Raw genomic sequence first — 144,179 nt, forward strand, 5'->3', positions numbered from 1 at the left:
CGAGTCGCACGCCTTACGCGCTAGGCCATGCCGGGCCATCTACAAGACAATGACAACTTTCAAGTTAGACAAAATGATCGTAGCACATGATTACACAATTCATAGTTTACCTACATGAATGAATATTTAAAACAAAAGGCTCAAAATTCCTACGAGATGCGCTTGTTCTGCTCCAGGTACAGAACATATATATAGGGCTAAATCAATATAAGATTCTATGAAATTGCCCTGCCATTAATCTCTAACGTAAAGAGATGATATTTCTTGACATCACTTGTGAACATCTAGAGATTGTTTGTTCAATGATTTTCGTCCAATCCTGTAAGTGCTTGTTTATAAAGTACTTCGAAAGAGTAAAAATATTTCTTCGTTACACCAACAGATGGCCTGGCATGGACTAATTATTAGGGTGTTTGGCTCTCAACCTGCGAGTTCTAATCAACGTTACGAACATCCTTGACCTTTCATCTGTGTGTGTATTGATGGGAGAGGTCATTATAACGTGACGGTAAATCCCATTATTCGTTGGTAAAAGAGTAGCCAAAGAATTGGGGGTTAGTGGTGTTGACTAGCTGCTTTCTCTTTAATGATCACTGTTAAATTAGGGACTGCTAACGCAGATAGCCATCAAGTGGCTTTGCTAGAAATTCAAAAACCAAACAAACAAACGTCAACAACGAGGTGACAAAATACATCCCGGCCACACAATGAATTAGACAAAAATTTTCACTTCTTTAATGATGTGAACATCCACGTAATACAAAATCCAAATCTATACACACCACACTTGTCGTTTGTTTGATCATTTTTCATGTTAATGATAATTATAAATATATTAAATGACAAATTTCATAACAGATATAAAAGTCCAACAAACAATCAAAGCAACATGAAGCAAAACTCCAAAAGGAGATGGCATTCAAGTTATCCTCCTTTAAAAAGGCACTCAGGGATTATTTCAACACTTACAGCCATTTTCAGCGCATCACTAAGCTTTGGATACATCCAGGTTTCTTGGAAGCAAACGATCATACTCGTGCTACACAAATAAAGAAAATTAGCACGTAAACTAAGAAGTTACCGCCTGATTGGCCTAACCCGTTGCCTAAGCAAAGTATTAGAAAAATTAGAATAATCAATAACCGACTCTCCAAAGTCCTGGAAATCATAACAAAACTACTAGAAACCCAAAATGGGTTTCGAAAATTCAGACATACAACCGATCATCTATTTCATCGAGCAGAAAAAAAAACAAACGTAGACAGCTTTAGTAAGAAAGAATGCACTGTTGCATGTTTTAGTCTTCTACATTTTACGAGGGTTACGCATGTAAATAATATTCTAACAAAAGTTTAGAAGCGCACAAATTATGTAAGTCTAACAGGTATAAACAAATAAACTGCAGCAAACAAGTGTGTGTGTATAAATTAGTTTGTTATAACCACAAACAATCCGAAACAATAAAGAAAAGCTGGACTAATTAAAAGAATTACAGAGTACAAGATATAATGTGGGATATAAAATGTGCCCTATGTTTTGGAAGTGACTGGGAAGTGGGAGCCACATTGCGGTGGGAATACGCCGTCTATCAGTTTAATCTTCATTTGTTAGTCTCACATAAAGAAATATAATAAAGTAAAGAGATGGCAATAGAAATTAAAATAATAGACATAGAAGTAGAAATTTGGAGAGCGAGGTGTAGGTGCTTAAGCCCACAAAGGATGTGGGAAGGTAACTGCTTAACAAAGTAAAGAAGAAGAAGTAAAAATTACTTGAAAAATAAAAATTAGGTACTACAAGTTGGGAGTAAGTAAATTAAATAAACTTACCTCTTGAAGTTAGCATTCCAGCCCTCATTATAAATTATAAAAACAACAGAAAAATTACAAAAACATACAAGTCGAAAACAATTATCAGAAATATAACTACAAAAATATAATCCCAAAGATGAAAATAAAACCTTTTGAATTTAATTACAACGAATAGCTTAATACATGTGGCTTTACATTAATATAAAAATATGCGCTTTACACAAAGATGTAAAATTATAAAACAACAATTAAAATAATATAAAAATAAAAAATATGACTACAAAAAGGAAAAATTACAAAAATATAATCGCAACATACAATAGAAAAAATAATGAAAAAAAGAAAATATGAAAAACAATATAATTTAAAAATTACACCTATTATAGGGGCAGTCTAAAAAATAAGGTTAATCATATCACCTAAAAGGTTGCATATCGGCGAAACATCTATGCGCCAACGATGATAAAAGCCCCTCGGACACAATACCTGATAGTCGGCTTAAAGGTGGAGTAATGAAAGCCTGGAAGGAACTATCAACATGGCGCATCGCAACTCGGACCCAAAAAACGTCCCACGGAAGAGGAGGGTGGTGTTTCTCTATCCTGTGAGTCCGTCGAAAAGTCACGTGACATGTCGTGACAACGTCTGATCGCCGCGGATCGGGAGGATCAAAATACATTGGTTTACTCAACGAGCAAGTTGGCTACAAGGATGATTCTCCCAAGACAGACAGTGGATAGTGGTAGACAGAAAGAGGAAAAGACACATGGGATACCCAGACCTCCCTTGTGGGGTGGCTTAATTAAAGATAACCGAAACATCGCCTCAGGCTTACCACTCCACAGGAATGTGTAAACATGATGCTCGACAGCTTGTGCACTGCAGTTGTTCAGAAGAAGAATAGTCTCAAGATACCATACCGAGGGGAGTATCCTCCTTTTCACCACCTTTGCCCTGCTGAACAAGTCAGCAGGGATGTAACGATAGCTTCAAACTGCTAAACTGACACGTTGCACCACCTCCTCCCAGACAGCCTCAGGACTCTCAAGGAAGTGAATCTCAAAACATTTAACCAGAGAGAAAGTCCATGCCAATCCAAACAGGTTGTCTGCAGATAAGGCCCATTTACCCAATCACTGAGAGTGCTTATTAACAATTGCCAGTGCTGAGCCCAAAGATGTTTGGTTGACCAAAAAGAGGTTTTCATCATCTGCATGGCTGACATACTTGATTGACACCCTTCCTGGCAACTGAAGGCCATGCACTGAAACCGAGTGGTACAAATAAAAGAGCATGCAATATATGACTAACGAATAGAGAGATGGTGATATTGGCCTCCTTGAGGAACACCCTGAAAGATGTTAAAGGGCGTCATCAAGTATCCATTTACTAAGAGTCTGCTCGAAGAAGACGTATAAAAGGTTCACACACACACTGCACAAAAACTGGAGGAAAACCATATCTCTTCAGAACATACCACAAAAATTTGTGGTGAACTAAATCAAAGGTGTCATTCTGGTTGAGTGGCTCAAAAATTGCAGGGATGTTCTTGTCCGTGATGTAGTGGAAGAGGTCACATAGAAGCACCAAGTTTTGTTGGATACTTCTATCCTGCACACCACACGTCTGAGTACTATAGTCCAGATGAGGCATAACAGCATTCAAGCAGACACACAGGACTTTAGATACAGTCTTCATGTTTACATTCAGGAGTGATATGGGATGCCATGAAGAAAGATCTTCAGACTGGATGAGATCCTTACAGGTTAGAGTAATTAACCCATCCAGTGTACCTGGAGACATGGACCCACATGTCAAACATCTGTTAAAGAGTCCAACAAAGAGGGGTCCAAGAACATACGACACGCGGTAATAGAATTCCACTGGGAGGCCATCTGGTCCCAGATACCTTCCAAGTGATATAGGCCAAATATCCATCCAATGTTCACCCAGAGTAATAGATTTCACTGGTTTTTCAAATTGTGAAGGATCGAGAGTTGGCAAGAACTGTGTAACATCTCACCAAACGCTCTCGTCCATGGGTGAAGCCGAATATAATTAACTATAATAGTTGAAGCACGTGTTGAGGATGTCAGTAATGTCTGAGGACACCCAACCATCATCCCGTGAAAGACTAGAGATGTGCTTATGTTTAGACATTTCTTGTGTCTTGCACAATGGAACTCAAGTAGCATTTCTGGGATCGAGTAATTCCATCAGGCTGGAAATGCTTGCTGCTCAGAACAATTTAGTATATTCCATGTTGATGTCCTTTTTTGAGCCAATCAATGTCTGAAAGTATCCATAGATCCATCAGTGTGCCCCTAAGCAAGGCTGCCAAAATATCCTGCTTGCCTCACAGGGAGAGATGGCGGATCCATGAATGTCTCATACCAGTCTGCCTCAACAAGGAGTCACAGACTTCCTTGAAACCCACCAATCAGGTCTCATTAATGCTGTCAATTGAAAAGAGGCTCCAGACAAAGGCGATCAATTTGTCCCCACCTCATCCCCAGCAAGTAGGAAGACATTGAGTCTCCAATCTCCTGGACCCCTAAAAACAGAGGTAAAATCGTGAAATATGGTTAGAAAGGCCCAATAGTCGGACATGTGAAACGAAACATCACCAACCCGATAGACTACAGTTCTGACTAGGCTCTGCTTCAGGTCAGCTGTTACATAGGAATGCCCTGACTGGTCCAAGTGGTCACAAAGGCAGTTCCGTAAAGTGTACGCCAGGCATCACGGAAGTTAAAGTCTGGCAACACTGATCACAGAAGTTGTGTATTCTGATCACTAGAAAAAGGGTATTCTCAAGTCTTATCGAGGTGGGGATCCAGCATACAATTGAAGTCGTCGCCAAGGATGATATCAGTCTGCATTATCAAAAACGTGTCCAAGGAGGAAAAAAAAACATTCTCAATTCCTTCCCGTGAACAAATGCATAGAGCTTAACAAGCCGAATCTTACGACCCTGAGTGATGACATCAACGTATACAACCCGCCCTTCAGCATCACTATGTGATGCGAGGATGTTTCCATTGAAGTTGAGGTTGAGAAGAATTCCCACGCCTCGTGCATGTGTTGAACCAAACGACCAAAAAGCTTTATGAGGAAAGTGATTTATGAAGGAAAAATGATCCCTCCTTGAGGCAAAATGGGTCTCCTGCAGAAAAATGGCATCAACCCTAAAGTGACTGAAGAGGGAGAACATGTAGTACTGCTTAGCAAGACTATGCATACCTGGATATTAAGTTAAACAGGAAAAACCATCAACCTTTCGGGAGGGGCAGTTCATCTCCACTGTTATTTAAGTTGCATGTCTGGCAGTGAATGGTCGTGGACCCTCTTCAGACTACCTGGCTCATTACATTTATCATTTTGTTGGTCATCCAGATGGATAACCACTGTAGAACTCTACTCTCTCCATACCACCTCCATACTTAATAAGAATGCCCAAGCTCCCTCAGAAGCCCCAACTTTCTCTAGGTTAGACTGGCGAGTCTGAACCCTCTGAGAGGCCCTGACCTCCCCTAAACTGGATAAAGGGGCTTGAGCCCCTCAAAGGCCCTGACCTCCTCCAGATCAAAGGGATCTGAGGCTTCTCGCAGACTCTTGTCCCCTCGCAAATCATTACATAGGCCCAAGCTCTCTCTACTGCCGGTACCGAGAACTGGACGTTTCATTGCTCTCTGAAAGCAGTCTTCTTTGTGGTCTTGCTTGCATATGACGATACACGTTTCGGACGCAGTGATGTCACGTGGTCGCCATTACATACTGGACACTTAACAGTACAATCATTGCCCAAATGCCCAAACACAAAACACTTTGGGCATTTTAGGGTCTCACACTGGCCCGACATATGTCCACCGAGCCCACAGCTATCTGGACTGTCTAAACTGCACTAAGTGAGAACACTTTAACTCTAGAGAGACTGAACATGTAAAGGCAATCGTCAATTTGTGAATCCTATAGTTTCGTAGCCTTTAGTACAAACTGTCACTTTTCCTTCCTGTTTTATTAGCTTAGTTGAAATACGGAGAAATCTAAGCCAGATAAAATGAAAATATAAATTATAATGTAATTAAAAATATTAATTTTCAGTGATGACGAGAAAACCCACTTGTAGAGAAAAATATATATGTAAAAACGGCTGGTTTGGTTTGAGAATGCTCCCCGCTAGTACAGCGGTATGTCTCCAGATTTACAACGCTAAAATCAGGGGTTCGATTCCCCTCGGTGGGCTGAGCAGATAGCCCTATGTGGCTTGATATAAAAAAACACACAAACACACACACTGGTTTGAGAAAAATTTTTATGTCATCGTCGAAAAAAATTTTCTCAACCCAAACCAGCTGTTTTTACATATATAAAATATTAATTTTGTTAGAATATATTTATATTAACTGATTTAAGTATTTTTTTTTCTTTAATTGTTTGTTTTGGAATTTCGCACAAAGCTACTCGCGGGCTATCTGTGCTAGCCGTCCCTAATTTAGCAGTGTAAGACTAGAGGGAAGGCAGCTAGTCATCACCACCCACCGCTAATTCTTAGGCTACTCTTTTACCAACGAATAGTGGGATTGACCGTCACATTATACACCCCCACGGCTGGGAGGGGGAGCATGTTTAGCGCGACGCGGGCGCGAACCCGCGACCCTCGGATTACGAGTCGCACGCCTTACGCGCTCGGCCATGCCAGGCCTTTTTTCTTTAATATGCAACAAGTGCTTGAAGAAAGTTTAAAAATGGTTGTTGGTAGTGAAAGGGTTAAAATTAATTTTTTTTAAATTTTCTTTGAACTGGCATTTTTTTCATGAACCGGTACCAAGTCGCGGGCCCCCCCCAGTGGCTCAGCGGTATGTCTGCGGACTTACAATGCTAAAAAGCGGGTTTCGATACCTGTGTTAGGAAGATAGCCCATTGTGTAGCTTTGTGCTTAATTCAAAACAACAACAACAACCAAGTCGCGGACCACACTTTAGGAAACACTTATGTAGGGGATCATATTTTACAGTGCGAGTTAACAGACTATAATAGTGTGTGTTTGTTTGTTTTTTAATTTCTCGCAAAGCTACACGAGAGCAATGGGACAACTTCTGCTCTCAACTGAACGAACAAACCGACCCTAGTAAGTTCTGGCTACACTTTAAAAGATTCACAAATGAACCCACGACAAAGAAAATACCCAACACTAGAACATAACAACATCTCAGCACAAACCAACAAAGAAAAAGGAGAAGCCTTCAAACATCAATTACAAAACATATTTAAAACACACAATGACTCGGACATGAACAACTATTACTACAATAAAATAAACAACCACGTAACAAATAAGAAAGAATTATATAAACCACATTTTCCAGTCAACATTATAAACAGCAACACTAATAATACATATGACTACAATGCCCAACAACTCTCCAAAAAATCAAACTAAATGAACTTGAAGAAGCAATCAAAAATTCAAAAAACAAAGCACCGGGAAATGATGGAATACAAACAATTCTTCTCAAAAAAGGCACTCCAAAATTATTTGACCACCTATTAGCCATAATTAATTTATCTCTATACTCTGGATACATCCCAGTTTCTTGGAAGTAAGCTGATATTTTAATGTTCCACAAAGAAGGAAAACCAACCAATAAACCAAACAGTTATCGACCGATCAGCCTGGCCAGCTGTGTAGGCAAAATTCTTGAAAGAATAATAAGCAATAGACTCTCCACATTTTTGAAGATTAATTCAAAATTACCAGAAGAACAAAACGGATTTAGAAAATATAGACAAACAACAGATCATTTAATTAGATTAACTGAAACAATAATAAACAGCTTTAATAGAAAAGAATGCACTGTAGCCTGCTTCCTCGATATCGAGAAAGCATTCGACACTGTATGGCACAATGGTCTTCCGTTCCGTATGTATGAAATGGGACTACCGCGTGGAATTATTCGCTGGTTATCTAACTTTTTTTTGGAAAATAGAAAATATAGAATAAACGTAGAGGGAACTTTCTCAGAAGTCTTCATTCCAAAACTAACGTCCTTCAAGGAGGGGTGGTTAGTCCTATTCTCTTCATCATGTATGTAAATAATATGCCACTCGAAGACCCTAACCATGGATACGCGTCACAGTTCGCTGATGATGTAGCAATTTGGAAAATTTACCGGGCACCAGAAATAGCAGCCACTAACTTACAACCACAACTAAACAGATTATGTGAATACTGCCAAAAATATAGAATTAAAACAAACACAGCGAAGACACAATTAGTAATATTTTCACAATCAACGAAACATAAAAAAGTTCAACCCCAGATCTACATGAACGGAGAGCTTCTCCAAACTGCTACATCTGCTATATATGAAGAAAAACCTAAACACCTCTCCCCGTTAAACTGTACATCAGATCTTTAAGATAAAATCAAATTTAATATAATAATAATAAAATAGTGCTAAAATAAAACAGGCCACCTACGTTGTAGACTTATTAAAAAAACTAAATAAATAAATAAAATATGAAAGAACAACATAAAAGGACATTGCCCTGAAAAGGACCAGATTTAGAGTTATGCTATTCAGCCATTTTGTATTTATTCTAAATGTATTAATCAGGCCATTCCAACTAAGTAATGGAAGGAGGAAGAGGTCTAGTGTACCTGACCCTCCTAGGTATACAAATATATATACCCAAACCACTAGTGAAAGAGAGAGAGGGCTATCTGTGCTAGCTATCCCTAATTTAGTAGTGTGAGACTAGAGGGAAGGCAGCTAGTCATAATCACCCAACTCTTGGATTACTATTTTACCAACGAATAGGGGGATTGACCGTAACATTATAACGTCCCTACAGCTGAAAGGGTGAGCCTGTCTGGTGTGACGGTGACTGGAACCCGTGACCCTCAGATTACAAGTTGAACAAACAAAAAACATTTCATTTGCACATCAGAATGTATCATGTTCATTACATTAGAAACATATCTTAATTGTTTGCAATAGCAACATTAATCATAATCCAAATTCTCCACATTTTATTTCTTTAAAATCACTAAGAAAAATTTCAGCTTCAAACTTTGTGAATACTTAAATTATTTAACACATGATTATTTCATGAGTTGAAAAAAACAATCAACTTTTTAAGGCAGTGCTGCATTAATTTATAATGAATTTTAGTTTTCTTTTGATATTATTTTTAAACCCTTATATTTAAAACAATTCATTTTTCTGATCATTGCCAGTTTATTACTATGTAGTTAACATTGTCTATTGGAACAATTTCCAAGTTTTCTTTACCACTGTACCATTTTTAAAGCACTAACGTTCTTCTGCATGATAAAATTTTTAGTTTTCATTATGCTCAAGCAGAGGCATTTAAAAGATTCAGGGCTCAAGCCATTTGGTGTTTTATATGATTTCAATCATGGTTTTCTATTGATTTTTCAAGACACTTTCACACAGTATCAGGGCACCAGTTTTGTGTAATAGCTAGTATATAAATATTGGTAGAGCACAGAGGCTATTACACAAAACCTGGGCAGAAAGTGTTATTTCCAAATTGCTTATGCCTAAAGTAAATGGAAAAGACCTATTTTTCCCTTCAAACTTTGCTTTTGTGACCTGGGTAATGAAGACAACACATTTCATTACACTATGTAATAAAATGTTTACTTTTTCTTCTTCCTGGGCAGAAAGTGTTATTTCTCAATTGCTTATGTCTAAAGTAAATTGAAAAGACCTATTTTTCCCTTTAAATTTTGCTTTTGTGACCTGGATAATGAAATTTTCAAATTTATCCATTTTCCAGAACATGCTGAGTAGCCGATAGAGAATTTTCTTGAAGTTACAAGAATTTTCCATAGTGATACATATACAGGGGCTCACCACTTCAGTTTAGTTCTAGCTGCTTAAACGAAGAGACAGACCTATCTTATTTTATCACAGATAACATCAAGAAGCTGCAAGCATTCTCCAAACGTATTCTGCTGTGTATGTGGCCAATTTATCAAGACAAGAGCAAAAAAGTACTTTGTGACATCTGTTAAAATGTGAGAAGTCTACAAGGCATATTTTGGCATGCCTGTCAGGGATCAGGACAAACCCTAGGCAATTTGTTTTACCTGCGAGCACTGAAAAAAAACTCTAGAAGGTAAGAAGGGCAATTTTTCCTTGCTTGAATAGTAAGATTTTATATTATATAAATTTTAGACATTTTAAAATTTAAATATCTTTCTTTTTTAATTTCTAATAGTATAGAAAAAATATCACATATAAAATATTTTGCATAAACCTCTTGCACATTAGTTGTGAATTAAATAAATTTATTCTTCATAATAACAATTTTATTTTGCTCTTTTGCAGGATGGTACAGAGGGGAAAAAGAGATCCATGAAGTTTGCTTTTTCATGAACCCACTGACCACTCAAGTAAGTGCTACTTCTGCATGGTGGACCCTTACAAACATCAGGCTGGCAAGAATGCATCTGCTATCCTGTATTTGTACCTTCCATCATCCATCACCCCAGTGCCACACTACCCTGAGCTCCCTGTACTCACTCTGCCAGAGAAAAAGCAGCCATCCTCAGAAGAGAAGGTAGATGTTGAAGATCCAGATTACAACTTCAGAGATGCAGCTGGTGAGAGAAACCAATATCACCCAAACCAAAGAGACCTCAATGACTTGATGAGAGATCAAGGAACATATAACAAAAACATTATGGGAGATTATATTTGGGGCCTGATATGTGAAAGTGATTTACATTACAGTCACAAATCTTGAAAAACTACTCACTTCTAAATATTTTTGTATAACTTTAGTATAAATACATGCAAATCTTGATTCATGTTGTTTTATTCAGATCTTATATAAATGAAAAATGTACATTTTTACACAGAAAATAGGTTAATTCCTAAATTTCATTATCCAGGTCACAAAAGCAAAGTTTGAAGGGAACAATGGCCATTTTTTGTATCTTTACAATATAAGCAATTAATAAATAACACATACTATCCAGGAACAAAATTTGTGTTACATACTATTATTTATGTTCATTCACCTTCATCATGTTTTTCATTTTAATTGTATATTTGTATCAAAAAGCCACCTCTGGTTTAAAAAAAAAATATTTGCCAAAAATATATTATGGTAAAGTTTTTTAGTGCAGTAATTTGTTTTGTTCAGGGATTTTGCCACTAATTAATGTACAGTTACTGTTTAAAGATACGTTAGTTAAGTATGATATATATATGTGTGTATGTATGAACTGTCAACAACTGCACAATGAATTTAACCAACTGATCCTTATAGTTTGCTTACCTTCACAAATGCATTTTTCTTTTAATTAAAGCTTTTCATAAGTTATGTGAATAATACTGTTCCAGTGTTCCTCTGTATTAAGCCACAAATGTATTTTCATAATTTTCTAAACATGTTCAATACAGTTTAAAACATTTGTTAAATAATGAGATGAATTAAACAATAAAACAATGTATTTTCAGTTTAATAATATTTATTTCATAATTAGTAATAACTACTATTGATCATTATTACATTTTTACAACAAAGTTACAAATGGCCTAAAGTGACAATGTTGTTCTTCAGATTTATCACAATTTCTCCATTTTGAATATTAAGCCTGATGACGACAACAACAAAAAACAGATGCTTCAATAAATGTTATCATAAACAATAGGCTTATTTGTTTTTGGTGTTTCACCAACTATCAGCATTTAAACTTGTGATTTTAAAAAGAGAAATTATTTTCTCTAATTACCTTACCATAAACGTACGCAAATAATCTTCGTGAAAGTTACATTTCTCTTACAAATATTATACTACAAGTTAACATTTACACAATATTTAATTTGTTTGCATACACATTCAACTTTCTTTGCTATGGTCTAAAGTTCTTTTTTGAACACTGAAACTTCAGTGAAAAACAAAGATTTTAATATGAAAAGCAAAAGGCTCATTACATACAATTGATGTTAATACTATAGTACAGACTTGATTATGGAAACCTTAATAGTAGTAAGACAGTAATGAAATTCCAATTTCTTATTACCATTTACATTTTCTCACACATTATGTCTCTCATTGCATTTTTATATATTACTATATGGTAATAATGCAAATTACCATGCACCGGCATTTGAAGTGATAAAGAAAAATGAACAAAAATGCAAAACACAGTCATAAAAAGAAACTTAGTAATTAATTTGATTGACAACCTCAAATTTGAAGAGTAAACAACCACCTTCTTTAGAGAAAAACTAAATATTTTGACCAACATTTTGGCTTGCTTATTTAGTGTATAGTTTATTTCAAGTGTTATCTTTTATCTATACTTCTACTTGTACACATGATAATCCTCTTCAATTTCACCTTTTTAATAAAATAATTCTGAAATTTTCTTATATTGTTTGAAATATATATAGTCTGTACTAAAGAACAGTAATAATATTCTTATTTACAGCATTTTTTACTCAGTATTACTGCACTTAATTCCCATCAGATTTATTTAATTAAATAAATGTATTAGCTGGGTAATATGTACTCTTAATAACATGTTTCAGGTACTTCTGTGCTAAAAGCATTTCTTGCCTCTAGGTTATGTTAATTCACCTTTCCTCATTTTCCTCTTGAAATGTACTTAAAACATCTGAAGGCATTTTTAATTACACTATGATATCCATGTTTGAATTGTTACTATGGTATCACATAACACTGCTAGAGTGGATATCACTTTTACAATTACTTCTTAAGAATTCTGAGGTCTTTAAACCTCAAATGCCCAAGTGTATCATTTTCAATCATTAAATGATTTATTTTATTGTATTGCAAATAAAATTATTGGATGAAACTTCATATAGACTTTCAGCTCTTAAAATAATTTAACGTGATTTTTTATGTTTTTCAACATTCTCTCACAACATTCATATAATATTTTCATGTAATAAAACTATTGTATCTGTTTCCTTTTGATGAATACAGCATGCAGTTTCATTGTTTATGATACTGATATAAAATAAAAACTTTACTACATCAAAATTATAAGCAAAACAAATTTTAAAACTTGTGTCAAAATGTTCAATTTTATATATTTAATAACTTATAAAACTGTTTAAGATCATTTATACAGGGTGGTACAAAAGTAGTGCCCTATAGAGGTTTTGAATAAGAATAAAATAAATTATCTAGTTTTTGTTTGTTAAAGTAAATGTTCAGAATATTAGCCATTAATGTTGAACTTATTAAATTGAAGCTAATGACTAGTAATTAATTTAGTTTAATAAACAAAAAAGTATTTTCTTTATTCAAAACAACCATAGGATAGGGCATCATATTTGCACAAGTCTGTATATTTTTCAACATTTATTTGGCTATTTTCTCTGACATGTAAGCAGTTACTTAGGATAAGTCCCAATGCAAAGAAGGCTTAATAAAGTAGCCTCACAAGCAAAAAAAAAAAACTGATTTTGTGTTGTACAAATGACTTAACTATGCCTACATTTACTTATTTCTACACACACACACACACACACAACCTTTCTATCATACTGCAACATCATAATTCAAATGAAACTTAAAATAAAACAAGCTTTTTACAAGCTTGAAGAAAAATGATAACTATAATTGTTGCAGACAAATATATTTTTTCTAGCAACATATCACCAAACTAAGTTTTACTCCATTGTTCTAATCACTATTCAAATTTCTACTGTATTAAAGTACTAATAAAACTGAAATAAACAGAAAAAGAGATTCATATCTGTTTATATCGTCTGCAGCTTCCCATACTGAGATACAGAAAATTATATTGCACCATGACAACCTAGGTCAAGAAACAGTGAACGTTTTAAACAATAAAATAAAAGTTACAAGAGTTATATTAGACTTATTTTGTTTAAACCTTTTTTTTAAATTTTATCCTAGAGAAACAGTTCCATACTATGTTCATAAGAAATTCCCAAATGTTAATATTTTCATTTCAGGAGAATGCTAAGATCAATCCAAAATCAGTTTAAATATTTTCCTACAAAAATTTAACTAATATTTGAACTCTAAAGTTGTTTTCTTAAAATGAGTAAGAACAATTTAGTTTATTTGATATAATTTTTTTCAGTTATATTATGCAATCTTGCCCCAGAGCTACAAGTAACCAGATGACACATCCTGTAGTTAGATAAATGGCTAAATGTGTCTCAGAAGAGAAGGAAAGAAAATAATAAAACTGCTGAGACTAACACAGTTTTCAGGTTATTAATAGAAGTTAAATCAATTTAAGAATCTCAAGTTAGATCATACCAATAATTATTTTTTTCTTTAAATGGAAAAAAACAACAACCCTTTTCTTAAGAGTATAAACAGAGGAAAATTGGAAACTTTGTCATATTTTATGTAATGCTACTGTTTTTTTGCTTCATCTATAATCATATCAATTAAGTGAAAATAGATTCAGTGTATTTATTAGACATATTCTTGTTCAATCACACTGCTGGTGGTCTGATTGGAACAACATAGAATGAGTCTGTAAGGAATGAATGGTGTTTAACTTGTGAGTAGCCATACACTGCAGTCTGCTTGTACCTGTTTAGCATTGCAGATGATGAAACTGTTGATCCTACTAGGAATGACCCACTACCATGTGGAAATTTCAAATAATAAAAATACAAAATATTTAATCAAACATACTGAAAGGTTTAAAGTATTTGGAACAACTACTGAAATGCCATACATTGCTAGAAATGACCTTATTTCAGAAGATCACACTGACAGCGTGTACAATTCTTGATTAAGTAACTAACGAAAGAAAAACCAACAGAAATATTCCTCTGTTTATGCTACTTCATTCCAGCAAACTCCAAACTTTTGCAAGTATCTTTGAAGTTAAAGTATAAGATAAAGAATGACTGGTTTTATAGATTTTTTTGTAGTGTCAGATGTAAAAAGAAAAGTTGGTTTAATTGTCATTCCTTGAGAAAGCTGGTATTACTTCTTTCTATACAGAGAGGGTCACTTTGACTGACCTTGCAACCACCAAATAACCATGAAAGTACACACTCTATAATTTGCAATGTACTAAATGCATCTTAACAAAATTAGTGAACATTACAAATCTTTTGTACACAAAAAATCTGTTTTTTATTAAATATATTCATTGAAAATTTGTCTATGAAAATATGAAGTCAGAGTGTAACTTATTTATTGATTTGACCAATGTTGTAACCATTACAAAAAAAATCTAATTGTCCCCCTTTTCTTTCTAGAGTCATTGCATGCTGTAACAAATGATTACAGTTATCCTAAACAGCTTATGGTAACTAACAGTTTACATCTATTTTTATTGTTTCATTGATCCATTGTCAGTTAATAAACCCGTAATACAAGTTACATATCACATGGCAGATGTATAGTTCAAGTCATAGTATTCAATGATATAATCTACAAACAACATGCAAAGTATATCCTGTGAAGAAATTTCTCATTATGTAACTTAATATACTAAATGTAGATTTTTGTACTTTATTTTTACAACAACAATTATAAAATTACGTAAAAAAACAATAAATTTGGTATTTGCACTTGGTCTCTTATTTTATGCTGATAAAACTTTAGCCTACTTTTCTGTAATGATATATTTATTTAAACTATGAACTTAAAAACACAATATAGTAACAACTTAAAAGAAAACAATGTCCTGTAACTTATCACAGTTTAATTAGCTTTCTAATTAACAGATAATTGTCTTAAAATACTTCCTTTAGCTGTTTAATTTGAATTTGATAAAATAATCTTTGAAATTGTGAATAACTAATAACCTCAACTGAATACAAGGTAAAATATTAGATATTCAGTAAACTCTGTCTTTCTATTAATAGCAACCACCAGAGAGAATTTTTGGCAATTTGAAAAAGAAAGGATGTGATAGGATGATGTGACCTGTTTAACATACCAATAAAGAAAGAAAACTGAATGCTTAAAAATTAGGCTAAGCCTCACTAATATCCACACTATAATCAGTAACAATATTAAGTTCAAGGAATGGAGGAAAAAATAAAAAATGGGCAATTTAGTGTTAACAAAGTTATATTACATACACAAAGGGAGATAGATAAACTTATTTAACTATTTCCTTTTAAAATAAGAAACTTATTAAAATCACAGTGGTATTAAATTTTGATTTATTAACTACATTTTGATTCCAAGTTTATTAGTAGACAATGATAACAAAGTAACTTACATTTTCAATGAATTATGTATGTATGTTAAAAAGAAAAGTGATAATTTTTGCCTACCCATATTGAGAAAATTAAGATGTCAGTAAGTAACTCCTGATGAATGAGCCAATCCTGATACATACAGGAGCCAAAACCTTTCGATATTTAGTTGATAGTTTTGTGACAGTAAAAATAAAAATTGAAAGTTTTGATCCACCAGAAAACACATTGATGCCCTCTTTGACCATTATGAAGTTTATTCTCCAAAAGAACACAACTTCTTTCAGACGGGATGGTAACGCTCATTGGCAAATTGGGAAAGGTTTTCAATGATTGCAGGGATGTAACATTATCATGGATGTAGAAAACTCTGATTGACTTAAAGTACAAATAAGACAAACTTGGCTGATCTACTTCTCACACAGATAATTAAAAAAATGGAAAATACAGAAGAATCAGCAAATGATAGAAAGTAGATTTTTTTTAATGCAAAGAGTGTGCCATTAAATGATTGCAATTTGACAAAAATCATGGTTAATCATTAGGAAGTTTATGTGAAATTCATTTTGCATACAAGAGATGAAATTCACAGAATTAAAAAAGAACTGCTACAGAATGTTCTGATACAGATATATTGCAGAATTGTTTTTCTGAACTTCAATTGTCTTATGTGGTATAAACATGAATAATCGTAAATGACATTAGTATTGGTGACTCATTAGAAGTTTCTCTGCAGGGTGTAAATTGTTTTTGCAACATTTCAATACACAAAACAATCAGAAGCTGTAACGTTTAATTTTAATTCAATGTAATGAATAACATCCTTATATCCCAATATATGGTATTTCAGTACAATTTATTGTACCATTGAGTTTCACATAGACTCCTAAAATCGTTTTTTAGTTGTTTTGAATTATTAATATATCTAACACATAGAAATCACATTTTTCTTCATCAGAAATAGTAAATTGTGTTCACTTATTATTTCTCTCATGTTAACTCTTAAAATTCCATAGTTCCTCATTTTTGGACCATATAGAACCTTAAACATTCAAGTACAGAAGTGGCATTCTAGCATGGATGTTATATTGTACAAAAAATGCTACTATGACTATTTTACATTACACTTTAAGTTTCACCATCCAACTAACTAGTGTATCACAGCTCCTTAAAACATTTTAAAAAGTCAACACCTCCTATTATAACTCTCAAAATGTTCAAGTATGAAATAAATCTTTGTAGAAGAAAGGTACCTTCAACATGCCAAATGTTACTAGAGTACATCACTTCGAACTGATGTCTTTATTTCATAAAGTACTTCTGATAACTCAAACAAGTGATACCATACTAAACATAACAGCAAGAATTAGCAGTAATAAAGGCAAATGTAAAGTTTGTTATAATATGGTTGCAACTACCTTAGCAAGTGTAAATTAAGCATATTTTGAAATTTCAAAAACCCAGTTGTGTTTACTTGATATATTGATTCATAAGTTTCTTCTATAATTTCTCAAGGCTGTCTATGACCAGAAGTTCTAAAATATATCATAAATAGACAAAATACATTAAAGCTTAATCCCTATTCTCTCTCTCTCTCTGTATATATATATATATATTCAACCTTAATCTCTGTATAAGAGAATATTAGAGTAACATTTTTTCCCAACTAATTTTGCATACTGGTGGACTTCATCATCATCTGCTGTAACTCGGATACGTCGATAGAAAGAATATGGCATGATTTTGAATTTGTAAAGTACTAAAATTTCTTCATAGTTTACCACACCATCATTGTCTTCTAGGAAGAAAATAAAAAACAAAAAATACTGTATTCATTTCGTATAAAGAGAATAAAGAAGCAAAAGCTAACATTTTACTATGCACCACAAGAAATAAAAAAATCAACTATAAATTTAAGACAAGTTAGATAACTGGAAACAATAACCTCTCTTTTGAAGTTAAAATATTTGTATTTTAGAATGCTAACACAAATATTTATCAATATTTCAGAACTTTGCACTGTATCAACAGACTTAAAAAGTAAGAAAGTAAAGAATGTATTCATTTATTGGAGAATTTAGATTCTTTTTGCACCATCAATAATATAAGATTACTGTAGCAACTTATAAGAGCTTATATCTAAGTACTGTTTAACATAAATCTAAAATTACTGAATATTCTTTAATAACTCCATGAATTTATAAAACACTGTAAAACAGAATATTTATGTAAAACAACGACAAACTACATGTCACATCAATGAGTTTAACAGCTTAATAAAACTATTTAAACAACTGCTACCTTAAAGGAACAAGAACAGCTCCTAAACACATATACTGCAGCTAAAATCAGTAAATTTGCTATAGTTTTTTTTTTCTATTTAACTATAACAGCTTTTCTTGAAAGAAACAAAAAACTTTAAAGTTTGAAAATGCAATAAGCAAAAATTATTATGCCCACCACCTGGAAAAGATTAGAACACCAACCACTCAGTTTCCCCTATTATCTTTTGGATGTAACTAAAAACGTAGTTATATCATTCTCTTTGTAAATGAGAGAGTAAAGAAAACATCATCATTGTTTTCTGGATAAAGCACAGCACATTTAAGTTTATTATAATCTAAAGGAAGTGAAAAGAATCAATCATCAATCACAGAAGATGCAAGAAAATAATTACACTGCTATGTTTTGGAGAATGAGACAAAAGCATACCACTGTAACCTGCATGGAAAGAAGAAAAATATTGTCTTACATCTGAATTACAAAATGTAATCATATGTAACTCTATGCTTCCTAAGGAAAGTAAAAAAACACTGTTGAATCACTGTAGTTTCCTGTAATGTATCATAAAAAACAGTTAAATTTGTTTTTCCTGAGTAACAGAGGTAGAAAGAACTGGTTAAAGCTGACAGCAGCACTTGACAAACACAATAAACATTTTTCCACTACCATTAATATTAATATTTAAACCCCATTAAAATACAGGGTGCCTCAAAGATCCATACTCATAGACAGAATTCACCATTAGTCTTTAATTGTTCAAATTGTATGCCATTAGCTCACATATACACTTTCTTGTGAACTACATACTCACCCATCATATACATGTTTTCATTTATCTCAAAAATAAACAAATATTAATTATATATAACAGAACAGAATAGCCATGAGTATGGGCTTTTGAGACACGTTGTAGAGTAATTTAATGGTTAAAAAATCAAAACAATGTTTTTAACCCTATAATTACAAGCACTTGTGTACTGCTTATTGTCATGAGATTTGTATTTGTTACATTCAAAAGTTCAGTAAGTAATCTCACTGTCAATGTATACCAAAGAAATTTCTATTAAAATTTACATTATTTTTCAGTGTTTTACTTCTTGAAACTCTTTAACAAATGCTATACCCACTTTTTATACATACAGTTGCAATTTCTCAGATAGTTATACTTGGTTTAGCTAAATGTTTGTAACTAAGAGAAATACCACATTTTGAAATACTATTTCCCAAGTTATTTTTAAATTGTCATGAACATTTCCATAAATATTTGTTAAATGCTTTAGCATTATTTTTCACCTATAAGATATCTTAGTTAAATAGTAAATTAAATTATTTAAATTTCAGTTTTACTTTAAGTTAATTATGTTTTGAAATGCATATTAGAAAGTTTAATATTTTTCAAAAAATATAAGCCAAACTGCCTTGCTTTATTAGGCTTAGCATAGTAGGCAAATGTCCCAATGTTCTGACAATTACTGAAGTATCCCTGCTGAGGAAACATAAAGAATGCTTGTTGATGTGTATCACAAGTAAAGATGATAAAGGAGAGGAAAGGAAAATAAATTCTTAAAATTAAACATTTTCTGAAACAGTAAAATCTTACAATTAAGAATATAATCTAAGTAAGAAGGTCTTCAAGATTATTCAACAAAAAATTTCAAAAGTATATATAAATTTTTTCTATTTGTAATTTTAAACATTTCACTGCACATGTTGACAATAATACTTGAAATATTTAGAGACTGAGCGCAAATAACTACGATACAAAAATAACAATTCCTTAAAACAATTTAGTTTCTTTTGTACAAAATACTTCTACAACCTTACCAATTGTTGTGAAGGTATATTAAGAAAACTCAAAGTTATTGTAAGTATTACTGAACTCTATATCATTCTCCATATAAAAAGGAGCCGAGTGGGTACACATAGACCCATAACCCTACGGTTAAAAGATTTAACAACTTAAGCCTCTTGAAATTAAGAGATCTGCAAAATTGATTATAAACTTTCAGATACATTTTTTTAGCATTTAGAACTTCTTTCAGCAATTAAAAACAGATAATTTCATGTTTGTATAATATAAATGATTCTTATTTCTACATTTCTTAATCCTATTATACTTCAGAGTCTTATCATATTATTACAATCTATGCCATAACTTCTGGACATTCTTTCGATTTCTAATAACTGTGCACCTCAACAATAGCCAAACAGCATATTTTCCACTGTAAATGGCTCCATTATAAAGATTTTATATGCAAAGTACACCACTCAATCTTGCTTTCTATAACTCATTTGGTGTATAAGGACAGTGGTCCCCCAACAACTATTTCAATAACTGATCACACAGAAATCTATAACTGCTATATTTAGCAACTTGACCAGTATATGGAACATCATGAATACCTGTTTCACTCTCCACTTCAGGTATGCAGTGTATGAATGTACATGTCATGGAAGCAACATATGTACACAAGTTGGGTCAATTTATAGCAGAAATCCATCTTGATTATATGTATTGCATACTTTTATTTGGAGCATGTGGATAGCTTTGCCAATAGCTTCTGCATTAATGATTTTTACTTCTTACAAGATACCAAATTTTACTCATCAAGGATGAAGCATGGTTTGTTGCAGGTCTCTTTCTTGATGGTCCTGATTCCCTAAGTTGATTTATATTTCTTTGTGTTCCAATGCCATCAGGTAGAAGTGATATTTCCCTAATGAAAATCTTTATGATCTGAATGAATAAAAATTTTTTATTGGAAAGGTCTTAACATACCTGAAAAGTGATTAATTTACATTACATTACCTGTAAAAAACCAAACAGTCAAAATGTAGTTCTGATACATTTCAGCCCACAAAAACTTTATATCTGCTGCAATTGTCGCATAAATTTATGATTTGCGAATTAAATTTATTTTAACATAATGTATTCAATGTCTGTACAACTAATCTCACTTGATTTGTACAGTTATCACTAAAAAATTAAACTTGACATATTTTTTCTTTTAACATAAACTTATTTCCATCTTAAATTTATTTAAAACAAGATCTGAATTACCTTTAGTCCCATCTTCTTCAAATCTGGAATATTTACTGACATCTAGCTTTGGAGTACATTTTTCAATTGGATGCCAAGTGTAAGTTTCAGGGCAAAGCAAAAAGGAAGGATAATAGTTACCCTGAAAAATAAAGTAGCCTAAAAATCAACTTTTTTCTTTTTTTTTTTCTGATAACAAAGCAGATTTTTGTTTTAAACAACTTGTAATCTGAAAGTATTTGTTTGACCTTATTGGTGGAAATAAAAGTGTTCATTAGTTATCTATTTCTTTCTATAGTGTACAACAAATTGTATAACATGGACATAATTAGTAGCTCACAGTAATAGACAATGACTTCAAAGTATTACAATTTTATGCAAAATTCATTTTAAATAGGTATTTAGCTCTGATAGTGGATTGAGTTAAATCACTTTCACTGATTAAAGTGACATGATCCTCAAAAATGAAAAATGTTCCTAAGTTTTTTCTACAAACAAAAAGAATAAACAATTGGCTTGTCAAACACTATACATATATATTGATCCCAGTTACTATCCAGTCAGGGTCCTTAGACACACACACATAACAGCTATGGATTCCAATGAGCCTTTTGATGAATCCAAGATAGCATTCTGTAGCATCCAAATGATGGACACGAGTTACAAATAACTTGCTATGTGAGGGCAGGTACTTTAAAACATAATTTACTACGAAAATGATGTATTTAATTGAAGTCTTACTTTTCATTTCACCTCCTTCAATAATTCAGTACTTAAGGAGGTGAACAGAAAGAACAAGGCATTAAATAAAACATACACCCATGTATATTATCCAAAAAACTAGTATACATACAAAAGCAGCTGGACAATACATAGAGTATGATGTTGTGCCAAAGAAAAATAGATGGAACCCTTAACTCTAATTGCAAAATACAGATAGTCAGCCCTTCCTAAACAAACAAACAAAAAAAAGCAAAAAGACTTTTTTGTTGTTAATAATCCAAGGCTTGAAATCAGCATTCTCTAGCTGGAAAAACACTGGTTGGTTCTATCATTTAGCCAGTAACTATCAAGGACAACAAATGCTTTTATTTCAGATGATATTCTAGGTATGATAAGAAATATTTAGAATAATTGTGAGATATCACACACATTGTTCTTGTCCATCATATTAGGAAACATAATTATTATCATAAGCACACATATAAAATGTGATTGTATTTAAAAAAATAGGAAATAAAACATTCTATATTCTGTGAGATGTTACATACCATACTATGCAAAAAATTGCTAAAACAGCCAGAAAGTAAATTTCAGGCTATTTTCAAATAATAATGGAAGGTAAACCCCAGGTAAAACATCAAAATTTCATTAATTTTCATATATAGAACAGCAGAAACTCAGTGGAATTGATTTGCTTTAATAACAACAATCTTCCATGCATTGTTACAATATATTTAACCCTTTTGTTATGGGCTTGGTATAGTATACACAAGTTTGTCTACATATTGGCACATGTTACTTGCACTATAACTTTTAATACAGCTTGTGTATCTTCACAAAATCTGGTAGACTTTTAGTAAAGATTATAAATATTTTGTATACAAAAAGTCAGATTTTTATAAAATATTTTTTATAATGGATTTGTTTGTGAAATTAGAGTCTATTTTGTTCCTACTCTGTGCAAAAAGTAATTTCATGTTGTAATTAAAAAACTGTTCTTCATCCCAACAATCTCAAATATCATTTACATAATCTCTAAAACCTCCTAAATACATTTCAAATGTTTGTTTTCAGTAAGACTTCATATTTTATGTTATTTTCTATACTCTATGTGAAGTCTGTCACTTGACTAACTTTGTAACCATTATAAAAAATTAGGAAATAAATATAAATTATACCTTTTCATGCCAGAACGATTACATATTATAACATGAAAACATAAATAATTAGTTTAAGTAGCTTAAGTCACATAATGCTATACATACACATTTTAATATACTGATCTCCTACTCATGCTGAGCTAACATTACAAAACTGGCACTGACATGGTTCACATGCACTTATCTCATGTATCCAGTATTATAAAACTTATCTTTAGTCTTCCCAATCATGGTTGTGTTTTAGTGGACTAGTATTTTGAAATACACATTTCAGTTATTATGCATTTCATATTTATATAAACACACACACACTGCATATATAGATTATTACTATTTAGAAATAAATCATTACACTTATTTTTCTTAAAATATATAAAAATAAAACAAACAACTTTCTCTTCTCGCAAGTTCTTCCTACTCAAGTTGCTGCTGAATATTGGATGTATTTTAAAATTTTGCACGTGGAGGATATCAAACAAAATTTTTTAGGTTTTACGTGTACAGTTGAATAACCAAAAAATCATAAATAACTATATTGATACCACAGAATTCCACTACAATTTATTTGGCTTAGTAACTAAGATGTATTCAGACTTAAAAAAATATAAACCTTTGAACAGACAAAAGACATAACCTAACTCCTTGAAATCCTGAATTGAAAGAACGTGGTAGCCTTTTCATGGATTAAAATGGCTGAGAAAACCACTCTGGGGACATTCTAAGCTGTAGATTGGTTATTCACATGCCATAAATTGAAGTTAGTATATATAAGAGACTGATTTCAAAATGGAAAGAAGTAAGTAGAGCCACCATGTTTCATTCAGTACACAAGGAATATCTCAGCAAATTAAAAGATATTAGGTTCTTATTTTATATTCTAGTTTGATGATATTTGTAATTTGAGTTCCTAATTTGTATGATGCACACTTGGTATTCTGACACTGACTCACTAAAATCTATATTTAGATGTGTACTTTTAATATTTACTTTTAAATTAAAAAATTAATTCATATATAATATTAAAGTTTGAATTATGACCTACAATTTGATTCCAAACTTAATGACATAAATTTATAAAATAGTAGTTCAATAAAATTTTGAATGCAAGTCAACAAATGCAATGGCATTGCCTTTGACCCATGACTTCATTGCAAAAGGATTAATCAATTGTTCTTTGGGATTTTACTCCAAATGTCTCTAATACACTCCCATAAAGCTTCTTTAGAAGTTACTTGTGATTTGTCAAGTTTCTGATCTTTCAAATCCCAGATCTGCTCAATTGGTTTGAAGTTAGGATTCTGTAATTAAGATTTGAGATCACATTTGAACAGATCTTGTTGTGTGCATTCTAAAAATATATAGTTTTAAATATTTTTCTATTATCCAATCAAAGATATAACAAATTCATGGGGTGCCACTTTTATTTGTCCACCTTGTGTCATGACATTTCACAAATTGTTCAGCTATGACTTCTTTTTGTGATATTTTTAATTTTATTAAAATGGTTGAAAAACTGTACATGTGAGGGATAACCAGTTTCTCCAACACATGTTGTAGAACATTCTGTAAATTGTATTTAGTATATGATGTTTGCTCAGGATTTTGACTCCTGTGTGCTCTGTTGGATCATGTTGAGTGTTGGCAGCTACAGTATTGTACAAAAGCATTATGACAAGAGAATATACTGTCATTCATTCCATTTTATGGGGCAACTTCTTCCCTGCCATTAAAAATGTAAATATCAACACTATAGTAACACTTCCCTGTTCTGTTGACAACTGAATGAGCTACAGCGAGATTAAAATAATAATACTTATCATTCTTTAGATTTTCCATATATTTGTACCTAGGGCATGTCATAAGGGTTCTGCTTGAATGAACATACTGACAAAAATTTAAAGTCTGAAATAACTGCCAGGGTACCCCATGTTGTGTCTTAACTATACAGAAAGAAGCTAGCATATGGTACCAGTATATGCTAGAAGTAATCAATTTAATAGCACTCCACAAGTAAATCTTGATAAACAGTGCTTAACAGTATATATTAAGTTTATTTGTCATGCCATGACCCAAAAAAGTATGGAGAACTGTCAGTAGAGCAGAGAGTCTGAATATAAAAATTTTATGTGACTGGTTGGACTCTCTGACAAATTGCTGCAGACTTAAAATGGTTCCCAAATACTGTCAAGTACACTCTTTATTGTGACACCAAGAAAAGTAAATTTGAAAATATGAAAGGAAGAAGCAAAACACTTAAACTAACTGATACTGATGTTAAGTATCTTTGTTTATGCAACCTTTGGGACACTAATGTCAAGTACGAGACAAACAATCATGTACCAAATGGTAGAAAAGTGTCCAGATATACAGTACCAAGAAAATTCAACGAGAATGGAATATTTGGTCATTCAGCAGTTTAAAAAATATTTACTTCAATACTCAAATATTGCCAAGAAACTGAAATTTACTAAAAAGTACAGAAACTGGACTGTTGATGATTGGAAAGTGTTATGGACAGAGGAGTCTGAGTTTGAAATATCTCGTTCAAAGCAGAGTTTGTACATCTGGTGGAAGAAAGGTGAAAGATGCTTGCCTCAATGCATAACACCTATCATGAAGCATAAGAGAGGCAGTGAGATGGCTTGGGGTATTTTTCTGCTGAGATGGCAGGAGATATTTGCAAAATAGATAGAATAATGGACCAGTGCAAGTACCATAAGAACACTAAGTGATCTGCATATTATTGGTAAGGAATTTTACTATCAAGAAGAAAACAACCACAAGTATTCATTCAACCTATGCAGAAATTACTTAGCTAAAATTAGAATTTAAGATTATATCCTATTAGATCTTGTCAACTACATTCTAAAAACATATAGTTTTACATATTTTTCTGCTATCTAAAGATATAACATATTAATATATTGAAAGGGGATCATTTTTTATTTTTATCTACCTTCTGTATTTACTTAAAATTTTAGCCAACTGTGAAACCTTTTACTAAGGGAAAAAACATACAATTATGAATCATAACAACTTTGACTGATGTTTTTAAAACTAAAATACTGTAAAGATATACAGATTAATTTTGGACTATCAATTCAGACTCATGATTTTCCAACTACTCATTCTTATATAAAATTATTTCTGTTGTTTAATTAAATTTAAATATTTTTTTACTTTACTCACTGAAAATAGGATAAATGTATGAGACTATTTATCAGTAGTAATGTATTATTAAAAACTAATTTCATAATTTTATTACTTATCATACATATACAAATATTTTAATTTCCTTGCATCCACTGAATCTGACAGTATGTGAAAAATGTGTTAGAAAATGTTCTTCCAAATATTAAATTTATACACAGGTATAGTACTACAGACCAGAAAAATATTTACAAGTATACTTTACATATACAAGATATTTTGAAAAAGAAAAATCTACCACTATTAATATTTATACAACAAATGAAGTAAAAAATTTGTTCTTCATTATTAATTCAGACATAGACAGAAAGAAACTGTCAAATTAATCTTTATTTCAGTTGCTAAACTTAACATAGACAGGAGAGGTAATAGCTTAACCTGAAGACGACCTAAGAAAATCAAAATGTTATTTTGTACTTTATTTTAATAAAAGTTTTAATACCCATACAAGCTGTCTTGAGATACACTGTTACTTCAAATGAATTACTCATCATCACGAGGTAACAGGTTATTTAAATAGAGGAAGAATAAGACATTTAACATAAGAAAATCATAGTGATATCATGTAGGACTAAAAAATTCAAGAATACTGAAGAATATCTCACCTATCTAAATAATTTATAATAAAATTGAAACAAAAGTTGGTATTATTCACCATAATTCTAGGTGGAGCAGCTGTCAGATATTTCAGCTGATAATTGTAGAATTATTAGTAAAAGAATGACTTATGGTCTCAATGACACTAGTAACTGTTTTACTGAATATACAAATATTTTAAAATAATGATTTGACACAAAATAAAACAACAATAAAATTTCAATTATATAAAGTAGATATCTATATTTAATTTATATATAGATATAAAGTACCTTGAGATGATATAACATAAATTATCAATCACTATCTTGTCAAAACTTGATATCTTTGATACTTTAATTATACAATCTATGAACTTGTATTTAACACAATAAAGAAAAAACAAAGATAAAATTTGTAAAAACCTTTAATAAATAATTTTATTTGTTAATTAACTGGAAAAATAACATGACTAATTATCAGTTTTAACTCAATATGTTAATGAATGATAGAAAAAACAAAATGTAACCTGAAAATTTGAACACACCTTGTATTTCATCTTTGGGCATGAATGAATGTAAAAGCCCATATAATAATAGCATATGCTCGGAGCCTCCTGATGTAGTTCTCTGCAGAAAGCTATTTCTCTAAATGGGAAAAAAGATATTCATAAAATAACAGAACTATTTCATAACAGTTATAGTATTTGAGAAAATTACTTCCAATGGATATAGTGCCATTTGATCATTTTAAATCCCAATGCCTACTAGTTTTATCTCTGTTCATTAAAGAAGAAAAAAAAAGAAACAATTTGGTAGCATAATAAACATTCACTTTCAATTAATGAATTCAGAGTATAAATGATGGATTCATTAATGTTTAGTATGTTCCCTAATATTTCTAAGACTAAAACTCAGAGGCATTATCCACATGTCTAAACAAATGTTTTTATTAAGCTAATTAATGAAAACAAAAATCTGCCATTTTATAAATTTATCTGGAGTTTGAAAGTTCTATTTCATAATCCTTTAAACAACTGAAATACTGGATGTTCCAATTTAAAACTTCTTACAAATATCTTTCACTATAATACTATTGTAATGTAACTGATGAAAGAACTAAACTTACGAGTTCATTCTACAATGATTTAATTTTAAGCTTTTTTTCTCCATAATGATAATGCATTTTTGCATGCATAAATCACATATAGGTGATAAATGCAAAACAGAGTGAAACATACCAAACACAAATTAAAAACAGTTACCTCTAAAACTTAATGGATTTACTATTATATATTGATTTTAATAACAGGTTCACCTTAGTTGGATATATATTTAGAAATACAAGTAACTTGTACTGTTAAGTGTGTATTGTGAAATTTCTGCTCATTCCCTAAATTTATAGAAGATTCTCGAGTGTATTAAGCAAAGTAAAATGTGTATACACAAAAAAAAATTGCCAGTAATGCACACAACTGGGAAACTACAAATATTTAACCAGGAATGGTTATAGACTTCAAACATTATGAACCATTTAACTTCAGAGAATTAATAATATTTCTACAAGTACTTTAGATATTCTTGTTGTTGAAAAACTTGTGTACTCAGTGAAGCAGCCAGCTAGCTAGCCATTAATCTGTACCAATATCAAATCGAAATTCATTTGATTATCGTTGATAATGTATTAAGTTCCAGACCAGATAGAAGACTCAGTATTGTTTTAAGGTTGTAAAACTTTTGTATAAAAATCATTATTTGTAATAGCCATTATTATAATTTGTATTTTTGTTTGTATATTAGAATAAATTTGTGTGTATCAATCTTGTTGGCAAATTTCATAAATTTGATACATTTTTACACTGAATACTTGAATCACAATTTAATTTGGTTTCAACCTATCTGAAATTGTAATACATAAGTTCAGACTCATCCAAGTTAAATATAATATCTAACAAACTTCAATGTCTCTTACAGTAATTTTGGGAAGGAAAATTTTAATCAAACTTATCTTCAGAATAAACCCAAAAATCATTAAAGTTACAATGAGTTACAAGTATACAATCAATATCCCCAGTCTTTAGGATAGTTATACTTACATAAGTGCATTAATACATTACAGTACTGTCTTGAAGAAATTAGACTTGTTATAAAACCAATTTTTAACTTTTACTGAATAGCTAATATAAAACTTAGTTGCTTTCCGTAAATCTTGGGTGTGACAAAAGTTATTTTAGTGGTGTACAATCAAATTGTTTTTGCTCAATAGCACTTAAAAAAAAAAGAAAAGAAATATCAGTAATGAAAGCTTATGTAATTAAACATTTCTATTGTAGATGTTAGAATCTAAAACTGTGATGCATAAAGACTCATCATAAGATAATTTTAAACAAGGTCTTCACATGAAACTGTTACCTTAAGGCAGCATATGTACCAAGAGATAGAAAGCTGTAGTCTGGATCATAGTACAAGTAAACTGATGAAACACAAGAGGGCAGAATGTCTAAAACACCCACTGCAATTAACTTTCCATCTAGCCAGTACTGTTGATGAAATGATCCATATCCACAAGAAGGACCATTGGGTTTTGTTTCCACCTTGAAAGAAACCTTTCCAATTTAATTCTCTAACTATCACTATCAGTTAATTCATGGAACATATAAACAAATCCTTTAAAACTTAATACCTATATACCTAGTGGTAAAGGTACATAAAAATGCAATAATATCCTGTAGATTACAGATTACAATAGTGCTTTTACCAGTCAATGTCTATAGAATGATGCATTACACAAAGATAAAATGTTTCACTAAATCCATACTTTAGCATTTTTAGACGGCATTTGTTTCAGCTATTTGCAATGAATTATATCTTAAAGTGAAACACAGTTTAACATATTAGATTCTAATATTTACTCTAAAAACCCAAAAATTTCAAAATGTATGAAATAACTGTTTAATTATTTGAAAAATTGTCCAAATATGTAGAAAAGTTTTAAAATACATCTAAAACATAGCTTTATATTCCATATAAATGACTTCACTTAAAAAACATTTGATAAGTCATCGGCTTCACATTCCAAAAACCAACTGGCAACTTGTGCTTTTGATATGCATGTCTTAACCAATTTCATACAAAAATCATATGTTTGATGCGACTAGCATTCATGAAAGTCATAGGTTTAAAATAATCTGTGTTAATATCAAAGTTAACAGTTTGATAAGACCAGCTGTTATGGAGAATATGCATAATAATATGATTAGTATTAATGAAAAAACTATTTGTAGAACTTGATCAGTGTACACTCTAATGGATTTACCATTATATGTTTATTTTAATACCTACTTTTGTTTCAGTATAGTTTTCTTTCTTGCATGTGATGTATATTGTCAGCAATGTATTGCACTAGTCTTGCCTATTCTCTAAATTTGTAGAAGATTCTCAAGTGTAAGAATCAACAACATACTAGGTGTGTATGTAATACTAGTGAATGACAAAATTGATGTGAAGTGAGCTTTCGAGAACATCTAAAAACTAATAAAAGCTACAAATCGACATGCCAAGAGAAGAAAATCATTATTGGTTAGCTACAGTCAATGTACCATAGGCCTCAAAAGCTATAATAGTGATTAACACCTATTAATCAGAAAACTACAGAACTGGATGAGGAACAGTTACAGATTTTGAAAATTACAAACTGTTCAACTTCAATGAATAATTTGGGATGTTAGATATTGTCATGGGTGAAAACTTATGGATGCTCCATGCTAGCTAGCCATCAAAGAAACATACAGGTGTATCAAAAAAAGAATTAATTTGCTCTCCATGAGCATTGATAAAAGATTCAGTTCAAGATCAGATAGAAGACTTGGTACATTTTGTAAATTTGTAAAACTGTTGTACATAAACCATCATTTGTAATAACTATTATTATAAATTGTATTTGTTTGTATAATAAAATATATTTGTTTTAAAAAAAAATTATGTGCATCAATCTTGTTGGCAAAGACCATAAATTTTAGACGTTATAATTTAATTAACTTCTAAATTCAAATTCACATTTCCAGCTATTTGAAATAATAATATGTTAACATATGTAACATAAATCAGACTCATCCAAAATAAATTATAATACATAACAACATGCAAAAGAAATTACTTGCTTAATGTTAGTTAATGCAAATGTAATCTGGCTGATATTATTGTTATAAAAGTTTATAAAACTTAAATCATTATGTAATAGATTGAAGCAGTGAATGAATTTTGATGTGTTTGAAAAATAAGCATATACATAATAAAAACAGTAAATAATAAACTTTTATAATTGGATTAATATGCCCAATATCAAAAACAATCGAATAATGAACTAAAACTTATCCATCACATTTGAACGTAAAATGAAATGTGGAAGAATGTTTATCACACACACACATCACTCTAAAGTAAAAGATAAGTTATTTCTCTAAAATAATTTATTTTAAAATTACATATTTTTCTATCTGCTTTCTGTCACTTCAAACACTTTTTTGAACGCGAGTTTTATGACGTTTGCTCTTATAGTACAGCATACACATTTTGTATTTCCTGGAACAATGACTTTAATAATTAATGGAAATAAAAATCAACTGATGCAATGTCTTGAAATTTTAACATCCAAAAACTATAAAATTACTAAAAATATCCATTAAAAATATCAGTTTCCAGTACTTAACAGGATATTATATTTTAGTGATGCTCATAAATATTTTCTTTGTGTTATTTATCATTAGCCACATATAACCTAATTTTTCATGACAAAAATAGTTTCATATGAAGCTAAAGATATACAATACTCTACTTATGATTCTTAATTTACACCAACCAAATGTCTACATAAACAATGTCAATACTGTATATGCTAGTAGGCCTGAATAGCTTTATTTTAAATTTCTAATAAGATAGTTCTGAAACTGATGCCTAATGAAAACAATCCTATTCTGTTTATTAGCAAAGTAAGTAATTAATTTGGATTTATACACGTACAAATATTCAGAAAACTGTAAATAATCCATTAAAGAAGCTCTTTACTCTTGTATTTCTAATATAATTATAAACCTAAAAATAACTACTCAACTTCTGTATGAAAACCATACTATATATCTATAAATATGCTAAAATACAGCATTATCATATCACTTACCATCAAAATTAAATAGTTAATTATGCCATACACATGTAAAAAAATGAGAATGCCATTATTTTAGTGTAAGGCTTACATTAAAATTATGAAGTTTTAAATTTAAGGTACATTTTCAATAGATTAACAATGGCCTTTGAGCTCAACATCTACAATAATCTTCAAACTACCTGTAATGGAGAAGTTATAAGAAATTCTGAGAAGGACTTTTGGTCACAATCAGACTCCTTTTCTTTGTGGATAACCATCTGATATTTCTTGAAAATACCATGTGTTATTTTGAAGTCCTGTTTAAATTCTGAAGAAAGAGGAGATGATCGTACTAACCTTACCTATAACACATAAACAATAGAAAAATATGGGCACATCATTACAACAGAGATAATTCTGTTTTAAAGAAAAATTATCATAAAATACAACAGAGACCATTTATAGTTTCACAAAGACACAAAGTCAAAGACTTGTGTTTACTTCAACCCATTTCTAAAACAATTCTAATCCAAAACTGGAGGTTCAACAGATACTGTAAATGTACTAAACAAATCCATGGATGAGTCAACATTTTGATGTTAGCTCTAAAAATGGAAGGATTTGAAAATCCAATGTTTCTTAATAATCTTAAAGTGAAAACATAAATCATAGGTAAAAGTACATCACAATTTTTAAGGATCAAGGAGTACATATTCCAGTCTGTAATAGACTTTTTTATTGACAAAGACTTCAACAGATTTCTTTGTTAATAATGATGTGCCCAGAATAGGATCAACTACATGCAAGATATGTAACAAATTACCTCAAAAGGGTTTTTGACAAGAAAGCGTAAAAACTGATTTTCTGGACACTTTGTTGGTAGGGTTTTATGAATTGTCATTTGATACTTCTTGTAGACAGAATAAGACTCATCAAATGTTCTGTGAAATTCAACACCAGGAGGACTTGTTTGTACCAACAAAATCTATGAAAGAAGAATGTAACTAATAGCTGATAGACACTCCAGTTTAGGATACAGAAACAAAACTCAGCATGTTTTTAATAATAAATAAATACCTCTCAATTTTTACATGCAAAAAAAAGTAGAATAAAATATGGTTTCTTAACAAAATATTTTTTATTTTGAGATATAACTTGCACATGAACATAGATAAAAATTATGATAGAAGTCAAGATTTTGAAAGTTTTAGAAGGCTAATGTTTGAAACAAATTGACTGCAAATTGTTTCAGTAAATGGTTTTCTTATTCTCCTCTATATCTGCTTACATACAAAACAGCATTTATAGTACAAGTAAAACTTGTTATAAACATCTTATTTTAACTCAAGAGTTTATTAAAATCTATGGAGTTAAACTTAGCACCAGATGCATAAGTCAACTGGGCTGAAATTGGAATACTTTTTTTTTGTTTTACTTTTTGTCTTTTTTGAAGGACGTGTCCCTCTCCATATCATGAAAAAAGGACTACAGTCCAGGAAAAGGAATGATTAAAAAATCTCAAATCCTAGTAGTTTTCTGTGAACTTATAATACGAGGTGGTAAGTAGGCAGCTTCCAAAAAAGGTGGGCATCCGTACTGTTACAATCAGTAATAGTATATATCAGGAAGTGTTGTGTGATTGGTACTCTATTCATTGTCTCATTATGATTGGGGGTTAAAAGAAATATATAAAATGATGGATTTCAAAACATTTTTGGACTTGTCTACTCCTTCTATTCATTCTCCTCTTTATGATACAATATCATGGAGTAGTAACTGCCACAGTTCTGTTCTCTTCTTCTGGAAGGTCCTGAAAAAAACATTGCTGAAACAATTGCAAATGCAGTGTATCACATTTCTTCATTATCTACATGAGTAATATGATGTCGGCCATATTTTTTTCAATTTTATTCTTGTGCCCAGTGAGTAAATACATAACCAAAGAGAGTGAAATGATACAAGCAGAAAAGGCATATAGTAAAAATAGCAGAAGTATGATGATACACATACTTGGAGAAATGAGAAAAATAGTCAAGACTGTTTCAAAAGGAAAATGCAATCACACACATGGGGAAAGAGAGACAGAGAACTGAGACAGATGAATAAAAACAATTACAAAGAGACAAAGACATCACACAAAGAACAACAGGGAGACACAGATGAACACAACAGATATCAGAATCTAATGAATTATGTGGAAAATTGTTTATCACAACAAATTCCTCTTGTCCAACATTACAATTCCTGTGTTCTGATTAGTTCCATGCTTGAGTAAATTTGGTTTCAATTTGTTGGTCAGACAAAGACCACATTTCCAATTTTATTTCTAAATTTATCCTTGAAAATCTCTAGTGATGTGGAATGCACAAGCTTCAAGACATACAATGAATATGTGGTGAGTATATAACTACTAGAAAATCTTACAACTGTCTTGGACAGTTTTCTCTGCTCTGATTTCACTGTACATTGAAAGATCACATTTCCCTGATTACTTCTTTACCAGATATTTTAACATCCTTCCTTGACCATTCTTGCAAGAGGAATCTACACCATAAAGCTCAAATAGCTCTTCAATATCTGCTCTGAATTCATGATTGTTTTTCCTGCTATACATTTGGCTTCTGAATGGTTGAGCTGCCCACCCACATGGGAATAAGAAAGCAAGATTGTAATAATTTACAAGAGTCATTTCTGACCTCACCAATGCTAAGTACCCAATCTGTCACATAAATATAGCTATCAGAAATGCATAGGATTGGTTTATGACTCAACTTTATCCTCCTCACCAGCATCAGATACATTAAAGTGTACTTTCCAACTGTGGTGTCTCCACCTCAGTTGTACCTTTGTCAGGATGTTCATACTAGTCAACAATCCAAACCTAGGATCTTGCCAACCTGAGTTCTGTCACAGTCATTTTCATCATCTATTGATTCTTTACCTTCAGTGTGACTGGGATAGCACAGCAATGCATCAGACTTATTTTTCATATGTGTCGTCTTCACCTTCACCCTCATCAACTCCTTCCTCTGCATCTTCTCCATTGGGTGCTCCACACTTCAGGAAGCATTGGTTAGATCTCAGACTGACATAAACATGAATGCTCAAGTAAGAAAATGCATAGGTTAAGAAATCTGGTATATTAGAAAGTATTAGCTTTCAATGAGCAGAAACATAAAAGCTATTAAATAAGTCTTTTTAGATAAAAAACATATCAATGGTTCTACCATAGCTACTCCTCAAGTCAAGTCCTTAAGGTTCTGCTCAATTAGTCCAATGACATGTTGATCATTCCTCCATGAGAAATCAATGCAATAATGACTTATACAGACAGAGTGCAATTATACCCTTCAATCAATCACGACTCGATGGCCTGTATCACCTTGGCAAATTATGCATCTAATACTATTTTCCATCCTGTGTGTCTGTGTTAATTAATCTAATGATCCAGATCCCATGTGTATAGCTAAATGGGAAAATGTGTGTGTGTGTGTTTTTCGTATAGTAAAGCCACAAAGGGCTATCTGCTCAGCCCACCGAGGGGAATCAAACCCCTGATTTTAGCGTTGTAAATCCGGAGACATACCGCTGTTCTAGCGGGGGGCAGTGAAATGAGGAACACAATCATTACATTTTGATAACAGCTTGCATTATCACTTTGCAAGTTCATTCACCTGACTCCTAGAAGACCATATTTTAGATGAAGCAGAATTGCCTTTATCACATGCAAAACTGCTACTGTACCTAGTTCACTATCCTCATCAGAGATGTTATTGAAATACATCTGCAACAATGAAACAGGGGAGAATTGTTCCTGCTCTACTCTGGCAGGGATTATCTTATGGAATGTACACTTGTTTCATGTCAGCTCATTTTTCTTTTCCCATAATTGTTGATCATTTTTCCCTGAAGAACATGGAATAAAGCTACATCATGAAATCTATTAAAGGCATCATCACATAGCCTTTGGCTATGAAGTAGTTCATAATCTCAGATCCACCTTTTTCATTTCTAGCTGCCATGAATAATTATAGTCAGTCAGTTGTAAAACAGCAAAAATTGCAAATAATGAAAAGTGTATACACTCCTTTGATTCTGAATAGCGAGACAAATCCTTTGGTGTATCTACAATAAAATGATCATTAATCCTGAAAAGAATTTTTTCGAGAATTCCCCCCCCCAATGTCTGGATGACTCATACATCAGGTATTAAGTCTGCAAGCACTAAAACTATAAAGTTCTGTATCTTACAAAATTCTATCTCATTCTTTTATGTTCTGAAACTCATAATTATTATAAACAAGTTAAAAGTGTGTTAATTAGTCAGGCAGAGAAGATATACAGATATTATTATCTGAAAATAGTTAAACTGTAGTAATTCAAATTTCTTTCACAATTTTTCTTTTATTGGCATATCTTTAAAACTACAAGTTCAAGGCTAATATAGATATTATTTATTCAATGCATCAATAGAAATATCCTTATAAAATACTTTTGAAACCTCCTTTGTATTTTGTATAAGTAGTGTTTGGGTGAATAAGCATAACAGATATGTAACTGTTGGTGGAAACACAGGAAGATTAACTTTCTAAAATATGTAAAATATATACTTTGTATTCAATGTATACCTTTAACTCTTACTGCAAGATTTGAATAAAGTACACATTTTATATTAAATTTTAATTGAACAATTTTATTATCATTGTATGTCAATGTACTTTGTATCAAAACACTCTATAATTCAAATTTTTATATTATCCAACATTTAATTTTTTTAATTTCAAAAGAAGACATTAAAAACAAATTCTTAATCTTCTGTGTTATTTAAAATGTCTGTTCTCCAAATTATCCATTTCAATAATAGGTTTTTACAAACTATACATAATTACAAGCATGAATATAAAACACAAACCTTTTATTTTCTTACTTTGCTCAGATGCAAATAAATTTGTCAAACTTCCAAGAGAAGTCCTTCTACCTCTTTATCTGATATTTGAGATAGAGATCAACTTTACAAAACCAATGGTCATGCTTATAATTAAAAGATGATTCTCCTCTAGATTAATCTTAAACTTATCACCTCATTTTCCTGCATTTTCATAGTCAATGGAATTTGTTGTTTGTAAGTGACCCTATTCTGGCGCTCCAAGTAATTACATAATTTAATATATTTACAGCTTACATAGAAAGCCAGATAAATTATATTATTTTAGGGATCTTTTACCCTAATGATGTATTTTTGGTTTTAAAATGCATATATGAAAGTTACATGAATTATTTTTTTTGAATTTGAGAAAGACAATGAGGGTTCATGAACAACATCAATACAGCCAAAAAAAAGCCTCAATATTTGTGTGAATACTAAAGATAGTTTCAGCATTTGTACTTATTGTTACATAAATTTTATGTGGAAATAATTAAAATGTAAAAGTTGGAAACTTCTTAGGTTCGTAACCAATCATAAATAAAATAACAAATTTAAAAACTCTCAGTATCTGTATGAATGTAACCTGTTCACATACATTAACTCTAATGAAAAAAGCAAAATGGGCTCATGCTGAGATTACTTTGACATGCAGTAATGAACCCAAATATTAATAAAACCATAAAACATATGAACAAATTAGATATTTAAGGTGTCAGAATAACTAATTAGGAATTCTGTTACAATTTGCTATCATTATAAATAAAATAAGTGGTATTTTATTTTTTGTAACTTTTCATTTCACTGTAAATTTGATGACTTCTCTCTAGTGTTAGGATAAAGAAAACAGAAAAAAAAGATAGTTTCACCACATAAGTTTATATTGAATTAACATATTAGGAGTTATGCAAATAAATTAAGAAAACAGTAAAATTGTGAAGAGAAGTATTTTTATTCTTAGCAGCAAAATTACATTTTACTCAGACTGACTTAGTAAATACTTCATAAATTACAAATCTGTAGTAAAAATACTTTAATAAAAATCTGCTTTTCTTGGGTACAATAGATTTGTACTAAAAACTTAATTTTCACCAACATATTTTTCTTATTACATTCAAGGGTGTAGTATGTATGATTTCATGACTTCAAAGTAGTTCCAAGGTGGGTTGATTGACCAAATTTGTAAAGAAAAGTGTCAAACTTTAGGAAAGCCTGTATCAATAAAAATCATAAACAGTTTTCATGTAATGTTAATTTCACAATACTGTAAACAATTAACAAATGAAATCAAATGAGCATGCTTTAATGAGAGAGTATAGCAATGTATTTTCTTGTACCTTTATAGATTTATTTTTAGAAAGTTTAGTAAGTTCTCCCACTGTGAAAGCTTAATCAAAATGTTTTTATTGAATAACATTTCTTAATGTTTGGAACACAATTTTGCAGCAATGGGAATTCAGCTGTAGAGTCATACAAAGATTCTGTTAAAGTTATAAGTATCTTGAACACAAAAAATAACCTTATTTTAATCAAGTCTTTCTACTAAAGATATGTTATCCACTTATTGTAGCAATGTGTACTCAGACTCTGAATAGTTCGAGTACAATGTATTTTTATTTTAAGCATAAAAATACCTTTATCTTACAGTTTGAGTTTTATTTGCATAACCTCTAGAACCTTCTATATGAATATCATAAGTTCTTAAGGTAAATATTTATATTTTATTTTCCATTTTCTCCACCGTGTCACTAATTGTAGATATTATCATGAACATACAGCACAACAAAATGTTGCAAGAAACTAAAAACAATATATAGCTTTTAATTTTTTGTGGAATATCTCAAAAGATCTTTTGGTTATTTGTAATTTCAATTCTTTCCCTTATCACATATACTTAATTTTTAATACTTTATTTTCTTTTTCTCTCCTTCACCATTTACTATCATTTTGACACAAGTCAATGAGGCCTTAAATGTGAATTACAGTATCTCCACAAAAGATGTGCAAGCCTTTAGCAAAATAATATTACACTCATGCAAGATTGTAAAGCTTGATAACTGGAGTAATGTTTCAGGTGAACTTAAAATTGTTTAAACATTTCAATTATGCATTTTAAAACATAAATAATGCATTACTAACCAAGATATAAAAGTAAAACCTTAATACAATTTAACTGGCTCTCTAACTATAACATACTTAGGTAAGAAATAACCTTGCTATTGTGGATAAAGTCAACAATAATACTAGCAGTTACATCTACACAAAATGACAACTAAGTACCAATTTCAACATAACTATTGCTGGATTATTGTGTAAAATGTGCTCTTTCTGATGGCAACATGTGACTTGTAAAGCTCAAGAAGCAGTACAAAAGGTGGGCTTGGCACCTGTCACAGACTGGAAAATTTATCCTCAGCTTCAACAGAATTAAACCAGAGAACTTTGAAATGTACATCGCAACAGAAAAATTAAATGTTCTTATTGTACAGTGTTACACCTACCACACTGGTGTTTTCTTATTTAAGACAGAGAGTGCAAAAGTCAAGATTTTTCATACCTCAAGGATCACATGAGAACAAAACTAATGTTTAAGTTTTTCTGTTTTTCAGGTTTCTTTTGAAACAGAAAAATCAAAACAAACATATCAGAAAACTTTATAATAAAGTTGGTTAATCTTATGACTTGCAGGACTTAATGTTGATATTATATTTTGCTTCTAAAATAAAACAAATTATTTAGTTTCAGTAAAATAAAATATTAAACTTTGATTTTTCTACTGTTTCAATTACATATTTGTTATTTAATGTAGTTATTTGCTCTTAGATTCTGAATAGTTTACCTGCAAGATTTCCACTTTGAGTATAAAAATACTATTTATTGTCTTCCAATTTTCAAATTACAGAATCTCAAGAAATCACTAAATGAATTTCAAAACCAAATGTATATATTATATATTCCATTTTCTCTACTTCATTAAAATACATTACCAGTATATTGGTTTAATTAAGTATATAACCCAGCAACACTTCATGACATGTGCAGAAAGGTATTTAGAAAATGTACCAACTGTTAAAGGATTAATTACATTTTTCATGTAACTTAACTTATTCAGAAAGAGGGTAATCCATGTTTAAAAGGTTAACTACTAGACCACACTCAGCACCAGAATACTTTGAAATCATAAACTACTGTATTAATACAAATGTCAATAGCTTATACAATAGTTTTAAAGCATAGTGTTATAACAAGTTCTTGAAATTACATGATATATATATATATATATATATATATATATATATACACAAGACAAAGGAATACAAAAGAAAACTTAAAACACCTTAATATAACACTATGTTCACACTCTTGTAAAAATGAACCATGAAAAGATTCAGCAGTTAATGAGATTTTTTTTTATGTCAGCTAAACAGTTACCTCCAACCTGTGTGCAGGATTTTCTGGTAAAGGTGCATTTAATAAATCTTCAAGAGATTTTGACTCATTAACTGGATTATGATCCTAGAAGCAAAAATATAAGACATAAAAATACTTCAGTTTGTATTAAGTCACATTTTATATAAATTATATCTATCAAAAGAATTCATATTTTTTTGTTGTAAGCCTTTAAACTTTTATGCTATATTTAGGACACTTAAGGATTGTCTCTTTCAACAACTTAAGTATCAGAATACATGGAAATAATCAGCAATAAATGTAAGTATGAAGATCATAAGTTATATTTGATGTATGTTCTTGTATTTTATCACCTATGGATATAATTTTTGATGAGTCACAAGCACATAATAAAATTCTTAAAGCATATCAATCTTTATTAGTATCTACTAATGTCTGGTATAAACTTCTACAAGTTACGTATCATAATTTAACTACTTTTATTGTACCTCATAATAGAATGTCACTTTCTTCCAAATCAACAAAACAGAAATAATTCTTGTATTTTTTAACTATGTCTAACTAATAAATTTCAGTATATTAGTTCAGTTGAATAACAGTCTGAATTTTTATTGCTTGCTCCAGTCTTTAATACCCCACTCAATTATCCTTGACAATTCATATCTTGTAATACTCGCAACCGACGTCAATGTGCCCTCTATCCTGGTACTGTATTTAAACATCTCATTCAGATAACTATTATTTTTTTGAGACCGATCAGTCACAAACAGATGTAGAAAAAGAATAAATAATCTGAGTTTACCTGTTAGGTAACTGGAATGTTCATTTGAGACAAAATACCCAAAAACAATGAGAAAAATCTGGAGAGTACTGGGGACTTAAAAATATGTTGTAGCAACAATTGAAAAGTAATTGATAAAGCTATTGTAAATAATGGCAAATGCACAAGACACAAAAACCTATGTCAGAGAGATAAGTAAAAAAAAGGAATGAGTTATGGTTCACACCACTCATTTAAAAGGGTTCAACTTTCTCTCAAAACAATATTGCTGATATGCATGTCATTACCTGAGCAGAAACTGAGGCAGAAACATGTCAACCTTAGAAATTAAGCATCAATATCGTGTAAAAGATGGCAAAATCTCAATGAAAGTTTGAGCTTCTAGATAGCCAAATGCACCATATTTGATCATGGCTACCTCCACAGAAGGTCTAAAAAGAAGTGGAAGAGTTGAACACAATGGAAGTGATGGCAGAAACAGAAAATACGAGGTGACAGAGACCAAACTCTCAATGATAGGCAAACCCACTAATTAGTCACAAAATGAGAGTTAATCCAATTGAACCTTCTATTCTATTGAATCTATTCTATTGGGAGAATTTGTTTGGATTGAGCCAACTGATTTGCTGCCACAAAATCACCTGTAAGACAAACTAAGCTAGAAAAGTGATAAGATTAGACTAGTCTTGAGAAAGGAAAATGAAAATTCAAAAATAAGAAGCCCTAGATCATACACTCCCTTGTTTATAAATGTTAGACACTACTGCAGTAAAGTCAGAGTGAAGCCTGACAAATTACCCCTTAAGAAGACCAGACCATTAAACCTTGCCTGTTTAAAAGCTAGAAGAACAAAAATGTGCAGGAACTTATTGTCATCCATGCATAGACTCTGCAATTCCTGACTGGCAGTGTATAAACCCCATCTCTAAAGAAAGAGATTTGTAAAGAGATCTATGGACAAAGTGGCAGTAGAGGAACCCAAATTATAGTAACCTTCCAATTTAACAACTCAAGATCAAAGAATGATCCTGATTATGTAAACCAGAAAATGTATGTGTGGGTTTGGCATTTCATGGCACAAAGCAATGAGGCTATCTGCACTAAACATCTGGTAAATAGTTAAATGTAGAGTAAAAGTATTAAAATTCATAAAAGGGTCATTCCGTGTCAACTCGGCGAAGGTGGTTGCTTGACCATCTCAGAATCAACTGAAAATTTCTAGAAATGATCATTGGCATCTGAAACTGACACCTACCAATTTTTTAGCTGAAATTATAAATTTTCATAATTTTTTGCCCAATGGAAATTTTCATTAAATCACTTGCAAGTTGTAAATTGAACGAGAGCCCACTTTCAGATGTCTATATCTATTGAAATATAAGTCTTAGCATCTTCAAATTTTCACTTTTCACATGTTCAGATGTTTCCAAGGAATGGGGAGAATGCAGCAAATGCTGGCAAACAAGCCTCAGTTTTTTGCTTAAGACCTCTCAAATTCAGGATTTGTTCAAAAATCACAAATAAAGTGGATTTTCAAAAACTTAGGAAAAACATATCTCCAATACAGAGGATCTATTTGATCAATTTTATTGTAAGAATAATGTCTGAGTTACATTACAAATGCCTAAAACTCAGTAGTTCTGGAGTATTAATGGGAGTTATGGCCAATCAAAGTTGACACAGGTAAAAAAAGTATTAATTTTCTAATGGCCAGATGGATATCTTGAGTCATGGGTAGGTTGATGAAATTTATAGTTGTAAAAGATAGTAGTATAGTCTTCTTGTGTGCCAAGTTTCAATATCCTTCCATAATGCCATCATATTAAAATATGTAATCAATTTAATCAAATAATTGAACTCACTGATCGAAGACGAAGCAACTTGAGACCTTTATTGAGAAAGATTTGTTAATCATACAAAGGCATTTATTAACTCATGTATACAACAAGCTTAGAACAGGTAAAAGAGTTTTAAGTTCATTTGTTACTAGACGGAAATTTTTCATATGACTCGTGAATTACTTTAGTCTTTGCGGGATCCAGTGTGTACTGCCGACCTGTGCAAGTTGTTCTCGGTGGTTCAACAACAGAGCAAGGTGGAAATGCAGCCATGGTGAGTGAAACACAATGAATGAAGCACCAGGATGTGGACTGGCTTTTATATACTTTCACTAGCAATGACAATGCAAGGGTCAACAGAAACATGCCCAGGCATGCATGTTGTAAGCAAGTTGCAGCAAGTTGGATGACATCAGCGCTATCCATGTTCATACTAAGATTATGTTGTTAATATTGTTCTACACCAAAGCGTGTGCATAAGCAAACTAAGGTTTTTCTTGTAGTTGCTATGACAACCTGATGACATCATAATAGTCTCTCTCTATGACTAAACAGAAGTATTTTTAACACTGGCCCCATACTCCCAACAATGAGTGGATGCATATGTAGGGCCAGCAGTATAATAACTTTAGCATGAAGGCTTTATGGAAGGATATTGAAACTTGGCACACATACAGACTATACTTCCATCTTTTACTACCATAAATTTCATCAATCTTCCCATGACTCAAGAGGTCCATCTGATCATTCAAAAATTAATAATTTTTTTACCAATGTCAACTTTGATTGGCCATAACTCCCTTTTATACTCCAGAACTACAGCTTTTTAAGCATTGGTAATATGCTTAAACTCAGATATTATTCCTACAATAAAACTGATCAAATAGATCCTATGTATTAGAGATATATTTTTCCTAATTTTTGAAAATCCACTTTATTTGCAATTTTTGAACAAATCCTGCATTTGAGAGGTCATAGGCAAAACACTGAGGCTTGTTTGCTGGCATTTGCTGCAATCTCTCCAATTGCCAGAAATATCTGAACATCTTCTGAAAATTTGAAGACAATAGGACTTATATTTCAAGAGATATAGATATCTGAAAGTGGCCTCTCGTTCAATCACTTGCAAGTGATTTAATGAAAATTTCCATTGGGCAAAAAATTATTAAAATGTTGGAATTTTAGCTAAAAAATTGGCAGATGTCAGTTTCAGATGCTAAAGATCATTCCTACAAAGTTTCAAGAGATTCTGAGATGGTCAGGCAACCAACCTTCCTAATCTCACTGAGTTGGAATGACTCAAAAAGGAATCAAGGTAAAACAAGACAAAGTTGAATTTTTGAATTAAAACTTAAAGAGCATAAAATCCAATTTTTATACCTAGTGTACAGCAGTAAGAGAGAAATTACAGTAAGAGTAGTTTTAAAGGACATTTTGTAGCATAGGTTTAATGGTCATAACTCACCAGGATGACTGATGGGGAAGTACAAACACTAGCATTAGTCACCTGAACTTGGTCTTTCCAGTCTTGGTTTCGATTTATGTGACGTTACAGCCATGTCCAAAAAGTAAAGTAATAGAAGTTGTAAAAGACTTTCTGTAGTATAATTTTAACTATTATAACTCACCAGGATGACTAACAGGTAAGCTCAAACATTAACATTAGACACTTGAAGTTGGCTTTTCCAGTCCTGGTTTTGAGTTATTTGATGTTACAGACATTTTCTAATTTTATATTGAACTAGTTGTACTTCAAAAAGAAATCACAAAAAAGGTCCAATTTATAAATTAAAAATTAAATAGTGTTTAAAAGGTCAATAGCTCTTAAAAACTAAAAATATAATTAAGGCAGACAGTGTCACCATCCAACATTATGGGTAAACCTTGGAAAAGAACATGTCTAAAATGGTGCCATCATTGAGAGTTGTAATGACAGCAAGACAATAAGATATGGCTTATTGTGATCTGAGTGTCACAAAGACAACACATCAGTGCATTAGTCCCAGATAAAAGAAAATGATGAGTTAAAAAACTGTGACCAATGCGTGGTTTAGTGAGGACAACTTTCTCTTTCCAATTCATATGGAAACAAGATGCCCAAAGTCCAATAAAGGGTTTTATTTGGAAAAGCTTGTTTTCGTGTTGCTCACTCCAAGTCGACTGCCAACTGGCATGAAGCCAAGCCTTGAATATAGGACCATAGTTCATGTATGGAGCTGGCACAGCAGTGATAGTGCCAGAGGAGACATGCTTAACTGTGGTGTCAGCAAACTCGTTCCCATGAATACCAAACATAGCCTGGTATACAGAAAATCTGGATGGAAGTAAATGTTAAAGAAAAATGGACCAGTCAGTTTTGAATATCAACAAGAATAGGGTGAGAACTGACTTGAAGCAATTTCAGGGCTAACAGAGAGCTAAGTGAATCTTTATAAATAGTACAGTTCATTTATTGCATAGCTTCTATATGATCCAGAGCAAGAGAAATGGCATACAATTTGGCAGTGAACACAGAAACTGTAGAGAGGATTCTGTGTGTAACAACTGAATCACAAGAAAAAATGGCAGAGCACACAGAATCATCTCATTTTTAACCATCTGTATAAATGGGAATGGAAGGATGGTTCAAAATACGCTCGGCAAATAGAAGGCAATACTTCCAATCAGGAGTATCTGTCTTCTTCAGATGACTCAAAGAAAGATCAAATTTGGAGATAGTAATTAGCCATGGTGGGATGAGCTGATCAGTGGATAACAATATGCTATACAAAAATAGATTCAATTCATCTAACTTCATCTGGAGACAAAGGCTAAAAAGAACAGTGGCAGAACATCTATAATGAAAAGTGTGGCCCACCGAGGAAGGAAAACACAACCTCATGTTGGATGCTGTGATAAAATCAAAGTTTTGAAGCATACATTAAAGACAGTTGCAAATGATGAAGGTGTAGAGGGGGTTCATGAGACTCCATGTATAAACTGAGTGGGTGAGAGGAGGTTGTCTGATTCGAGGAACCAAACAAGATGAGCATTAACCATCCTCTCCGAGATCCTACACAGACAGCTCATCAAAGCAACTGGATGGTAGTTCAAAGGAATCTTGGGATCCTTCCCAGGTTTAGGAAAAGGAAGTACAATAGTATGGTGCCAAGCATCAGGAAAAACATTCTCCTGCCAGATCCAGTTAAAAACAATCAGAAAAATAGCAAGAGAGGGATGAGAGAGATGAGACACCAACTCATAATGAATATCATCAGATCCAGTTGATGTACTGCCAGACCAATGAAAAGCAAGTTTTAATTCCACCAGCTTAAAGGGGTGATTATAATCATTGAGACAATCAGCCTGAAAGGAAAGAGGTGATTGTTCTGCCCGTGTTTTGATGGCTAAGAAGATGGGGGATGAGGCAGAAGTGCTAGCTGCATGAGAAAAGGTTTTGCCATCAGTATTGCAGATACTCTGGGTATCTGCAACTTCCTGGCCATCAGAGAACAAGATTGAAAGGGGAGGCAGAAGGATACTGGCCACTAACCTTTCACAATTTGTCCCATATAACTTTGGAACTGGTGGTAGAAGAAATGCTAGAGGCGTATTTAATCCAAGATTCCTTCTGGCTTTGATGTCTGACCTGTCAAGCATGTGCATAGGCCTGCCAAAGTGCAATGTGGTTTAAAAGTGTAGGATATCTACGAAAGGTGTCCCAAGCCCGTTTTTGAGCTTTTCTTGTCGTGTGGCAGGCAGGATTCCACCAAGGACAAGAATACTGTGGGAAACATGTTGAGATTTTAGGAATAAACTAAGTAGTTGCCTGGACAATACAATTAGTCTCTGCTGTCACACAATCATCTATCAATGGCTTACACACAACGGCAGAATCAAGTTCTGAGAGAGTGGTGAAAAAAGGCCAGTTAGCCTTGTCCAACTTCCATCGATACCTGTGGGTCAGATGGCATCAACCACACCCAGTCTCTCCCAAAATGACAGGAAGATGATAGCTGCCCCGTGGATTACCATTGACTCTCCACGAAAAGTAAGTGAAAGGTGAAAGGGAGCAGACAGAAAGATGTATAGCAGTAAAAGACTGACTAGGTGCATGAAAATAAGTTTAAGAACCAGAATTGGAGAGAGAAAGATTGTGGTCTAAAAGCATGACTCCTCCCATCAATATTAGCACCACCCCAAAGGGGATTATGTCCATTAAAATCCTCCAGTAGTAAAAAGGAGAATGGTAACTGCTCAATGAGGGCATCAAGGTTTGAATGATTATAGATTTCTTTAGGAGGCAGATAGAGAGAATGAATAATGAGGGTACGACCCAAGGAAACACAGATGACTACAGCTTCCAAGGGTGTATCAAGTGACAAGGACAGGGTTGGTACACGCTGATCAATCAACAACAACACCCCCACCACACACTCGCCCATCACATGACCTGTTGTTTCTATACAAGAAAAATTGTCGAAGAGTGACTGTATCGGCAGGTTTCAGAAATGTTTCCTGTAAGGAGAGGCACACAGGATGGTAAGAATCAATCAAATCCTTAATGTCATCTACATTTGATCAAAAACCTTGACAGTTCCACTGGATCAGACTGGTTATTGTTATTTATGTGGAAGAGAATGAGGTGGGGAGAACTTTTGTTTGCAACCACGTTTTTTTTTTTTCTTTATTGGACAAATATTTATTAACCTTCATGGATCCTTCCCTGGGTTGGGTAGGCAAGTCTCCGTCTGTGAACAAGATTCCAATGACTAAGAGCATAAAAGAATGATCAATCTATTTTTTGGAGTTGCAGAAGAAGATGGACCCAAGGAAATCTTTGAACTTGAAGGAAGTGAAACTGGGCAGTCACTGAAAGGAGTGGTAGGGACAGAGATGGAAGTAGACATAGATGCTTCAACTTTTTTTAATTATGGAGGGCACAAGATTCTTAAGATGTTTTGCAAATGGCTCTGTTGGAGGCATGGAAAGATCTGGCTGCACTCCCACTGTGGTAGTTGAATGGAGCGCAGCAACATATGTATGTGATAGAGTTTGGGGGCAATAATTTCTAAGCCTCTGGGTAGGTGCTATTATTAACAGTCTTTAAGCTTTACACCTCTTTCTCTTCTACCCATTTAGTGCAAGAAATAGAGTAAGAGGGGTGTGGGCCACTGCAGTTAACACAGTACGGTTCCAGGTTGCACTTGTGTTGTGGCTTTTACCACCACAAGGATCACATACTAAAGAACCACAAAATAATGTTTTTGAGTGACCAAACCGCTGACACTGGAAACATCCAAGAAGGTTAGGAATGTAAGGCCATACCATGCAGTTCAGATAACATGCTTTGACTATGGCAGGAGGACGAGGTAATGTAAATGTTAGTATCAGAACATTGGTAGTGTCCATAATTTTGTCTTTATGGGTGAAGATTTGGAGTACTGTCATAATGCCTTGGCTTGAAAAACCAGCAAGGATTTCCAATAAGGGAATGTTCTTTAAATACCTCTCAACTATAACTCCTCTGGAAGAATTCAAAGTTGCATTAGGGAGTAACCTCAATAGGTATATCCCCAATAACTTTTAATTTCAAGTGGAGTTTGGTATGCTCTGGAGAAGATGTTTCCACCAAAATGTCTCCAGAATGCATTTTCTTTATTGACTTTGGGGAGTCAACAAGTCCCTCTAATCCTTTCTTAATGAAAAATGGAAACATCTGCCCCAAGGACTTCTCAGATAAGGAATGGAGAATCAGAAATTGAGGTACAGAACCTGGCAGTAATGTTGACTGTAAAACAGTCGTTGATGAGTGATCGTTTTCCAATGATCTATTTTTCAATTCTTTCATTTTCATCTATTTTGTTATAAAGAGGAGTATCCATAACAAGGAAGCTACATTTCAGTGCTCACTGACCCCACCCATCATGGAGCCCTATGGGGGAATATACTACAGTACCAAACAAAGACACTGCAGCAACACCAGGGTTTTGCAAGCACTATATCCAAATACCAGCATCAGATACAATGTCCACAATACCTGTTGAGAACATCCACCACTGATACTTGATTGACCCTAGTCCAAATGGACCAGTTGATTGACCCGAGGGTAGGCTACCTCAAGGCCACCCATCTATAGGAAATTCAAGGCCAAAGTGGTGTGTTAGGGCTGGACCCCTCTACAACCAGGATCCTTTTCTCCCCTTCATGGGTCACCATGCACAGCAAACACATGGGTGAATGTTTAGATCCCAGAGGAAGTAAAATGAAAGAACAGAACCACACTGTGGGGAGAAAATATATGATCCCTGGTCACTCAAACACCAATAAATGAATTGCTTGTGTTCTCATCCCAAAGGCATGAAATATTCAAGTGATGCCCACATTTCCAGCAGAGAAAGACTGCCCATGCAGTGGGAGAAGAAGAGTTGAATAAGAGACAGCAGTCTGAGAAAAAAAAAAACATGATAAATAAAAAACCCAGACTAATGATATATTGAATTACAGCAAGAATGGATGGTGCAGTCCCAAAAGAAAAGACTGTCTGGGTTGTATTTGAAAGAAAATTCAGGATGTTATGGTCTAACAACTGAAGAGATATTGCAAGCAGTACCCAGCTGAACATAAGTTGTGTGTACACAGTACTATGGAATGAAGGGAACAAAAGTACTTGTACAATACAGTAGAACCAATGTAAAGCCTCTGTGAGGCCAAATGAAAAGAACCCAGAACTGCAGTACCTGATTCTTATGCACCAAAAACATCAATGGTGGTGGAACTTCACCACTAAGGCAAAGACCAGATGGGAGTCAACTACAACCAAGTTGAACATCTACAATCCCAGTAAAAAAATCAAAATAGACAGAGGGGTGATTAACTTGTGAATCTTGGAAAATCCAGGCACTGATATGGACAAGGAAGACTGGCGACAGGACAACAATTTCCTGTCTTCATAGACCCAAAAACTCTGAAGAACTAGCACAATTCTCTTACTACCCTGTAGAAAAACCAAACCCAGATAATACTAGAACTAAGTTCCAAATCTTGGTAAACTGTGGAAGATTAAAACCATACTGGCCAAAAAATTGTGGCCTAAAGAGTTACTGGATCGATAGGTAAGACTACCACACATCGTGAAAACCTTGAAATCAAGCCTCCACAGCACTTAAAGGTATACAATAATCACCAATGCTAATGACAATCTGACTAAGCAGTGAAAACTTTGAATATAGACAGAATCTACCCTGAGTACCAATGTACAGAGGAGCTTATGTCTGGAATGAGTACTCACAAACAGAGGTTGAACTATGATCCCTTTGCAAGTGAATTAGAGACCACAACAACAACTGGGAGAAATGTATAAGCCAAAAATCAAACCAATGTGTATGCTAACAATGGATCTAGTTACTCATCAATGAAATTGGTGATCCTCAGAGTGTTCTAATAAACAGAAGTGGCTATGGTGATTATTACTGATTGGAACAGCATTTTGTAAGGTCAAGCAAGTTGTTTTGAAAGAAAAAAGCAATGGTGAACCATCTGTCACATCAACTCTTGGAAATCTTACCCTGGACCTTGGTGTTAAAAGTTTTTAAACTTGCTACTGACAAACAGAGGGGGCTGAAAACTCAACAGACTAACAAAAGACACATAAAAAGGTGAATTCAAGGTCTTTCCAAAACATCAAAAACTACTCCCAAATGTAGTCTCAGAACATCATGCATGACCATCACCGATCCAAATATAGATCCCCATCTCACCATGAATAAGATCACTGAGAGTCTCAACTGGCCAAGTGTACTAGATTACTGAAAAAGGTAAATTTAATAATAAGTGACATACTTGTTTGTATCATTATACAAGGAATATATAAAAGTTATACCTTCATTCCATGGCCTTCACCTTTAAGTTTGTTCCTTAACTTCTCTTGTTTTTTTTCTCTTCTTAAAGCTTTGGCTTTTTTGCAAAATGGTTTGGTTGGATCAGGTCCTAGTCCTGTAGGTATACGTATGTGTGTACATATAGATACGTATATATATATAGACAATTGTCAAAGTACAGAAATTATATTTAATTAAAATAATTAGAAAAATTTAGTACTTTCATTAAATTATGTTTATACAATGACAGCAAACCCACCAAGATAGGTGTTGAATTTGCTTGAAAAGTTTAAAATTTTATAGATTACAATTATAAATAAATGTGGTATGCCAAAGGCACATACATCACTTTCCTTAACCAAATTTCATAGTTAGAAAATTTGTAATTTTTTTATTGTAAAATTGCAACTCAGAATATAGAAAATTTAATAATGATCATATTCTCATTTAGCCGCATCTAAATTACCTACAATTTTTAAAACTTTCAGTACTGACTGAAGGACAAACATTCATACTTTTCATTTTTCACACTTATTTTCAGTAGGAATTTTATTGTTAGGAGCTGACTTATTAGATAGTACTGTTTATTTTGTTTTGTATAGTTTCTATTTTTCTAATGGTTCACTAAGTTCCAAATCCAATTCCTAAGAATTTCTTCTAATTTTTTCACACCTATGTTTACCCTACTGGTAGCAACCGAAGTAAAAGCTGCAAATATAAGGAAACGAATCACCATTCCTTACCTAGTTTGACCTCATCAATATCAAGTAATCTCATACAATGCAATTCCAAGAAATGTTTTGCTTTGAAAACACGAGATAGGATTTATCAAAATGTTGACAGTATACTGGTTCCCAACGACAATTGCCTAAAGTATTATAAAATGTTTGTTATGAATTTACAAAAGTCTGGACTGATTCAGTAAGTCAATAAGAGAATGATGTTTCCTAAAGGGTCAAATCAAATCCTGTCTCTGACAACACAGTAATGTAGAACATGTTGGCTTCTTTACTACACAGCAGTTGCAACAAGAGATGTCTAAAGTGATTTGTAAAAGAAAGAAAAAGTATTTTTCATTTTGGCTCTGTATAAAGTTGTATTCAAACCAATAAAGTTGCTATGCACTTGGATGTTAGTTAACCCTCTGGGTGGTAGGGATTGAGTCTTAGTACAGGTGTAAAGTGTGCAAGTCATGATTCCTATACTATTATGCTTGCATAGAAACCAATATTCAATAAAATATTTTCTGAATTGCTAAATTTTAAGTTTTATACAATTTATTATTCCTTAATGTAAACAAACAGAAAAAATTCAATAAAAAATTTACTCATCTATAATAAGACAAGGTACACATCTCTTACTCTTAGCAGTAGTGTACTAGTATTTTGCAAAATATAACATTTTGGTTGCCATACATTACATATTTAATGTACATTACATACATGCATACATTAGATATTTAAATGTTAGTTATTTTGCTTAAAACATAGAACAGTAAATAAAAAATATTTAGAAAACAATGACCTTTACTGTTTATGATGCTACAGAGTCCCTGTTTGCACTTGTAAGTCATATTTGCTAACCCTTGTCATAAGCCATGTCAAAATTCACACGTGGAGATGAAAAATATATATGTATATGTATACACATTTTGGAATTCCAAAAAAACTATAAATTATTATATCAATGCCAGACTTCCTAACTGGATTTAATTTCTGTTCAGTAAATAGCCCAGATCATAATATTTCATACTTTACAACAATACAAGTTTGTTTATCTCCTGAATAACACTTAGGAAGAGTGACAGAATTATGTAGAAGAAATGTAGGGCTTTCAATAGGTTATAGAGTTATTGGTATACAAAAGTAACAGTCAAAAAACAAATCTTCCCAAATGATGAATGGTGGGCAAAGCCAATATGGTAGATTTGTTCAATATTAAGATATCTCAACAAACATAAAAGATAGGAGGTTCTTATTTTATATTTTAGCTTGATAATATTGAAAATTTTAGTAATTAATTTGTTAGAAAGTATAAACGTTGTATTGTGGGCACAAAGTGCAAACTGATCAAACTCAGAAGGTTACACGCACAAAAACTGATACTTTTCATATTTACTTTCAAATTAAGAAATCAACTAATATACAATCCTAAAATTTGAATTATAATCTACATTTTGATGACAAACTTATTGACATACATTTATTATATAATAGTTAAATGACATATTGAATGTACATCTACAAATGTGATGACATGCCCTCTGACCCATACCACTGTCCATAGGATTAAAATTTATATAAAAAAAAACTTTTGGGGAGGTAATAAGGAATAATGTTATAATCTGTTATGTTATAAATAATTATGTGAAAGTTAAGATTCTTGTGTTATTTATTACAGCATCCAACCAAACATTTTTAAAGTTCATAACCTCGACAAAGAACAAGAACCTCAAGCTTGTTCTCATTTATAATTCTGCTAAAAAATTTCCTAAACAGCAACATACCTGGTCTGGGGTTTCTAAATTTTGAATACTTCTGCTTTTCACTTTTGGTTGTTCCTTGATATGGATGAACATCATCCATGTCATCTTTTCTTTTTAAGCTGCTTGCTGGTTTGAGGTGTGAACTTTCAACAAAGCTACTACAAGATGCAATACCTAAATTAATAACAACAAAATTAACATACATGAAAAATTTCAAAATTGAATAACGAAAACAAATTTAGGAAATAAAAATTCATTAAGTTTCAAACATTTTCAACAAAATTTAACAATATTTTTATTTCAGCTGTTCTAATAATAAAAACTCAATCCAGCAGCATTAAAACAAGAGCTACTTAAACATTTACTATAAAATTTTCCATACTACATATTAAGTGATCCAAAATCAACAACATTCTCTTCATTTAATGAGCATTTTTCCCCTTCTGCATCATTTAATAATAAACTGATCAACTATGTTAGTTTTCTCACATACATGTATGAAAAAACAACAAAAGATAATTCAAACACACATCAGGTATAATAATAATTTATACAGACTGTAATAGTTAATCAACTGATATGCTAAGTGCAGTCTAATGTTCTCATTTTACACTATATTAATCTAGTATTAATGCAGCTACCCCACACTGTTATTAAAGGAAAATAATTTTATGTTGGTAAATCAGGTATTTTGTACTTTTCATTTATTATTACATAGAAAAAGAAAACAAGTAAATGTTTTTAATCATTACTTCAAAAACAAAAACAAAACTTAGTACTTGTATATCTACATTATCTGTTTATAACAAATATTTTTATCATATTTCAATAATATGACAATAATTCTAAGACGTAAAACACCCTATAATGACTTCATCTGATTATCAGACCTGTGGCTGAAAGACCAAACTACAATTTTTTTTCTTTCTTGTAGGTGACAATTTTTGTACTACTTCAATAAAGACTAAATATATTTATTATTCCCACACCTTCATTCTTATTCCATACAGTTATATTTTTGATGTCCTTTTCAGTTCTTTCTGCCATTTTACTAACTAATTCAGAATCAGGAAAGTCAGAGATAGGTTCATCTGTAGACTTCACATCATCTAAAGAATTAGATGACTTGATGTCCTAGTAAAATATGAAAATCCATTAATATAGACTGGCTTTATTTATAATTAAACTCGTCTGTGTTCATCAAATTACAACTTATAAAGGTAAGTAAATGGTGAAAAATTATAGTTTACAAATACTGAAATAAATAGTTAGATCCTGTAATTCATTAGATTTAGCATACATTTTTAGAACAATAAATTAAAGACAATCCATTGCTTGAACGTAATAAATTACAAAATTAAAAACTAGATTAATAAAACTATGCACCTAAATATCTTCAAACTAAATCTGTAACGATTGTCACTTGGTTACTAAAAGATACAAAAACATAATAGTATAGTCTTGTACTATGTCACATTGTGTTTTTTAAATGGAGGATTAATTGCACTTTAGAAGAACTATGTTTTGTGACCCATAATTACTTTGAAACTGCATTCTTTGTTGTTAGTCATGCTTCATGTGATGGCAATGATTATGTCTGACATTACAGTTTGTAGAGTGACAAGTTTCTGCAAGGGATGGCACGGTTAATCTTACAGCAACATTTTAATAACCATTTAAGAGATCTTTCACTAAGTTAACAATAGTTTTAAAGAACAAAATTGAAAACAACAATAACAAAGACAAAAAAGTCCACTGTTGCTTCACAGCACAACTTCATCAGTATGTGGTCAAATGGAATTACTGTACTTCTAATTTTTTTAATCATCACTATAATGAAAGTAGCCAAGGATTTTGAGGTGTGGCTGAAAGTTTGCAAACATTTGGCCCTTTTGACTTTCATCACTTTCACTATCATCTTTTTTTTTTATCAGTCTTTTTAGTATGGTCTTATACTGTGTAACAATGCTTTTTTAAAACCAGTTCTTTAAACTACTAGAATAAACACATTTCTGTTACAACAATTAAGTTAAAACCTTTTTAAATAAATGAATGCATAAGAACTGGAAAATAAAGTTTGATAGAAAACCTTACAATAATTAATTAAAAATTATTTATTCAGATTAAACCTTAAGGGAATTTTGTTCTTAATGCTGCAAAGTTTTCTCTTACACTCTATACAATTTTTCTCAACTGTTTATGTACCAAACTACTTAGAAGTCTACATCTTCACTGGTTACAAGGTCCCTAATAATGCAAGTCAAAGATTTTTAAACAAAAATATCATCAATACCATACTTAACCCCTTTAATTGCTACTAAGGATTTTTTAAAAATTTCAAATGAGTAATTGCAGCCAATGTTTTCAGTCAATTGCTTTAATGCTGAATGCTGCAACAAGCAAAAATGTAAAATTATTTAATTTTAAAGTTGGTCAATTAATTACCTGTAAACATTAATTAAATCAATTAGTGCTCTATAACATAAATATAAATCAAAATCATAATTAATTCAATTAATGTCAAGTAAATAATTATTCAAAATTATGGTTTTTGATTCCTCCAACTATTTAGCTCAATCATAATAAAAATAATAATATGATAATGTTTCCTTATTTATTTTTTCATTAATTGAAGTTCGTTTAGAATTGAGCTGGTATGGCCTAGTGACTGTGGTAGTTGTCTCAGATGCAATTGTTTCTTTGCATTTTCATTTATGGTAAAGCTATGTCTCATCATCACTAACTTTGAACTACACAACCAGAAGAAAAGCAACTGGTTTGCAGCATCCATCATCATCTCTTGGGCTACTTAAAATGTAAATTAACTGAGCTTTGACAGTATTATGTAAACTTATATTCTTAATTTATAATAAAATCTGTATTACTGATGTAGAAGTAATAAATTTAATGTTTTTATATTAATATGTTGAATTAAAAATGTATGTAACTATTACCTTTATAATTAAATAAACTATAAATTTACCTTTTCTAGATGATTTATATGTTTTATTTGTAAAACTACATCTTTTACTTCTTGGAATTTTAATTTTGGTATAAAAGTTTGCAACAGGCACTAATATGCCTTAAAAATGCAAATCTCTGATCATGGGGCAATTGTTCATAAAACAGTATTCTTTATCCACTCAGTCATACCAAATTATTAACAATGTAATAAATTAAACATGTAAATGTACTAATCAATTTTCAATAAACAGTAACAAAATCAATAAATTAATATAGTATCAACAGTTGTAAATATTAATTATTTTATTACGTTAACAAAAAAACATAATACATACATTTTCTTCTACATTGTACTTTATATCATAAAATAATAAAGACATAAGCCTTCTTGGGGTCTATGAAAAGAGCCTGACCTTGTAAACATTTTACACCTATTCTTTACAAAGCACTCAAAGAACATAACAATATGTTTAAAATATTAGCATTTTCATCTGTTATTAATATAAGATTTATAAGGAATCTTTCTACAGAACAAAATTTTGATTTGAAACTAACTTGAAATTATGTCAGGTAAAATTTAAAAAATCAGAATGAATTTTTACAATTTTAAATTAAAAACCTTTATTGGAAAATTAAACTATTAAAACATGTATTAGGATCCACAAAATTTTCTTCAAAGTAGACCATGTTTGCTTTATGAAGTTTATTATAGTGATTTACAAGAAATATAAATTAATAATTATATAAAATATACACAGATTTTGAATATACACTAACAATATTTACTATATAATAGCTTAAGTTTCAAATATTCACCAGGATGAAACTTGTATTTTGCATATATTGTTTTATTGTGGTATTTAGCATACGAATGTAAAAAGTTTATAAAATTTAAAAGCAGAGCTGTCTACTTAAAGTAATTAAAACAGTTTAGTGACCTGCCTAGACTACAATATGTAATACCCCCCAAATACTTGTAATACAAAAGTTTGAGCCAAATGGTGTGATCATAGATGACAAACCAGTAAAAGTCACCAGATCTAGAAAAGCATTCTAAACCTGGTTAATGGGGCAAGTATTAAAACATGGTGATATTGTTCCAGGTTCTTACTTAACAGGATAATACTGGTGTTCTAGGTGTCTATAAAAAAATTAAGAAATTTATTTACAAAACCTTAATACTTAAACATTTCTGTTGAGATGGGAGTCTTATGAGTAACAGATCTATCTACAATTCATAGTACTATATTTGCACTTTCTCCTCTCTTATGGATACCCTTCTTCACTTTTCTTTACTCCTAATTTTGTTTTGGTATTGTACAACAAAGTTTAAAAAACCTTCCCACATGGACACACATTATTAGTGTTTTTTAATTCATTAGTATTAGTTACAAATTTTGTCAACACCATTATAATACATGTACTTTTTTATATTAAATAGTAATGTTATTTTAATGTTTAGGTGTTTGATACAAATATATTTTCCAAATATTTTCTTCTTCACTTTGTAATTTGTAACCTATCATGACCTTCTGCTTTTGTTTCAATTACTGATTTTATTTTTGTTTAGATTTCTTATACCTTTATTACATCTATTTAGTGTTATATAAATATATAATTTCCACAATAAAGTCACATTAAAACATATTAAATATAGTTCTGTTTCTATTTTCTCATTTCCATCCTCATTTTTGCTAATAAGCCTTTGTGAAGGATTTATTGCATGTTATTCTTTGTATTTTTAGACAAATTTCATGATTGTTTTCCAAAAAGAGTTTAATTTTTTTTTATGGCATGTTATTTTAATTTATTGGCAAAGGACTATACCAATATTCTTTCTCATGTAACAGTTTCCTAAAGTATCAAGCTCAACAATGATACCCAACTGTTTACATTCTACAAAAAGTGTCGTATCTCTTAGCTCCTTATGCTTGGCAATGTGTTTCATACTTGATGCAAGTGCTAAGTTACGATCTTCCTTGTTCACAGAAATAGCTTAATATGCAGATAACAGATCTCTCATACTTGTGTTTTAGAATGTTATGACCAGAGGTATTTTTTGCTGGTTTCAAAATTCTTGCAAATAGACAAATACTTTCTTTGCTTTGTTTGTTTTTTTTAATTCCGCACAATGTTACTTGAGGGCTATATGTGCTAACCGTCCCTAATTTCGCAGTGTAAGACTAGAGGGAAGGCAGCTAGTCATCACCACCTGCCACAAACTCTTGGGCTACTCTTTTACCAACGAATAGTGGGATTGCCTGCCACATTATAACACTCCCATGGCTGAAAGGATAAGCATGCTTGGTATGATGGGAATTCGAACCTGTGACCTTCAAATTATGAGTCAAGTGCCTTAACCACCTGGTTATGCCTGGCACATAGAATACACATAATTATTCATCTATTCTGTGGAAGAGACCAACGGTGAAATTTTTAAAACATTATGTTAATGCAGTAGACAGAAATAACATGCTAAAAATATAAATAGAATACAAACTACTACTCCAGAAAACATAATACCCAATTTCTTTCCACTACAGCCTCATTTCAAAAACTTCCTAAATCAATAAGTGTCTTGTTTACCTTGATGAATCCGTATTAGTAAATTGTTGGATTAAATAATTATTTCCTCAATAATTTACAAAATATCATCAAGGATAGATTATTGTACATTTTTAAAACAAAAGGGTGACTACATGGTCATTTTTGTCACTAGCAACACTGTTAAGTAGGAAATCTTCAGCTTGTGTTTAAAAACAATTTTTGCCACATTTTGGCACAAAATGTTTTTTTTATAAAATGCACAAATGACAAACATAAAATGTGTATCCGAAAAATGTCTAATTTGAAAATTAGAATAAACTTTAAGAAGACTACTAACATTAAATAAATTATTTGTTTAAAACAACTCTCCTTATCTTTCATATGACAAGACAGGTAAATATTCTTGTTAATTTGTGATAGGTAACATATATTTCAGTGAAATCCAAGCCACACCAATCCTACAAAATTACAGTACAGTATCTACTATCTGACCTCTTTGCAGTGGTTAAAATGATTCATAATAGGAATATGTAATAATAAAAGTGTGTGTGACCACCATAACTACAAAAGGAAAAAACCAAGAAATCTGAATATTTTGCACCCATACTAAGAATATCCAGACAGTCTGCACCTAGTTTATTATTACCTGTCCACACACATGCATATAAATGTTAACAAAGCAAGCTAGTGAAAAATTGCACAGAAAAGAAGTGGTTCCTTATAATAAGAACTTCTAATATATAGAAAAGCCACCACACTTTACTAATATGCATTCCAACTATGGCTTTTATATCCTTCTGCTTAGCAATAACTGTATAACCCAATACTGTTGTTAAGAGACCATTTGCTAAAAGTATAAAATTAAATGTATAAACTACAAATTTGAAAAAAAAAGTTGTTTTATAATTTAGAAGCTCCATTAATTACAGAGGTTTTTTTGTTATTTGTTTTTATTATTTAGATTTAAAATCAGAGGACAAGTCAGAAGGAAGATTATGTTTCTTGACAGGCCACATTCCATAAAGGAGCAACAAAAGTTTATAGGTTATACTTTTTTATACTAAAAGGAGTTCAGAATACACATGCCATCAGTTATCTAGAATAAATCAACCTAATAACCAGAGTGAAGATTGGAACTTTCCATAGTTATTATATAATTACTAAAATCTTGGTAATAGGAAAACCAAAAATTATCAAAAATTTCAGAATTTCTTTTGAATTTCATCATTAGTGGGCAAAACTAAAACATTAACAACTTTATAAGCATAAAAACATACATTTTTAAGTGAAAGCAAACTGTTAGAAAGAACAAATTAAAATCATTATTTTATTTAATACTACAGGCTAGAAGAAAATGTACAAATACTGAGAAATACAGAAATTACAGAACTTAAAACTTATTGCACTTGCATGTGATAACACCAAACATTTTTCCTTTCCAGTGTATCCTACCTAACTAGACTTAGTTGTAGTTAAATATGTGAACAGGTTAACAACTTAATGTTACATACTGTGAGACTGGTATTACTAGTCCATGTCTAGTAATGTCTAAAATATCAATTAAATAAGCAAGTTATTCAGCATTCATAACCTTTAGTGAGCCAATAAATAAGGAAAAAAATAACTTGCAATAACTTTTTTTTCAAATGAATTTCATCACAGATAACAATGGTTATTTTTATAACCTGTAATAAGTACGCAATGTATTTTCCAGACTTAGAAGGTAAACATCAACAACAGGAATCATTATGGCTTGATTGTAACCAACAGTGACTATGCTACACAGTTCATCAACTGTGAACACACAGAACACTTGTATGCTGTGATGCACAATCATACCAATGGTAGTGATAAATAGCTAATATTTTGGAAATTTGAAATAATCAAAAACAGTAATTACTGGAACTATGAATTTTTTTATAAATTGAAAATAGAAATGCGAAACCATAATGCCCATATTTTAATAACTTTGATAGTTGGAATAATCATAAACACTAATTTTCATTAGTTGATTATCTACCCATAGGAGGTATAATAATCAAAGAACCAAAATTGCAAAGAATTACAAATTACTTAACATCGCAAGTAACTTTTTAATCAACGAAACACTGATATACTTAAATTTGTCTCTAAAATAAAACGTACATAATTGAACAAAACTACTTACACTTTGCATTGATTTTCTTCCATAAGCTAGGAAATTGTGCATTTTTTTCAATACTTTCTTTTGTGATGTAGTAAGTTTGATAGCTTTACAATCACACCTGTAAGATTAATTTTAATACATTGTTACATGTACATTTATCAGATTCAAACTATGCATTGCTGAGTTTTTACACATACCCATTTTAACACCCCTTTGTGAGATTTCAACCTTCAAAGATGTATATCAGTTCCTTATCTATTTTCTTTTGATACAAAATCAGTCAGATATTTTGATTGAGCATAAGTATTTTTTTGATTTAAAAGTTTTCCTTATTCCTTTGCTTTACTTCATCAGGAATTGCTACCTCTAGTGGAAAATTTTGAGTGATAATACAATTTGCTACATATGGACATTTGTTTTTTGATTCTAATTGGGCAAGTCTGAGTTGCACTAAATACTATATTCATTGCCTAGTATTGATAGAAAATTATATCAATTTTGTCAAAATATTTATGATTTAAAAAAGAAAATTGTGACAGCTTAATTTTACTCTCAAGTAGATACAAATTGCAACTTCAATCTTTCCAGTTTATAAAAACTTCAAACTAGTTACTAAATACAAAAACTAATTCAACAAAACAGAAGTACTGGCCTAAAAATACAAGATGCTGTTAACTTAAGAAAGGAACAAGTGACCTAAACACGTTAATAATTACTAAATATTTACAATTTGATTGATATAACATATGAACAATTCCCAATTGATGATTTCTCACATAAAAAACTGTATAAACTCTAAGCAAAGAAAATGCAAACTTACTTGATAGTATACTGAGGACAGCAAGTGATTTCCATAGCAGGCTTGTAACAGTACTTTCCACTTCTGAAAAGCATAAATTTCCATAATAACATTAAGGTATACTATATTTTAACATATTACAGTTCATTTTTATAACCTTTTTGAAAGGTTAATTCATAGCTTGCTAATTTAAAATGTCTACCATATCTTAAAGTTATAATAGCAGGCCTAGATTAAAAAAGTTGAGAACTATTTATCCTTTGGACTAGAAAACTCACCTTTCCAAAAAATCAATAAACTGTGCAGGTGAAAATGAAAAATCATGAAGTTATATATAAAGTTCTTCACTTTAGATATATATCAATTAAGAGATTAAATATAAATAAAAAGATAAAGTTTTAATACACTGATTGGTCTTAATTGTTACAGAAAATTCTAGATTGCATGACATTTTCTGTTTTTCTATTACTTCAATTAATGGCATTCATAGGTATCGATAAAAGTCACAAAACAAAAATACAATATTACGATCGAGACTAAAAGAAACTATTCAATAAAAAATATTAAGTTACAAAGTAATTAATCTATAACAAGCTAAACATAACTTGTAAACATGGGTTATTATTTTGCATAATAAATACAATGTAACAGTTATGTTTCATCCAACAGAAAATTCTACACATATTTATCGTTGTTTGTTATTAAGCACAAAACTACATAAAAGATTGTCTGTGCTCTTTCCACCATAGGTATCAAATTCTAGTTTCTGGTAGTATAAGTCCAGAGACATACTGCTATGCTACTGAGGAGCTCTTCACACAACAAACAAAATAAATGTGTACTTAAAATAAAAAATGTATAATATCTGTTCATTCACTCAAAGCTAGTTGTAGGTTTTAATAGTGTTACTACATTTGCTGTGTTACTCATTTAAAACAAAAAAATCACAATAGCTTATGATTCATGTTGAATATTTATATAAACTAAATTCAAACAGCCAATTATAACATTAAAATATGTATTCAAGTTAAACTAAATACAATTGAAGAATAAATATTAACTACATGGTTAAACTTTATTTCATCACTGTTGAAATTTCAAGATCAAAAACTAACTTCAGGAATATGTAGATACTATCATTTAGTTACAGCACACATTATTTTACTATTTGTTTATTTAACAAACTTTTTTCAAAATGAGTCAAATAACTTATATTTTTGTAACTTTAATTTCCTAACAAAAGAAAACAAAAACGCAGTCTGGTCATTTAAGACTGTCCTTGTGTATTTATTCTTAGAAAAAGTAAAGTGTAAAGTCACCATTTACTTTTTTAAAAAAATCACTTATTACTCCTCTTAATTCTCTTCACACGGGTTTGGTGAATTTAACTGACCACATAACCCTTTTGTACTCATATAAAATCTTTCCAGATTTGTTACTACTAACTTTTGATAAGTGTGTGTAATTTCTGGATAATAGTGAAGTACTTTTTTGAAAAATATATTAAGTTTTACCCACTTACACAAATTCACATAAATTAAAAGATTAATGTCAGTATTTAAAAGTTTCCTCCCATAAGCAAAATTATAAAACTTCATTTTGTTTTTTGTAACTCAAACATTGGATAATACTTTTGTACTTGTTACAACAATCTGAGTAATGACCTAATTTTAGAAATATGTTTCTGTGACAATGACCAATTTCTTATACTTATATCTAAATAAAGGACTGATGAAATTAGCCAGTGTTGTAAATGCATTATGAGAGACATACTGTTGAGTGTTTAGTGATAATGGTAAGAAAGCTTACGAATGTAGTGAACAATTCTGAAGTCAAATACAATATATTTTTATAAAAAGAATCATTTACACATCTCAGAATAAGATATCATAAAAGTTGCAAAAAAGTAGCTAAGACTGAAATACTTCGCAAATGTTGCATCAAAATCAGCATGCTATATTATTACCTGTCCAGTCACACAGGTTTATTGTTACATATCAAGATTCAATGAAGTACAGTCACTAATACTGACAAACATTCTCCACTGTTTAACACATCATCTATTACAACTAAAAGTTTTACCATCAAAAATGTGAAATTTCAAAACCATACACGGTTTTTGTTCAAGATATGCACTATACCCTTTACTAAATGATGCTAAAAAACAATTGGAAATGATATAAATAGCTAGAAATTAGGCTACATTTCAAAACACTATAGTTGTTGAAATTTTTCACTTTCAGTTTTATAGAATTTTATGAAAACAAGCTAATATTGTTATGGAACATATTAGATAACAAGTAATGATGAAATCTGCATATTTACAAAGGAACTAAATTCTAGTGACTTAAACACTTGTATATATGTATGTACAGAATGTCACACAATAACATAGTTAATACATTTTAACTTAAGGAATAATGTCTATTTATGTTTACAAGTAGAACTAAGGATGCAATATTTTTGAACTTGTTTTTCATAGCACAAGTATTAATAAAGTCAAACTTGAAATTTTTCATCATGCATTGTATTGGACAGTTTTCCACTTAAAAATCATCTAAAATAACAAATATTTATGAGAGTGATTGAAACATGTTGCATAATTTACATCTTCCTCATTTGAAGACACATTTTATAAAGAAACTTCATCATCCTAAGAAAGAGCTATTATCTTACTTCATTGGTAAAAAAATATTTATGCATTGCTAAGTCTTAAAAAAAGCTCCCATCTCTATATGTAATAAGGTGTACATTACCAGTCTGTGATGCAATCATTATTACATTATAGCCTTCCACAAAAAGAAGATAAACACATCATCCAAGCACAGTAGCTCCCATGACCAATATTATTTCAACACAAGCTTTTAAAGTTGGTATAACAAAATGTATAAAGATAAGAACGTTCTGCCGTGGTACTAAAATGTTGAATAGGTTAATGGAGTAGAAGATTACTCAACCACTATTATATCTTAGGCAGTTGGCAGAAAATGGTCATGTAGTATGGCAAGACATACATTATACAATATCAGAGAAATATACAAAATATCAGAATAAGCCAGTACACAAGGAAACATGCTAGACTTGCATTCCAAAGAGATTATAAGATCCAACAAACTGGCATAACCAGTGGGATTACAATAACCAAAAGGGTCACTTTCCATGTTGACCTTCCAAGCAACTACAGGCTGACAAAACAGCAGTCTCCTGTGACTCCACTAGATGAAAAAAAAATGGTGGTAGAAGGAATTAACATATGGAAGAATAAAAGGAAAATGCTGTTATCTACACAAGGTCACAAACTGATAGTATGTGCAATGGGTCCATGCAAATATGGACAGCAAGTTATAGACAGGTGAGAGGGCAGATACCCTACCTTATGCTTTCACTTTGTTTTATTTTCTGATGCATGACCTTGATTTCGGATAAAATTCAGAATTGGATGAAATTGCAATGTGATATAATGAACAAGGCACAAATGTGTTGGGGGTAATCCATATCCCCAACTGTAAGATATCATCTAGGGAATTGCCAATGGCAGAAAAGCAGTAAGATAAATTTGATGGAAGCAGATACGAAAAAGTCAAAAGAAAGAATTAAATATGCAGAACAAATTGTGTAACTCAACTAGCAAAGTGGACAGATAAGTCATGAAAAGATGAAAAATCCTACTACACAAAAAATTATGTCAAGTGTCATGGAATGAATTAGTGCAGATAGCAAGAGTTAAAAAACTGACAGAAGAAGTAACAAAGAATAAAATGGATCACTGAGTATATTACACTGATGGTCCAGAGTCTAATGAAAAGGAAATACATACACACATCTGAGACTCAAAAGAAGCCAGACTTTCCAACACAGAGAAGCCACTGAGAAAGCCCCATGTGATCCAAAGGTCTTTTGCTAAGGTCAATAGATGCACAAACATGGAGAGACAAGCTTCCACTGGGAAACTGAGGAATGGCACCAAAAATAAATCATCTCAGTGAACTGTGATGCCATCTGGAAAGAGGGATGCCAAAAAGAAAGCATAATATAAGTTACTAGATTTAGGAGAGAGAGCTTCGTTCAAAGCTTGATGCATAAGCAAAGGCCTTTACATCAGTAAATAATAGTTTTCTCTTATATGAAGAGATGAGTGGTATTTCTGAAAATTTAATACACTTATAAATTTATATTAATACTTATATCATGAAAAAAATTCATTGATAATTATTCATTTCTTCAAAGTAGTTATTTTTTAATGAAATACACATACTGAAATTTAAAAAAAATTCTCACTCTAACATGAAGAATTTAACAATTTGTTTTACAGAAAAAACAAAGTTAAACATTTTCAAGTTTAATTTACCATGCATTAATAACAATGCACTAAAAAATGTTAGGTTTTCAGGTTACACAGTGAACTATCTGTGCTCTGTCCAATGCAGACATTGAAACCTGATTTTTAGTCTTATAACCTCAGGCTTACCACTGAACCATCGAGAGGAGAGAAATTAACAGAAAGAAATAAAGGAATAAAAAATTAATACTTGAAACAATCAATTCTGGTGAAATTTGCCATGCTGTCCTGAGTGCACCAAGCGGCATGAACGGTGTCTTAAAAGCCAAAGAATCAGAGTGCAGCCGTGAGTGGAAGCTTCATATGAGATTGCATTCGAAATTGCTAAACAAATCTGTCCAGAGAATTAACAGAAAGAAATAAAGGAATAAAAAAATAAAGGAATAAAAAATTAATACTTGAAACAATCAATTCTGGTGAAATTTGCCATGCTGTCCTGAGTGCAGAGTCAATGAAACCATCAAAACTCAAGCGTCATCTCGAGATGAAACATCCAGAACATGCAAAGAAGGGTTTGGATTTCTTCAAACGGCATGAGCGGTGTCTTAAAGCCAAAGAATCGATAGAAGTGGGTCGTTTCAGCAGCAGAGTGCAGCCGTGAGTGGAAGCTTCATATGAGATTGCATTCGAAATTGCTAAACAAAAAAAGCCTCACACGATTGGAGAAACACTTCTTAAACCCTACATGATGAAAGCAGTAAATCTTATTCTTGGAGAAGCCAGTGCAAAGAAGATGCAGCAAGTATCCCTGTCAAATAACACTACACAGAGGCGCATTTCAAAAATGTCAATGGATGTGAAGGAACAGGTTTTGACTGAAATCAAGGGTTCCCCTTTGTTCTCCTTTCAGCTCGACGAGTCAACAGATGTAAGTTCATGTTCTCAGTTGCTTGTCTTCGTAAGATACATTAATTCAGGTGACATCAAAGACAAATTATTATTCTGCAGTGCACTTGAAACCACAACAAAAGCTGATGATGTCATGGAAAAAGTTTCAACTTTTTTTCAAGACGAAGATCTTCAATGGGAAAACGTGTGTGGGGTTTGTACGGATGGGGCACCAGCTATGCTGGGATCGAAGTATGTGAAGACTCAAGCACTCAACACTTTCGCCTATTCAAAGAACTATGCAAAGACATGAATGCTGACCACGAAGTCCTTCTCTTCTACACAGCAGTGCGTTGGTTGTCGAAAGGAAGCGTTATTAATCGTGTCTTTGAAATGAAAGATGAAATAAAGCTATTCCTGGAGACTCAAGAAAGGAAAGATCTTGTAGCTCACTTCAAAGATGAAGCATGGAATAAAAGGGTTGCATTACCTAGCCGACATTTTTGATCAGCTGAACAAGCTCAATTTGAAGCTTCAAGGAAGGGAAACACATGTTCTCCTTTTTCAAGATAGTCTTCGGGCCTTTGTTTCCAAACTGCAGAACTGGTGTCGGAAAACCAATCTTGGAAACATCGCTATGTTTGAAAAACTTTGTGGAGTGATGGATGAGTCTCAGATCCAACTGGATCAGTTCCTCAAGGATGAGATTACCAACATTTTCAGTCTCTAGAAAAGGAAGTCGAGCATTACTTCCCTGAGCTATCACAGGAACAGGAGGCCCTGGTAAGGAACCCATTTTGTACTGAACTTGATGTATCCAGCATCCCAGATGATATCCAAGATGAATTTCTGGATCTAAGGAACGACTCTTCAGCTTGTGATCTCTTCAAGGTGAAATCTGTGGCTAAATGCTGGTGCGCTATGTATCAGTCATACTCCAAAGTCAGCATGATAGCTTTACGTGTCCTTGTTCCATTTGCTTCTACCTACTTGTGTGAGGCAGGATTTTCCACTCTTGTCAATATAAAAACAAAGAATAAGAACAGATTGGATGTTGGAGATGACATGAGACTGGCTCTAACAAACGCCCGGCCAGGAATTTCAAAGCTTGCTGCTAAAATGCAACATCAGGCATCTCACTAGCTGGATTGGATAGCTGTTCAAACCTATGTTAATATTATTTTAAGAAATATATGTCCTTTTTGTGAATTCAGGTTGAACCAATGTGATTTAATTTACTAATAAATTACAGAATTTTTAAATATTTTTTTTAGATGTTTCTTTACCTCTCCTTCACAGAAAATAAAAGAAAAATTAAGCTGCTGATAGTAAGCCCTGAGTAGGGGGTCACATGGGTTTCAAACTTTTAGGTAAGGGGTCGCTAGTGCCAAAAGGTTGGGAATCCCTGTGATAGTGGCTAACATGTTACTTGTGATTTATGGCAGAATATATAGCTTTTAAAATCTCAGCCTCATCACCTTCAAAGATTTGAAGTAATGATTTATGTTTAGATGTATAATGTTCAACCAGAAACTTGTTCATAAATCAGTATAGTTAAAATCAACTTTTTTTGGATAATGCTATTTCTTAAAACCTGTAACAATGTGACATTATGCAAAGGAGTATTCAGCATAATATCAAAGCAGATAAATTGTTATACACTCAATTTATTATTAGCTGCTAGAGAGTTGATTACATGCATGTTGGTTATACTACCTTATTGCAACAAAAACAATTTAGATGATAAAGACTTCTCAAATTTCAATCTGCTGAATGAGCAAATGAAATAATCTATTCTATGGCAGAACAGAATGCATCAGAACTACATTTTGACATTATCATTTTGTAGGTAGTGAGATGTCATCAAAAACTGATCACTTTTAGGAAGGGTATGTAACAGCTCTTTCCATCTCAAAATATTTGGATACTCATAACACAATACAAGTTCAGATAAAGTACTCAGAATTTTCAAAACACGTCTATGTCTGTACTTAATGGCATTGGAAAACAAAATATTATGGATAAAACTGGGGCAAGAGAAGAATCCAGAAATAAACCCATGAAATATAATCTAGCCCTAGTAAACGAAATGTGGCATCTTTTAATAGGTGACAATTCACAAAGGCCTTTGGCAACAGCATCCAACATAATAAAAAAGGATCACAACCTAGAAAAATGAGATAAATGACACATACAATCTGCTTCCACCGCATCTTTCAACAGTTACATACCTCAAACAGTTAGAGAATGAATTGGTTATTCATACTACCCCATACAAAGACATAGTGATAAAGTCCCAAAATGTTGTGCTTATGGATTTCTATATAACTGCATTCTTGAAACAAATGCTGGTAAATCACTGTCGTTATACATCAGATGAATTATTGAAAACATGCAAAGAAAACTGTTTTGTTCAGACTTGACAGCCTTATCACAGTTTGTTCTGCAATGAAATTATGCTACTTGGATAGTGATGATGAACATTTATCAGGTACATCATGACCTTATAGGACAAAATAAGATCAGAATATGATGAAGCTCCAAAATTATGTTAATGTAGCACACTCAATATTACTAGAAATAAAAAAAAATACAGTAAGAATTTTATTTATACTTTGCATCAACACAACAATTTTTATATCTTATAAATAACATATTTTGAAAACTTTTAACTAGCATACAGGGGACATAATACATAAATGCTAATAATAAGGATTTAACAGAAGTCAGCTAATTTATATGTATATTTGTTTTCTAACTGATACATACCTCCTCCAACCTCTATCAATGAGGTTTTGATAGTCTTCAACAGCAATCATATGTACCCACATTCCTGAAATAAAAATTATTTTCAAACGTAATAAAGATGCATGTCATGACTTCATATTTTATTATAAGAAAACTTCTGTAATCTTACTGCAATACAAGTAATTACCATATACATTTATTCTAGAACAGGAGGAGAAAAGCACTGTTATCAATCTGTACAAAATGAAATATTGCTAAGCTTACAACTAGCTCAACAACCACAACATTATTTTATGCCACTGGTGAATTACTGACAAAAGAGTGTACATATTAAGATATTCTCTTTGTTTTGGATTTTTTATGTTCAATTTCTAGTTATAGTTGTGTTTAAGTATTTTCAATAAATTGAATACAAAGAAAGTTAGCAATTACTTGTATCTTTTTTTATGGCTCAAAACCATGAGGCATATGGGGATCAGTTGAATTTAGAACAAAACCAGTAGTTACTAGTTTACCAAAAAGGTAGTGGCTTTCCTAAATGTAGAATTAATGGTTTTCCTCAGTAAATGCTTTGCTCAAGGGTCTTTAGACAGTTGACGTATTTCATCCAATTTGAATCATTTTTTTTGAGTGCCTCTATTTCTTAATTCTTATTGTTCAAAAGTTCACTACATTTGTCACTAAGTTCAACTATAATTGCACATTATCCTTCAGTTAATTCTCCATATGATATGACTGTATACAAAGTACATAGTCTACTTCAATACTATGAATAAAATAAGAAAAACAAAGCAAAATACAAAGAATATTTGACCTGGAAACCCTAACACATCTTTGGTTTGACTTTATGCCATGAGAAGATCCAATCAGGGGTGGGGTTGTTAACTTTCCATTGGACTTACAGGTGAGAACTTCAATTTCTTGACTGTATATACTGTGTAACATGTACTGCATTTTACATTACTGTTTTAATTCCAACAGCTTCATGGTGCAACAAGATTCTCCAGTTAGGGTAGAACTACCTCCATTTTCATATCAATGTCTACTCCTGATAGTCATAAAATTTTTCTATTTATTTATCAAGGCTAAGCAAGGCACAAAAACCATAAGCCAGGCTTACAATACCTGTATTTTGAATGTGAATTAGGTCATGGACATAGTTTGTACTATTCATCTAATATAAACAGTAAGTGTAGATAGCCATGACTTGCAAGTTTCAACCATTCTGTAATCCACAAACCCTTGATTGTGTCTAGGATGTAAAATTAAAAGAGGCATGCAAAATACAGTTAACTCTGAAGCAACATTGAATATACAGGAAAAAATCAGTGTGATAGACAGTATAGTAAGCAACAGGCCTAATTTAATTAACTTAGGATGAACTAGATTAGGCTAATAGTGTAAATAAAATGCTTCACTTCAGTTTCATGATTCTTCTTAGAACTATTTCATTTAGGTTTAAACATGTTTGTAATGTCTTTATAATTTAATCTTGTTCCTTGTAACCCCAGCTTTTCAAATTCTACTGAATTTACAAATACATAAGAATTAGCAGTCCAGCCCTAGGCTAATGAATAATTTAATTTCCAATGACCTTCAATAATAAGGAGTACCTGGGTTGAAACTTTCTACATGGTGTAACACTGTTGGTAACAGTGTAGTTCTCTTAGTTACAGAAGTTCAAGAGAGAATTATTTGAAACATAAATAGTGGATTTAAAATGTTAATTAATTTTAAGGGTAAGTATACAAGTGCAGTCTTCAAGGGCCAAATATTTTCTTGTTGCTTTGAATATTATATTACAAACCAACACTTGAATTTGTGAAGGGAAAAAAATTTCTCCTTCCCAAAGTACCATAACACAATTCACTTGTCAACCTTTTTAACAAAACATTTAACTTAACAAAACCATTTATACATTTCTTTTTATTAAGGTTTCTTTAAACTTTAAAAGTTAAACTAAAAAAACTGATTTCATTATATGAAGTATTTAATTAAAACATTTACAAGTACATTTTGTGTTGTATTAAATTTGAAAGAGAAATGATCAATGGCTTTAATTAGACTAAATGTAAGGTCATGTGTAAACTATCATATTATAAAATATAAACATAATTTTGATGGAAATAACTTTAAGAATGTCATGATAAAAATTATATTGGTGTTCTGGTTCATTAGCTTTTTAAAGCCATTAAAAAATGTGCTGTTCCTAGTGGCATGAAAAATAGGATTTTAGGTTGTATCTATCAAACAGCTGAATACAAGTCAAAAGACACTATCACTTCATTTCTAAGTTGCTGTACATAAGAAGTACTATTTAACTTTAAGCTCTTTACCTTAAAGACATTTGATTGTTTGAAAGGGTTTCAAAGCATTACTACTAGGATGATACATTGGATGGAAAGGTTAAAATTATTTTTAAAAAAACCAGTTAGGCAGGATATGACTGAGGTGTCTAGTATTACTTCAGAAACTGATGTTAACATTTTTCGTGCTTAACATGGGAAAAATGATAGTACAAGAAAATACAAATATAAATTTTAGCAAAATAGAAGTTACCTTCAGTTAACAGTTTTCCTTTTGAGTGCTTAACTTTTAAATTGAATTTTCTTTAGATGTGGTGGTTATAGTAAATTTAGAAGTTAAAGGAAATACTTTATAAATGTTCAAATCTAACCTTCTGGATGCTTTTTTGTTTATTTAGTTTAGTGAATGGGACCACCTCAACAGACCAACAAGCCCATTGTTACTCAAATTCTAGGTATGTTTTATGCTCTATCGGTTTTGTTTTTTTCTATCATTTACCTGACTCTTAGTGATAACAATATCGTACATTATTGGTAAAGCCTGTAGTTTGCAAAACTAATGATTTGTTATATACATCTATTATTGAACTAAAGTCTACTTTAATGTTATACCTGTTGGGTTGATCTGAACTTTTAATTTTAATTTAAAGCTATTATAATGTTAGATAATCATTTTCATTGAAATTTAATGTACTTTTTATCACTTTATAATATAATTAACAAAATTAAAAACAGTAGACCACACTTTAAATCAAAACCTACGCTTTGAAGCTTGATTACTTTTTAAAAACATAACGCAATTTCAATTTTGGACAATGCCAAGGTAGTAACAATAACAATTGTGATTAACAGTTGAATTACTACAATAATATTACTAGTACTACTACTACTCGTTCAACTGAGTTAGTCTTGCCTATTCCGGTCCATAACATTAATAAGTACAGTATCTGAGATTCAGTTTAGTGTAAAAATCAGGGATTATTTCTAAAAATACGGGTTAAACTATTAAAGTACCATTAGAATAACTTGTTGTTTCGGATTTACAATAACCACAACGATGCCCTTCATGACCAGAAAAATATTCAACTATGCTACGGTCCGACATTATAACAATCAATGTATTACACTTTCAGCAGATGGCATTACAATGCCACGAAACAAACGACGTTGTACTCGGAATAGACATACTTCATGCCCTAAACTCGAATATTTCATTGCCTTACATATCTCATTTCTATTTAGATACACGTAACGAAAAATCGATGTGTCAATTTCTAGTGTTACTGTTTAAAAAAGGATGTTGACAAATATACAAAGTTTATGTAAATAACATATGGATTTAATTCCAGAAATAATCAGACAATATCCATCAGTTCTATACTAAACAACAATGATGCATGTCAAACCCAGTTTGACGAATTTTCACACTGGAAGCAGACATGCATTGATATAGAGATGACTTAATTGTGCCCCACGCTAGTACAGCGGTATGTCTCCGGATTTACAACGCTAAAATAAGGGGTTCGATTCCACTCGGTGGGCTGAGCAGATAGCCCTTTGTGGCTTTGCTATACGAAAAACACACACACACACACACAGAGACTTAATAGTATAACTGAAAAGTAATAAGGTTAAATGTTGAGTACAAAAAAGGGGAGACAAAGGAGGTAGACAACTAGAGAATTGCCATTCGTACTTGTATACGTATCCAGCAAAATAATTAAGCAGATACGATTTGGTATGAATTTCGCGCAAAGCTACACGAGGGCTATCTGCGCTAGCCGCCCCTAATTTAGCAGTGTAAGACAAAATGGAAGACAGCTAGTCATCACCACTCATCGCCAACTCTTGGGCTACTTTTTTGCCAACGAACAGTGGGATTGACCATCACAGTATCACGCCCCCACGGCTGAAAGGGTGAGCATGTTTGATATGACGGAGATTCGAACCCTCAATCCTTATATTAAGAGTTGAGTGCTTTGACCACATGCCTATGTTGGGTCAAGCAGATAGGTTTCGATTGGTTTGTTTGGAATTGCACACAAAGCTATACGAGGACTATCTGCTCCATTCATCTCTAACTTACCAGTGATAGACTAGAAGAAAGGTAACTCGTCAACACCTTTCACTGCCACGTCTAGGACAATAGTTCCCGAAATTTTATAAACTGAACTGGGGAAAGTTATCACAAAAACAAATGTTGGCCACCAGAGCCTTCATTTCTACCCAAATAATGTATAATATTTCTTTCCATAATTGGTTTAGAATATAGTTGATATATATTAGAAATATATATAAATGCACATTTTTGTGCAAATATCCAGAATTTAGTTATGAAAAACTTTGTAAAACAAATGTGTAAGATACCCGATTTTTTTTTTTTTTTTTTTTTGTCGAAGGTATAGGTTACATACGGCAAAAAACTATCTCATGGAAATTTGTACTAGTTTAGATATGTGTCCATGCACACTCTTTAGGATGTGATATGCTAATCTCAAGAGATGAAAAAAAATTGTAAAATATCATCTCTGGATTGTCTTTGTTTAATATTTTATTTGATTGATCATTCACTATTTAATACACGTCAGACTATAATGCTTGACTACCTTTCTGTTCAACTTGAAAGTGCAGTACAATATTATTTTGCTCTTCTTCTTCTTGTCCTGTGCAAACCTCTTAGAAAATCCGTTTTTACTCTGATAACCATCAGAAACGTTATTAACTGGATAGTAGATAAAATATACTAAACGTTTTGGAATAAAATCTTACTTTATTTTTAATTTGTGTTTCCTTGCTCTTCCTCTTATTTTAGTGTTTCATCTATTTTATCCTTAACCTGAATGTTGCAGACAAATTAGCCTGTCTGTCGGAAAACAGTATGTCCTAATATCACTAAACAGTTAAAACATAGCATTGTGGTGTCAAACTAAAGGATCGTTTATTTTGAAAATGCTTCTTTTTCCATTTGTTATTTTGGTACTAGAATATTTGTAAAATTATGAAGAACACTTTCTAAGACTTTGAAAACTTAATGCGGTCAGGAGAAAATTGCAATTGAAGAGAGGACACAATCTGAGATAACAACAAATATTAGGAGAAGCCCTTTCTTAAAACCATGCCTTTTCCACGCTATCTCTACATTTTTGCTTTGTCAAAAAGGTAGACAGGCGGCAAGAAAAACCCAGTCTTCTGTTATGCTACCTCTAATTGTCACTTCTTATAGTAGGGAGCTTATGGTAGTAGAGTAGAACTGTATTGATACAGAACATTCTTAATCTCTCAAGACTTATTGAACTGATCTTTATGAGGCACCAAGGAATTCATGAAGAAGCATAAGCATCACAAGTTGATGGTTTGAATCACCTATGGCCAAGGAGATTAATGAAATGCACGTGTTATGTTAGGCAAAGTTCAATACAACGCCAATAGGTGGGGCCTCCATTGTGTATCATCATAATTCAGTGTATTTTAGAGTTAGTCAGGAGTCTTATGAGTTAAGGATCACAGTGACTTAGAAAGACAATGTATTATGTGAACTCTTAACGCAAGTAAAGACGATATACAATGAAGTTTCAAATTGGAGTTTTTTAGGCGTGTGATTTTTTACTTAAAAGAAAAAAAGACTCACAGTAAGTTTAAAACCCACACCATGTTAGCTAAAAAAACTCATAATGGACCTTTTGTTTTCACTCATGTTGGTTGAAAAATATGCTGCTGTTGAGACAAATAAGATATTTAGGAATTACGTGATGCATGTCTTTGTGAAGCAAAATCACGATTACTTCTTTTATAACGATGAAATAAATGTCGAATTTGAATAGTTTTGGTTCAGAAACGTGTTTCATACACACAATAGGGTAACTAACAAACCTGTGGGTGTTTTTTTATGTTAGTCTGAACAAGAAAGCAAGAATTGTGTATTAACTATATAAATTTGTAGGGTTATTTACAAAATTAACCATTACATCCAAATCCAATTTACGGTAGTACAATATTATAATGTTAATTTCACCACATAAAACAATAATACATAATAAAAAGTTATCAATATAAGTGACAAACATAACGTTACGTATACATAACTAATCACACAAATTTCACGACACGGACAATACAAAGGCGACAAAAAAAGGAATTTAACATGGTTATATTTGAATGATATATATATAAAAGACTAGCATGCCAATTGCATCGTTTCTCAACCTTTTTGATACTTGGGATCGGCTCGTTACCTCCTTAACTATCGCTAACCTTTAAAATGCAATGACAGCGAAAAACTACCTCAATTTACATATGAATATTCTGACATTTTTATGAAACATTTCAAAAACCGTTTGTTTATCACACATGCACATCTTTAGCTAAGCTATAAAACAGAAAATGAGGCAAAAATGGTGTGCAGTTTTTAATATAAAACATAGTTTGATTTCCATCATCTAGTATTTAAATTGCTTTTACTAATAACTGTGCTACTATATTGTCAATTGTATCACAACTTTTGCTCCACTCTGTATATGAATAAGCAAACTTCAAAACATTGAAGCTATTACTTTCTATATACAAAAAGTAATTTGTTCAATAACGAATTGTTAAATTACCTTTAATGAAATCCAAATAAATAAACAAAAGTGCGTAGCTGGATCTTTTTTATGCAACCCATTGTGTATTTTTGCGATTAAAAACAAACAAACAAAATCATCAAATAATAAGGAAAATTTCCCTTTAACTGTTAGATGCTCAAAATATTAAAACAAACTAACGTAATTGGTGTAATAAAAATCTATATAGGGTGTGTAAACATTGTAGGCGGGGAGACTAGTGCTAATTCAGGAGCTCCAGCAGGGTCCAGAGGGCGAAGTTATGAAGCTATCATTTAGGAAAGAAATACTTGCCTATTATTTCATCTTTTATTAATTAGGTATAAGAAAACTTAAATATTTATTAATGTTGATATGGTTAACCATTGATTTTTAATGGTTAAAAAGCATTATGAAGAATAATAAAAAAGGAATTTTACATTCTCTATGTTTGTGTGTTTAATGATAGCAAAGTCACATTGGGCTATGTGCTGAGTTCACCGAGGGGAATTGAACCCTTGATTTTAACGTTGTAAATCCGTAGACTAACCTCACTGTTTTAAAAGTTTAATAAACTATTCAACCATCTGTGTTGTATTTTCATTAGTACACTTTTGTGATACAAACTATTTTTACCTTATTCCTAACGTTATTCCAGCTATTCAACAATTTTTAGCGGTTAAATAATTCGTGCACCAGAGGACGTGACTGGTAATTGACATGTTAAGGTTGAGAAGTCACCTGTTGTCGGGGGAATAAGGTGTTTAGGAAGCTAACATCGTTTACTGTCTTCATGTTTATCATATGAGAATCTATACATTGCAATGTCATCTATTTTGAATAAAATCAGTTATTTGAGGGAGTTGTCATTGCCTTTCAATTGCTATGAAACAGGTCATACTTGGACTCCTTCTTGTACAGATGCTGCTCTTACTGTTGGCGCTACAACATTTAGAGAAGCTTTAAAGATATATGGTTCTTTGTATGTGGTAAGTGCTTTGCATGGACTTTATACAGTTAATAGTAATATTATGCTTTCGATATAAAAAAAAACACTTGAATACTGTGTAACTTTTCAATTTGATTGATAGTTGTAAACTTAATAAGATATAAACTAAATATAGTTATAAAAGTGTTAGATCGTAGGTGTTTTGGTTAAAACTTTTGCTTTACTGCACTTTACCATATTTTTCTTCTCAAAATATATTTTGTAATAACAAAAGTTTTCAGCAGTTAACAACAGCAAATCTCTCAGTAAGTAGATATCACTTGTATTTATAGTTTATTGTTTTGTATTGGTGAAACAGGAAGAAAAAATGCTTCAATAATTATTGATTTAGTGATTGCCAATTACTTTTTGATGGTATTATATCATATAATGTTCATGCACACAGACTTATACAATGGGCTATCTATGCCCTGTTCACCACATGTATTGAGACCTGGAGTTTAATGTTATAAATCCCCAGACTTAACACTAAGTCAGTGGGAAACTGTTCGTAATAATATTAATCTAATAGTGAAGTGAATTACATGTTTTATATAATATGCTAGGGAAAAATGTTAAACACTGATAATCATGAGTTAAGCAGCCAATAGTTAGAATGTGGTTTTGGTCTGTGTTCAAAATGTTTGAGTCTTGTGCAGTATGTGTGACAGTTGAGAGATACATGCTTGAATAATACCTTAGATAAAAAGGTTGACATTGGGGATTGGTTAAGATTGTTGAACTTTTTTTCTTTTGAAAAAAAGAAAAGTAAGAGGGGATCTTAAGTGTTTAAGATAGTTTATGAAATTAGTAGTGTTAATGCATCATCTTTTTTCATACTCGTTTGTGATAATGGTAAGAGGGGGTGTGAATAAATACTTCAACAGAGTAGGAATTATCTTCACCTGAAACAACTTTAATTTTCTTGCAGGATGGTTAGCTTTTGGAACAGATTACCTTCAGATGTGGTAGATGCAATTTCTTGAAGTGAGTTTGTGGGAAAATTGTATAAGTAATTCAATGATAAGAACTGACTTTGAGGATTTTAGTGCTTATTTTAGTGAATAGGATAACTTGGATAGACCAAAGGGTTCCTTGTGTTTTAATGTTATGTTAATTTTATTGGAATTGTTAGTCTTGTCAGTTCTTTGTTTCACGTATTTTTTTAGTTCTACTCATCTAGTGTCCCTGATGTACTAGACATTTCCATAGGGACTTTTGGGATTAGTCTTTTACATACATATCAGTTTATTTTTCTTTTTAACACTTAATAAGTTGTTTGCTTTATCATCTTTCTCTCAAGATATATTTTTATTTTTGTTTGGACCAGGTAGATGTTCAGGCTTTATGTACTGGATGCATCACATACTTTATCTAAGAACTATCTATGCTTGTTTCCAGATTGGCACAAAGGAGGATAACCGATTTTTTTATATGTTCTATTACTTATCCTGATAGACCCATAATCTTGTTCAGATGATTGCTTTTTATGTAGTTTGGACATGTTTGTGGTTATCTTATACACACTAGACTATTTAGGTTCAGAAGAGGTTGCTTATATTTTATGAAATATAATTCTATTTGGAGCTTACTGCAATATAAATGAATTGGCTGTTACAGTTGTTCCAGCTTGTTTAATGTACCCAATCACCTTAAGTGTGTGATTAAGCTTTTATCATGCCAAATTTGACTTTTGGCAGTGTTTTTTTTGTTGTTGTAAAGTACTCACTGGAGAACATTTTGTAGGTAAATAATGTAAAATAATTTATGTACATTTTTAAACTTTTACTTGCATCACATTGCTGTTTCTTAATATTCTGGATTCCTTGCTTTTGTAGTGATGTCTCAAGTCATGTGAAATTCTTAACATGTAAGTTCAGTTACATTAAAAACAAACACACCCTCACAGATTCTCTCTTGTTACATAAGACTTAGTGCATAGATGATTTCATCCAATCAGTATTCTTGTATGTTTCCTTTAACCTAGTCACTATTCCACACTTTGAGCTTGGGTTCTATGAAATTCATGCCCTCTGGAAAGAAATAGCTAATGCTATCATGTGGAAAAGGGGGCCTTGGTGAGTACTTTTTACCACCTCTGAATGCTTGTCTTTACATAGCATTTTGAGGCATTAGAGACATGATTCTTTGGTTGTCTCCTAGTTTTCACCAGGACAGTTTGTTATAAAAGCTTCACTTTCAACTTTGTGTATTTTTTTCCAGTGTCTCTGAAATATTGAGTTCATTTTCAGGACCATCAGCCTCTGTTTGATTTTACATGGGTGCCTTTTGATTAGTTTAACTTTGTGACTTTGCCGGCCTTTTCAGTTGCATATGATTGCTGCAGGTGTATCATTAAAAAGTACAAGTCAGTACTTTGCACTCTGACTCTGGATCCAGATCTGTCACTTCACTTATGTTTGTGTGTGTGTATATATATAGTATTAGAGAACACCAACACTGACAGACTTAAGTAAATTAAAAGAAATACAAAGGAAGGACTACATTAAAAACAGCAAATCCAAATCTCTAATTATATTCGTTTGTTATAATAAAACGCAAGCCAAAAAATAAAAATAATTTTGCACAAATTGAATCTGAAAGGATCCCAGTGTCCAAGCTATAATGTGGGATATAAAATTCAATTTTGGTTTTGGAGGTGACTGAGAAGTGGAACCCATATTGCAGTGGAGATACACCATCTATCAGTCTTAACATCAATTCACCAGTCTCACATAAAGAAATAAAGTAAAGGAATAGCAATAAAAATATAAATTAGAAGAGTGAGATGTGGGTGCTCAAACCCTCAACGTCCCACATCTGTAGCACCCTTCACTGCTTACAGACAGTTATGGAGAGGCAACTGCTTCCCAAAGTAAAGAAGAAAAAATTATTTGAAAAATAAAAATAAGGTACTATCATTTAGGGGTAAATAAGCTAAGTAAACTTATCTCTTGAAATTAGCATTGCAGCCCCCATTATGGTAGAGCAACACTAATTGGTAGCCAAGTAAACAAATTGTACTAGCATGAAGGGTCCCATCCAGTTATCTAAATTAACTAGTATAATTCTCCACTGTAGCTGTCATGCTCTGAATAAGCCTTTATATGTGAGATGTACATCTGCATAAAGTAGTGCCAAACTGTTATATGACCTTATTTACAACTAAAAATAGCTATTAAAATTTATAGTAAAATTTCTTTATATTTATTTAATATATTCTTATATTTGTTACAGAATAGTTTAATAATTTTAGTTTGTACTTGGGATCCTTTGAATTAATGCAGCATTTTTTAATTTATTTTTGTTTTTGCTTGTTTTTTGTTAAAACAATGTAATATATGTGTGTGAGGTATTTCCATATACTCAACCTTATATTTATTCTACTTAAAGCATGTCTAAAATGAAGAGGTAACCTACTAAGAGAATGCATGGTGTCTACATTTTTGGTCCTACCTCTTCAGAAACTGGTCTTCTCCATTCAATTCCTTCATATGAATCCAGTTCAGTGCCTTTTGTACTGTTTGAGCTGACCACACAGGTTGTTGTGATTTGTGTACATTATCTCTCTTATCTCAGAGTTTGGCACCTGTTGATCCATTTGTCTTTATTATGACATTTTTATATTTCCTTCTTGTCCATCTCTCTGTAGGATATTTGGCTTGCAGTATTTCTTAGGTAAGTCTATGCTACTTGAACTTTACATTTTTAGAATTAAATTAATTTAATGGAGATGATTACCTTTGAAATGCATTTCTACTACCCTCCACATGATCAGGAGATTTGTATTATGAATTCAAAACTGAAAAAAGATGTGGTTTTTTGGGAGAAAGTTAAGCTTATGTTGTCTTCCCTGGTGCTTACACAATAGCTCATGTGAAAAGTATGAAAGTAAAAAATGTTGGATAAGACTATGTATTCCATCTAGGACATTCATAACCAGAAGTCAAGGTTGAGAGAAAGAAACTGACTCAAAAGAAAAAGCTTCCAGTAACTTAGGGATAAATATATACTTGAAATTCATTTCAGTTGTCATAATGTCAAATTTTAATTTCTATTGCGATTCTTTATGCGTGGATACATAGCTAGCCCTAGTTTTAAAGTTTCTTTTAAATTACTCTGTAAAAACATTTAATTGTTCCTGTTTTCTTTCTCACTTGTTATTTGGTTCATGTACCTTTTTCAGTATTGTTTCTGTTGGACCACATATGACTGTTACTATTATTACATTCTGAAAGCACACTTACCCTTCTTTTTTCCAAGTTAGTAATTGTAACAATGTTATGACATTAATCTAGAATCGCAAGTGTATTTATTTTTTATTTTCATTTTGCAACTTTCATGTTTTTAGTTTTTTCTGTGTGAGTGTTTTTAATTATCCAGCTATCTAATTATGTGTTGGTAAAGTTGAATTAATTTCTGTTGTTTTAAGGATTGGTTATTATATGTATTTTAGTTTTATTTCTAAATACGTGTCATAATGTATATAAATGAAAAAATACTGCAGGCTTCTTATGAAGACAGGAAGCTATATTTGTAATACTGACTTGAAAATGTTCTCAACTTTAAAACTGATCTTGAGGACACAAAATTGGACCAAGTTTTTGAAAAGTGTTGATGAATCTTTGTGTAGAGAAATAAACACCTTGTTTTCTCAAAAAACAAAACAAAAGGTCACGTCCTAATACTTCACATATGTAAACATTTTATAGTTATAAAATAGTCTGAATTGTGTAGTATTCCAAGGTTCAAAATAGATAAAGCTCAATTATCTGACTATTGCAACAATGTTAAGATTCAGATATAGTCTGAAAGACCAAATGCAGTGATGTGTTAACATTAAAAGAAAAACAAAACAAAGTCCAGTTGGGAAACAAAAAAGAATATACTTTATTGTTAGAAACAAAAAGATGACAGCAATAATAGCCAATCATCCAGTGAAAGAAATTGCTCTTGGATGAAGTTGATTAGAATTAGATGGAATGAATAAAAATATTTAAATAACAGTAAATAAACTAAATAGTTTTTAAGCAGAACTTGACATTAAAATTAAATGTGAATTTGATGTTGATGGTTTAATTACAAAGTAATAAAACATGCACACACACACGAAAAATTTCTGAAATCTTATAAATATAAAACAACACAAATAAAACTTTAAACATTTGGTTCCATCAGAGTCAAAATAAGGCTTTCTTAAAAGTCCATATACAATAGAGATTCTCCCTCTATCTTGAACAACTAAAATGATTTATTAGAACCTGCACATATTTTTTGCTTTGTGCAACAAACATTAAGTAATATGATACTTGTGGTACAATTGGTATATAGTTATTGCATGAAATAGCAGATCGCATTCTTTACAAATTTATAGCTTAGATAATATTGCCTAGGTCCAAATAACTTATGATCTAGTTTCCATATCAAAATTTCAAAAATAGAACTTAGAAATATTTGTTCATTGTTTTAAAGATATATGCCAGAGAATGGAACATAAGGTATTTGTACAGCACATTAAGTAAAAACAGATGAAAGCATTACTGATAGCAACAGTTATCCCTGTTTTAATAAATCTTCACATGCTTAAGGGAAAACATTTACTAAAAGATATAAAAGGTAAAAATATGTGTTTGTAAGTTGCTGAAAGTATTGTAAGAAACAGATATGGAGAAGATTCTTATTTGCACTAGTGGAGTGTTATTTCTTGTATGTGATAAGATTTGAATCACTATTTTGAATGAAGTTTCATTACAAGGATCTAGTCTTCTCTTAGACACAGCTGTGCACAGATAAAACCAGTTATGCATTTAAAATAGATTTGTATATATATATGAAAACCAATGGAAAAATACTGGTTGCTGTCAAGTTGTTAGGAATTTAACACTGAGTTATGCACCTATAAACTTCACCTGATATAGCATTCTGGTTTGGGATTAGCTGGAGGAAATAATTATCTCTTTATTTTTTCATAGTTGTTCTGCTGTATAAAAGAGCACTCATAAAACAACAGTACCTATACCTCTGGTGTTGAGGAAAGTTTCATGACCTTGTAGGTAAAGGAAAACTTTACCATTATGTGTTCCTGTGTAAATAAAGTATGTAGTAACAGTGTACATGTATTTTAAAAAATCTTGGACATTTCTTTTCAACAATGATATTTTTAAGCTTGAGAAATAAAGTACTTAAATAATGGCAGAAATTTCTTAAAACAGTGAACTTTTTTATCATTGTACAAAAGAACTTCAATACATATTTTTATTTGTGCAGTGTATAATATTTTTGCTGTATAACCTTGTTTGGAAGTGCATATAACCATCTAGAAGCTCATAAGTATAGAACAATATGTATAAAAGGTTTATGTATAATTACAGTCAAAATGAGATTTTTCAAAGTCCTCTCAAAAACCATATTTTGTTCTTCCAGGTTGACTAGTTTACTGTAAATTGTGAAGGATATATATTTGTATTTTCATTTGTATAATTCAAATATATTCTAGTTGGAGTTTTTGTCTGTAAGTCATTTTCTTAAAGTGTGAAAAAAATCAAAGATTCTCCACAAGTATATCACAGCTCAAATAATTTATTAAAATCTAAGAAAAGTTGGAGTTGTGATTATTTGTTCAATGAACAGTTGAGATTTCTTAATTGATTTTTCTTTAAATGTACAGAAGTCCTAGGTTAAAACAAAAAAATCAAAAGAACTTGTTCATATGTGGTGGTATAAACGAGGAAATAGTGATTTTCGTTGAAGCATTTCTAATAACAGTTTTTTTTATTAGTAGTAAGGTGAAGGTATACACCCAACTTAGGCGATATGTTGTATAAGGTCAACTATAAGCAGTATGTTTGTTAATTCTGTTATGATGAGAAACATTTAAGTAATAGTACAATGTAAGAGCTGGAGTTTGTCCATGAAGTAGTTGAAAATGAAACTAGTTATGCTACAGTGCAGTGGTGTAATTAGAGAAAACTGGTCCCAATGCAATTTCATGTATACTACTGCATGTGATATATAAACACACACACACACACATATATATTTTAGTGAAATTAAACAATTTATATCTAAATTAAATTAAATGAATAAACAAAAATTATGAGGAAGAACTGCATTAAAAACAGCAAATCCCAACCTGTGATTAATTATATTATAACCATAAAATATTTAAGCCATAAACTAAAACACATTAACATGAATTTTTTTTAAAATATGCTGCACATATATATATATATATTAAACATTAACTAAATGAATGTTAGAAAAGCAGACATATACACATAGTTTCATAAACACATTCCATTCTCCATCTATATACCAATGCCTTTCTTTCAATCTCAAACACTGGAAACAAGTAAATAAATTAAACTAAATTAGCACTGTAAGGCCTCCCAAAATATAGCTTAAAATAATTGTTGTAGGCCTAAAGGCTGTTACATATTAAAACTCTCATTTCTAAATATTCTTCACTTATTAATGTACTTTAAGTTTTAATATAATAATACAAATAGCTACATTTTATTTCTTTAACATACAGAAAACACTAATGAGCATTACATTTATGAAACTTTGTAGAATGGATGGCAACTGCCTGTTGTGGAGACACAAGTGTAGAAGATGACATTTTGAAAGTCTTCCACCATTCGTCTTCAGGTCTTGAAAAAGAAAGATGGAAGACTTTCGAAACATCATCTTCTACACTTGTCTCCACAACAGGCAGTTGTTGTGAACTCTACAAAGTTTCATCATGAATACTCTGCCTAAACTATCAAAGAATAGCATTACATTTAATTAATATAAAAAGTAAAGCAACTTTAAATACACAACCACTTTGAGAACACAAAAGCTCCACAACTGATATTTTTGTGCCATTTTTTGACAGTTTTTCAAACTTAAGAAACAAATGTTGACCAGGTGTGTAATAAATGTTTTTATTTTTATTATTGATAATCCTATTCGGATCACTTTTGGATGCAGAACACTCTGCAACTGCTACAGTGCTATCTATTTGTTGCATCTTTCTGATTGAAAACATTTCTTGTTTTGAGAAATTTTCTATAGTATATATTTCAATTTATATTTAACTTGTAATATATTTTAAACTATAATTCTGTCAGAATAAACAATGATTTACAGTTCTATTACCAATAGATTAACAGAAAAAGAATTGTTTGGTTCACACTAAAACAAATAAACATACTTGATATGCTGATTTATTTAATTTATTGTAGAATGATGGAAATTTTAATCATTTTCTTAAGTCATTAAATACTTTTGGATAAAAAAAATGCAATTTTTTAAAGTTCATAAAAATAAATTGTATTTGAAGTCTAGAAAAAAAAATTAATTAAGAGTCAGTGTTTTTATCTCTTTTTCTGGTTTGGTGTACTTATGTTTGTTTATTGTTTAGCACAAAGTCATACAATAAGTTTTTTGCAGTGTTCACTATGAAGTTCAGCATTATAGGCCTACAAGCTTATTTCTGAACCACTGGGAATATATAATGATAATTAATATGTTTTTATATGTTGATCAGACTTACATACATGTATTTATAACTGCTATAAAAACAGTTACCAGAACTTGATGACAAAGGTATGTAATGTGTGTCACCACTTCAGTGTATGGATAACAAGAGATGATTTTATCCTTCAAAGCTGTCCTTGAATACAGCATTGAAATCATTGATTCAGCTCTTAAACTCTTGTGAGGTGCCAGCCTTCACTGTTTCTTAATTGCAAGTTATTCCATAAACTTATCACTTTGTTGTAAAAGTAAAATTGTCTTAATTAGTATCTAGTTTGTTTTTCTGATTCTTAAACTTGTATCCTCTATTTTTAAAAATAGTTTTTGCAGCATGTTGATGTGTTGTTTTCTTGCATCCTATTTTTGTAATAAATTGGTATGAAAAAGATCAAAGAGCTTTATCCCTATTGATCCCCCAGATAATCTTGTATGCTTCAGTAAAATCACCACATAGTCTTTATTCTCAAGAGAAACTACAAGGGTATAATATAACTCATCCATTTCTAGAATTATCCTCGTACTCTTTCTCTGAACCATTCCCATAAGTTGATAAGGAGAACAAAACTGTACACTTTTTTGACTGACACTGAAATAGTGATCTGTAAGAAGAGATAATTAACTTTTGACATTGAATTAATATGTGTATAAATGCATAGTTAAATTTTGTTACCAGCAGGGTTCACACAATATTTTTTAGGGAGCCAGTTGGGCTCCAAAATATATATTTTTAAGGGCAAGTTCTGTAGCTAATTGTAAAATTCATTTTTTGGAAAACAAGTTTACCTTGATGATATTACTGAACTCCCTTTACATATCACTTATTCAGTTATACCAACTTTCCCAGTTAGCCCCTAAAGAAGAAAGACCTATATTTTGAAAACATTCAGGTTATATGATTTTTATTATTTTGCTAATTGTTAAATATATTCTGTAGTGTAGTTTGTCAGAAAAATCACTGAATTAAATAGCAGATGTCACATTAATTGAAATGAAACTAAGGATATTAACATACCATATTTTCTGGTTAATAAGCCGAATCGCCGAATAAGCCGAGGCCAATTTTCAGCTCTGAAAATGAGGGTTTTTGCTTATTACCGCCCAATAAACCAAAGCCATTTTTAAGAAGTGACAAGTTTCTTCAAAATGATTTCTTTTCTCGTTTCAGCGTCAGCATGCATGTTGTGTGTGATCATTGGCGTTCTGTAGTAAAGCAGAACGTGTCGTATTGAGACAGAGATGGAATCAATATGTCATTCGTAATTGGCTCCACTCACTGTAATTAGGTAACCAATGAAATTCCAGAAACAACGTTTCACTGTAGTCTTAACGTGCTTTGCTGATGGGACAAAATTACCGCCTATGGTAATTTTCAAAAGAAAAACATTTCCTAAGAAGAAGAAATTTCCGAAAGGAGTGATCGGCCAATAAGCCGACCCCTAAAAATCAGGTCCAAAATATAGGGCCAGAAATTCGGCTTATTAGGCGGAAAATATGGTAACTCAATTTATTTTGTTGTGAACTTGTATTTCATGAAAATATCACAAGTGAAACCATTTCATTTTCTTCAAACTACTTAAATGATTTTTATTTCATATATAATCTTAATTTTTCTCTAAAGCAAGATGTAATACCAGCTTTTTGTTTACATTTATTTAAAGTAGTATCCTCTAAAAATAAAAATAAATAATGAAATAAAATCTTTGCATTGTTTTGTTCCCACATATCCATTACCATAAAAATAAAATGTCAAACGCTTGTGATGGAGGGATAGAAAAATCTATACACTTAACATTACCACTAACTTTATAGCAATCAGTTGTTTCATATATTGAAATAGCAGCAAATTAGTTGTTCAGGAATTTTAATTTGTAATAAGCAAAATTTTCAGCAACATAAGTAAAAAGATGCAAATATACTCTAAAACTGCTTAGGTGGTGATGAGTTAAATTTAATTAGTGCCTTTTTACTAATCAGAAATAATGATTAGTAATACTCTGCCTAATGGTATGGTATTGTCTACATTTTGTAAATATTGTCATGCTATTGGAAAAGGGCTTGACAGATTTCTGTTGCCCAAAGAAATTAATTCAAAGTCATGAAGAACAAGGCATAAAATTATTCAAAATCACACAAAAATTGTCCAAAGTTAAATTTTTTTTCTAAAATGAAGAGAACCAAATACTGATCATTTGAAAAAAAATGTAACAGAAAAACATAGACAATGGGTCTGTGATTATGAAAAGAAAAATAGTTGTTAGAGGTGAGTGGGAGAGAGATAATAATTTGCTACACCTTGATGAAGACTGGTGTAATATTCTGTAAGGTATGTTCAGAAGAGAAGATGAATCTGAAAACTACTAGCAATGAGGCAGAATTGAATTTGAAAATGCTATCAGCATTAACAGTCCATAATTGTTCTGTGCACATTTCACACCAAGTTGAAATTCTGTTGCTCTAGCAGTTAATACACCCTTTTTGAAAAGACCACTAATAGCTTTCAGAATACCACCCTGTGACTGGTCAATCATAGCTGGGTATCTAGCCCTATTTATTAGGCAAGTATTTCACATAACTTTAATTGAGTTGTAGCACAGAATTTATGGAAATTCCATTATTTTGACATTTTTAATTTTCTATTGAAACTTGTCTCATAAAACATGAATAAAAGATATGTATTTTATCAGAAAAGAGTAAAAATGCCAAATAAACATAATAATTTTTCATCATTGAAAAACCACTACTTTTACTGGAATTAGTGGATCTAATCTTTGGATTCTAAAGCCATTTTTTTCCCATCTTGCAATTAGTAACTGCTTATGTAATGTAAATGTTATATTTTTACACACAAAATGACTGGTAGACATTCTAATCCAAGTTATTGCAAGGCCATGCGTAGTGAGACTGGACTCCAAGTTTTATCCATGAAACTGGTACTCTGCATAAAGCACTTCTAATGCATTCTTGAGCACATCATCCACAGGGCAGTTCATTTCTTTTGACTTTTTTCCCCTTTTGTTCATAATTACTACTTAGAATGTTTTCTGTTTGTTCAGTGCAGAGCATGCTAACATTTTTGCTTGTCAATTTCACAAGCCATGGAGTTCTGAACCACCTAGCCTTTAAACAAGGCACACTGCAGCTCTAAACAACCAAACTAAAATACTTGTGTATCTGTACATCCTTTCACCTTATACTTTTGCTGCTCTAAATCAGCCATTTTTAATTCAAATGACAAAATACTAATAACTGTTTATTTTGCTCTCAGGTGAAGCTGTAGTAAAAATGTTAGGCTGATAGCTCATGTGATTTGTGCAGGCATGCACAAAGGTTTTTCTTAAATTTTATTGGGATTTATTGAATAGCTTTCTACATCTGGCTCATATTTATAATGTGATGCATAATTGTAGCTTGAAAAGATCTATCAGTATAACAAATATGAAAAAATCCATAAAGTTAAGTGTGTTTTTCTATAGTTTCCCGAACTTTTGTTGTGAAGGAAAAAAAAAAAATGGAGGAGGAAGAAACTTGATCAAAATTGGTGTTGTTTTTTCTATGGTATTTCTTAAAGGATTGCATTGAAATTTGGTACATGAAGTAAGAATCCATTTGAGTAAATTCACTGAAAATATGTGATAGTTTACATTGCTTTAGTCTGATATACAGAAGATGGAAAAACTATTACTTCTGTTTTTGGTTAACACATCCACCTATATACACACACGAACACACTTGTGTGGAATATAAAAGGATGACAGTGACTTCACATTAACAATACAGAAAAATATTTATGATTATACTATCAAAATTGGAACAATTATATATCCACCAGGTGATGCTCATATCTAATAGTTTGCTCTTAAGTGAAGATCATAGAAAGTGATCAATGTATTCAATGTGTACATGTTTATAAAAATGTTTTAACCATTTAAATAAAATGTGTTAAGTTGGTACAATAAAAGTTTTTGATATTTTTATGGATATATAAAATTCTTCTCAGAAATTGAGGAGAGTTTATTTCTTTGAACTTAGTCTTTTTATACTCAGTAATTGGTTTGTTTATTCAAAGGTAAATTCAATGTTGTTTTGTTTTCATAGCTTTCTTAAATTTTTTGTTCAAACTGTTGTTTTTCTCTAGGTCTCTCAGGTATTTAGTTGGAAGTTTGACTTGAGAACACTTAGGAAAACCATAGAAAGTACACTGATATCATCATGTTTTCTCAGTTTTAATGCATTTTCTTTCATTTCAATATTCTGTGGTATTAGGTAAGCTAAAATTGTTTATATATTTTTGTAACTTGAATGTTTTGTTTATTTACTTATTTATATTTCACATTCAAGTAGAATTGTGTAAGTAAATCTTAATTGAATATTTTTTATACTGTTTCATATCTGAGCCAAATGAGTATATTTATACAAGATGTTAAGAAAATACTGGAAAGTATTTATTTTTCAAGAATTCATTTGTAGTCAGTATGGATGTCTGTATTGCAAAACATATTAAATATTATCAAAGAAATAGATCTAAGAATCTTTATAATAAATCCTTTAAACTCGTAAATATTGAAATGTGTCTTTTTATTTGTTGGTATATAATTGAGTATTATTTCATATTGGATTTTAAATTTTCAGAAACAACACAATTGATTAATCTAATGAATATGTATTTACTGTAAAAAAAATCATTCTTTCAATAATAAAATTTCAGCAGAGTGCTAAAAATAAAACTATTTCAAAGCTTTTGTCTGTATTTAGTCATCATTCATAGGAGAGACTTGGCAAAGGCTTGAATTAATTACTGTGTCAAAGCTCAAGTGTTAATGTTGCACTTTGTTGTAGTTTTGACTAAATATGGAAATGTAATTTTTTTATGTATAATGCATATATCCTTTTATATATATATATTATATATACAGAAGACTTTATTTCATAAACAACTTCATTATTAAGATTCTTTAAAAAGATTATCCTTTTCCTCATAAGTTCACAAGAAAAATTTATTATGCAAATGTTAAATTTTGACATTGCTTGGTGAATGTATTCTCATAAATTTTAACATTAGGATTGAAGTCTGTTGCTTCTTGTGACATATAGTAGTTCATGAATAAGGTTTATCTTGAGAATATTGTAAGCAATAAACAACACATTAAAGATTTTTCTTGAAATGACTTCTTTTGATTAACAGTACAATTTCTGTTTACCTACTTCAGAAATGCAACCTACCCTTTCTACGTACAGTTGCAACAGAAAGTGTTTGTATCCCAATGTCATGAGTAGTTTTTTCTCATAACTTAAAAAGTATCACGATTAGGATAATGAAAGTATAGTATATTATAAATATTATACTAACACACATCTTCATGAATTTTTATGTAAATTGAACAAGTAAACTGTTTATAAACAAATAATCAAATATAGAAGAGGCAGAAAGTGTTCGTGTGTCTACTTTAATGGTCAGTTGTGTAGTCTTTCAGGTGAATTACTTGGCACAATCTCTCCTCATAGCCTTCCATGATCATTTGACAGTACTCGGCTTGTATTTTCTTCCATTCTTCTTCACAGAAGGCCTTCAACTCTTGCAAGTTTTTTGGTCTTCAACTCATGCCAAACGTTTTCAATTGGGTTTAAATCGGGTGACTGTGATGGCCACTCAAGAATGCTTATATGGTTTCTCTGCAACAAGGATTGCACATATTTCGATGTGTGCTTAGGTCATTGTTGTGCTGGAAGATCCAACGATGCCCAAGTCGCAAGTTCCGAGCATCATTCTTGATATAAGTGCCTAATATATCAACGTAGCCTTCTTTTTTCATGATTCCGTTGATGCGGTGAAAGCTGACTACACCAAAAGAGCTAAAAGAACCCCATAGCATGATCGAGCCACCTCCGTGTTTAACTGTAGGGACGGTGTTCTTTGGAAGATTTCATTCCCCCTTCTTACTGAAAATATAGCGAACATCATTGTGGCCGAAAAGCTCGATTTTAGTCTTGTCTGACCAAAGAATACTCTTCCAATAGGTAAAGGGTTTATCTATATGCCTTCTTGCATATCTCAATCATGCTTCTAAATGAACAGGCTTTAAATATGGAGTTCTGCGAGGACGGCATGCTTTGAATCCAGAAGAGTGTAACATGTTCGTAACTGTAGAGGTGCATACTTTAACCCCAGTTTCCCTTACCAGTTTCTGTGTGTCATTACATGTTAAACAATGGTTCTTACTAACTTCTCTGAGAACCTTCCTCTTGGTTCTCTCTGGAATTTAGGTAGAGCTTCTGGAACAAGGGAGGTTAGCAGTTGATCCTGTAAGCTTAAACTTGGCAATTATGCTTTGAACAGTAGAATTTGGCACATTAAGTTGTGTAGCAATACCGGAAAGAGACACACGAGACTTGTATTTTACAATAATTCGGTTTTATTAAATTGCTGGACAGTTGTTTCCTGTTCACCATGATGACCAAACAGATAATGACGGAAATGGCGCTAAATTGCCGGAAGTGCATTTTTTGCTGGCTAAATTCCAATAATCATGAATTTAATGTCTAGTTCTGGAATGGTATAATGTAGTTTATTTGCCAAACTAAACAAACTTTTTATGGGAATATCAGTTTTTTCACACGTTCTGAACTGTACGAACACTTTCTGTTCCTCCTATTTCTGGTTATTTGTTTATAAACAGTTTATTTGTCCTTTAATTTACATAAAAATTTATGTAGATGTGTGTTAGTATTATATTTATAATATACGTCTATTAGCCTAATCGTGATACTTTTTAAGTTATGAACAAAAAAACTACTTGGGATGCAGGGGTACGAACACTTTTTGTCGAAACTGAACTGTTATGTTGCACCACTACTGAAAATAATTTTGCGAATATGCCAAGCCTTTATCTTATTGTAGAGACTTCTTTGCAAGACCTTTCTTTTGTGTAAGATTTTTTGGACTTCAGTGCAATCTTAGTTTTAGGCTGCTCAGCAGTGGTCATTTCTGTTCATTTTGGTTTCCTGCTTAGCTTGGTCTAGAGGCACCAATATGTTTGTTTCTCATCCTTGGGAGCCTCACAGGGCCATCAACTCTCCTGCTTCTTGTCTTCTGACTACTTTCCAGTTGCCTTGCTCTTGGAAATCTTGCCAGTGTGGATTACAGATATGTTTTGCTTCTGAATCCAACCTTCATCCGACATTTCAGAAGACTTTTAACCACATGGTTGCTTTCACACAGGCTTTATCTATTTTACAATCAACATTTCTCTTTACAACTACCTCAGTTCCCTGTGTCTTCAGCCTGTATCTTCTTTTCAGTTTATTAACATTGTGGAACAAGTCCTTGATGCCATTCTGGGGTTTTAGTCCTGTTGTTTGTTGCACTGAAGAAAATTGGAGATTGGCACTTATCATAGATCTGCCATTCTGGAATTAATTTATTATAATTTATTAGTTCTATTGCTCCCAGGTTGTGGATGATGAACGCCAATATTTTGAATACATTTCTTCACATTCCGATATAATTATTTACCTAGAAAGTGCAAATTCTTGCTCCCTGCTGACTTGGAAACTCTCACCTAATTCCATGTGGTTCAGATGCATTGAAGCACACAAAGATTTCCACCAATAGGGTACAGCAAACTCTCCTATTGCAGAAACTCCTCCTGTGCAGTTGAGCCCAATCTTTATTTTGTAGAGTGGCATAACAGTAGTAAGACCTAGTGCTTGATTTCAAACATTTTTTCTTGTTTTTAGTGTATTTTGAACATATTCAAAGTGTTGTTTATAATCCAATATTGAGTTGGATTTCTTTATTTGATTGTGAATTTTACTTTCCTCTTAGCTACCAGTAGTCAGACAATATTTTTAAATTCACAACTTACTGTTAGGACTGCAATGGCTACTGATGGTACTGCTGTTCATCAGCTGCAGATGTGATCTTATCTGCAGAGGAAGTGTTAGCCATAGTTTGTTGGGAGATGGCTGTTTTCTCATGGGCTGAGAGATCTCCCAATCTTCAAGGAATTCTGTCATTATGCAAGGACTTTATATCAGGACAATGAGGTCTTGGACAGCTTCCCCATCTTTTGTTAGTAGGCATAATCTTAACCTATTGAAGCACCTGGACTTCAGTCACCAGTTTTAGACTTGATATTACAGGCATATTGTATTATGTTTATGTCATCCATGTCATTTGATCTTTCCCTTTCCTTATTGACTGCTGCATCTAGCTCTTAATTTAAAATTTTCCTTCTTCACTTGATACTGGATATCCATACTGAACATTTTGCAGTTCAATTACATGTGGAGGTTACTATGTTGTACTCCCACATATTGCAAAGGCTCATGCACTTAATATCATTGTTCAGCAAACCCTATTTGAGTTTTGTTAGAAGGGTTTTCCCTTTTTTCCTTGCACATCCTGCTTTATCCTATGTCCTAGTTTCTTTCCTCCCCAAAATATCCATTTCCCATCAGTGCTGCACAGAAGTGGTTCAAGACCTTTTCATCAAGGACAACATTAAGCTGTTAGAATTATGTTCCCAACTTTTTGTTGTCCTCAAGAAAACCAGGTATTGGCATCCTCATTTTGATCTCTTCCATTTGAATCACTTTCTTGAAGTGCTTAAATTCATTATGATTTCTACCTGTCTATTAGATTTGACTTCCAAGATTTTTCATGAAGAAATTCAGTGTGTCTGGTGGCTATCTTCACATCCATATTGCTTGGATTTCATTACGTTATCTACTTTTTATCCATGACGACCATGGATTTATCAATTTATCAATTTCAAGCTCTTTCTTTTAGCATGAAATTACCACCCTATGCTTTTGTTGGATGGTCCTATTGTTTGCCTGATTTTTATATTTTCTCAGGCTAAATGTCTATCTTTATGTGATTGTCTAGTTTTTTCTGCTTCAATTCTTTGCAAAGTTATCCACACTTACACAACTTCTTACCAAAGAAGCTTGCTCAGGTGATTTGGATTGTCTAGGAGTTTGTTATCTACCTCACCTAATATCTTGTTCTTCTAGGGTTGTTTTTTCAACTTGCATTTCAGTTGAACTTAGCCTTCTCCTCTTGAGCTGTGAATCATGGAGTTTGAAGTTCAGAGAGCATTATCAGTACCTTCTCTCCCTCTTTGAGAGGTTCCATCTCTTTTGGGGACTTGGACATTACTGGAGCCTCTTATCCTTTGGGTCATCCCCAAGTGCATTTCTTATAGTGGGTATTATAGATGAATGGCATTTTATCATGGACTCTTTGGATTTACATATCCTTTTCTGCTTTCCTTTCTTCTGACTTCCTCTGGTGGCTAGACAGGGAGGGTGTAACAGTGAGGGGGTAACTTTCCTCCTCCTCATCCAGAAAAACTTGTTTTTACAGTTGCTTTGATATGAGAATGAGGTACATGTTGTAATGCACGGAGATCTTGGGCCATTAGTCTCAGGAGGAGTTAAGTCTTGGCATTGGTCTCTTGAAACTCCTTACTGTTCATTGGGCAATGGTTCAGTTTCTATCATTTCTGAAGATGATGACAGTTAATTCATTTTGTCAACTTAATGGTTGTTTCTCAAATAACCTAGAACTCTAAAATGTCTGAGCTCACAGTACAGTATTCCCTCGCTATTCGCGGGGGTTACGTTATTAACCCCCCGCGAATAGCAAAAAACCACGAATATTGGATGCAGTTTTAAAACTTCTATGTATGAGATTATATGCGGTACTAAATGCTTCCCAGACACTTTCTAAAGACACTCTTACTCATTAATACAGTAATAATGTAGTAATATTGCATGCAGTCATGTATTTCACTAATGTAGTAATGATAATGTAAACACATTTTAATTTTGTACTGCAACAATATTTTAATCAAAAAGAAACGTAAGTACAGGAGGACGGTAACACCGCATAGTATAGTTACCCATACTGTATTATTGTACCGTAAAGTCATTTTCTATCGCATTACAACACATGTATTAGAATTGACAGAAAGTGGAACAAATTTAAAGGCAAACTTAGACAGATAAATACAGTACGCACAGTTCAGGTAATAATAATACAGTACAGTACAATTCAGTAATATGCAATTAAAAACATTATTAATACACAGTAATAATGAATATGCACTGTACATACAGTGTATGCATTTATAAAAAAATACGTACTGTATTGCAATAATAATTGAAAAAAAATTTAATATTGTTTGTGCACTCACCAATAATGAATGATAATAAAATGATGATGAAATTTGCTGTGCCATCGATGATGATGATAACACTAATGTACAGTATGGCACAGCTTAGCTGCTGCTTTACAGCACTTTAGGTAATTCCTCCTCTTCAGGCACTTAAGGAGAAAGCTTCATTTCTTCAGGAGAGTCAAGAGGTTGTGTTGTTTTTTTAGGAGAGTCAGGAGGAGGTGTAGTACTTTCTTCGGGTGTGGCTTGGTTTGACGTTTTGGGTACCTTCTTTAGGAACATAGTTATTGGCATCTGGTTCCGTTGTTTTTTCATAGTGATGAATAGAGTTTTGTAGGTCGACATGGTAGAGTTAATTGCATTTGAGAATTGCAGTGAACGAACCATGTAAGAGTCCCATGATTTGGCAGTCTCTTGCAAATCCTTTGCTTTTGACATGAGTTCAGCCAACCGTTCTAGAGTTCGACCCTTGTCCTCTTCCTCTTGTGATGGTTCTTCCTGGCCCTCTGTTTCTTCTTCACTGGCAGATTTTGTCAACTCTGCCAAATCTTCGTCCGTTAGAGGCTGAGAGTGGGCGTTAATCAGGTCATTGAACTCTTCATAAGTTATGTCATCAAAGCCTTCACCACCGATTAACTTTGCTAGTTTAACTGACTTGTTGACAGCATCATGTTGAATTTCATCCGGTGAGAACCCTTTGTAATCATGAACACATTCTGGCCACAGATTTTTCCAACATGCATTAAATGTTTCTTTTTTCTTGTCTTGAAGTGCCTTGTGTATGACTGTCAGGCACGATGCAATTGTGAAATTGCGCCAGTACACTTTCGACTGGAAGTCCTCATTCTCGTCTATTTCATCAACTAATTGTTGAAGACAGTTGCCAGTGTAAAGTGCCTTAAAGGCACGAATCACTCCTTGATCCATAGGCTGGAGGAGGGATGTTGTGTTGGGAGGGAGGAACTTCGATCTGGACTTCCTCATGATACAAATCCACAGGGTGATCGCCAGCATTATCCATGATCAGCAACACTCGAAATTCGAGTTCTTTTTTGCAAAGGTATTCTACCACTTGAGGGATGAAACACTGATGAAACCAGTTGGATGTCAGGATGCATAACCTTTTTCTGGTGCTTAGGTTCCTTGCCAGAAGCTGGTGGTGTAGGGCATTTGAATGGCATTGTAGGGTGTAAATAATATTGTAAAAATAAACACTTGAATTTACAGTCCAAACAACCACGTTGAAAACTCACGCGCGAATGAAAGAGAGAAACAGCTGATCAGCAGCACGCGTATGCAGCCAATCAGCAAGAAGGAGAAACTAAAGCTGTCAGCCATTGGCTAAATTCAAACCTATTTCCTAGCCTCCTCGGACCGAAGCTGCCTGTGTGTGCGTGTGTAGTGCGCTACTGGCTGTGCTTTGCCATTTGCGTTGTGGGGGAAGCTGAGGCAGTCATCCAATAGCAGCTCAGCCCATTGTTCGATAAAGACGTCAATCGATAAAACTGCTTGAGAGAGTAAATACAGACATACCCTCGAAAAGTGCTTTTAATCTCTATTACCTACAAAAGCCTGGTTTACCGAGCATTCATTTTTATGACGTTATGACGCTAACCCGGTATACCGCATACGATGTGATAGGGTTAAGAGCCTAAACCGCGAATATGCGGGGCCGCGAATGGGGAACCGCGAACAGGTGAGGGTATACTGTAATTAAATTTGTTTTGCTGGCTTATCACACACCAGGAGCTGTAAATCTTGTCATAGTTAGTCTGTTCTGTCTGAACAAGATTTTATTTATGGAGTGATATATCAATCCCCAAGGTATTCTAGTGGTAATGCTCTTATTTGGATGTACTCAAATTGAATACATTTGTTACTTGTTTGATGCCAGACTTCCTCTCTTTTGGTCTTCAGTTTCACATTATTTGGCCATGACTGTGGATGTGTTCAGCCAGGAACAGAAGGACCTTTTTATTTGTGCATATCCTTCCATTTGTCTTCTGCCTCAAGTTATTTCTCTCATCCAATCCACTCTATCTTGTGGCTCTTTTTCAGCTGGTTCATCCATGGTTTCTGTCTCTGTTCCTTCTGTGGAAACTACCTCTATTATAACTTCCTTTCTCCTAGTCCATCCTCTGGCAACTTCAACCAAGAGTGCTTCATCTCCCACACTTTGGCTTCAGTCATGGCTTTTGTCTGGTCCCTTATGAGGGGTTTAGGCCTATCCAAAAATGTAGTGTCCTTGTAGCCTCACTATGTCCATTTTCCTTCCATGTATGTGTATAAACATGAGTGGAGAATATTCTGTTTTTACTGTGTGTTTTCTTTCTCAGTTATTTCTCTCTTATTTTGATATATGCTTCTCCTTAGTCTTTGTCATACCACTCAGGTGTTGGAATGGAGTATAAATGTTGTTCTCCAAGCTCTTTCTCTTCCTTTCTTTGAACATTACTCCGATGTTCTTTATATTACCTTTCCTTAAAGAGGTATTTCCTTCTTTCTCCCAAACATCATCTGTCCACCAAGGAGATTTCACCATCATTCCTTTTTCCCTTCCTTCTATATCCCATATTTCCTCCTGCTCTGATCATACTGTTTCCTGTGTCTGATCTGTTCATTATAGTATTACAGTACCCTTCCATGGTTCTCACTCTCTTTCTCCTGAATTTTGTCAATTGTTCTGTTTTCTTTTCCCATCAGATCTTTTTCCTTCCAGTGTTTTTGGCTGCTCATTTCTGTCATCCTTTGGAGAATATCTTGGCTAGCATGTTGACTACTCCCCACACTTTTGTTTTGTGCTACCTGCACCATCTAGTAAGTTTCTACTCAAATAGATATAATATTTCCCTTGTGTCCATTCTCTGTACATGGGTACAACTCTGAGTGGGTAAGTTAGTTTTGTATCTTTGTTTTTAGTTTTTTTTTTTTTTCAGGGACCTACTTCACATGTATTCCTCTTTGTGGTGAATGGCACCTATCCAAGCATACTGTTATCCAAAACCTGCACTGTGAGACCTATAAAGTCTATCATGCACACTATTGAGATGGGGCATTCCATGAGACCACGTACATGTTCATCTTCGAGATGTGTTATGGCATAAATATGTTCATACTGGATTGTTCACACACAGACTTACATGAGAAAATCAGAAATAGATTGTTGCCAATCTCTGATCTTCTTTAGATTGCTGGAATTTTGAATGTTCTGCTTGTAAAAACAGGGGTTTTATGGTCACTTGTTGCAATTTTTGTACAGCGGTATGTTCCTATTGGCTATCTAGTGCATTTATTCTTCCCCTTATTCCAATGAAGAACAGGAATCCTTACCACTCCCCAATCTCTAGCTGTTGGAAAAACACAGTATAAGATGTGCTTTTGTCCTCATACCTGGCTGTTATCCTTATTCATGGTAACAAATTGCACAGTCTATCAGTTTGAGACATTGTAATGATTTATGTTTGTTTCAAGTACCTCAATGGTATTAATCCCTATGCAAATTCCTTCCATTTTCTTTTGGCACAATAAATGGAGAACATCTGTCCTCCAAATGAAACTGCTCACATGGAGAATTATCCTTTGGGTTGATGTAATTTTATTGATATGAGACTAGTAGATGCATATTTGATTGGTAGTATGTCTGGAGGTGTTTACCTGGAAGTGTTGTACAGGCCAACATTATACTAAGGATCACAACTATTGAGCTGTATACTGTAAATACACAATATATACGTGCTCTAACAACCTTCTTAGACATAGATACATATATATAGGTTGTATATATATAGGTAAAGTTAGACATGGTTTTCTGCCAAGTGAAATTCCAATAGATTTCTCCCCACCCTCTAGTGAGGTAATACTTTCCATGAACTTTCCCTTTCTGGAGCTGTTTATTATCATCTTTGTTAATTTTCTTTATATATGCTCATCTCTCCACTATCTTACCAATGTGGGAATCCAGCTATTAGTTCTGTGGAGAGGTGTGTAACTTTTTATGAAGATAACATTTTTCTTCATCTGAACCCTTCTTCATTTCTGGTGTATTTCTTTTGCCTCTTCAAGAATGAGTCTTTGTTAGTACATGAGATACTTGTACTGTGCATGACGGTATGAGAGATGTTGAACCTTATTGGTGGTGCTGATTGCATTGTGAAGTAGCACAGTACATGTTAATACCTGTAGGTCTTATAACATGGGCAGAAATTTTGTAGCAATAGCGTGAGATGTTTATTATCAATATGAAGTTTTGAGACAGCTATTTCTGGGATAATGGATTTATTTATATACAAAATTTCATTTCAACTTCATTGAAATGATGTTATAACTTAAATGTTGTATGTGGTTGCCTTTCACTGTAAGAGATGAAACACTGTACAGAAATAATTCTGTTATCCCACAAATAGCTGTTTCAAAACGTTACATTGTTCATAAGATAAGTGGGTGTCTTTTGAAGCAAAATATTAGTTGTCAGTTCTATGGAGAGAGAAGTATTTATATGATTCATATTATCTTAGGAAAATCATGGGAAAATTCTACTACCTACACTGTGCTTACATACCAGCTTTTACTGGAAGTTTTCTAGCAATTCTGATTGAAAGAGAAAGTAGGTAAGTATTTTATTTATAGTTCTATATTCTTATAATAAGTTATTCTTCTTATGAGAAAGGCTAGCAAGTGGTGTTAAATGCATTTTTAACTTCTGCTGTGACCAGTGCCTTTAAAAATAAGTAGAATTTTTAAACTGTGTGTTAAAAATCAATTATAATTGTATAAATTTGTTTTGAAATACACTTGTTTGTATTGCTTTATGTCCATGTATGAAACACCTCAGATTGAGTTTAAAGGTTAAAAAAGTTTGACTCAGCTTATAATAACTTTACAATTTATAATATTTTAATTATTTGTATGTTTGTGCAATTTTTATTTTATAGTTTAAACACCTCTTTAACAGTGTCATTTTGTGAAAAATGTTTTTTAAAATGGTTATTATTTTTTTCCTTTAGGCGACAGCCACTAGCCTTGTATGTTTTAAATATTGTAAGTATTTTTACTTAAATTTTGCAGCTGTAGGTTATAATTGAGTTTAAAGGCCATCTTAGGACTAATAATAATAATAAAAAAAGCAGATTAATATTCTCTGGGATTTTTTTAGTCTTTTTTTTTTAACTCACCATATAACAACCTAAATTAATTTAGGTATAATATTTTGATAAAGAAAAATTTCTTATTTCATATCAGTTGGACAGTATTTTGTATTTAATACTTATTTAAATGTCAAATACACACAATACAGTATTAATACACTACAAATTACATCTAACTCAAAAATGATTAGTTCATCATTGTTGATATCATTACTTGTTTAATATTTAATTAATCATGTTAAATTACAAAATTATAGTAATTCATTTTATTACATTCCTTAGTGAGTTAGAGGTAAGTTTACAGACTTAAAATGGTACAATCTGTGTTTTGGTTCTGTGTGGTGGACAGAGTGCAGAAAGATCATTGTTTAACTTTGTACTAAACAAACATCATCATTTTATTATCTTAAATATTCTATATTTTATATATGATAAAAATTATTAAATGTCTTAAATTTAGTTATTTTAATGTTATCATTAAAGATACTTTTTTTATTTTGATTATAATTTACAAAATGCTTATGTGTAGAACTATTAAAAATTTATATTTGAACCCCTAGTATTATTTTACTATGATAAAAGTAATATTTAGACATATATATAATTATAAGCAATTTCCAATACATATACATGTATAATGTTGTATTAGCATATCAGTAGTTTTTAAAAACCTCTTCTCTTTTGTTTTACAAGCCATCCTTAATTTCAATTTTTATTTCTTCTGTGTTAGCAGATTCAAATGTTAATGTAGTATCAACAGAAACTCTAGAAATTTTGACTTAAATATAATTATGTAAATCATTTATACATATTTTTAAAAAAGTGTTTAACTACAGAGTCTATGGAACATCATTTATTAGTTTTATAACTAAAATGATTTTTTTCTAAAAACTATTATATACAATAATATTTTAAGTCCTTTTAATTCTTATGTCTCTTATTCCTAGAATTTCAGTTGTATCTAATAATATCTTATGTGACACCTGTTAACCTGAAGATGACCTAAGAAGGTCGAAACATTGTTTTCTGCTTTATTAGTAAGTGTTAATACCCATAACTGCCATCCTGAAATACATTTTTACTTCAAGTGGGTTTCTTATTATCAAGACTTATGTCACACTGTATCATATTTCTCTAAAACTAAAAATACAATGTTGTTTCCTTATTATCTAAGGTCTAATAAATACTTTGTGTGAAGGCCAAGAGTGCCTTAAAACACACTGTAAATCTTTATTGATTTTAGAGAAAAAAATTAAACCTGTTTTTCACCATTTTTTTCTAATATTTTAGAAAATACAGGCAATAATGAAAAATTTATAATTTACATGATTATTCTTCTTATCTGTCTTTGTGTATTGGAATCATTACACTTTTTTAGAACTTCTCTGAAAAAGTTTGTCATAATAGATAAATTATGATACATAAAAATGGTTCAGTAATATAACATGTACACTCTTCTACTATTTTTACTAAAATTCCATCATACTTTGGAGTTTTCCTAAATTTCTAGACTCATAATTATAGTTTTCATGTTCTCATTATATGCAAGAAATAAATACATGGAATTGCTTCTTATTGTATGGAATGTTTTACATGGCTCATTTTCAATTTGTTTTATAATTGTTCCTACTACATTTATAAAATAATTCTTAAAATTGATTGCCAAATTTTGAACTAATACATTATCATTTCTTCTGTTCCCATTTTAAAATTCAGGTAATATTTCCTAATTTCTTTATCATTTACCCTATTAAGAAAATTCCATCGTAAGTATAAATCTTGGAGATACCTCACACTAGAAGATCTAAAATTCAAAAACTTAAAATGGGATAGAAAATATACATAGTTTAAAATTAATATTTCATTACTCAGCATAATTGTACATGACATTTAAGTACAACCAATCAGTGACATCACTCACATCACCTATATTAGCAAAGGTATATATATACTTTTGTTTTATTTGTGATAGGTCTATATTCTTTTATCAAAATTACTTCCTTTTTATGTTTACTAATATTATGTTCTTGACAAATAGTTTTAACAATTTTCATTACAATGTTTTTTATGTTTAAAATATCAAACATTTGATGGAGCATGTCCAGCTTCTACTATTCTTGTACATAAATTTGTACTAGTCTTTTCTACATACAGATTATTACAGTTCGTACATTCTACACTGTAAACTACTACTTTCTCAACATTAGTTGCTTTAATACATACCTTTAATGAATAAAATACAAATAGTAGGTTTATACTTATGCTAGCTCAATGTTTTATGGGTGATGTTATTAATTGGGTGTATTTAAGTGTCATGCACAATTTTGCTGAGTACCTAATGATGCAATGTTAACAGTGGTCAAACATTATTTTTAAATGATGGATTTTTTTATCCCATTTTATCTGTTTTGCATTTTAAACATTCCATTATGTTTTATATCTGTTTCACCTTTAAGAAATTAATTTTTAGAATATTAATTTTTTCTATTCTTAATTTTTGAGTAATGTTATTTCTATTCTGTTTTAAGCTTATTTATAATAGTTATGAGATGTTTTAATTTTTTATGCAATTATATTTTCAACTTTTTTCAATTCTGTTATTTCATCAGTGACCCATGGTTTCTTAAAATTGTTTTATGTTTTGTATAATGACTTTATATTTTTTGTCTCTTTAATTTATATTTCTATAAATATTTCTTAGCAAGTTTGTTTGTACAAGTATATATTTCTTCAACTTTATCTAAATTTCTTATTTTAAAATTTTTAATAAACTATTCCTCTAGCTGTATGATGTAGTTTCTATCAATATTTACTGTTGATGCTAAGTAATACAAAGAAACTACCATGCATTTTTAATACAATATAATTTGACTAACAAGTTAGTATTATGGATTAAATGCTTCTTTTTGCTTTCATTTCAGTACAAGGCACTAACCATTTCTTGAATTAAAAATAAAAATTCAAATATTTTGAAAATTTTTGAAGAATGGTGTTTTGTCAGAATTGATTGAAAAGTGTTTAGTATTAATCTTAAAGAAATATTTTCTACATCGTAAGCAAATAGCAATGAAAAACAACAACAAATCATCCAGGTAAATGTTTTTCATATGCATTCTTTGTTAATAAAAATTCACTAAAATCTTAAAATTAGAAAAAATATTTATCTTATATAAGGTTATTAAGTAAGATAATGAAAAAACAAAACAGTTCTTTACAACTTATGCTTGCAAGCAGCTTGTGCATTATGTAATGCAATAGGGTAACATGAGCCATACATTTGCAAAAAGACTTACAACTTCTGTAGCAGGATTATTAATTAGACACAGTGAAAGACAGTAACACTATAAAATCAAGTGTAAAGAGATGTATACTGTAGTGGGCTTTAAGCTATTCAGGATAAATGGTTGTAGTTTTGTATTACATTTTGCAGTCATTTTAAAAACAAAAAACAGGTAATCTAGATTTATTCTGATTTTATTATGGTGGTTCTGAGGTCAGTGAAATTGAATGGGCATAGATTTAAGGTAGAGAAAATTAACAGATAATATAAAACTTTTACTAAAAAATTGATATTCATTTAGGTGGTTTTAGAGATTATACAAAAAAATTCACAGTTGTCATACAAATAAAAGTATTTTTAATGTTAACGATTCAACACCAACTCCACATGTTTGTGAACAAATGTTTAATAAAAATAGTTAATTAAAAATCTTATCTGTTGTGTACAAAATGACTTTCATATTTACTAAAAGCTTGCAAAATGTTTTGAAGATATACAAAATATATTAAAAGTTTTATAATAAGGAAGTTGATGATCATAAACTTGGTTGAATTGACAAACCTGCAGTGAGAGAGCTAAGGTATGTAATGTTTATAATTAAATATAATTTGTTTTTAAAGTGTGGATTGGTCCTGTGGTAGAGTTCTGGATTTTGAAGCTGTGTGTTGCATTATAAGAGTGACAGTTAATCCCTTAGTGTAGATTGTGGATGATAGGGTATTGATGATTGGCTGCCTTCACATTGGTCAGTAGTTCAAAATTGGGGAAAGCAGCTTTACCATAAATGCAAATACAAATATACAAATAATTTTTCTTCAGATTCTTGGAAGCTTTTGATATTGTGTGACTGATGAAAAGTGACTGTACATGGGGAATTGTAATTGGTACATGTTTTATACCAAAATAAGTGTAAAAAAATTAATGGTGAAAGGTTGATGACATGAGCATAGAAGTAATAAAAGATATTGGTTAATTTTTTTTCAAACAGTTAGCAAGTTCTGTAAATTACACACTTCTATTTTATTAACTACTTGATTTGTTATTGTATTACAAGAAAGAGAAAATTGATTTGTTGTACCTACACTGTTTTTAGGACTAACTACAACTAGGAGTGATCTAAAAAAAATAAAAAAAGAATTTACTTTGGAAGTTAAGTAACTGAATTGTGTGTTACACTTAAAGTAAGTGTGCATGCAAAGGTGATTGCATTTTTTTTTTTTGAGTTGGGGTTTGTAGTTCATTGTCAAAGTTATGAAGCTTCTTATAGCTACACTTATCTGTAAAATCAATATAAAAAGTAGTGTAACTGAAGAGATGTAACAGGTATTCTGTCAATTACAGTGAAGCCTAATTAGTGAGAATAAATTATGATTATATGTTTGTTTTATTACTGACATGTAACAAGTATGATATTATAAAAAATACTAGTTACACTTATAATAACTGTTAGTCAAAACTAAGACACAGTTACAAAGATCTCTAAGTTTAACATTTTATGGAATATTAAAAAAATATAAACAGGTTTAGTATTCTATTTTAAATTGAGGGAAAGGAGTTTTATAATTGTATCTTATTTTATTGCTTTCTTCATTAAATAGGTTGTTTGAATTATGTAATTGTATTTTTTATTATTTTAGTACTTCATGAAAATGGCTATGTTCAAGCTAATGTGTGGATTTTTAACTTTCAACTAAGGTTCTTTCAAACTAAGGCATTTAGATTGAGTTTCAGTATGATAGTAGATAAAGCAGGAAAAAGAAGATAATTATCATTTTTAAGTTACATAAGGTAATATTTAGACATTTCACATAAAGTTAATAAAATAATTAATATAATGTAAAATGAAAATACCCCATAAGCTTTTTAAACTTTGCTTAAAATTTCATATCTTCCCTTAAGGGTTAAAATAACTAAGCTTCAAACTCCTTGTTACAAATATGCCAAATGTAGCCCAGTGGTTAGCTTGGTGGACTTTAGAGAAAATTTTTTGTGATTTTAATCCTTTTCCCTGCACAAGAGGAAATTTATGTTTTTTCTGAAACTGTGGGTGCATTATAAGAATGACAAAGAAATCCCCTTATTTGTTCTGACAAGAGTATCCCTATAGTTGACAGTGAATGGCGTTGAGTAACTGCCTGCTGTCTAGTTTGTCATTTCAAAATTAGGGATGGCTAAGAAAGATAGCATTCCTGTAACTTTGTACAAAATCCAATAAACAAAGATATAATTTAACTCTTGCTGTAATCTAAAGTGAATGAGCTATAGGCATAGTGATATATGTACATACTAAAGAGATATTTTCTGCACCACCACTGTATGAAAGTAAATTTAACGTGTGATAAATATGTTGTTTTGGAACTTTGTTCTTTTAAACAAGCATACACTTCACTCATATTAAGAAATTTTGGAAAATTTTACATGTTTCAGTTATTAAATAATTTAATGAAACTGACTGATTCATAGAAGTAACACACATACACACTTGTACTTAACAGGTGTAAAAAGTATATTAAAATTTATACTTCAGACAAACAGCTGAAAATGTGTATTAATCACTTGTTAATACAGTATGGAATGGTTTAAAACTTTGCAGAGCTATTGGAAACTGATTTAACTTATTACTTAAACAAAATTCAATATATTTTTATAATCATATTTCTAGAATGTAGCATTATTGGCTCAATATTTTACTAGTTCACCAATCCAGTTAAATCTAAATTCAAACACTCATTCATAAATTCAACATTGATACACATGTTTAGAAACTTCATTTTATATCACAATGATATCAACATTATTGAATTTATAGAGTTAAGACAAGTCAAACCAACAGTGTTAATAAATAATTTGTAAACCAATAAGTAAATTTTAACTTCATTGGACATAAAGTATGTTACATAATTAAAACATGTCTTCATATTTGCATTGATAAGTATTTTTCCATGGTATATCACTACACATTCTAAACATGTATTTCAACCCATATAATTGTGTATTGAGACTTTGTCAAAGTTCAACATTAAAATCTTAAAAATGCTATTCATATCTGTACACTGCTTATAAAATACAAGGTAGAAATTTATTGTTTATAGGTATCACAGTTTGTGTCAGGAATGTGGAAATAATTACTGGTATTTTCAGCAAGACATCTACAAAAGATCTTTGCTTGTATTTTTATTCTCATCATCTACTGTAAAAAAGAGGTGTTTTTATTTGCTACCTCTATAGTATTGATAAAGTTTGTAATAACAAAGAAATGTCGAAGAAAGTCATGGAGAACCCAATGACTCTTTTAAGAAAAAATACCCATACACAGGAAGTTATACAAAACATTATGAGAAATTTTGATATGAAGAAAGAAAACTGACATGTTCTCTTAAGCAGTAGAAATAAAGAAAGCACATTTATAGCTCAGGCTACTAAGGTGATTCCATACATAAATGATAATATCACCACAAAACTAAAGAGAATAATTTGAGCATGAGATTTGAATATTAAAATGGCACAAACATAGACATCTCCCTTAAATTATTAATAAGAAGTTCAGCACACAAGAAGGAAAAAGAATGTAGGAAAAAATAGTATAAAGCTATTAAATATGGACTATGAAAGATGCCATAGTGAGAACATTGTTTACAAAGTACCATGTGGTAGGCACTGTAGTCCACATGCAGGAGAAATTTGCCCAACTGTACATGATCAAATGTCTGAACATGTGCCTGACATTCCAAACCTCAACACTAACACTGCTATTGCAGAACATTATGGGGAAAAAAACAACATGGCCTACCACAAGCAAATAAGATCCTGACATCTGTTAAGAGGTTATATACGAGGGCTGTTCAAAAAATACGCGGACTGTTTGAATTGCGCGGCTCCAGTTGGTTCCAGGGGAATCCGTTTGGTGTCGCTAGGTTTGCACAGATCAGTTGATTATGACGCCATTTCCCGATTGCAGATATCTCCATTTGTGTATTAGCTTCGTGGTTTTAAGTGAAGTGCGATTTTTTTGTTTGGTGGATTTCAGAATGAATGACCTTAAGGAGCAACGACTTGCTGTGAAATTTTGTGTTAAACTTGAAAAATCTGTGACTGAAACTTTTGCTATGCTTAACACGGCTTACGGTGATGTTGCTATAAAGCGTACGGCATGTTTCAAGTGGCATGAACGTTTTAAGGATGGTCGACAGTCCATTGAAGATGATGAGCGTCCTGGACGTCCTTCCACGTCAACTGATGACCCACACGCCGACAAAATCAACACCCTGGTGCGGGCAAATCGACGTCTGACTGTCAGAGAGCTTGCTGAAGAGTGTGGGATATCAGTTGGATCTTGTTACGAGATTTTGACCGAAAAATTGAAGATGCACCGCGTTGCTGCAAAATTAAGCCCTCAGAACTTGAGTTTTTGGCCAAACACTCGATCACTGTTCTTCCCCACCCCCCTACTCACCTCACCTTGCTCGCGATTTTTTCTTGTTCCCCAAACTCAAAAGACCCTCGAAAGGAAGAAGATTTGAGACGATTCCCGAGATTAAGGCAAATGTGATGAAGGAGCTGGAGGATATTACAAAAGAAGCGTACCAGGACTGTTTCAACAAGTGGAAACACCGTTGGGATAAGTGTGTGCATTGGGGAGGAGAGTACTTTGAAGGGGTTCCAGACCTGTAACTTCTAAATAAAGTACATTTTGTTTTATGACGTCAGTCCATGTATTTTTTTAACAGACCTCGTATATGTCATAATCTTCTGGATAGAAAAATTAAAAAATCCATTTTAATTAAGAAAAAGAAACCTAAAATGAAAAGGCTGGCTTTTAGCATAGAGATGTCAATGAAATTTAAGATTTTAATGTGCTGAATTTTGATGAAGTCTCTATACACACTTATAAGGGTTGAAATATATGCTCAGATGTTCTATGTATGTATTGATATGATAAGATGGAAAAGTACTTACCAGTGCAAACATGAAGAAATGTTTTAGATACATAATGTATTCTATTCTAAATCCAATGAATTTAATAGCTTAGTTACTGGTTTGCACTGGTTATATATTTATAATTGTTGGTTTTAATTGTCTTAATGATATAAACTCATAGATGTTTGATATTTTAATACAATAGGAATATTATGGACACAGGTATAAGTTATGATTTATGAATGCTAATTCAGATTTTGCTGGATTAGTGAACTTGTAAATATCAATAGCTCCCTATGAAGCTGTAATAGCAAAATATTGAGGTAATAAAGTTATGTTCTGTAGATATAGGTTGTGATTTTATTTAAGTTTATAGAAATGTCTCATAATAAACTCCAGTTTGTGTTAAAGTTGAAAATGATAATAAAAAAAAGGAAATAAATCAAAGTTTATTTTACTTCTACAGGCTTCTGAAACAATCTTCCGAATGCTTGTGACAAGAGGGTATGCTCAGCCAATACCTCAGGGTGAGGTAAGAAAATATTTCCTGTATTTTACAAGAAACATTTGTGCTCTTTTGGTTAATGTTCAACAAGTTTATATTTTTAATTTGTAGGTAAATTTGATTAATTTAGATGAGAGGATTAAAGTAAAAATGATGAGATTTAATATATTAACTTGTACTTCAAATGTAATGAAGAAACAAGTGAAAAATGATCATAAATTTTGTATGCTGATTTTGTGTGGTGTATGCGTTACATGTAAAATTACAGTGATTGATATTAAATTGGATTTATCAAATAAACAGTGTGAAGAGTTGAAATTCTTAATAATGTTCACAAATTATAATGGTAAGTTATGCTTTATAGTGTTATATATATATATCAAATAACTCTAAAAAAAAGTTTGTTAAAAGTCCAAAAATCTCTTAATTCTCATGACTTCTGCAAGCATGTACCCAATATTTACCTTGAAGTGAAAGGAGTTAATAATTAAAACAGTGTGTACTGAAGATTAATTGTAATATTGGATTTTTAAACTTCACATTTTTAAAATTGGCATGTTTAGTTTATGTTATTGAAGACAAATAATCTATTTGATCAAAAGAGAAATGGTGCTAAACAATAGACAGAATTTGTCTAAATTATAAGAATTTAAAAATAATACACATCAATGTTCATTGTATAATTTATTGCATTCTAAAGTATGGCCATGTGGTTAGGTCACTAAACTCGTAATCTGAGGGTATTGGGTATGAATCCCATTCAAACCAAACATGCTCACCCTTTCATCTGTGAGGGTCTTATAATTTGAGAGTTGATCCAATTGTTCATTAGTAAAAGAGTAGTTTGTGAGTTGGTGGTGGATGGTGATGACTAGCTACCTTCTTTCTAGTATTACACTGCCAAATCAGGGATGGCTAGTGGAGGTATCCATTGTATAGCTTTGCAAGAAATTCAAAAAATAAACAAAATCAAACAAACGATCCTCAGGATTTCCACTCTTGGCCCATCGAATTATTGAGAATGCTTGTTCCTGTCTTTTATATCCCACTCAAATGCCTTAGCCAAATTTTAATTTGCAAATTTCTCCCCCATCTTCTATCTAGGTACTATTTACAAGCACCTCCTCCTAATAAAGTAATGACTGTTTTCTGTAAAAGTATTTGATATGGCTATTTATCAACAGGAGCATTGTGATTATTTACTGTTTACATTTTGCATTTCAATGTGGTCAACCATTACCACAGTTATCTTTTTATTTATAATATTACATTATTTAACAATAAAACAAACTTACTGAAGGATAGGAGATCCCAAGTTAATGTTTTTACTACTAAAGTCAACCAGTCTTCTCCATTTCTGCTCTTTCATGTTTGTCAACAGCCAGTGGAGGGTAGGGGTCACTCTGAATTAAAGCTGTCTGTGATGTAATCCTTCCTTGTTAGCAGAAGGGGCAACAAGTGACTACTTGGTTCTTCCTCCTGATATTGCTGTTTATGTTGGGAGATATGCCACTCAGTTAAGAGGTTGGATAGTTATGTCTTGTTCTCCACATTTAAATTTATTGGTGGTCTAGTTTGGAATCTGTGATCACTCTAAACTGATTGTTTTTTTTTTATATTTGCCTTTCTCTCGGGACTTTCTTGAGGTGTATATTCTCAATCCAACTTTTGTCTGAAGCATATCAATGCTCCCCTCAGCAATATGAGGATGTGTTGAGGATTTTGCTGAATTCTACATCAGTCAGATTGTCTTCTTCCATTCTTTTTTTTTTTTTTTGGGGGTGGTCTGTGGTTGGGATTTATTGGACAGAGATGCTTTGTTAGAAAGGGTTTGTTTACTGTCTTCTGCCCTCAAGGAGTTATGGGGAGCTCCTTTTCTCCATCCCATGTTGCTTGCTGGAGTTCCTTGTTGGAATCCCAAATTGATATTGTCTGTTTATATTTGTCTTTATTATCTTTGGCTTCTCAATTTTTTGGTTCTTATTTATGAGTATTAGCTTGCAGTGTTTCTCATTCCCTCCTTCAGTTTCCAGGTTTATTGTTTCATATATTAGGGTCAATCCATATTCTCAAAGATCTTTAGCTTAAGCAGACTGACAACAATGCTATTGATGACTATCCCAGGGGTGGGGGAGCAGTGGGAGCATGATTACTTCATATCCTGGAAATTTGGAGCTCTGTCACCAAGGTTTTAATGATACTTCAACTTCTGGCTTCAGGATTGGTCATTCAATTCATGACATCTCCACCTTTGTCTACTTAGCCTGTTGCCTTTTCACCTCCAACAGATCCATGATAAATGGAGCTCTGTTCTCAGGCCATAAGAGAGTTATCAGTGTAAAAAGAATTTGAGAGGGTTGATCTCATTCTTCTGGGATTTTATTTCCATTTATTTGTGGTACTCAAGAAGACAGCATATTAGCATCTGCTCATTGATCTATTTTGACTTAACTAATTTTTAGATCCTCCTTGCTTCACTATAGAATCTTTTCTCATCATATGATGACACATTGCACCAGGATGCTGGATGACTAAGTTTGATATTACAGACACTTATCTCCATATTCCCATAGCAGAATCTTCCCAGAGGTTTCTCAGGTTTGTGCACAAGGGTCAGGTGTTATAGTTGCAGGGTCTTTCTTTCACTTTTATGTAAGCATCTTGTGTTTTCTGAATCATCTGCATTGCTTGGGCCTGTGCATCACTTGTCCATCAATTAGCAGAACAACACTCTCAGATTCTCCTTCAGAAGCCATGAAAGCAGGCTTCCTTATCAGATAGGAGAAATCTGTTTTGTCATAGACATTATCTCATCCATTTAAGTGTGTTTTCAATACTCACTTAAATGGCTCTAAACCAATCCCTCTTGGACTTCAAGCCATGGAAAATGCCATCACACTTTTACTTCTGTCTTTTTCTCTCTCTTTTGAGGGGTGTGGGCATCCCTCAGGCTTCTCATTTCTTTGGGACAAGCATGTATGAGGTTCATTCAATGGTCACTGCATGATCAATGGATCATCCGTTCTGATCCTTTAATAATCCTGTCTCATTACTCAGGACCAACATCATCAGTTGTGAATGGTTGTTGGGTTGGAGCAATAGTACCACTGAAGTACCCATTCCACTACTTTGTCTTGAGATCCATCTTTTCACAGATACATCTCTTCATGGATTGGGAAATGATCTTTAAGGTTAGGAGTTCCAGGGTACGTGGACAGAAGATGAGTTTACTCTCCATATCAACATTTTTGAACTTCTTGCATTTCATTGGTAATGACTCAAAGTCCATGTCTTTTAAAAGAAAAAAATTAGTATGATACATTCTGACAATTTCACAGTTAATATTTAAGAATGGGACTTCCTTCTCATAAGGTGGCTTTATATAAGGCATCTCTATCCATTGTTTTTAGATATTATAGAATTGGAAGGTTTTTGGATCCCCAGTTCTCTCAGGTTTACTAAAATCCTTTTGTATTCTTCAGTCTAAATTATCTTTTCAGTTACAAAATTTGGATTTTACAGTTGTTTTATGTGCGTTTTCTCATATTTCGTTTGAACCCTTAGCTTTGTGTTCTTTGTTTCACCTTGCTCTTAAACTGCAAAAGAAGCATACATCTACTAGCCTTGAGGCAACTCCTAGCTAATTTCATGCTATTTTATGTGAATTTTGCTACTGCATAAATATGTCATCGTGCAATAAAAGGCCTCCATCAGTAGAAGGGTGAAACACTTCCGTGTGCAATAATCTTCTTCACCATGTGCTTTCACTCATGAAACTTCTTTCTCTTCTTTTGCATTATATTATACAGAAATGTGTTTAATTTCTTATTTCTTTTGAATTTGCTGAGATTTGCATTGTTCACAGAATATTAATTTTTACAATTTCTTTAGGTACTGTTGGAAAAACTTTAATTTTGTTTTCATGGATTCTCAAATGGTGGCCATTAATACTTAGTTTTTAGTGCAGGATGTATTTACACTTAGAGCTCATTCTACTATTGTGTTAAGAGGCCCATTAGCTGTTGGAGCTGTTGCAGTCATTATTAAATTTGTTGTGGATTATTACATGCTTCCTGAGCCTCCTACTTCCATTGTGTCAGCCACAGTTGTTTTTTTCTGGGTTGGGAATGATCTACTTTTGCGTTTGGTAGTTTCTTACCATTCATGATGTGATCTCAACAGTTCATTCTTTTTCTCTGGATTTCATTTTCAGGTATGTTTCTTTCTTCATATTTTACTTATGTTCGTTTTTTAATTTTCAGTTTATCATTTCAAGACCAATGTTATTAGAATTTATATTGTTTCCTTTTATGTTCTCATATTATTCACCCCCCCCATTTTTCTTTTGTCTTGTTTGTAATTTCTCCATTTTGTTTATTTGATTCACTTTTATTGGTGTGAATATGGCCAACTTGGGGATTGTGCTCCTTTTTTTCACTTTCTCTAGTTTTGCATTTTCTCTCTACCTTCTTTACTTCCTTTCCTCTCTGTACCTATTATGTGAGGCACTTCTTCCTGCTGTATATAGGCATCTTTGGATGTTTCTTCCATTTTCAATTTGACTTATGCCACTTACTCTGCTGTGTCCCTCTGTACTTTGTTGTCCTCTGCATTTGGGACTCTTTGTGCCAAGTTAAATCTTTTCTCATACTCCTTTCTTTTTTATTATGTATATATTGCAGTGGTTTCTTTTTCTCCCTTGTTACCTGAACAGGTATTCTATGGCTGCTGTTCTTGTTCTTTGTTGTTGTTTCTTCTTTTTCAGTCTTGTTATTTTATTCTTATTTCTCATCTATATTAGTTTCCTTCTGACCTTCCAATTCTGGATCCTAGGCTGTTCTCTTTTTATCACCATCTCATTTGTTGCTCTTCTCGTCCCCTCGGTGTGGATTCCTGTTCGTGGTGAGGGGACCTCCCAGGGAAGGTTCTGTTTTGTCTGGTTACCTTCTCTGGGATCTAAACATCCACCCACGTGTTTGCCGTGCGTGGCGACCTGTGAAGGGGAGGAGAGGATCCTGGTGGTTGAGGAGTCCAACCCTAACACACCACTTTGGCCTTGAATTCCTGTAGATGGGCGGCCTTTGGGTGGCTCCCCTTGGGTCAATCGGCTGGTCCACTTGGGCTAGAGTCAACCAAGTACCAATGTTGGAAGTTCTCAACAGGTGTTGTGGACATTGTGCCTGATGCTGGTGTTTGGGTATAGTGCTCACGAAACCCTGGCGTTGCTGCATTGTCCTTGCATGACTTTGTAGTGCGTGCCCTTGTAGGGCTCCATGGTGGGTGGGGTCAGTGGGTACCGAAATTTTTTTAGTTTTCCTATGGATTCTTCTTCAAAAAATTTAAATAAAATTGTGAAAAAACAGTCACTGGGTAAGCGACCACATCTTGAAGACTCTGAACAGCAATCTTCAACATCTGTAACACACGTACCTCATTTTCTTATATTACATTCTCTTTTGGAAAAAACCTTTAGGGCAATTCTCCCCCTTTTTTATTCAGAAGGGACTAGAGGGACTAGCTGGCTCTCCAAAGTCAGTAAAGAAAGTTCGATCTGGAGACATATTGGTTGAAACATCCATATCCCAACACAGTGAACTCCTCTTGAATTCAAAGGCAATTGGGAATATACCTATTGAGGTTACACCTCATGCTACTTTGAATTCATCACGAGGAGTTATTGTTAAGAGGGATTTGAAGAACGTCCTCGATTCAGAGATTCTCGCTGGTCTCTCCACTAAAGGAGTTTCTGCAGTGAGGCGCATCTCCACTCGCAAAGATGGAGTTACACTGCCAACAAATACTCTTGTTTTGACATTTACTTCATCATGTGCACCTGCCACCATCAAGGCAGGTTATTTCATTTGCAGGGTTCGGCCATACATTCTAAACTCTCTCCGATGTTTCCAATGTCAGAGATTCGGCCACTCAAAGACATCATGTCGTGGTTCCCTGACATGTGCTCGTTGTGGGGGCAAGGACCACGATGCATATGAATATGACATGGACCCACATTGCATCAATTGCAATAGTTCTCACCCCTCTTACTTCCATTCTTGCCCAAAATGGTTGGAGGAAAAAGAGGTGCAGCGTTTGAAAACGATACATAACATTAGTTATCCTGAGGCTCGGAAATCGCTGCCCACCACTCCATCTCGGACATATGCTGCTGCACTTTATTCCACAACTACAGTGGGAGTGCAGACAGATCTCTCTGTGCCTCCAAGAGAATCGTTTTCAAAACAACTGAAAAGCCTTTTGACCTCCGTGGTTAAAAAGGTTGATGAATCGACTTCCACACCCATCTCTGTTCCTCCCATACGTTCCAACAAACCTCAAGATCCACGTCCTTCAGTTTCAAATACAGGCATTTCTTCTGATACATCTTTTTCTCCCACCCCAAGTAGCAAAACAATCATTCGTTCACGTTGTCAATCACTGGATTCCCCTTCCAATAACAAAAACCTGCCCACCCGACCCAGAGCAGGATCCATGGAGGTTGATAGACCTCCTCCGACTAAAGACAGTAAAGAAACAAAAAGACGTGGTCGTAAACCAAAGGGTTCTCCAGCCACTTCACCTACCCGTTCTTAAAAATGGCCACCTTGATACAATGGAACTGTCGAGGTTTACGTTCTAATCTGGATGATATCAAAACGCTGATTGCTTCCTACCATCCTGTTTGTCTTTCTTTACAAGAAACATTTCTCAAAACTGCTGATACTGTTTCCATTCGGCAGTTTTCTCTATACAGAAATGACAGGTTGTGTGATGATCGAGTACATGGAGGGGTGGCACTGTTGGTTGATCAACACGTGCCCACCCTGTCTTTGTCACTCAACACACCCTTGGAGGCTGTAGCCATCCGTGATTCCTTGGGTCATACCATCACTGTTTGTTCTCTGTACCTGTCCCCTGGAGAGACATATGATCAATCAGATCTTGATGCTCTCGTTGAACAGTTGCCATCTCCATTTCTAATCTTAGGGGATTTTAATGGACATCATCACCTCTGGGGAAGTGCTATTATTGATGGGAGGGGCCGATCTGTAGAGCGGATGCTCTCTGATCACAATCTTTCTCTTTTCAATACTGGTTCTTCCATTTACTTTCATGCACCTAGTCAGTCCTTTACTGCTATTGATCTCTCAGTTTGCTCCCCTTCATTATTCTCCCATTTTTCATGGAGGGTTGACAGTAATCCACTAGGCAGTGATCATTTTCTGATCCTTTTGAGAGAGACTGGCCGTGGTCGATGCCACCCTACCCGTGCCCGGTGGAAGCTGGATCAGGCAGACTGGTCCACTTTCACTGCTCTCGCAGAACTTGATCCTGCCATCGTAAATCAGCCATCAATAGACGACTCTGTAGCAGCAGTAACTGACTGTATTACACATGCAGCTGCTCAGTGTATTCCTAAAACCTCGACAGGTTTTCCATGATATCCTCGTCCGTGGTGGAATCCTGCTTGCCACTTAGCACGGAAGGCTCAAAAGCGGGCCTGGGATACTTTTCGTAGATATCCCACACTTTCAAACCGGTTGCTTTCCAACGGGCCCGTGCACATGCTAGGTGGGTAAGACGTCAAAGCCAGAAGGAATCTTGGATTAATTTCACAACCAGTATATCTTCTACCACCAGTTCCAAGATCATATGGGACAGGATTCGAAAGGTTAATGGGCACTACAATTCTGTCCCCCTCTCGATCTTACTCTCTGATGGTTAGGAGGTGACTGATGTTCGGAACATCGCTAACACTCTAGGTGAAAGCTTTTGCTGGGTATCTAGCACTTCTGCTTGTTCCTCCACCTTCCTGGCCATCAAGACTCGGGCAGAGCGATCACCTCTTTCCTTTCGAACTGACTGTTTCTTTGACTATAATTGTCCCTTTACCCTGGTGGAACTAAAAATGGCCCTTCATCAGTCTGCCAGTACGTCTGTTGGACCTGATGATATTCATTATGACATGCTGAACCATCTATCTCCTGCTTCTCTTGATGTCCTTCTGATTGTTTTCAACTGGATCTGGCAGGAGAATGTTTTTCCTGATGCCTGGTGCCAGGCTATTATTTTACCTTTCTCTAAGCCAGGGAAAGATCCCAAGATTCTTTTAAACTACCGTCCAATTGCTTTGACGAGCTGTCTCTGTAAGACATTAGAAAGGATGGTTAATGCTCGCCTTGTTTGGTTCCTTGAATCAAACAACCTCCTCTTGCCCACCCAGTGTGGGTTTCGTCGACAGCACTCCACCACAGACCACCTAATTCGTCTTGAAACATCTATCAGAGAAGCCTTTCTCAATCGCCAACATCTTGTATCAATATTCTTTGACATAGAGAAGGCTTACGACACAACATTGAGGTATGGCGTTTTGCGAGACCTCCATACATATGGGTTACGTGGCCATCTTCCCATGTTTATTAAAAAATTTTTAATGGACAGGAGATTCCAAGTTCGTGTGGGTTCGACACTTTCCCGTTCTTTTGTACAGGAACTTGGAATCCCTCAAGGCTGTGTATTGAGTGTTACACTCTTCAGTGTAAAGATAAATGCCATCACTGAACAACTCCCTCTCACTGTTGCAAAAGGGCTGTATGTCGACGACTTTCACATCTCATGTCAGTCATCAAACATGAGATATATTGAGCGGCAATTACAAACTGCCCTCAATTGTGTACGGAAGTGGACTCTGGCGAACAGCTTTAATTTCTCTCTCTCCAAAACTGTATGCATGCACTTTTGCCGTCGACGGGATATTCACCCTGATCCTGAACTTCATATCGGTGAAGTTTTGCTGCCAGTGGTCCCGGAGACCAAGTTCTTGCGGCTTATCTTTGATCGTAAACTGACCTTTATACCACACTTAAAGCAGCTTCGGGTCAAATGCACAAGAGCACTGAACATCCTCCGTGTTCTCTCTTCTACCAGTTGGGGCAGATCGCTGTTCAATATTAAAGGTATATCGTGCTCTTATTAGATCGAAACTCGATTATGGATCAATGGTCTGTGGCTCTGCCAGACCTTCGGCCTTAAAGATGCTGGATCCCATTCATCACCAAGGACTTCGACTCTGCACTGGGGCTTTCTGTACCTCTCCAGTTCAAAGTATATACATTGAATCTCATGAACCTTCTCTACACCTTCGCTGTTTGCAACTATCTTTACAATATACTTGAAACTTCATTCCTTACCAAAGCATCCCACCTGGAAATGTGTTTTCCTTCCTCGGTGGGCAGTACTTTTCAGAACAGACGATCTGTCAGTGCTCCGTTTGGCCTTCGCATCCGGCTAAATTGGATGAATTGGGTCTGTCCTTGGATAACATTGCAGATTCCACAGGTCGCCCATCCCACCATGGCTTATTACAGCCCCCAAATGTGACCTTTCTTTCAATCACCTAAAAAAGGCAGATACTCCAGATTGGAAGTACCGTCTTTTATTCAATCAATATCTTTCAAACAATCATTCAGTTCCCATTTATACAGATGGTTCCAAATCAGGTAATTCAGTGGGCTCTGCTATGGTTTGCTGTGGTTCAGTGGTTGCTTGCAGAATCCCTCTACAGCTTCTGTGTTCACTGCTGAACTGTATGCCATATCTCTTGCCCTGGATCATATTGCAGCTGAGCAGTACTCCAACTGCACTATTTATACTGATTCGCTTAGTTCTATACTTGCCTTGGAATCGCTACACGTTAGCTCACATCCTGTTCTCGCTGATATTCAAATCCGACTGGCCCGTTTCTCATTAACAGCTACTTCTGTCCAGTTACACAGCAACTAAATCTATCTGCTCCGGCACTATCACCACTGTGCCTATTCCATACATGAACTATGGTCCTGTATTCAAGGCTCGGCTCCATACCAGCTGGCAGTCCACTTGGAGTGAGCAATGCAACAACAAGCTTTTTCAAATCAAACCCTATATTGGACTTTGTCCATCTAGCTTTCGTAAAGTTTGGAAGGAGGAAGTTGTTCTAACTAGACTACGCATTGATCACAGCTTTTTTACTCATCGTTTTCTTTTATCTGGAACTGATGCACCAATGTGTAGTTTGTGTGACACTCAAATCACTATCAGCCACGTTTTACTTTCTTGCCATCGTTACAATTCTCAACGACAGCAATATTTTAAACATATTTTTCCCAGGGTCTATCTGTAACATTGGACAGTGTTATTGGTGATGGTGACACTGTCCACCTTGATAACGTTTTTAATTTTTTAATGGCCATTAATCTTTTTAATTTCATTTAAGTGTTGCATATTTCTTCATTACACCTTTTTAATTGTGGTTCCTTTTTTACAGTTTTATTTTCTCTCGTTCAATTTGACATTGGAAAATGGCCAGAACATTAAATAACTCGACACCAGGACTGGAAAGGCCAACTTCAGGTGACTAACGCTGTTGTTTGAACTATCCATTTGAACTGCTCGTTAGTCATCCTGGCGAGTTGTTATTACACTTTTGCTGCATGTCATTTCACACTTTAACTACTTTACCTTTTAGTACTGACCATAATGACACATAACCCGGAACCAGGACTGGAAAGACCAACTTCAGGTGACTGATGGTGGTTCTTATACTTACCTGTTAGTCTTCCTGGTGGGTTATGATCATTACCATTCTGCTGCAGGTAGTCCTTTACAACTTTGTAGACTGGATGTCAACATTGTTTTTTACACCATTTTCTGTTTTAATTGCTGTTTTGTTTTTACTTCATTTACTTTTACAAATTTTACTCCATTTATTTGACTTTTATCTTTTTACTGGACATTTGGCTACTTGTTATTATGATTTTGCTATGTCTCTTTTAAACCTTTTATTCTTTTACATTTTGATAATGGCTGCTATGACACATAACCCGGAACCAGGACTGGAAAGGCAAAATTTAGGTGACTGACGGTGGTTCTTGAACTTACCTGTTAGTCTCCCTGGCGGGTTATGTTCTTTACCATTTTGCTAGAGTAAGTACCTTACAACTTCTTTTACTGTGCTTTCTCTCTTAACATTGTAGACTAGGTGTCAACATTGGTTTTATACTTTTTTGTTTTACCTTCATTTCCTTTTATTTATTTTACTACATATACTTTATTTTTACCTTTTTACTGGATGTTTGGTGCAGATAGCCTAGCTGCTTTGTGCCATTAAACACTAAATCAATCAATCAATCAATCTTCTCATCATATATGTAGTTTTTTGTATCCATCTCTTCTCTTCCTGTTGGTCTCACTTTTTACTGTTAATCATTTTTATTTCCCCATTTTAGTTTATTTCCTCACTCTTCTTTGCTTTTTTTCCCATTTCTTATTTTTTTCTTTACAACCCCATTTATGGTATTTATTTCATCTTTTCTGCAGTCAGCCATGTTCAGTGTGTCAAATACTATCCTTTGCATGTTTTTGTGTTCATTCTCCTTCTATATTCTCTTCTCTGTTTGCCCTTTTAACATCTCTATTCCTTGCTCTTCCCTTTGACTCAATATTAGTCCCTCTTGTATTTGTCAGTTTCATGATGGTCTTTTCTTGCCATATTCATGATCGAAGATAGGCATTCTTTTTTTTTATTATATATATCTGCCATCCAATTTTCTTATGTTTTCCCTTCTTCTACCTCTCTTCTATATGATGGCTACTTGGTTGGGGGTGGGATTTATATTGGATTGTATATTCTTTCTCAAACCCACTTAGTGTGTGGTAGTTCTAAGCAATTTATTCCTCTTCTGTCTCAGCCAAGTTTGATCTATCATCTTTGCCTGAAAACTGTGGCATACCTAGTCACCAAATATTCCAATGTTATTTGGCTTTGAGGGACACTTGCACTCCTGAAACTTCTCATTCCTTTGGGTATGCCCTTATATATCTCCTCCTGTGAACCTTTTGGAACAACAGTTTTTTCTCTTTGAGTCCTTTGTCTTCTTTTGTGAGTATTTCCTCAAGAACTTGTTACCATACCTAGGTGGTGCCTGTGCAACATCCTGCATTCCTTTACTGGCAATCTAACTATATTTCTCCCTTCATTGATACATCTCACTCTGATTGAGGTACTTTTTTGATGAAAGCAGGATTTCTGACATTTGGATGCTGAACAAATGCTCACTTCACATAAGTGTACCCAATTTTCTCATTCTTTGTTGAATATGTAGTAGACTGTGACTGGCCATATTGTTGGTGTTCCACTTAGTCTATTCCACACTCTATTAGTCTTTCCTGGCTTGAACCATCCTTGAGGCTCATGTTCCAGGGCCTTTTTTGGGGGCATAAGCTATATGCTGGAAAACCCATTCACTTCATTTGTCAGGAGCTTCATCCTTAGTGGTGGATTGTGTTTCTATCAGTGGAGTAGCTCCTACAGTCTTAGGCCTTCCATGGTTTTTACTGTTGGTTGGGTATGCCCATTTAATATCTTTTTGTCACCCTACTCATTTTGGGCTTCCTCTCTTATGGTCCTCTGCCAGTCATCCTTTGGCTAAGGCTGTTGTTTTTCTCAGTTAAGCATGTTCCTACATGCTTTTACCTACTTTATAGTCTTCTCTCTCTGGGCCTCAGTTTACATACTGTTGTCTTTATTGGGCTGTATTGTTGATACATCTTTGACCACATTTTTTTTTATCTGTTTGATTCATGGAAGGGCTCAGTCTTCATTATCCTCTCTCTCTTGCTTCACACTTTCTTACAGACAGCTCATCTGTTGTGTGTAAGTATTTGGACAGTATGTTCACATTTTGGCTGTTCCTGTGGCACAGATTTGATTTCTTTGCTTATTCTCTCTTTTCAGTATAGGTGAAGCTTTTGCCATTGTGTGTCACACCTGATAGACTTCCTTGAGACACTTTCTAAAAGGGCTCTTTCAATGTAACTTTTGCATCAAAGTCCTTCTACCATTTCAGTGTTGGAGGTGAGGTTTTGTCTTGGAAGATAGCATTTTTGCTATCCATACTCCACACTTCAGGTATACATTTGTTTCATTATCATGCTGAAGGATAAAGTTTCATGAATATAAGCATGCAAGATGAGCCATTGAGCATGTATATGTGAAGCCATTCTATTGGTGGAGAGATTTTCTTGAATGATGATAGTCACATCATGAACAAAAGGAAACTGGAGTTAATTTTCATGAAGTTTTCTGTTGGGCAATGAGAGGGTTGTAAAAGTAAGAAGTTTCAAAGAATTTTCAGTACCTCTTTCATATCAGAAAATAAGTTTCTGCTTGCCCTAAGTGTGAAAACCAGTCGACTAGATTTTTCATAGCTGTAAGGAGAAATGTAGAGAAATACCACTGTCATGGTGAGAATTGCCATTTTGGTAACTGGAATATCACAGCTGGTATACAAGGGTATGATCATTATTGATTGTACTTTCTAGCAAAGCCTGCTTATTTATATCAGTGAGTAGCTTACTATGCAAAGCAGTATTTTCATCACAAAATGCTAAAATCAGGGCATTTTTACCTTCTCATGGTTAGACCAGTTGTTGGACTTAAAACTATTTGAGCATGACTCTATTCTTAATTGTTCCTTGCTAAAGTATCTCAATAAACCAAATTCTAATGAAACCATCTTCCAAGTTTTTGTAAAGAGTGGAGTGCAATTTCACGAGTCCAGATTGTAACTTTTAAGTAAAATATGTATCTTATGTGTTTGACTTGCATGTTGTAAAGTGCAGATCTTGTACTCTTTGCATTTTATTTGCCTGTTTCATAAAATTGGTATGTATATGAATAACTAATAAAATAGATGCATTGTGTTTACAAACATTCTATCAGTAGTTTGTAAAATATCCTTGTTTCTATGAAGCTGAAATGAATGAAGCTAATGTAGCAAAAGTAAAATATTATGAACTGTATTTCAGAACATTTGAGATTGTATAATATTAAACTTTGTGTTTTTCAAAATATCTTTAATACTTGTAATGTAGAAGTAAATTTAAGCACAACTGTTTGGGATAGAAATGTTAGTAAAAAAATGTTTTAATGCTTAAAGACCTTGAAAAACAGTCAATTATTAACTTTCTTTTAAAAATACAGATATACAACTTATCAGTAGTGATCCATAGAGGCTATTGTTGCTTATATACATAGCACACTAGTTTAAGGTACAAAGTCACAGACAGTATTTATAATACCCTATTGGTTTTGAGAGAAAAAACTTAACCTTTGTAATCATAATTATGCTTACATTTCACATTTATAATTCTTAGGTCATACTGCTGACCTCATTGACATTTTTTTATTTCTTTTGACTCTTTTTGCTCAGTTTTATTTATTTTTTCTTAGGTGACCATTGTCCTTAATTTCTTTAAATAAAAGCATATTCTTTCAAAATTATTTATAAGTTTTACCTTGTTTCTTTTATTTACAGGTGTTAATATTTAGCCTTACAATGGGAATATTAATGTATGTGATTAGGTAAGTTTTGTAAATTTTGTATAAAAATATGAATATTATTTCAAGTATTATCATTCTTGTCTTTTAAGGATTGTTAGGTGAGAGGTGTGATTTTTATCATGAAAGCAATTACAATATTAACATTTTTTATGAAACATTACTATAAATACATCTTAAAAGAAATTGATGACACATTTTTGATATTCTTAACATTTTCAGTTTTCTCTAATAAAGTGAATTGTGTTTAATGCCTTTTAATTTTTCAACTTTTTTTCATTTTCACAAGGAAATATGTTTAGCATTTTATTACATATAATTATTCTTTGAGCATTAAATTTTGTTTCTCAGATCTTCAGCTTCTTTTTATAATTATTATTTAACTTTTGTTAGAACATAAGTAGCAACAAAACGTTTTCAAGTCTCTAGAGATCATTATTAGTGAAATTTTACGTTTCTGTGAACCATATGGTAGACTTTTCGGTTAACCTTAATAAAGAATTATATTCCTAAAACAACTATAACTGAAATGAACAAGAAACCTTTCTGAAGAAATTTTTTATGAATGCCTTCTACATTATTTTTATTTTTATTTGGCAATCAGGAGAGGATCTTTTAAAGGTGTGTGATCTTAATCTTTAGTATAACAGCTATATGCCCAATTGCTAATATAATTTTTGAGAGTTGTATTAAGTACAAATGTGAAATAGATATAACTTTGAGGTGATTATTTTTAAGTGCATTGGAAAAGAGAGGGAGATCTGACTTTCAGACAACAATATTATGAATAATATACTGACTTTCTTGTGTAGGTTCTGAATGTATAGATGTATTTAACAAGTTACACTGCATGTTTGTGCTCACTGTGTAAATTTCCTACCTGATATGGTGTTCTGTAAGTAAGAGTACATTCTTGTGTCACAAGTCCAATGGAGGTATATTGGTTATGCGTATATAAAGAATTAAAACTGTAAAAGAAATATAATTTTTTTTAGAAGAGTACTTTCTAGAAAAGATAAAATTGCAACTGCTAAATGAAACTTGTATTTCCTGATCAGCTCAAATTTCAACTGATAAGTAGTGCCATTCAGACTTGTTGTTTTGGAATTGTTTGAATTCTTCAAAAATGCTTAGTAAATTATAAATTTTGAATTTCTTAGCTCTCCTTTTGCAACAATTCTAAAGTTAAAAGAGTTTCTTTAACTTGAATATACAAGGTAGGTAGGTAGGTATGTAGACAGTGTATCTTATTTTATGAGTGTAATTTATTTTAAAATGTATTATGCTTTGAATATTGCATGCACTTATTTTCAAGAATGATAATAGTAAAATAACATAATAAACAGAACTCTAGAATACAAAGAAACAAAAAATGTTTTGGTGTATTCTGCATTATAATTTTTAACTGATTTATTCTCATAATTGTTTTAAATTAGTTAAGAAGTAGTATAAACTGTGAAGTTTAAAACAAACACAATTCTTGGATATTTTTCTAGAACCAACTGACTAAATATAAAATTATTGGATTCATGGTGTTCACAACTTTATTCATTTTTTAAAATTGCAATATGGGTTTCATGATTACATGTTCAAACCATCTTTAGAATTCACTGTCTCAAAGTGGGTTCCTCCTCAGCAAATTCAATAAGCCTTTTATTTTAACATGAAACACTCAAGTTTGCATTGTTTAACTTACTGTTTTAGATGCAGTTGAATGACAATATCGTAAAACTTCAGTCACCAGGGTTATGATTTACTGTTATTTCTGCTTTATAATGTTCTATTGCAAGAATCATCATAATTTTTTTTGTATAACATATTGTGCTTTTAAGATAAAGCATCAATGAATCTGTATAACACCAGGTAATTTCATTTTTAATAATCCTTGACTTGTAAGCAGCACACAATAAACAAGTGACATAGAGTCTGTTTAGGTACTGAACTAACTCACTCCCAATTTGCCGTAACTATAATGGTAACTCTATCTTCCCTGGTGAAGAACTAAAATCTCATTGTAACCACACTTTGAATGAGAAATATATACTTTTGGTGAAATCCTCAATTTTGTGTTTTACAAGTCATAACAATTATAGTTTTTAGTATGTTTGAGAATTGTGCTTTAATTTTCTTAATATTAAAGACTTGAATTGTTACTAATTCAATTTGTAAATTTAATTCTAATCTTTTTAATATTTAAAAGCCTATATTTTCAAAATAAATTTTTTGGCAAGTAGAAATTATGACAAACTTCTTTATTATTATTATTAAATGTTGTTTTGTCAGGTTATAACATAAATGTTTGTGAGTATTGTAATAAAACCTGGGCAATATTTTTAAATTCATCATTATGCATTGTATAGAGTACTTCTAAGACCTATTTGGCTATCTAAGAAATAACTGGCTATATAACCATTGGTACAAAGTCATTTTAATATGGTCTATAATAATTTGATATGAAACTTCATAATCTACTACAGACATACATATATATATAGCTGCATACAGACTGTGGTTGTAACATAATGTTTATATGGTAGGAGCTACACATGCACTATGGTAATTATTAACTTGTTGTTGCAAGTGTATCGATTTTGCATGCCATTTGTTTATGTATGGGATTTCTGCTCTCTTGGACATGACACTGCTGTGATAGGATCACAGTTTGTTTGTTTTTTTACTAGTGCATGATCAGTTTTGGCCATGTTATACAAATGTCTAGGCTGTCTCCCACAATATAAATCTTTAAGTCACAGTTTAAAATGTAGTACTAAGGTCAGATTTAAACACTAGATCAGCAGTCATGGTGATGGCTGATGATAATTGCTGACATTTAGCCAACTCTGCATGATTGTAAATTTTATAGGTACTACAGATGAAGTAAACATCCTTGAAACTGACTTTAAGGTGTGATGAGGATTGTGTAAACAGAAGATGGTAAAAATGATGGCTATTATAGGTGAAAGTAAGGCAGAAAATTTTGGATCTATAATTTTGAAAATATTTAGCTTCAGATAATGTGTGCAGCAGTGAAGGCCCATTAGAGTTTAGGGTCATTACAGTGGGAGAGGGTTGTAGAAGTGTCAGGACCCAAATTCTATCAGAACTGGAGGGGAGAAAGGTAATTAATATAATCAATTTGTAATTGTTAATTAACACATTTCCAACCTTGTGGAATGTGTAGAACATCACTGTAAGAGGGAATCTGACCAGCTGCAACAAAACTGTGACTGGCCTTACTATGGTTAGAGGGGAGGAGGAAGACAAATAGGGAAATATAAAAACTATAACAAGATTAGAAATGCTTATTTGTGTATGTATGCTATTATGACACATTGTCTTTTATTTCTGTTGAATATATATGGATGCACCTTTCCAACTTGGATAATTAATATTAACATGCATTGCAGTTACAACATCCAGTCCATTCTGCATTCCAGTAACCCCTACAGTCCAGTGTGTGTAGACTCCCCATAGCTCTAGGGTATAAATATAGTGGCTTATATTTTACAAGCATATACTTAACATGTACAGAACTAGAATTTTGACACAAATCCATGAATCAATTTGCACAAATTACCATTTACGAGAATTTGTTTGGATTTGTAACAAATCTTCAAGAAATTCAGAAATTTTCACAAAGTTTATGTGGTTGATCTGTAGCAGAATACTTACATTTAGATGTACATTGGCAATATAATGAGTTTTCAACACTGAAGTTACACAAAAAATTCATTATGCAAAACCTAGTTTGAGGATCAAACTAATAAATAGCTTTTCTGTCGAAGCAAATATATGCAAAGTGAATACCTTTGGCAGTATACATAATTGCCTGATGTTTAGACATTCCATTTCATGTGTACAATGACAAATTATTCAAATTCAAACACTGTATTTAAACATCACTTTTATTGACTTGTTACTTGGATGCTATTATGTGTGTTGAATTATGAGTTTGATCGTAGTGGATGACTTAAAAAATACTTGTGAAACAATCTCAAAGAAAGATTTGAATGATTGGGAATCCAGTCTTAAAGATATGTATGATTTTATTCTTCATGAAACTAGGGAAAAAATTGTAAAAGCAGTATGAAAGACATGTAAGAAGCATTGCAACAATGTACAAGCAAGGTTGTTTTTTTTTTATAGCACAAGAGTGTGCAGATTTAAAATTGGGCTAAATCCAATATGTAGTAATAGATATAGGCTTAGATAAAATATGTAATCATAATAATAGGCCTGTATATGTGAAGTTTACTACATGGAATAATTGATAACATTCACAATTATGGGGATGTTAAATTTTGGAATTTACACTAGATCTAGCTTGTCTTTATTTTAGTACATGATTTAGTCCCTAACATGCTTACGTTCTTGAGTGTTTTGTTGTTTTTAGCTATAAATATAAGCTTACTCAGTTACATTTTCTCTTAACAAATTATGTTAAGAAAAGTATTGTAGCAGGCTTGGAGAGTGCTTCTCTAAATTTAGGAAGAAAGAAAGTACTGATGGAACTGTAAAAATCCAAACCAGATGTCAGCTTGCTACATGCTGCTTTGCACATAGATTTGAACTGGCAACAAACAAAGTTTTTTATATAAAGACATAATTCATCTACTTACAGTCATTTCTAAAATCTTATTAGCTGATGATGCCTGATTAGTTGCTGATGTTTGTTGATTGTTTCAGACACTAAAAGCTTTTATAGGTTCATGTTTTTTTTTCAGTACAGCATAGCAGTAACAGTCAATTTACTGGCTAAGCATAAATGGTGGAACTTTCATAAAAATTGTGTAATAGCAATAATGATGATGATAATTTTTTCAGACATGCAAGTAAAAAATGTGAATACTTAAAAAAAAAAGATATACAGCATATTAGAAATTTACTTATAATAAATTGAATATAAAGTACAATTAATAAAAATGGATGATTGTTTGAGCTATTATTTGATGTACTTTTGCATGAACTCCTGATAGAAGGACCATGAACATCAAAAAGTCACTAACGAGTAAGGCTTGGCAATGGATGCTTCTGATGGCTTATACATATTGGAACCACCACACATTGGTCAAGTCCAGGTGGCTCTACTGAAAACACTAAGAAGATCAAGCTGGCTGTGAAAATAAGATGGGAACTTCTAGAATGTGACAAGTCTCCAGAGAAGCCTACTTACTTATATTTCACAGAAACTGACTTCGTGAACCATAGGTGATGATAAATGTAACCACAAAAGAGGATATACAGTAGTATCAATATAATACTCTCAGCTGCAGGTTTTCTGAGTTTGACAAGATGAATTCTGTTCTTTCTAAGATACAAGTTATAGTCACCAATACTTTGTGAAGGATTTAAAAGAATTGGCCAAGTTTTGTACAGAGGAAGTTACTTTCCTGCTGTAGAACTTTTGTGTGTTTCTTGATATTGACAGTGGCATGCATCATTGTGTTATAGGAGGTCAAATAGTTAAAATTGTACTATGGACGAAAACTTCAAGCTGGGTGAATAAATTTACCATCATGTGAATTCTGGTCTTGGGTATATTGGAAAGATCATCAAAAGTATAAGAACATCCTTTTTCTTGTTGAACCTGTTTTGTGCATTACATTTTCAGCTCCAACAGTTGAGAGAAGATTTTCGTTTATTCACTGGATCTTGACATACTGGTGAGCTGGCTTAAGTCCTACACTAGTTCATAAACTATCTCCATTTCAGCACATGGAAGGAAGAACTAGCAAATGCATCCTATAAAACATATTACTCATTGATAAATCATATGATTCTTTCATAGCTGAGACAGAGAAAGCATATAACACCAACAACTTTGGTACCCTAACATAATGCAGGATCAACAAGATTCTCCAAGGGTCCTGTTCCCTAATGGGATAGTGGTAATTCTTTGGATTCACAATGCTGAGATCAGGGGTTCAATTCCTCTTAGTGGACACACCAGATAGCTCAATGCAGCTTTGTTATAACAAAACATGTTCTTCAAGATTGCAAAGTTCTTGCTCAAAAACAAATGAGGGAATGTACATGACCATTGACACAAGTGGTTACAGTGGATAATACAGATTGTTCAACTGAAGTTGTCAATGAAAATTATCATATTGAGATTGTTGTGTAAAGTGCAATCAATAAATTGAGTTTTACCAAACCTTCATGTTTGTTTATGCCTATCTGTGTTCAAAATATGGATACATATTTTAATTTATTAAAAGCGATCACCATGCATTATAGTGATTATATGTGCAGTACCACTATCATTGGCAAAATTGTTGCAATAATATCAAGAACAATAACTAACCCAAAGGTTGTCATTGTTTCCTGAGAGATCATCATACACTAAATACACATTTCATTAAACTAAACTGTTTTAAAAAGCACAGTATTGCTATTACACTCATTTATGCCCATGATAGACATTAAAAAAAACATAAAACTAAAGAAACAAGATTGTAAAAAACTGTTAATGTAAATAAAGGGAAATTAAACAATTGAAGAACTATGTCTTAAGCTTGCTTGTTTGCTTTTTTGTGTTTGCCTTTTCACTTTAAGCTACCTAACTTATTTCTATAATTCTTTTAAGGTCTCCCCCTTGTAAATTCACAGTGTTCAATTTTTAATAATCTTGCATTAAAACATTTTATACAAGTAAAAAGTTGACAGTCTAAATCTTCTCAGTTTATTCATCCTTGAAATGCACGTGACTGGTTTCAAACATAAAATTTCAACACTATAGGAAATGAGTTGAATATTTTTGTAAGTGACACAATTATATGATGCAATTAAGTTAGGTAAAGAAAGAAATTATGGTTAATTGTGTGTTTTTTGGTCTAACTCAAGGAGATAGATCTCTTAGGTTTACTCAAATCTTTATATGTGTAAAAGTATGTTATAGTTCTCTTCCTGCTCACTAAAGAAAGGTGTTAAATGGACTGACTTAAAAGAGGTTTTCATGAAAGTGAAATGTTTCTAGGGTCTAACAGTATTAGTTATGTCTGAGGTTATTTATTAATTGGTGAGGAAGTTAATGTGATCTTATGGTCTTATTATTATGACAGTTTCACATTTTTACATGATGAGATAGTGTATTAAATTTTTTTTAATATTATTATGTGGATGACTGCAGTTTCTGCTAAAAGATTAATGGGTATTATCAGACAGAAGAGGGTTAAAGGTTAAATTTGATTATAAACTGTGAATGAATTAACTGTGTATTTTGAGATTGTAGCTTTTCTTAGTTTGTGGTAAATTCTTTATAAGATTAAAGATCCTTTTAATTTATGTAATTTTTTACACATCATATACTCGTACTCTGTTCTAAATATATTGTTAATGCACTTGTTTTTTTGAGATGATAATTTGTATGACACGTGCTTGTTTATGTACAGAATATAATACTCCAGGTTAAGGCAGTCTGCTTTTAACTTTATTAAAATATTAGAATTTATTGCTTTTGTAATATAATGAATATGTTTAATTTTTTTATTAGAAAAAAGGGGTTTTCTAAAGATTTGGTTGGCATAGGAATGAGGTAAGTATTTTATTAAATTTCTGTTTTGCTGGTAAAAAATTATGCCAAAGCATTTAAATGTATTTAAAAGAGGTTTTTGTTATTGTTATAGATGTAGAAATAATATACTTTAAAATATTAACAATGTCTAAACATTTCCTGTGAAATATCATAAAGGAAACAGTTTTAAACAGTAATAAACATTAAAAAATGTTAAACTAATTATATTTGTCATAAGATTTTATATTAAGTCTATTACATGTTTCTAACATTAAATTGCTAGTCTAGTACATTAGTTAAGAATTAGATGATTGAATAATACCCTATATTATACTGTTTCATTGATAAGAAGTATGATGGTATAATAAGCATCCTAGTTATTTCTGGCTTTTGTTTTACTTTAACCATGTGATTTGGTAAGTAAAGTTAGTTTTTCTTTTCATGTATTGAATTTTCTATGAAAATGGCTCTTAGTATATAACACATACTATCTTCAAGAACAAAATTGTTGCATCAGATGCATTCACTTAAGTCTTAAAAATAATATCCATACCATGGCCAATTTAGGATTGAAGTTCCAAGTAATGCCAGTTTTCATCATCTAAATTTTATAGTTTTAAGTGTTGTATCCCAGAGCTGTTGTTACCACATGTATTTGATAATTGTTGATGAAGACCAGTATTTTCCAGAAGTATAAAACTCAGCTATTTATGGTATGAGGTTTAATATGTAAATGTGAACTAATATTTTTATTTTAAAATTCACAAAATTTATATCATTTTATTCAGAAATAATTTTATGATAAGGAATGGGTTTTAATTATCTTGTAAATAAATGTGAAACTCATAAGGATTCAAGTAAATTATGCATTATAAGTTGGATTGTAGAGTAGATTTTTCTCTTTCTATCTGAGTGATTTGATTATCCATTTGTTTTGTTTTTTTTAAACCTAGATTTCTTCTTGGTTCTGAAGAAGCAAAGTTATCAAATTCTGGATACTTAGATCCTTGTAAAATGAAGCACAATGTTGTTGAGGCTCTGAATAAAAAAAAAAAAAAGGAAAACCTTTGCTTCTGAATAATACAGCAGTTAATTTTGCTACAAAGTTTGCTACTTTCATTTCATCAGTATTTCAACAAGGAAGAAAATCACTCAGCCAGACTTCACTGGTTAATTGTTTGAAAACTCATCCTTGTCATAATTCTTGTCCTCATGCTTTCAGCTGCCCATTTTATATATTGAAGGTTAGTCTTTGAAATTCAAAGACAGGTGGTAACTCCTTTAAAATTAATATACTTTGAGTGTTTCAGACTTAGGCAATATCTGTAACTATAACTTTATTATTGTTTATTTTACCTTCTGTATTTTGCTTATACAAGGTGTCTAGACAAATGTTGTTTTAGTTGAAGATATATCTGCTGAATGCATATATAAGAAAATAACATTGCTACTCATTACAATACATTTATGTTAATAATGTAATTGATGTAGAATATCACATTGCAAAAAACAGCTGAAGGATAGTTGGAATCATATTTATAGCTATGATGAAGTAAAAGTCACAATGAAAGTTAATTGTTGTGTAAATTAAGTCTTCTCATGATCCATCTTGTGAAGTGTAAGTAACAGATCTTTCTCTATAGACTTGCATATGATTGTTTATTATTGGTAGATTTACATCTTAATATAGTTAATGATATTCTATATGAAGAGCATAAATAACATAAACAGTGGGTAGCATGTTTTCAGAATAGCATGATCAGGTTGTTAAGGTGGTGACTAGCTGCCTTTTCTCTAATCTTACACTGCTAAATTAGGGAGAGCTGGTGTAGATAGCTCTTGTGTAGCTTTGTGCAAAATTCAAAACAAATCAAATGAAGCATGCTTAAAGTACGTGTTAATAAAGCCCTGACATATTCATGGTCTCTTCTTTGTTAGAGCTTTGAGATCTTGAACTACTAATGCTCATTTAGACCAAAGTAAGCTGATTGTATGCATGAAAGAACATTTGATAGATCAACACCATTCAAAATATAGGATATAAAACATGCTGGAAGTCTGATGCAATGATCAAGAATCAACATTTCGAAGTACAAATAAATGTTGAAGGATGCACCAAAACATTTTTCATTTTTATTCATTAGTTTAAATCTACTTTTAATAGGGGTAGTTGATTGTTTTTCAAAATTTTGAGTAAGCATTCTATGATAATGCTTCTCATCCTTTTCCAATATCATTCACCCCATTAGTTTTTCATAACTCACTTACTCCAATTTAAAAAAGTCCAAAAAGCACTAAAATGAAATTCAGAATTCTCTGTTATAACATAAATATACATTAAACTACACTTAGAATGAATACAATATAAAATAAACAAAAACCCTTGGTGAACTATTTACCATGTTGAGAAGCATTGTCTTATGTGAGAGTTATGCCTAAATAGATAGGCTTACACAAATTATTATTGGTTAAAATTTAATTTCTTACTGATTCAATATAATGGAAATGATTGTTGACATACACGTTATTGGATTGTTGGATACTGCACTATGACTTTTGTCTGACTTAGCAATGTGGCATACACAGTTTTTGTGGAGCAAAGTAGTTGATTCCTCTCTCTGTTCCAACAAATAATTAGTATATGGACAAATTGAAGCTAGTCACTGTTTTTTGGATGAGTCTGTGTTTTTTTCACTGTAAAATAAATACATTGTTTTTTTGTTTCACACATTTATAGTTCATTTTTCTTACTTCAAGTGTTTGATTTATGTTTTTGCAAAACATTTCTTGTGTATCCTGTTCATTGTAATTCTCTATTTACCTTGAACTTGAATATCACAGTACATTGTTGAACATTCAGTTATATTTTCCATTTATGTTTGAGAAAAATCAAGAAATAGAACTGTCAAAACCTTCAGCACAGTACTTGAACATTCAGCATGTGTGATATTGTAGCTAAATAAATAACATTTTTTGTTCTTAGGTTTGTTCTGAAAGAAGTTTTTATTCAAGAACTAGTAGTTTAGACATGGTAGATAATGTTTATATATCTTAAGAAAGCTACAAAGGCAAGACATCTTTATTATATATTTTGATTTTAATATAACTTGAACTGTTATTTATTTTCAATATATATGTAAAAACAGCTGGTTTGGGTTGAGAAGTTTTTTATGTAGAGGAGCAAACAAAATTTCGGCCTTGTTCGGTCATTCTCGTTAATGATAACAGTTTACTTACTTTTACAATTCAAAAGGACTGCATTTTTAGTAAACTGTCATATTAAGTTTAAAATATATTTATGAGTGTAGTTTTTTTATTTGATGTTCTGTGGGAGAATAGAATCATTTTTCTTCAGGCTTCATTTAAAGTTTTAGTTTGTAAAAATGCTAGATTTAAAAATTGGCTGCCAGACCTAAATCAAAGCAAAGAGAAGTATTAGTTACACTTATATCAACATAGTTATTTTTCTCCAAACACCTACACAACAGTATTAGCCACCTGCCAAAATAGAGGGCTTAAGAATACCACCGAATGAGGTACTAGCCAAAATTTATATTGGTTTTTCCAAGATGATACATCATCTTTTCACACAGTTTAGCTATCTTCCTCAGCTCATTGCCAAGGAGATTTGCATGCTGTTAATCTTAAGCCAATTCCCACCTAATTACATGAATTATCCTACTACATGATGATGTCATAATGTGACAAAAGTCCTCCAACAATAGGAGGGAGAAACACTTCCATGTGCATCAATTCTCCCCATGTGCTTGCAATTCTAAAACTTTATTCTTTTCCTTTGTATTCTGTTGTATAGATATTTAAGTTTCTTGTCTGTGTTGAATTTATTATGAATTGCATTTTTAATGAAACTGTAATTTTGGTTTTTTTTAGCTTTTGTTGTGAAAGCTTTCATTTTTTTTTATCATGAATTCTCAAATGATAACAGTTTATAATTAGTCCTAAGTATGTGAAACGATTTACATTTAGGCTTCATCCTAATTTAGTGTTGGGAGGCTCATTGCAGCCATTGTTCAACATGCTTTGTAATCCCACATGCTTCCTGGGCTTCCTACTTCTGTCCCATTGGCCAAATTTCTTTCTCTTTAGTCAGGAATGATTTCTTTGGCTGTTTCATATTTTGTTTTGAGTGGTTTCTTATTATTCTTGACATGACATTTGAATTTCATTGTGTAGTATGTTTATTATACTTTGTTTGATTTATCACTCTGCAACTCAAGTTTCTTTGGTTTACATAGTCTTATTTTCCTTGCCTATTATTAGGATTTACACTGTTTCCTTTTTTCTAATAGCTCCTTTCCTGTGCCCAATTTCCTTGTTCCCATCTCTTCAGTAACATTCTTCTGTTTTTTGACTTTCTTCATTTCCTTACTTGAGTCCCTTCCATTGGTTTCTATTTATTTCACTTTCCCTAATTTTCCCTAATAAAATTCCCTAATTTTATGTTTTAGTCTTTTTTTCCTTTGCCTTCCTTTTTCTCCCTCATCTGTCTTCTCCTTTAATCTGAAGTATTTCTTCCTGTTTTAGATAGGCCTCTTTGAATGTTCCTTCCCTTTTCTGTTTGATATATAACGCTTCTGCTCCTTCCCCCCAGACCTGTTCCCCTGCATTCTTTTCTGTTCTCCTTTTTTTTTTCTGGTGTACTTATCACTATCCTGGCTCCATTTCTTTTCCAGATATTGTAGTTGTTTTTCTTTCTTTCTGATAACCTGGTCTGATATTCTGCAACTTCTGTCATCATTTTTTCCTATGTTTTCCTCTTTTCAACCTTGTTTTTTACACTTATTTCTTCTCTAAATCAGTTTCTTGCCAACCTTACTATTCATTTTCCCACTTCCTAATGTATTGTTCTCGACTTTTCTTGTCAGTGACTGTCACATATGCATAAATCTTGAGTATATCTCTTCTACTGTTGGTCTCACTTTTTTGCCATTAATCATTTTTCACTTCTCCATTTTGGTCTGTTTCCTTACTCCTCTTTTCTCAACCTTTGTTATTATCATGAGGTGTACAGTCAACCATGTTCAATGTGTCAGACACTTTCAACCATTCTCATCTCTGAACTTCCTCTCTTATAGTCTTCAGTTCCTCATCATTTGGCTTTGGCTGTCAATTTTCTCAGTCAGATTTCCTCCTACCTCTTTTTCTGTACTTGTTGCCTTGTTTATCTTCTTCTTCTGGGATTCGATTTACACACTACTCTTTTTCTTGGGTCCTTTTGTTGATACTTCTTTAATAGCATTCACTTTTTTTTTGCCCACCTAATATTTGGACCCACTCCTCTTTTTCCTGACTTTCCTTTCTTCTTAGAGGGATACCCACCTTCACCTTTACTTATGGACTCTTCTTGATATATTGTTCTTCATTCCAAACTTTCCATTAATGTGGCATTATCTCTTCCATTTTTTAATTGTTAATCCTTCTTACCTGACTGTCACCAATAGCTCCTTGATCTCAACTTTTCTTTTTACAGGTAGTCTTGTCCATGATCTTTCTCCTTTCCTGGTACCCAAAGGTGTCTCTTCCCCTATCCTCTCCATTATGTTCTGCTCCTTTGTTCTCCTCAGTCTCACCAAATCTCTTGCTTAAATGAGGTTTGATCTTTAGATGCTTTTCCCACTTTATTCCATTGCTATTACCTTTTCCTCTTTCTTGTTTGATCTTTTTTTTTCTTGAACTTTGAACATGTAGTAGGCACATCATTCTTCTATCCAGTTTCCCATCCTTCTGTCTCATCTATTGGACTATTCACACCTGGTTTGGCTCCTATACCCTGTTGGGCTGTTTAATATGTGTGCCTTATGACAAACCTGTCCCTTTAAAAGTCTTCACTTTTGTCTGTTTCTTTGTTTTGGACTATTCTTTTTCATGGACCTCTTTTCTTCTTCCCTTAGAGGAAAGGTCTTTTGACTTTGTAGTTGACTTGTTTGCAGACTGTTGCATCTTTGTTTGCATTTGATTCATCATCTCATTTCATTCTCTCACATCTCCTTTGCTAGCTCTTGGATGGGCTCTTCAAGGCAGGTGTGTGGACTTTCTTTACACATTCATTTCCTTCCATACACCTTTTGGCTATTTTCTCTCATGATGGTTTCTGGCTTCCACAGGTCACTGTATCACTTATTATCTTTGAAAGGATACATACTATATCTTGTTATAGCCCTTCTTTCATTCCAAAGGACTCACCAGGGACTGACTTCTTGTGTAGTGTCTTTCCTTTCCTGAGTCATGAAACCTTCTTCCTTGAACATTTTTCAATGATGTTGGTCTACCTTCTAATGTTGATTATTTTTGCTATTGCTTTCATACTCCCTGCTCTTCTTTTAGCTTTCCCAATTCTTCACCTGGTTATTTGACTAGGGCTTGTCCATTTCAACTATTTTTAGTTATTAGGCAGCCCTATCAAACACCTTTTGATTTTCTCAGTTCTGTATTTTTTTTTCTCACCTGTCATTTCATTCCTTCTGTGTTGCTGGTCCTCCATGCTCCTTTGTTGCACTGGATTGGAATGTTAATGTGTCCTTGATCCCCTTTCTCATTCATCCTTTAAACCACTTGCTGCTTGTTCTTTGTGCCATCTTTTCCTTAAGACATCCATCCTTTTTCTTCTTCCCTGTGGATGCAATGTTTCTACTATTTGTACTACTGGTATTTTTTGTTCTTTCTAACATTCCTCTTGTGTGATCCTCTACTCTGACTGGTCCTTCCTGCCTAAAACCCATGTTTCTTGGGAAAGTGGTTTGTCTTTCTCATTCATTTTCTTACTTTCATTTTCCTGTCATTACTTCTGTTCCATTTTTGGATATGTTTCTCTGTACAGTTTGATCCTTGAGGTGTTATATCACTCATACTGCCTCCTTTCAAGGTTAATGTTCTTGAATGCTTATTCCTAGAAACCATTCTGTTTTCCCTCATCTGTTTCTAATAACTCTCACTGTTTAAGTTCATCAAGTCATTGGGGTAGTTTATTTAGAGTTGTCTATTGACAGTTACTGTTTCTGCAGTGTTTTTTCATGTCAAATTCATTACATTACAATGTTTTTAGTTGTTTGTTTTCATCTTCCTTTGGAAGAAATCGTCTAGGCTGGAATGTGAAAAACTCCCAGTACCTTTTTTGCTCATTATCCTCCAAAGGAGGATATCTTCTTTCTCCTATAGAAGTTCTACACACATCCATTCACCTTTAATTGGGGTAAGTCTACTGATTTTTATTCTTTTTTTCTTTTCAGCTTCCCTAAGATTTTTTATGGATCTCAGCTGGTGGTGGATGTTACCTTGTTAGATATGCTTTGTGTAAAGCTCACATTAAATGCAATAATGAAATAATACTAAAGTTGTGATGGGTTGTTTCTGTAGGGCCACTGGGTGCTTTCCTAGTTGTATATGTGTATATCTATTTATCATAAGTATATATTTAGTGGACTGTCACTCATGGACTTCATGAATAAAGCAAAAGGGGATTTCTGCTTATCCTGTTGACTCTTTGATTCCTCAATTGGGTTTGATCTGCTTTTCAAAATAGGCAAATGCAATAATCCATTGCTCTGTCTCCTGTGTGACATTTCACCAGCCTTCCCACCACCTTTTTACCCTGACATCTTTATTTGAGTGGATCTGGAAGTTTTTATCACTTACAGTTACCAGTTGCTGTTGTGGTGGACCATGGAGGCTTCTTTTTGAGTGTTATTATACTTATGCCCATTTATTCAATCAGAAGGAGAGGGTGTAGCTGATTCTCTACTAGTGCTTCCCCAAGATGTTTTCTGTTTGGGTAGAATGTACCCAATAAAACCAACAATCAAATATTATTTTGGGCCAGCCTACATGGGATCTTCTTCATAATTCTGGATTCAGGATGACAATGCCCCATTCCTATGGTTGTGTGGAGTAAATGCTTCTCTTTTTATTAGTTCCAGATGCAAAAGGTTCTTTCCTGCTTCTACAATTAGGTTTGAATGTCTTCATCTGTGATGGAATACTGACAATGGAACTTCTGTGCTGTGTTTCTACTGTTGGGTGAATGTTTGTTTTTGAATTTTGCGCAAAGCTACACGAGGGATATCTGCACTAGCCATCCATAATTTTGCAGTGTAAGACTATATGGAAGGCAACTAATCACCACCACCCACCTCCAACTCTTGGGCTACTCTTTTTACCAACGAATAGTGGGATTGACTAAAAGGGCAAGCATGTTTGGTATGATGGGTATTCAAACATGCAACCCTCATATCATGAGTGAAGTGCCTGAACCATCTGGCCATGCTGGGCCATTGGGTGAATGTTGCTTGTTCTCATCATAATTCTGGATACAGGATTTCTGTACTCTGCATTTATGGTTGAATGAGGTTTTATTCTGCCCATTATCCTGGTATAGCTTTCTTTGTTCTTATGGCTGAGTTGAGTCAATGCCATGACCCTGTAATGCCAAGTTTAGTGTGTCATAATACTTGCTTATATTTTTTTAATATGAAACCTAGTTTGGGATTAAAAGGTATTCTTATATGTTATTTATCAATGTCAAGGAGTTTAAGACAAAGGTATGCTTAGTGTATGATATACTTTGTTTTTGTGCAGACATCATGAGAAGTTTTTCTAAAATTTATTGAAAATGATTCAGTGCAGTTTGTAAAATTTTCAGTGGGTAATCACTAGGGGGTTACATAGTGAGAGAAGTTGGAAATCAATGAGTAATGCTTATGTTCCTTCTATTTCAAAAGTGAGAAGGAAAAGGAGTGTAAAATCAGTAGTACGGCAAAAACAGTTCTAAATGTTTGAGTTCTTTAGGACCATATTTGTTCAAATTTTAAATAGAATGAAAATAGATGTAACATGTTTCTGTACTTCTTGGCATGATATTTCTGCAACAATATATTTCTGTTGTTGAATATGTTTTTATGATTTTTGTAGATCAGAAACCTAATTTTTAAATTGAACATTGGTTATTTGGCTTTGCAATTTACTTTTGGAAATTGTAAACTAGAAGTTGAGTATTAGAAAATGATATTCTCATTACTTTTGATTATCTTATGCCACTTCTATATAAATACCTATGGTAGACATAGTCAAATATTTTAGTATTCGAGTATCATTTTTGCTTATATGAAATAATTAAATATGCTGAACCTGATTGCTAAACATGTTTTTTTTTCCAGGGATTTCTCCAACCTTTTCTTCTTGGTTATAGTGCACGTGCTGTTGTGCATGTCTTCTCATCCTTCCAACGTATCATCAAAAATCCCTCTCTCATTCTAAAACTTGTCACTAATAAACAGAATTTAAGTGTGGGCCTAAGTGTTGGAGGATTTTTTGGAATCTTCAAAGTATGAGTTGAATTTACTGTTTTATTTATTGTTGAGTGCTTGGCCATAAATGTTTTATTTTGACCATTAATAACCAGAATTTTGGTTGGAAATACTTTTATGGTCTCTGTCTTAACTTTTCTTGCATTCACCATATAGCTGAACTCTAGCAAATACACAGAGAGAATTTTACTATCCATTCTAAAAAAATCTTTTTTTTTTTAAAGCTTTGCCTTACATATTAGACCAAGTCTATAAATGAAAGTCAACAAGTATATATAGCATTCAATAATGTCTCATTATCTATTATTACCACTAGGCCTAGAATTCAACATTATTGAACGCTGTGTATACTTGTTGACTTTCATTTATAGATTTGGTCTAATATGTAAGGCAAAGCTTAAAAAAAATAATTTTTTTTTTGGATTTGATATTAAAATTCTCCATGTATTTGCCAGAGTTCAGCACTGAATGTTAAATATCTTACAGTAACTAGAAAGTGGTTGCAAATGCCATTCATTTAATCAATGTGCATTGTACTTAATGTAAGTAAAATAAATTTTATTATTTACTTAAAGCTTGTAAGTTGTCTTCTGAGGTGGGTTCACAATAAGGACAGCGAGTGGCATGCAATTCCAGCTGGACTCTTGGCAGGGTTAAGTATGATAATTTATCCCAACTCAACTGTGGCCTTATATTTAGCATGGAAAGCTGTTGAGGTTAGTAAACAGCTTATCTATAGTGCATTTTGTGAAAATACATGAATACTTAAAACATTGAAAACTGTGTCATAACTCCTAGTCTTCTTACTTCATTTTAAAATGTTTTGTATGGTTTGTGGGTTGTGTACTTGAAGTTTTAATTAATGAAATTTATCTTAATTAAAATAGTTAGTTATTCTCTAAAAACCTGAAATGAATGTATATTTTAAAACTGATTACATGCGAGACAAGAAGACACTAGTACACATTTTGGTTGATAGATAAACTATAGGTGCATAAAAGAGGAAAAATCTAATTGAGTTTTGTTTTGCTTCTAGTATGATTGTACAAATCACAATACAGAAATTTATTTTTCTCACTTTATATATTCATATAGTTTTTTTCCATTTAACCAGGGTTTTATTTAGAGAGAAAGTGCAATTTAAATTTATGTAATATTAAAGCAAAGGGAAACACAGTAAATTTAATTATGGTGAATGAAAAACAAATTTAAATACTGAAGAAATGTGAGTAGCTGATAATTTGCTGTAGAAATATTCATCTTATTGTACATTGTTAAAACATCTTACATTATTTATGTGTATGTGTTTAAATAAATATGATTTTTTAATATATCAATTTGTACATATTGTATGCAGATAGTTCAAAAAGATTAAATTTGTAACCATACAATCCTTTGTTTAAACTGCATTTAATTTTATTTATCTTTTTTAAAAAATTATAGTACTTATTTTCAAAGTTAATGCACATTTTGTGATACTTAAAAAAAAACCTGATATATTTTTTAAATACATATAAGTACATATTTTATCAAAATGTTAGTAATTGTTAATAAATATTTAAAATAATTTGTTATTCTTTTATAAATCAAGTTTTATTGGATTCTTTTAGTTATTTTGTTTATACTTAGGTTGTATATCAATAAAACTCCTGTTTTTTTACAGATTGTCTATACTATTGGAATAGAAAAGAGAGTACTTCCTTCTATTCCTGGCTCCATCCTAATATTGTATGCTGCTTCTACAGCATTACTGTTTTATGCAGTAGGTATTCCATTTATCATTAGTTTGTTAATAAGCATGAAGCTACACAGCTATGCTGTTCTGCCCATCATGATCATCAAAACTCAATTATTAGAGTTATAAGCCCTCAGACTTACTGCTGAGTGGACAAAGGGCATATTTATTGCTTATATATTATGTATTGTGGCTCTTTAACTTCAGATAGAGCCACTGTTATTCTTAATCGGATACTGTGTAGTTATTGTTTTCATATCTTTGTGGTTTTAATTTTACAGATATTTCTGAGACCAATGAAGCCAGATTGCCATATACAAGATATACCAAACATTTGCCCCAAATTTTTAAAAAATGAGTTTTTGCTAGAGCTCAAAGCCATATTAAGAACTAACTTATTATTAAATAATGATTTTAAATAAGTAATGTTTTTAGTATATCTGTATTTTGTAATCTGAATCTGTTGAGTTGTTGTTCTTGCATTTTATTATGTTTTAAGCAACATAATTGATATGCAAGGACTAAAGCATAATTTATTTAAAAGTAGATTTCATTTCTTTTGTAATATTCATTTCTTTGTATGTTCATCAAAGTGTGTATGCTTACATTTTTTTGTATATGCTTTGTGTTTGAGGATGATATAGTCACCAATCTCTTAGAAAACAAAATAATAGGAATTTAGTATGCCAAGCCTTTCCATAATTAGTATTTTGTTTAGCAATATTTCTGCAAAGGAGGAAAAAAAAAAGAGAAAAATGCAATGTATTTCTTTATTCTTAAACTAAGGTTTTAAAATACAATTTCATTAAAAATACTTTAAAAGAAATGCAGCTTTAAGATTATTATAGCTTAGTGACATTTTCTGCTATTTATTTATTAGATGACATATAATTTTTAATTGCACACAAATGTAAGTTTTCCATATGAATGGGTAGGAAAGCACTATGGTATTGCTACTACTTGTAAAAGCCATGTAA

At 32.3% G+C, this 144,179-nt stretch overlaps 2 protein-coding genes across 9 annotated transcripts in view; one reads left to right on the forward strand and one right to left on the reverse strand.

Moving 5' to 3' along the window:
* Positions 1 to 11,304: 11,304 nt before the first annotated feature.
* On the reverse strand, positions 11,305 to 73,355 carry Ate1 (arginyltransferase 1). Of its 8 annotated transcripts, none has more exons than XM_076517862.1 (14): positions 73,157 to 73,355; positions 69,858 to 69,921; positions 61,943 to 62,005; positions 61,144 to 61,240; positions 54,455 to 54,599; positions 53,487 to 53,639; positions 50,983 to 51,095; positions 40,524 to 40,607; positions 32,991 to 33,152; positions 32,368 to 32,529; positions 29,437 to 29,618; positions 27,573 to 27,672; positions 21,378 to 21,498; positions 11,305 to 17,831 (listed from the first exon to the last, which is right to left on the reverse strand). In XM_076517862.1, the coding sequence occupies exons 1-14, from the start codon at positions 73,245 to 73,247 to the stop codon at positions 17,656 to 17,658; spliced, it is 1,713 nt and encodes a 570-aa protein (XP_076373977.1). In that variant the 5' UTR covers positions 73,248 to 73,355; the 3' UTR covers positions 11,305 to 17,655. The 8 variants fall into 8 exon arrangements, with proteins under 8 accessions (XP_076373977.1, XP_076373979.1, XP_076373978.1 ...); XM_076517864.1 differs by having other exon boundaries at positions 72,396 to 73,301; XM_076517863.1 differs by lacking the exon at positions 73,157 to 73,355 and adding an exon at positions 72,905 to 73,073.
* A 4,054-nt stretch (positions 73,356 to 77,409) lies between these two features.
* The window catches only part of LOC143258630 (transmembrane protein 135-like), a 76,832-nt gene continuing 10,062 nt past the window's right edge, over positions 77,410 to 144,179 (forward strand). The window contains 12 exon segments of the mRNA XM_076517870.1: positions 77,410 to 77,708; positions 90,366 to 90,493; positions 100,926 to 101,018; positions 101,415 to 101,448; positions 110,219 to 110,284; positions 124,612 to 124,658; positions 132,127 to 132,168; positions 133,101 to 133,197; positions 133,200 to 133,391; positions 141,318 to 141,485; positions 142,043 to 142,183; positions 143,131 to 143,229. Coding sequence (XP_076373985.1) covers positions 77,544 to 77,708; positions 90,366 to 90,493; positions 100,926 to 101,018; positions 101,415 to 101,448; positions 110,219 to 110,284; positions 124,612 to 124,658; positions 132,127 to 132,168; positions 133,101 to 133,197; positions 133,200 to 133,391; positions 141,318 to 141,485; positions 142,043 to 142,183; positions 143,131 to 143,229 — 1,272 coding nt within the window. The 5' untranslated portion in view covers positions 77,410 to 77,543.

This window comes from Tachypleus tridentatus, chromosome 8, assembly GCF_004210375.1.
Source record: "Tachypleus tridentatus isolate NWPU-2018 chromosome 8, ASM421037v1, whole genome shotgun sequence".
NCBI lineage: Eukaryota > Metazoa > Arthropoda > Merostomata > Xiphosura > Limulidae > Tachypleus > Tachypleus tridentatus.

Coding starts and splice junctions, on each gene's coding strand:
- Ate1 (XM_076517862.1), bottom strand. CDS start 73,247: ATGTCGGACCGTAGCATAGTTGAATATTTTTCTGGTCATGAAGGGCAT. Junction 29,619..32,367: donor TTATAACTTCTCCATTACAG/GTAGTTTGAAGA, acceptor GTTTCTTTCAAG/GTGGAAACAAAACCCAATGG. Junction 27,673..29,436: donor GGTACATATGCTGCCTTAAG/GTAACAGTTTCA, acceptor TTTCCCATTTAG/AGAAATAGCTTTCTGCAGAG.